This window comes from Pleurodeles waltl, chromosome 2_2 (assembly GCF_031143425.1).
Source record: "Pleurodeles waltl isolate 20211129_DDA chromosome 2_2, aPleWal1.hap1.20221129, whole genome shotgun sequence".
Classification (NCBI taxonomy): Eukaryota; Metazoa; Chordata; class Amphibia; order Caudata; family Salamandridae; genus Pleurodeles; species Pleurodeles waltl.
The window spans coordinates 80529638-80673816 of NC_090439.1; positions in this window are offsets into that span (position 1 = coordinate 80529638).

The following is a 144179-nucleotide window of genomic DNA, read 5'->3' on the forward strand; positions in this document are numbered from 1 at the left end:
GCCCAGGACTGGGCATCTTACAGGGAAAGCCAGGAGGGGTTCCACAGCGGTATGCGTTCAGCGCCTCGATACCTCCGTGTCGGAGTGCGCTTTACAAGTACACATTTACATTTACATTACATTACATTACATGTTGCATGCAACGTACCCATGGTGTACTCACCTATTGATCTGGAGGCCCATACAACTGCCCATACAGGGGTAGGACCCCATCCACAAGCCTCTCCAACTCCTCTGATGTGAAAGCTGGGGCCCTTTCCCCTGTTGCACGAGCCATGGCAGGTTCCAGACTCTGGTCACAGCAGCACACGCAGTGGAGATGTCGTCCTGTAGAAAAACAGGAATCAAGTGAAGTAGTAGGAATAAAATGGCCGTCATGTCCGTGGCGGTGAACGCCGTCACCACCGGTGTTGATCATCATTTGTTCCCATACTCCATAGAGGGCTATGTTAGCCAATGAGGAATTGCACGGCAATGCAAACCACCTGCCGCCATGATGCGAACTCCGGCAGAGTGAGGTCACTTCCACCTGTACCTGAATACAGGACAGGCGGGTGCCATTTTCTAATGCTGGTGCACATGTACAGATTAATAAGTGCATCATTGTAGTCAAATGTACTCACCTATACAATTCCAGTGTCCAACATTCAAGCATGCTCTGTGTACACTGCTGTAGTGTGTACCACTGCAGAGGAATAGGAGGAGGCAAGCACCTGTGTACATACCCCTTGTGGACTTGGCGACACTGGAGGACAGACACATCATACTCACCTATAGTCTGGACAGGGCCAGTATCCCAAAGCTGTGCGCACAATTGGGGCCTTATCTGCTACCTGCTATCTGTTGCACAACAGTAATACCCCCTCTTGTGCAGGTACTCTCAGTGCTCCATTTCCTGGCAACTGGCTCTTTCCAAATGACAGCAGGCTTGGTTGCAGGAATGTCTCTATTACGCTTGGAAAGGTTTTGGCAGCCTTGCTCAAACACATGTGCAGCTACAGCACATTCCCCCAGGGAGATGATTTACTTGCTGTGAAGGCTGGATTATATGCAATGGGACATATACCACATGTAACTGGGGCCAATGATGGGACCGATATTGCCGTAGTCCCGCCCAGAGCCAATGAACAAGTGTAGAGGAATCGGAAGAGTTTCAACTCACTCAATGTCCAGAAGGTGTGCCTTGCTGACCAGTACATCTCCCAAGTCACTGCCAAGTATCCAGGGTCGGTGCATGGTGCCTTTGTCCTAAGGAATAGCAGTGTCCCATAGCTGATGGCACAACTACAGAGGCACAGAGTGTGGCTAATAGGTGAGCCTGAGTCCCCACCCAATGTATGTCAGTGTATGCCTTCAGGAGTCTTAGCCCATGCCACTGTTCTTGGCTAATGTGTGTCCTTTACTTCTTGCAGGTGATTCTGGCAACCCAAACCTATCCTGGCTCCTAACCCCTGTTAGAAATCCGAGAACAGGGGCTGAAAATAGGTACAATGATGCTCATGAGCGTACCATGAGGATTGACGAAAGGACCTTCGGGCTCCTGAAGGCTATGTTCAGATGCCTCCATCTGAAAGGTGGATCCCTATTCTACTCCCCTGAGAAGGTCTGCAGAATTGTTGTTGTGTGCTGCATGTTGTACAATTTGGCCCTCAGACGACATGTGCCCTGTCTGCAGGAGCAAGGGGTGACAATGTAGCTGTGGCAGCAGTGGACACTGAGGATAGTGAGGAGGAGGAAGAGGAGGAAGATGTGGACAATAGGTCACATAAGATCCTGCAGTGGGTGTTGCGTGTGTGTGTCCGGGTGTGTGCATGAATGTGTGAGTGTGTGTATGAGTGCGTCTGTGTGTTCTCTTTGCATGGTAGTATGTGTGTGAGTGCATGCATGTAAGAACGGTGAAGTGAGTGTGTGTCTGCATGTCAGTGTGATCATTGTAAGAATGTCTGTGAGCATGTCTGGAAGTATGCGTGTATGAATGTGTGTATGCCTGTCTGTGTATGAATGCGTGTATGCCAGTGTGATTGATTGGGTGTATGCGTGGTGTGTGACTGTGGGTGTGTGCGTGTATGGGGAGTGCGGGGGTGTCTGTGAGGATTGGAAGAGGTGGGGGGTTTGAATGGAGGGGGTGGGGGGTGTCAGGTGAGTATTGGGGAGGTGGGGAGCCACCTACCAGTGACAGGGAAAGAATTCCCTTTTACTGGTACGGCCGACCGCCATGGTTTTCGTGGCATTGGTGGTAGGCGGGCTCATAATGCCACCGGTGGTACTACGCCAGCTGCCGGACTGGAGATAGACATCTCCGGCCTGGCAGCTCATACCACCATGGTGATATGAGTGGAGAAGTGGTGGGTTGGCTGCAGCCATCCCGCCAATCTCATAATATGGCGGTATGTGCCACCAGCCTGTTGGCGGTATTGCCGCCACATTACTACTCACCGTCGGGGTCATAATGACCCTCTATGTCACTACCTGCCTATATTTCTCACTGAATGTGGGAGTCCACAGAAAGAAGCACCATGAGATGTTTCAGTATATGTGTCAGTATGTGACTCTCTCCTTTAATACCTCTATGGGTTTCTAAATGGGTATATAAGTACCTGAATGAACTCCTCACTGCCCGTGTTAGAGACTACAGGGGTTTGAGGCTATATCTCTAAATGAATTTTATACTCCTACATAAACAAGTACTGACCAACCTAAGCGGGCACTCACAGTGCACACACAGCCTCTGCAGTAGTAGTACTCACCCATGATTAAACCAATATTTGTCTGTACGCATAACAACATTATGTCACTACTTGCCTATATTTCTCACTGAATATAAGAGTCCACCTATAGAAGCACCGTGAGATGTTCCAGTATGTGTGCCAGTACGTGACTCTCTCCTTTAATACCTCTATGGGTTATTAAAAATGGGTATGTAAGTTGCAAGTACCTAAATGAACACCTCACTGCTTTTGTTAGAGAATACAGGGCTATGTGGCTGTGCCTCTAATTGCATTTGATACTGCTACATACACAAGTACAGACCAACTTGAGTGTGCAGTGACAGTACACACACAGTCCCTGCAGTAGTAGATCTCACCCATGATTAAAACAGTATTTGTCACCACACATAACAACATTATGTCACCATTTGCCTGTATTTATCTCTGAATGTGGGAGTCCACCTATAGAACTGCTGTGAGACGCTCCAGTATATGTGTTGGTAAATGATGCTCTCTTTGGGTTTCTAAATGGGTATGTAAGTAGATGAAAGAATATCGCATTGCCTGTTTTAGAGAATACAGGCTGTGTCTCTAATTGCATTTCATACTGCTATATACACAAGTACTTTCTGAGTATGTGAATGAATGTAGAAGTGTCTGTCATTCTCTGACTGGGTGAGACAGAGAATGTCTGCTTTGGAAACTTGTATTTCAGTTCCTTTATAAGTGGTATATTCTATGTAGTGCTTAGCTTAGTCATCCAGAAGTACATTAGTAGGTTACTCAACTGGAAAGGACATCTCTCATGTTTTAAGTTGAAACCACCACACTTTATGACAAACAAACACCATATCTCAAAGATGAGCAATATCTAATAAAACATGGTTTTGACACTTGAAAAAGAGCTTGTACATGCCATGAAAAGCTAGCAGTGTGAGTGTACAGACACAGGCCCTCATTACGAGTGTGGCGGTCTCAAGCCACCACACTTACAATGGCTGTCGGACTGCCGAAGACAGGGTGGTCTGACTGCCCTATTATGACTGTGGCAGATGGGCCACAGTCCAACCGCCAGCACCGCCAAGTTTCCGCCTGTCGACAGCCTGACGGTCTTGGTGGTTGCAATCCGGCAGGGCAGCGCTGCAAGCAGCGCTGCCCTGGGGAGTATGAGTCTTCTTTCTGCCATGCAAAGGCTGTTGGAAAGGGGGTGTTAGGAGCCCCCATGGATAGCCCCGTTACTTATTTCCCTGCCTGAATTACCACAACACACCACAGCATTTCCGTCGGCTCGATTACAAGCTGACGGCAATACTGTGGTGAGTTTTCCGCTGGGCCAGTGGGCAGAAATGCTGTTTTTGTCTGCTGGACCAGCGCAAAACACCTAATAGGGCCACCATACCTCCAACACTGGAGATATGCTGGCTGTATCGGCTTCAGTGGTCTTGAAAAAAGACTGCTGAAGCCGTAATGAGGGCCACAGTCTGCACTAGCAGACCTGACCCATGTTTAAATACTGCAAAATTAACTATGCCTAGCAGTCTTTTTCCACACATCTGACTCAGTATTAGTTTACACAACATACCTTATCATCTAAGCACATAAAAACATGCTGTACAATTTACTAACACCTATCCTAAAGGGTACCTAATATACAACTGTCAACTTTCACAGGTTTGTGCTTCATACACCTCCACAGTGCATGTTTTTCTCTTTCAATACTAACTCTTGTAGTCCTATTTTAAAATATGGTAAATAGGACTACAAGTCCCAGAATTCAAAGAAAAGCCTTCTTTGTGAGCAGCACTTTATGCTTAGACATCTAAAACGTTTAGATCATTTAGTACATTGCTAAGTAATAGAGCATGCAGTAAAGCAGCAAATGTACAGTATGTGGTTCTATGGCAAAACTTTGTAAGCCAACTTTTTACACCCCTACTGTGCACCTTAGACAAATTGCACCTTAGTTACCTATTAATAAATATATACAATTACACATACTACTGCTCGTAGATCATCCCAAGTACTTTTAATACCTTTCTGTGTATTTCACACTTTTTTTTAACGTCACATAGAAATATGCATTTTCATCAATTTATTTTTCAGAAATAAATGTAATTCACATACTTGAGGATTGAGTTCATTGGTGAAATAATTTTTTGCTCTAATTAGCTAAATTAAAAACTTTAAGGAATTTTGAAAACTAAGCATAAGAATGACACATCAGTCTCATGCAAAGGAACCACGAATGCCAATCTTTCAACTTTGCACTGTCTGCTACTATGGAAGTCAGCAAATAAAAACATACCTTTCATATTTTATTTTTATAAGTCCAGTTCTAGATGGTTAGTACCGCAAATCCCTTTCATGCACTTTTCTAAAGATGCCAAATATGGTGGACTTTTCTTCATATTCGCATCCACATATTTGTGTCCTAATCGCAAATATCACAGCAAAAAAAACAGGTGCCAAAAATACATGTAGCTTTTTTGTGATTTTATTAATACAATGCACTTTATTAGCAACTCCTCACTAGGAAATTAAACAACAAATATTTTAAACATGTTAATTTTGAAAACAGAGAACTCCCTCATTAACACATTTATCCCAATGCACTCGTAGCACAGTCTCCATAGCAACCCACTACAAACAGTAGGTCAGAAGTTCACAGAACATTCTAGAAGGGGCATACTAGTTACAAAATAGTACATCCAAGATGTATTACAATATTTTATTTTTATGAGAACCAATCAAAGATCAGCATTCTAATCTTTTCAAGCCCCTACCTAATTTTATTCCCCAGCACATTCACAGTATCCAATCAAATATGTTTTTTTAAACCTGAAGCACACCTCCATTTTAACTGACTCCCATTTTAAAAACTACTTCATTCACTCCAGCCTTTTCCTGTCTGCTACTGCTGTTGCACTCCAAAATGGTTAGAGTGTGGATTGTTGGCTGCAGCTACGTTCTTTGGGCTAGAGTGGCATTGACAGAGACTTAGGTTTGCCTATTGTTGACATTATTTGGATTGGCCAGAGAGGGTTGAAGTATAATCAATTGCTACCTTTGGTTCGAAGCTTCAGGGATTGCAAACTCCCTGACCTCATGATTGTGCACTGTGGTGGTAATGACTTAGGCACAATGAATGGGGTACAACTGGAAATCCTAATGAAGGATACCTTTGCACAACTGATGACACTTTTCCCTCACACTATCTTGGTGTACTCTTAACATATGCCAAAGGCAGAAATTGAAGTGGCCAAGTCAGTTCTGTCCATGGATTGACCAAGCCAGGAAACAAGTTAATAAAACTGTTTCAGCAACAATCTGTACTATGGCCTGGATGGTATCTATAGAAGTGACAGTGTGCATTTCACAGATGAAGACAACAGGGTGTTCCATTTCAACCTGAAACTATGCATGTTCACAATGAACACAAAGGCTCTTCTCAGGGAAACCCTATTGCCCCAAATGTTTGTAAATTGTGTTCATTAAAATATATATATTTTTCAATTTTTATATTTGTGATGATGTTGTGACCTTCCCAACATAGTTGTGATGATGCAAAACAAAAGCAGGCATTCAATAAACACCAACCCATTCAAAACTCATAAATATATATATATATATATATATATATATATATATATATATATATATATATATAAATGTATCAATTTTTTTACATCACAGTATACAAAGTACTTACTAAATAACTCTATAAACACATATATGACTCTCTGAGTGTGCCAGAGTAATTCTGAAAGTGGGTGCATCGGTGTCTGACTGTGTATGCAAGTAGGTTCAATAGTATCTGAGTAGATCTGTCAGTAGATGTCTAAGGGCCGTATTTATAGGCCCCTAGCGCCAGAGGAGCATCACTTTTTGTGACGCTCCTATGGCACTAAGCACAGCGCCGTATTTACAAGGTGGTGTTAAGCCTCTTTCTGTGGCTTAACGCCACCTTGTAAATATGGCCTCTTCCCACGCAGCACTGTGCGTGGAAGGGGTGTGCAATGGATGTTGCTGTGAGTGTGCCACAGCAACACCCATTGCATTTTGATGCTGCCGCTGATTTAAATAATTTCGGAAATCTGAAGCAGCACCAAAATCTAACGCCACCCCCAGGGGTGGAGTTAGCAGGGCGTATCGAGGAGGAATACTTTTATTCCTCCTCATTTTTTGCTTTTTCTGTGCGTGCTGCATTCTGCTGCACGCTTAAAAAAAACAAAAATCCAGAATTTTTTGTTTATGTGCAGGAAGGTGTCCCTTCCTGCACATAAACAATCATTTGAAAATGACGCTTTGGCATTTCTGTGTGTGCTGCATTGTGCAGCACACACAGGAATGCAAAAGCGCCTTTATTGATTTTTATGTGCAGGAAGGGACACCTTCCTGCACATAAACAATCACACCCCTCTACACAGACATCCTTGCACAATGGTACAAATGGTAAATTTAGCGTCAGCGCAGGGGGAAATGCAGGGGTGCAGACTGCGCTGCATGACTTTTCTTTAAATCTGGCCCTTAGTGTCTCTGTGAGTATGCAAATGAATGCATCAGTACCTGAGTGGGTCTGTGAGTGGGTGCATCAGTGTCTGTGTTGGTCTTTGAGTGCGTTTGATAGTGTCTAAGTGGGCCTGTGAATGGGTGCATGAGGGTCTGAGTGGGTCTGAAAGTGGGTGCATCAGTGTGTGAGTAGATCTGTGAGTGGGTTCTGTAGTGTCTGAGTGGGTCTGTGAATGGGTGTGTGAGTGTGTCTATGGGTCTGTAAGTGAATGCATCAGTGTTTGAGTGGGTTAGTGAGTGCACAAGTTATAATTACCTGAAATAACTCTTACTATAACAGGTGAATGTCTATTGTTTTGTGCATGTAAAATCTGAACCTGACTATAATGGCCTTGTAACCTTTGTTTTTTTAGTGAATTTCAAACTTTTTTTTAACTTCTATTTCCTAACTATAACGCCCCTGTAACCTTTAGATTTTTCAGTGAATTTCTAGTTTTTTTTTAAACATCAAATAAGATGCCCATCACAATGCACGGTGATGCATGGCCTGGCCTGACATTGTGCTGCCCCCACCAAGCTTGTTGCTCCTGCCCCCTCCTCCGTGGCATCCAGTGTACAAGTCCATGCCCCTGCTCCCTCTTTACAGCCTTATAGGGCTGTTGTTCTGCCACTGCCCTTCCAACCTGCACTGAACAGTTAGCTTGCTGCCCCATTCACATTCTCCCTACCCTCTGTTGTCCGAGTCCATGCACCAGCCCCCTCCCTCCTGTCCTGTGTGGTCAGATGTGCTACCATAGCCCTCCATTTAGTTTGATGTCCCTGCCTACTCCTCCTACTCTCCGTTGCCCAACTCTATGCCCCATCATAGCCATCCTGTGCTTAGCTTATGCCTTTATAGACTCACTATTGCCCTTCATGATGTGTTGTGGTTCCACTGCCCATCCTGCCTACCCTCCATAGTCAGTTTGCTCGTCCTGCCCTGCCCCCTTGACCCCTGCTCTCTGTTTTCTGTGTGCAGGCCTCTATCCCCTCCCTCCTGCCTTGTCTGGTCAGTTGTTGTGACCCTGCCCCCTCCCTCCTGTCCTTTATGGTCTTTTATGCTGCAACTGTCACTCCTTTGTGTCTGAGAGAGAGTGAGCTTTCTGCCCTTACCTTCTTCCCAACTGCTCTCTGTTGCCTATGTGCATAGCCCGGTCCCCTCCCTAATGTTTTCCATTGTCCAAGTGAACTTCTGCTGTCACATGGTACAAGCAAGCATTCTAGAAGAAGCTCATCAAAATGACCCTCCTATTTCAGACTGTGTTGAAGTTGCAATCATGGAGGATTTGAGCCTACAAGTCAGAAAAACAGATGAAAAACAGTCAGCAGATCTCCTTCAGAACATGATAGCCCATAACAACAAACAATGATGGAGTGGAATGTGTTCCAGGTTCATCAATTTTGTCAGCAATGCTTCATTATTTGCACACAATTTTACCACCATCTAGCTCACTGAAAATAATGATCCTAGGGATTCTATTGGAGTCCAAGCCCTCATGCACAGCCAAGGTTAGTCAGTAGTCAAAGAAATGATCTGGTAAATCTCCATACTATAAAAGCATTCTAACTGCTCCAAACTGACCAAACAGTGGAGTTCACATGAAAGCTGTTTGTGGAATGTACCACCTTATGCAATCTAATCAATATAGGGATTTTAACAAACATTTTACATTCAGGTGGCAAGAATATTCCCAAATATTCATAAAGGTAATAACTTAAAACCATATACAACAAGCAAGAAAATCTCTCTGGTGGATGCAATGATTTCAAGATGTTTGTATAGTCCACAATTCATACGGGGGCAAAATTATTCCCCAATACAACATCTAGCACAATATGTATGGAAATATATTTCAGGATCCAACCTTGATCGACACAGAAGTAGAAAACCACTGGGTATTGCTCTATTACTTCCCATTCTGACATCCACTGTTCTGAATTCTAAAACTCAGAATGCTGCAATGGTTGGTGGTGTCAGTATTAAGTGAGTGCTCTATTGTCATCAATTGATGACCCTTCAAACTACTGAAAGACAGAGGCAGATCCTTGGGAGAAGAAGGCTTCAGACTGTGGAACTCTGTGAATCCAAACCTGAGAGTAGAATCAAACTCTATGAAATTCAGAGATTGCCATCAAAAATACCTGAAAAGATCCTAACCTTAAAAAATCAAATTCGAACATCCCCCACCATTGCTTGTTCATTTAAAAACCTTCGGCACTGTAAATTGAGCAATAGATGTGCAGCATTTTATATACCCACAAAAACATGTTTAAAAAGTTATTTACAAAAAATGTAAAGCAGCCCATTGCCCAATCTATTTTTGTCTTTTTTGCAGTATGCATTCTAAAAGATGTCAACAAACAACTTGAGGACCTAATCACAAAAAGTAATAACTTTGTGAGTAATGGTCTGTGGTCTATAATTTTTTTTTTTTTAAAGCTTCTTTCTTAAACTAAAATCCCAAAAGCTATGTATTGAAACCTATTAAAAGCTTCAATTTCTGTGAACACTTTAAACTTGGGCCCTCATTATGACTTTGGCAGACAGAAAAGCCCATCTGCAGAAGCGGTGCAGTCAGAAAACGGCTAGTGCAGTGATCTGATCGCAAGGACTATTACACGTTTCTCGCTAGGTAGGCCGTTTCCACCCACAGGCCCAGTAGAAAACAATCCACAACATTCATGATCCAATGTCTTACAACTACTTAATATACAAAAGGAGAAATTTTCCATCAAAGGGAAATCTAGAGGTTTGCAATTAGAGCAAGAGTCCCATTCCAGTTTAACTTTTTCATTTTTATTCACGAGGAAAATCAATTTAAACATATTTAGAATGTTTACATCCTAGATCCACTGAAACTATGGGAGTGTTAATTAGTTTTTAACATCCATTATGCCCTATTACTCTAGCCAGACACTGCAGATATGCAAATGGATTAGAACACGACTTGAGATATGAGCAAACACCCTTCAAGTTCACTGTTTATAGGGCCATTCCCCTACTCCGCAGGGAACTTTCACGTTCCCACCCTTAGCCCGTCACACACGATTGGAAAATCATTCATACCAGTTGCTTTTTAACTTTTTAACAATTATAAGTTTAAGCTTTGAGTATGATAGCTCACAGATCCTGTATCTAAGTTTCAAGAATAGAAAACTTGCACCCGCAGATGTCAATGCTTGTGCGTCTAAGTAAAAAGTAGAGGACCATATTTTCTGATTCGAGCAATCAGTGCTATAATTTTCCTATTTTGAATGGAGCAGGGCTTGAATTACTTTCCGTGCCACTCGATGGAAAGAAAAAGAGGGTAGGCATAGGCGTGTGTGAATCTAAATATAGATACGACTGAGATTGCAGCTGAGTCTCAGATATTCTGGCCCGTATTTATACTTTTTGACGCTAAACTGCGCTAACGCAGTTTAGCGTCAAAAAGTTTTGCGCCGGCTAACGCCATTCTGAAGCGCCATGCGGGCGCCGTATTTATTGAATGGCGTTAGCCGGCGCTAGCAGACCGGCGCTGCCTGGTGTGCGTGGAAAAAAACCACGTACACCAGGCAGCGCCGGCGTAGAGAAAAATGGCGTTAAGGCGTCTTAAAAATGGGGCAAGTCAGGTTGAGGCAAAAAAATCACCTCCACCCGATTTGCACCATTTTTAACGACGCCCAGACGCCATTTACATGACTCCTGTCTTAGTAAAGACAGGAGTCATGCCCCCTTGCCCAATGGCCATGCCCAGGGGACTTCTGTCCCCTGGGCATGGTCATTGGGCATTGTGGCATGTAGGGGGGCACAAATCAGGCCCCCCTATGCCAAAAAAAAATAAAATTAAAAAAAAACATTTATACTTACCTGAACTTACCTGAATGTCCCTGGGATGGGTCCCTCCATCCTTGGGTGTCCTCCTGGGGTGGGCAAGGGTGGCAGGGGGTGTCCCTGGGGGCATGGGAGGGCAGCTGTGGGCTCATTTTGAGCCCACAGGTCCCTTAACGCCTGCCCTGACCCAGGCGTTAAAAAAAGGCGCAAATGCGGGTTTTTTTGCCCCGCCCACTCCCGGGCGTGATTTTTGCCCGGGAGTATAAATACGACGCATTTGCGTCGCAGTCATTTTTTTAGACGGGAACGCCTACCTTGCATCTCATTAACGCAAGGAAGGCGTTCACGCAAAAAAATGACGCTCTTTCTTCATACTTTGGCGCTAGACGCGTCTAACACCAAAGTATAAATATGGCGTTAGTTTTGCGCCGAATTTGCGTTGAAAAAAACGACGCAAATTTGGCGCAAACGGAGTATAAATATGCCCCTCTGTGTCCACTGACTTTCCCTGCAATAATTCCTACAGAATGTGCGTTGAGAATGGAGTAAGATTAAGAGGAAAAAGAATATTTTTAAAATGAAAAAAAATTGCTTCCCCATTTTATTTCTACTTGTGTCCAAAATGTTTCAGAGTAGGGTGGTTAATTCTACCATGCTTTAATCCACAAGGTGTGGATTACCAAAGCGCTACCCCACTGAGATTGTACCACTAAGGCCCTCCTTACCAGTATGCTCATTTCGATGAGGCCAGGAACAGAACAGCAGTTACCGGCCCTGTCAGAATTGATGGACTTTATATTTTCACCTGAGTTGTCAGCTGCTGGAAATAGACAAAATCTCTGAGTGAAAAGTTGGCCCAAAACGAGGAAGTACTAGGGGCATCAAACCAGAGTTGCTGATTTCCCAGGTATTCCTGATTTCTTAGCGGTCCTTCTTGGTCCATTTTATAATGGGGCATATTTCCCCAACCTCCAAGATGCTGTTACTGCTGGCATCGGTAACTCCGGAAACAGGGAAATTCTGAACCATTTCCGAGGCCACTCATAAAGACAGCATAGGTAATACCGACGACCTTTGAATAATGTTCTAACGATGCAAACAGATGCATCTCAGTGTTAACATGTTAATGAAAAGCTACCTTTATTATCTGGATTCCGTTTTCGATTTTGTTTTTGTGATTTTACGAATGGTAGTAATGGTTAGCTGTGAGTCTTAGAAACACATTTAGTAAGGGGAGGAGAATGTTGCTAGTCAGAAATTCTATTATACCACTCCAGCTATTGCAGAGATGTGTTTCATTTGCATTCGATGGTGTTCTGCTTTATTGCATACTTCAAAGAAACAATCAACTGGGAGTTCATTTCCTAGTACATTAGGAATTGAGCCATGCATGACCTGGAATGATTGGCGCCATCTAAAATCCAAATAGAAACTGAGGGAGTGATCGAGTTACAAAAGAAAGTTGATTCGTTGCTCGTTTCAACTTTGTTTCTTCTGACATTTCAACTATCAACATTGCTATTTAAAGTGTTTTACTTTAAATAGTTAGAATAACAGGCGTCATAGATATTACATTTCTAAAATGGCAAAGAATCTACATGTTAAACGGTGTCCTATTGTTTTAGTCTGTAATAACTATTTTATGCAGTTCCTCTTATCAAGTCTTTCTTCAGCATTGACAGGTAACAACCACAACAGACAGCTAAATATGGTTACTAGCATCATTATCATCATTGTCACAACAACTAAAATAATTATCATTCAAAAAGTGTTGAGCATTCCTCTGTAAGGGGGTTTACGGAGTGTTTCTTCGTTTTAAGTTGATACATGTCAAAATCAACTGCAAAAAAATAAAAATAGCAGTATGGAAACATCCAAACCAGCATGCAAAAATGGACACTGGAAGAATAAATATCCACTGATGATTGTTAGATAATTTAAGAAACAATCGATTACCAACTGTCTCCCTGGAACTGGTGTTGAAAATAATTCCAGATCCCCAAAATGAAGGTCATTGCCCACCACTTTGAGCCATTTGCACACATATTGTCCATCAAAGAAGTATGCAAAGAAGATTGACGTGCTCCTTTTTAAAATACCATGATGCTTGGTAAAGGGTTGACGTCTCTCTTGTTTAGCTCTCAGGTCTTGGTTGCACTATATAAATGTTAACATGTCCCCTGTAAAATTGCCTGATGAAAGGCATGACTGATCAAATCCAAAATGCGTGTCTCACTCCTAAAGTATTACATATTTGATATGTCGAGAGACATACCAGGTGCCTGTGAGGATGGTACTCATTGGTATATAAGACTCAGGTTATGAGTATTGTGCAATATTCAGATCCGGTGCCTTGTCCTAAGGTTTGACGGCACATGGTAAATATTACATTCAGGATGCATTTAAGGGATTCCGATAAGATTTCTACTCAGCCCCTCCCACCCCCGACAAGAGTACAAGCTGGTTTTTGTGTGCACCTGCGTAGTCAATAATAGCTTGAATTCCATTGCCATTGTGTTAACCAGTTGACTGATTCTTTGAGGATCAATGTATTGCACGTAACATAAAACTGAGGCCGCTCTTTCAGAACCCTGAAGGCTTTTTTCTGCGACTTGATTTTATAGAAATGTCACCCCTTAATGGAGTCAATGAGTTATGGGTGACATTATCCCCCAATATTCCTTGATGAAGTGATGGTAAACGTTGGCAAAGTCCAAATATCTATGGATTCCAAAATCACAAGAGGGAGATCTTCATCTTAGTATAGGTTCTCTTTTCTCGGGATCCATGCTAACCCCAGTATGAGGAAGGACGTAGCCCAGGAGGTACACTTGCACGATGTGAAAAACACTTTTCAGTTTCACATAGAGACTATGGACGCACAATTGCAGAATGTTGGCTGTGATATGTTATGTGTGCTCTTGTTCAGATTGCGGAAAAATGAGTATATCATGGAAGTGCACAGCAGAGCAGATGTCCAAAAAGTACATTATAACTCATAAATTAAAAACTGGAAGAATGTGGGGGCATTTAAGTATCTAAAGGACATTACTTGATATTCATAGAGTCCCTACTTGGTTTAAAAAGTGGTGTTCCCTTCATTGCCATCCCACACCCTGAATAGATAGTAGGCCTTTGACGATCCTGTTAAGGTTAGATTATCTAATCGTTGTCCTGGTCTACCAGAACATGAATCAAGAATAGTGGAGACACGTTTTTCAACATTATTTTGTTGAGAGTTGGTAATCTGTACACGCACTGAGTACACGCCCTGAGTTTGTCTTCTTCTTTTAGAAAAAAATAGTGAGAAGAAAGGTGACATGCGATTCTAACTGCCAAATGAATTAGTTGCCCAAATATTCAACCAGATACTGATTAAGGTGTTCATTTTCAGCTTCCATCAGGACAACAATCCTACTGCAGAGAAATATTCTCTCTGGGAACATGGTCAATTCAGAATCATAGTGACAATGGAGTGGTACAATAGTGGCCTTCTCTTTATGGAACATAGCAGCAAGTCTGCATATAGTTCTGGTAAATCCTGAACCATTATATATTGTGTACATCAGCTTGCAAGGTTTCACAAGGTATGACCTGTTGTTCTAATTAAGGGTCTACATTTCCTGGATAGCAAAAGGACACCAAAACACAGATGATAAAAGCAGTGTCTTGGCCTTTCAATTAGCGTGTAGCTTGTTAGTAATTACTAGTTATTATAAATAGAGATTTATATTGTGGGGCATCATGAGATAAAAATTAATTAACTCTCTATGATCATTGATACATGTGATTTGCAAGGAGTAGGCTGGTCTGTAAATCAGTCTGAAAGTCAATTTCTTGTCATCAACAACTCTAATCACCTCTCGTTTATTGTTGTTCAAAGTGGACACCACTAACTAATCTGCATACCAGGGGCCTGAGGTAGAGTTAGGCGGAAGGAATACTCTGTCACAAATGTTATTGTTAGACTTGGCATCCTTGATATGGACTCCCCTAAATTTTTTCCTGTTTCCCAGGTTGTTGATGTATGCTGGGCTCTGAAATGTATGTGGAATTGACTTTCCATGACTGGCATATTTGATTTGCTAGTAAGTCCCTAGTACAGTGCACTAGAGGTGCCCAGGGTCTGTAAATCATATGCTACTAGTGGGCGTGTAGCACTGGTTGTGCCACCCACATAATTAGCCCTGTAAACATGGCTCAGACCTGCCACTTCAGTGTCTGTGTGTGTGGTTGTAAACTGCTAATTCGACTTGACAAGTGTATCCACTTGCTAGGCCTAAACCTTCCCTTTTTTTACATGTAAGCGCATCCCAAAGTTAGGACCTAGGTAGCCCCATGGGCGGGGTGCAGTGTATGTTAAAGGTATGACATGTACTTATGTGTTTAACATGTCCTGACAGTGAAATGCTGCCATTTTCAGTTGTCACTGTTGCAAGGCCTATCACTCTCATAGGTTAACATATTTTTTAAAGTGCAGATTCCCTTTGGGAGCAGATTGAAATTTGGAGTTTAGGGTCTCTGAATTCACAATTTATAAATACATCTTTTAGTAAAGTTAGATTGTGTGTTTGAAAATGCCACTTTTGGAAAGTAGGTATTTTCTTGCTTAAATCATTCTGTGACTCTGCTTGTTTGTGGATTCCCTGTCTGGGTCACTTTGACAGTTGGGCTGTTTGCACCTCTCCCCTAGACAGTGACACAAAGGGAGCTGGTGTGTAGCCTGCATATCCTAATGAGCCATCTGTGCTGGGAGGGAGGGGAGGAGTGGTCACATACACCTGAAAGGGCTGGGCCTGCCCTCACACAATACAGTATTCAACCCCCTGGTTTGTGTCTGGGGCCTGGCCTGGACAAGGCAGGATCTTGAAAACAACAGAGTCTTTTCTTTGAAGTAGGCCTACTTCAGAGTCAGAGGGTGGTATTAGAATGGCACCAAAAGCCCCTGAAAATTAGATATCTTCTGAAATCAAGAGGAACCTCTGCCAAGGAGAAGAGCTGGAGAGCTGAGGAGAAATGCTTCCCCTGCCTATGACTTTGTTTTGTTGGGCTCTATTGCAGTTGCTGTTTCTGCCTGTGAAAGGGAACAAAGACTGGAGTTGTTGTGCATTCCTGCTTGAGAAGAAGCTCCAAGGGCTTGAACTGAGCTTGCCTCCTGTTGTTGAAGTCTCAGGGCCATCAAAGACTTCCCCTTCCAGCACCTGGACTCTCTGCTGAGACTCCTGCCCTGCAAGTGTTGCTCTATCCTGTCCCTGGGCCCTTGAGAGATGAAGCTGGCAGCCAAGAACTGAAAAGCCACATAAGAACAGCGTGCAGGGAATCGCAGCTTGGAGATCGATGCTTGCGGCTTCGGAAACGCCGCGCAACACCCGCTTACAGAGGCTGTTAATGACACAAACCCCATGCAGCGCGGTTTTCTGATACAGTGCAACCAGATTTTCCATGCATTGTCCCTGAGCATCCAAGTCAACCCAAATATACGCGGATCCAAGATGCCCATCCGAAAATCGACACATCACTCTCTTGTGGGGGAGAAAAATCGATGCATCTCCTACCTGACCAGAGAAGAAAATGACACACGGCCTCACTTGAGTGTAATGAATTGAAACATCTCTGACTTTTCCGACGCACGCTCTCCCGTGCAGCTTTATTTTTATGCTAACCGGGTACTTTGTGTAACAACAGCATTCTCACTGTTTTCTCAGGATAAAGACTCTTAGGGCCTGATTACAACCTTGGCACAGGGGATTGCTCCATCCAAAATGTGAAGGATATCCCGTCCACCATATTGCAAGTTCTATTATATTCTATGGAACTTGTAACACGGCAAACAGGATATCTGTCACATTTTGGACAGAGTAATCCCCTCCACCAAGGTTGTAATCAGGCCCTATTTCTTTTGAAAATTCATATCTTGACTTATGTATGTTGGATTGTTGTTGTTTTGGCCTTGTTTTGTTTAGATAAATATTACCTATTGTTCTAAACCTGTATTGTGTCATTTTGTAGTGTTCTCACTGCATTACTGTGTGTGTTGATACAAATACTTTACACATTGCTTCAGAAGTTAAGCCTGCCTGCTTGTTCCAAGCTACCAGGGGGGTGAGCAGGGGTTACCTGAGTGTGATTCTCCTTTTCCCTGAATAGAGTGAGGGTCCTTGCTTGGACAGGGGGTAACCTGACTGCCAACCAAAGACCCCATTTCTAACAGTGATGGATATCCCCTCCACTGTATTGTGATCTCCATAGGCTGTAATAGGATTGTAATACAGCGGATGGGTTATCCACAAAGTTTGTTAAGGAGTATTCCCCTTCGTTAATATCTAAATCAGGCCCTTAATGTCCTCAAATTAAACCATGTACAGGTAGCATCAATATTGGGGTGAAAGCACACCAGGGTTGTGGGAATGCACAAGATCTAGGCAAATGACCAACCCAGTTTTCTGACTGCTCACAAAGTACTTGGGTTACTCAGATAAATGTAACCCCTGCTTTTTTAGTTTCATTGGCCACCCCTAAATTACATTTCCCACAGTACAAATACTGATTTAATTTCCATATTTCCCTTCACTTCTTTATGGATAAGGCTACAGATCTTGCATAGCCATTCTTACTCCCCGCACTCTACTCAGACTACTACAATCTTACTTTCTACATATTTGCTCTTTTCTCCCCAACTTTGTCAGAGCCTGTGGACCAGTTTTACTACTAGGCTAATTGGTTCTGAGCTGTCTTAAGGGGATGTTGCTGTTTTCAACTCTTCTCTCAGCCTTCAAACACAGAGTGGTACTATGTTCTCTTATAGTTATCTCCTACTACCAGCCAAACAGATGTTAATATGCAGTGCAACAGCCGATGTGAATCTTGTTCCAAACAAAGCAATTCATAATCAACAGAGTGCATAAAAGATGTTGAGATAAAAACTTGCACATCTCTTCGTAAATAGTTCTGAAATTTCATAACTTTGGGTAATTATTCTACGTGAGTGGTTTTGACCATGAGGCAAAATGTCCCTTAAGGTACGATAAAACAAAGCTGATCTTTGACACTTCATCTGGAAATGTGGTAAGACATATCATGAAGTGTAACTGACATTGGTTCAGGAAAATTGCAAAGTTGTGCTATCTCCAGAAAAACACTCAGGAGCTGCTGCAGCATCAGATTTGGAGTTATGGCATTTGTGGGTGCACAACAGGAATTTATTATTTGGGAACAAAACCTGTAGTTTCTGTGATTGAAGTGATGACACTGAAGAACAGGGGGTTTCAGAATAGATCTCTCTCTAGGATTTCCTAGTTTGGGCAAGGTCAAAGGATTAAGGGCCTCATTCCGACCCTGGCGGTCTAAGACCGCCAGGGCCGCGGGCAACGGAAGCACCGCCAACAGGCTGGCGGTGCTTCAGTGCCCATTCTGACCGCGGCGGTAAAGCCGCGGTCAGAAAAGGGGATCCGGCGGTTTTCCGCCGGATTTCCCCTGGCTGGGCTGAACCTCCATGGCGGCGCTGCAAGCAGCGCCGCCATGGGGATTCCGACCCCCTTCCCGCCAGCCTGTTTCTGGCGGTTTTGACCGCCAGGAACAGGATGGCGGGAACGGGTGTCGTGGGGCCCCTGGGGGCCCCTGCACTGCCCATGCCACTGGCATGGGCAGTGCAGGGGCCCCCTAACAGGGCCCCAGCATGATTTTCACTGTCTGCATAGCTGCACCCGTCGCAACCCTGCAACACCGCCGGCTCCATTCGGAGCCGGCCTCTGTGTTGCAGGGCCTTTCCCGCTGGGCCGGCGGGCGCTCCCTTGGCGGGCGCCCGCCCGCCCAGCCGGAAAATCAGAATGGCCTCCGCGGTCTTCTGACCGCGGAGCGGCCATTTGGCGGTTCCCGCCAGACGGGCGGCGTCCGCCGCCCGCCCGGGTCAGAATGACCCCCTAAATGTGTCTACAGTCAAAGTAACACGAACAGCAGAGAGATTCAGCCTTGAACCATTTTTTTCAGCCTGTAAGGTAAAAAGGATCTGGGCACGGTCCTGGGGAGTAACTCAGTTAGGATCCATGTTGCAAGAGCAAGAGGAGCTTTCTGTGCCTTACCTTCTGTCAGAGTACAGAATAGTGCTCTGCAAACCTGAGTGAGACTCTAAATGGTTCATGCAAGGCCAACATTGGTCTCCAGTCTGTCATCTCAACCTGATCCTCCCAGAACACTATTATCACCAGGGCAAGTGAAATTGAGAATAGAGAAGGAACAAGACGTCTGTACTTACACATGAATCAAAACCACCTGGAAAACAGCACAATATGATAGGCTTTGAGCAAATATTTAATGAGCCATCTTTAATATATTTTGCCACAGTTAATTGTGTGAATTAGAATATCTTTAACAAAGAGTCTGTTTGTGAGTACCCCTAGCATTGTGGAAGAGCAAAGTAGAATATGGGGATACCTTTCCTTATTGAACTGCAAAGTGACAGTTGTCCCGCCCCCGGAAACGATGTCACATCTGTTACCTGGTCTTCGGGTTCTTGCTAAGAGCCTGCCCTGGAACTCACGTAGAAGGGCCACGTGGGTTGTGACATCATGTGACCACGTGTTAGTCACATGCCAGGGTCCTACCATCTGGTTGTGGTAATGCGTCAACCCTCAGCAAAACAGAGCCACCAAGGAGAGTAGGTTTCTGTGATGTGTTTTAGAGGGGTTTGCCCTAATGAACTGTAGAATGCATGCAGCCTCTGCCAAACCCCGAGCTCCAACTGAAACAGATTTCCAGGTCAGTATGAAGTATTTCAACCCCTTCACCAAAAAGGCGACCTCCTCGAGGTCCTGAACACAATCAATAGATATTATCGTACAATAACACAGGATGTAATGGATGAGAAAGCACAGCATGATGCCCCTAAAAATGGGGGTTCCGTTGTTATAGGATTTCAAGAGGACCTCTGCCAACAGCTTGAAAAGCTCAGCCTCAATGATTTACCTCCCACTGATATCCCCGATTAAGGCTAACAGCAGCGGTGCCTCAATGGGTGAATTAAATGTTGGAATCAACTTCATCGACACGGAAGTCAATAAAGAATCTATAGCACCTTCGAACTCGATGGTTGATGAGGATATTGGGGTTTTAGGAGAAGCCTGCTCCGAAGGCTATCGTCGTACAGCTCCCAAGTGTAAACTCCAATGCTGCTTAGGCATCAAGGGACCTATGGAGGTCTCAAGGTTTCAGAGTAGCCACCGAGTGCAGCGAAAATGATGAGGTTAGTAAAGAAAAACTCTATAGACACTTAACATATATGCAATGATATTTTACTTTTAATTAATAGTCTGTCTTCCTTTTGGTGTGAACCATAGAAAGCATCAATAAAAAGAGCTGTGGTAGAGGGACCGTTGTCAAAGGCCAACAACGTAAATTTTTACTGCTTATTCTTTTCAAAACGGTCTGAAAGTTTTGTAACCCAGAACAAACAGCCAGAAAACAAATGTGTTTTCACCTATAATAGCACAGACTTTGAAAAGGAACTCCGGGTGTCCCCTACGGTGCCATATGGCCTGGTAGAGATTTTGCTGCAAATGTTGTGAACACTTGTGTTAAACGTGAATATTATAACCTTTGTTATGGGCATTAAATTAATGATCCACAACAGAAGGCTCACGAGTGTCTTTACAAGACGTACACATCAAAAACAATTAATAATATATATGTAGCAGGCTACATCCAGATGAGGTATATAAGTTGTTACGGGTGGTGTACGGGTTGTCCAAGGAAAATAAATATGTCCACATTGTTATGATTAAGGTCTTGCCAACAGCACTCAATGAGATCCGATACTCAAACGAGCAATGCTCAGAACTCAAGCGTATGGAAGGGCTGTGTACCTAGTTTGATATGTCGTGTATATGATGTGCTAATTTTCTTTATTTTTCATAAAATCTCCTTAGAAAAATCCGGCGTCTTTCAATTGATGCTTTGTAACAGATTATAACATGTCAGTAGATGGATAAAGGAAGTTGTATTACAATACAAGAGGGGTCGGTAGCTTCGGGAGTGCTGAAGAGCTGTTTAGAAGGGCTCTAGTTGAAAATAAAACTGATGAACAGCATGCTGGTGAAGACTTGGTTATCTATGAAAGAGGCGTATTCACTCCACAAGCCCACTAGGAAGCATATTCAGAGGAGACCTACTGCAAGTAGATTATCAATGGCAGGGGGACATAATCAGTCTTCTAGATTTAGCAAAGCATAATAACTGTGCTTGATACATATAAGGGATAAGCGATAAAAGTGGGACCAGTGGGACTGAAGCCTTTAAAGCCATCTTCAGGAAAGGTTGAACCCCTCCAAATCTACAAACAGACGCAGGAAAATATTTTTTAAAGAAAGTGTTTCAGAAATTATCATAACAGCACAATGTTGAACATTTTGCAATGTACATGGAGGGTGTTTCAACAGAACCTTAAAGTCTAAGATGTGGAGATATTTCACGGCCCTTAACGCCTAATGATACGTGGATGTTCTGCAAGCTTTTACAGACATTTACAATGCATTTTACCACAGAACCTTCAAAACATCTCTCATGATAGTGGAAAGTGTGGAACTTAAAGAGGATGAATATATTTACAGGCTAAAGGACTATGACAGATAAACCATGTTGGGCGTCTTTTACAAGAGGAGCTAAAGAAGGTACCTGATGATCTTTACAGAGTGTACAGAGTTAAAAACAATTCTGGAAAGGTAGTAGAGCTAGCCAACAGGATTTTGTAAAATGGCAGGGTTGGCCTGAAAAATGTAAAAGTTGGGTGTTGGCCAGTTCCATGCAGGTTGTGTGAGCACGGATAGATCTTGCTGTAGCTGGCAAGATGGAGACCACGCTGTTTGATATCACTCTGCCATTCAATGCCTCAAGGGGCATGTTCCCTGACAATCAAATTTCTAATTATACAGTGAAATGGGCTAAACCTATAGATTTGAAAGGGGAATGGGAGGTAGCCCTAACAGAAATTCAATACCCCAGAACATGGACTACATTTTCAAACTCGATGCCAAACTTACTATAAAGCGTGATCAGGACCCTTTGAGCATCCACACCGGATTTGCTCATGGCTATTACTCATCCATCGTCATGGTGGTGGAACCCATCAACAAATCCATAGCTAGCATTGAAACTTATATGAATAATCAGCTAGTGTTAGATAACATTAGAATGAACATGTTTCTTTAAGCTCTGAATTGTGATACTGTGTTTAGCTGTACGGGTAAATTAAGAAGGGTTTTAGGAATAGTACAACATATAAAAAGTCTAGGAAAACCATACCCGGGTACCCCAATATTAACGGAGGCTTCTTTACACTCTACATGTATAGCGACATTGTAGAGTCGCAGAGGATAGGGGATAGTTATTCATCGCTGCTAAGATGGGTCCAGGTGAACGATTTTGATGATATTGCGATCATGATCAGTGACAACCGGGCTGAGCTGGTGTCCTTTAAATATGGGAAAGTTACTGTTAAGTTTCATTTAAGATCACAACGCAACAGAAACTACTAACAAGTCATCATGTTGATTATGAAAACACACGGTGACCCCTCTATGTATGGGGATCATTACAGAAACCAGGTAGGATATGGATCCCCACCACCGTACTTTTAAGGGGCCCTGGTTATGTAGGGGTCACGTTTGAGTGTTTTTTTTCTGTAGTTTGTTTAGAAGAGCCATGTCATTTTTTAGAAGAGGCTATGAAATCGCAAAACTACAGGTCAAAGTGGCTGCTAAGGACATTGCAAAAGATGTGGTGGATTCCGTAACGTTTGCAGTTGTCAAACGCATGAAAAAGCAATCTCAAGAAGGAGCGGGGCTGGTGTACAAGTCTTGCACACATGTTAAAAGGAAGCACAGGGGTTTTAAGGTGCAGGGGCCCGCTGGCTCCCTATAAAAAAAACACTGATTGTCAAAAAGTTCTCACAAAATGAAGATCTGTAAGTCAGAAGAGAGCTTCAAAGAAAAAGAGGAGAACAGGCACTAACGTAAATGTTTTTAAAGCGGGACAACCTGCAAACATGGTCTTTGTACGTTGCACATCGGGTGAATGTGCTAAATCAGAGTTAGACCTGTTTTCTCTAAAACCGATGCAGACTAGCATTGAAAACTGTTTTTTTCATGGAGTTGTCACTGCTACCAACTTTGATGCCTTTTGGCGCAAATAGAGTTTTTCTGTATCTGTATCTCAACAATACGTTGGTACACCTTATGTGTAAAATGGTAAAAGCGGACAGTTCCAACATAGTGAACAGCTCTAAAGTGGTGACGATTGCCCACCCAGTCCCAACCATGTATAACCAGGTGGACATAACCCTTGGTGACCAGCTTATCACACAAAGTAATAAATGTACACGTATAGGGCATACATTGAGAGTATTCTAAATTACAGCCGTCACGTCCTGGGCACACAGCTTTCAGCGAGTCTCTTCTACAAAGATAATCAAAACCATTTTGAAGACAAGGTGCTTGATGGACACAACCAGGGTTTTGTGAAAAGAGCAAACTTTGCAGCAGGCGGTAGACAGCCTGATCTCCTAGGATGTGTACATTCGGACCTTTTCTACCACGATAAACTGCTCTTCAATGGTGTAAATCTTAAGATCAAATTACCCCCACAACAAGGACTCATTCTGTCTCATCAGTGGAGTTGCAGAACAGTGTAAACTTGTCATACTGTCCGCCAGCTTGTTTGTAAAAAGAGTGAAAGTGTCACCAAGCATCAGATTAGCTCAGGCAGAGGCCTTACAACTATTGAACGCCAAGTATGCTGGTGAAAGAGGCGCTCTGAAGATATTTAGCATTCCAGCGGGTACACAATTAATCCAACAGCAAAATGTATTTCAGGGACATGTACCGAAATGCATTATCATAGGTATTGTGGACAAAAAAGGTTCTAGCTGCCAGTATACCTCAAACCCTTGTAATTTCTATGACATCAACTACTAATGCATGCATTGCGCCACTTTGTAAACTCTTGCGGCACATTATGCCTGCGCCAGGCGTATTGTATGCAAGGGGGAGTTCCCCTGTTAGGGGGGGACAAACAAATGGTGCAAGGAAATCTAAGACATTTTCTTGCACCATTTTTCCGACACTTTTTTATGCCTGCCCAAAGCAGGAGTTAAAAGGGTGCATGCCATTGAACACAATGAGCCCCAATGTACTCTACAGGGGTAGTGCCAACATTTTGACACTACTCCTGCAGAGTACCTCATTGGCATCAGGAATTCTAATGATATTGCCCCCTACTCTGCACCATAGTGCACAGTATTTAAAATATGGTGCACACATAGTTGCTGTAGGGAGCGTTAAAGGGCTTAGAACAACTCTTAGGTGTTTCTGGGGTACATCTGCTTAGCGATGATAAATATTTGCTGCGTGTCAAGAGGGTTTTTAAATAAAACAAGATATAAGGCATTGAGAGTTTTAGAACGGTTGCTCTTACCCTTGTAAAACAAGTTCTGCATGATGTAGAATATGCTTAGATTACGATGGTGGGAATATTGGGTAAAAGATTCCCCGCCCTCGCACTTAAGATCTAATACAATCTCCATGTTTGCAAAGTGTGTTGGTAACAATGCATCGTTGTTGAGATTACTGTGTATGCCTTCAATAAATTGGATGTGGGGGAAGCTTAGGAATAGTTCTGCATAAAGATCTTGCTAGGTTGTATGGTCTGGCCACAGGAGAAATGCTGCCTGAAGAAAGAGCTCCACGCACCGGTGCGAGCCTCTGGGTGGCAGCGGAGCCGGCAAATTTCTGGGGGCACACATCCTACCCCCTCACCTCCCCTGGATGACAGGGACAAGACCCCACAGCACAGCAAGGGATATCAGAGGTGTTGAAGTGCTCTGATGGACCCCATAGTTAATGAGTTGAAGTTTGGGCCTGCGGCATTGTGAGGAGCCACGAAATACAATTTCCCGCACTCTGCCGGGGACAGCCAACGAAGAACCACTAGTGAGGACTGACGGCCGGCGATGGTGCCGAATTACTGGAGTACACCTTCTTCCTCACCACCTCTCCACCTGAATGATTGAGAGAAGCCCCTGTGAGGCTCATAGGCAGTCAACCTGGCCCGCGTCACAGTGAACAGCTGCGGGCTCAATTTTTGGTGGTCCGCCGGTCACGACTGCAGATAGGCTGCTGGAAAAGACTAGCGGTTTGACCACCTGCTCGGCTGAATTAGCCCTGCCGTCCTTGGCCCCAGACACACAGCCAGGGGGAGGGGCTCCATGATCCTGCACACTGGAAGTGGGGCAACAGAGCAAAAAAGGGGGCACCACCCTTCAGATGGCCGGTTGACTTGGTGCTAAGCCACCCCTGATACTGCCAGTGACCTGGAGCATTCTGGTCCCCGCCCAAGTGCCCCCCTCCTGAAGTGTTGAAAACTATGGTCACATCCCAGCTATTGGGCCCCCTATAAAATCCCACCGGGTCTGAGGACTCCTGCTGGAACAAAACAATACTCATCCCCTCATCAGGAAGAGAGTGTATCCCTCGCACTTGGGACCTGCTCTTGCCATCGTCACTATGCTAGCTCAAGTGACCTAGTAGCTCTGGACAGAATCTCGACGTTCATCCTCCCCTTCCTTCACCTGCACAGTGTCAGGGACACAACTGTAAAACTACAGTGTCATCCCGGCGCATGGAGGGGGGACGCGACACCAGTAATGCTGGTACTACTGTGAAGTCTTCCAGAACTAGGCCATCTAACGTCTTCATCATCACTGGTTCCACCAACAGTGTCATCCTTCTCTGCATGGTGATGTCCACTGGTAAAGCATCAGGCAAATCCACCTGTCAGCTGCTGTTTTTGAAAGCTATCTTGCAGCCACAATCCATGGCCTCCTCTCAAACAGTTACTGGCACAGGTGACGCCAACACCTCCCAAGGAACATGTTCGGACATGGCTATGAAGCTAAATCTGAAGGAAATTGCCTCATTTGGCTATCGTCTGGAAGCCATGGACACTAAGATCGTGGATTTTTCCATGGACTCCAAATCAATCCAAAGGGACATAGCCGGTTTCCAAGATAGGGTCACGGACCTTGACCACCGCCTCACAGATGTTGATGGCAGACTCAGCGACATGCCAGACAAAGACCACGAATTGCAGTTCCTCTGAAACAAGCTCACGGATCTAGAAGATAGAAGCTGGAGGTGTAATGTCTGCTTTTTTGGGATAAGGAGAGCACAGATGTTAGAGCTTTCCTCCCTGAACTCACAGGCCTTGTCTTCCCCCCTACGTTAGAGTTCCAATGAGGCCATTCGAACAGCCCCCTTCAAAGAGACATATCAGGGAAACCGCTCCCCATCATAGGGTCCTTCCTTAGGCACAAACAAGTGCGCCAACTAATAATGGCTGCAAGAGCTCACGGCCCGTACATCTAAGAGGGACATGAAATCTGCATAGCAGCAGATTTTATGCGAGAAACCAGTGAAAAGCAGAAAACATTATTGGCCATTCGCACTCATTTGAGAAGCTTGGTTGTCAAAATTTGGCCTGCTCGAGTCGGGCCGAATGTGGATAACAAAGAATGTCAAGTCTAGGGATTTCTTCTACCTGAACGAGCTGAATTTATATCTGGACAGCCTCAATGTCCTGCCCCTAGAGCACACACCCACAGAACTGATGGTGAGCTCTTTCACTGCAGACACCTCTCCCTTACTAACTGACCTCAGCAACTGTCACATCATACCTGCGTCACTGAAAAGGGGCAGGGCCTTTGCACGTCCACCAAGGTCTCAGGATGCAGGAGCCACTGCCTTTCAGGCTGTGGCAGCCCTTACTCAGGACCAGTACAGGGACAAATCGAGGTCCCCTCTAAAGCCACCACCCCCGGTTGACTGAACCATATGTGTATACGTGATCCAATACAGACTTGCTTGAGAACCCTTGGGGTGCTCATGTGACGGATGGCTAAGTATCCCACCTGTATCTTACCACTAATGTTACAAATGTTGTTTTGTTCTGCATAGTCTCTTCTGTTTCTGGTTTAGTTTAGGGCCTGTTTATGGTTGCCTTGCTGATGATTACTGCAGAAGATATAATGGTTACGCACAGAGATGTCTCATGTGCAATATGTTTATGTTTCTGTCATTTTGTACTACCGCATGTTCCCTGCCTCAAGCTGAACCTTTTGTGTTCCTGTCTGGCCTGACTGGGGGTTCTAACAAACCCACTTACAGCACCGCTCCTCGGACTGTCATAAGTCCTCTACCACTAAGACATAATGGCTGCCTTTGTGGCCATAACACACTCCACCTTCCTCCCTTCCCCTTTTACCATTTTCACCTATAATTGCCCATTCTCCTTCTCTACATGCCACCACCCATTCTCATCTTAACCCCTTCACTTCTCCATATACTGTGATCCAAGCTTGGCACCCTGGTCAGAGCTCATCTAAACTCCCATGTACATTAGTGTATGAATACCTTTCATGGCCATCTGGGTACGCCTGAAAGAAAATGATGATAGATGCTCTCTTAGGCTCATCCAATAGAGAAGGGCTCCCCCTGTCCGTAATTGCAGATAGAGCCACATACCCCTCCCTTGGGCCCAGATGAGCGATCAAGGGGTGAGTGATCCCTGGCTTTATCTTTTATCCTACTCTGTGACCCCCCTTTTCCAACCTCTTCTTATTACTGATTTTGAACCCTCCCAGTTGCTTTTTTAGTTGGCTCCTGCCCCCCCTACCCCACAGGGACACACCCAGCTCGTGAGATGAGCAGGATTAGACCTATGGATCAACAGTCTCTGGTTCTCACAAGGTATATATTCCCTCGGATTTGAGCCAGTTTCAGAACAACTCCTCTTCATTGTTCTTCTCTCTCTCTCTGTTTGTCTTTTTACTTCCCCGCTTTCTTCTACTTCTATTTCTGTTTCTACTTTTCTATTTCTTCTTCCCTCTCCCTTAGTGGTCTAACTTTTCCTCTACGCGACTGAGGGAATACCATCCCCTTCCTTCCCGCCACCCTCCTCCACAGAAGGAATTCTGGTAACACTACTTCCACTCCATGCCCCATAGTACCTCTAGTGGCTATTCCACTCCCTAAGGTACGAAGTCTCACTACAAGATTGGGGACCCCTCTCCCATTGAAAATCATATCATGGAATGTTAATGGCTTCATGCACCACATCCAAAGAAAGAAGGTCCTGTCCTATTTACAATCCAAAAGAGCAAACATGGTCCTCCTATAGAAAACACATACTTCCCCTCTGGAATCGGTGAAGCTGCACCACAACTGCGTGGGTTGGGTGCTCTATAGCAGCAGCCGACCAACACTAGTAGGGGGTTCTGGCTCGGTCTGGAAATGTGGGGTTGCAATTCTGCTCCATAGATCCTTACCACTCAAAGCTTTTAAGACGTGGTCCAATCCGGAAGGCCACTATGTCCTTACCAAACTCAGACTCGGGGATCGCACAATATGCGTTGGTTCCACCTATGCCCAAATAGGCTCCAAACGCCTCTTCTTTCTCCTTTTCAACCATCTCTTGACAGAGATTGGAGCTTCCCAATACCTACTGGGTGGGGACTGGAATTTGGCCTGTGATGCTGTTCTTGATCGTACAGGAAAGTTAGACATTGGCAACAATGTGGACGGAGCGCTGTTGGGGACATATTATTGGATCATGGTCTGGTGGACCATTGGCGCCTCTCACACCCAAGTGACAGGGAATACACATTTCTCCAGTCCACAGGAAACAATCTAGGTTGGTGGCCCTGGTCAGGGAGTCTGAGGCCACTTTATCAGCCCATTCCCCACTCCTACTCACTTTGGACCTGGGACTTGCCTCCCCAGGGCGCAAACTATGGCGCTTGAACCCTTTGCGGTAAAGTTAAAGAGAGGGTAAGGACCAGCTACATCTCCACATATCTCCGCAATTTGCCCAATAACGAAGGATCGGTGACGTCCCCCCAGGTTCTGTGGGTGGCTGTGAAGGTGACCATAAGAGGTCAACTGATTAGAGGCGTTGCTATTGCCAGTGCCCGAAGACGTTCTCACCAATGGGCCCGGGAGGCATCAATAGCAACATGCACCTGTGAATATACTGTGACCCCCCCTCCTCTCAGACACTGCCGACTTGAACAGGCCGAAGTGGAACTCAATACCCTATACACTTCCCAGGCGGAGCATGCACTGCAACGTATGAAAGGGAAACACTAGGAGCAAGGGAAAAAGGCATGTTGCCTCTCGGCTGGCCAATTACGCCAGCAGGAAGCAGCGCTGGCTATCCCAGCCATACAGATCCCGGATGACACGGTACTCATTAATCCGCAAGCCATAGCCTGTGAATTTGGGCATTTCTACATGACCCTAAACTCCCCTGAGACAGTGGAGGACCAAACTCGTCTTGACGTGTTCTTTGAGAATGCTCACATACCTAGTCTTACTGAAGAAGGCAGAGGCTTGTTAGAGGGGAAATAAGTGAGGAGGAGATACAGCAGGTGATTTCCAAACTCCCTTACCACAAGGGTGTGGGCAAAGACAGATTCCTAATGGAATTCTACAAATGGTCGGGAGCAGAAACGGTGGACTTATTGTACGAAGACTTTTGAGGAGCGGAAAACACAGGTTCTCTGAGCCTCATCTCTAATAGGGCATCAATAGCGGTCCTACTGAAACTGGGAAAGGCCCCCTTATTATGCACTAGCTAGCACCCTATCTCCCTCCTTAATAGAGATACTATGATTCTGGCAGAGATCTTGGCAGCTCGTCTGAAGAAGGTTATTCCATCCCTTATTCATCATACCCAGATGGAATTTGTGCCCGGACGGTCCTCTAGAAAACATCTCCATACCTTGTCACACACCTTCTGGACAGCCAAGGACCTACGGGACGAGGGCCTGGCCCTCTCCCTGGATGCAGAAAAAGCATTCAACCGGATAGAGTGGTGGTACCTCTCATTACCGGAATCACCATCCTGGGCAGACACTCTACAATTCACCTCTATGCTGACAATATATTGCTCCCACTTACAGACCCTGCCCAATTCCTCCCAGCATTGCGAACCATCTTAACCGAATTCGAGGCACTGTTGGGCCACAAAATTAACTGTGATAAAAGTGAAGTACTCTCTCTGTTCCCAGTGACCACAAGTACTGTAATAGCAGATCTGCCAATTCACTGGAAACAGTCAGCACTTAAGTATATGGGGCTCTATATTAATAGAGGCCTGGACCACATGTTGGCAGACAAACTGGAACTGTTCTCACATGTACGAAGTGGAATTTTGAAAAGAGGTCCTTCCTGGGTCTGTCCCTGTGGGGGAGAGTACAGGTGGTCCGTATGGTGCCTTGCCACAGTATACCTATGTCCTTGGACTGTTGCTGCTTCAGGTCCCCCTCCCTATGCTCCAAACAATGGACAGATGCATACGCACCTTCTTCTGGGGGTCAATGAGGCCACAGTGATCCATAGCTAAATTCATAGATCGTCGTGGGTGTGGCGGACTAGGATTACCCTCCGTAGAGCAGTATGCATTGGCACTGCACCTTTCCCAACTTGGCTATATGATTCTTGGTACTCCAGACCCACTGATGTGGGTAGTGACCGAACCCACACTGTTAAAAAGTCCCCAGGGACTCGGCTTGCATTACGACACTGGGATTACCTTGCTCTGTCCTCCTAACCCAATGATGCAAACCATGTTGACTTCCTGGCGTCGGGCTCACTGTTTGTTAGGAGTTGATCCTCAGATTCACCAACATGCACCCATCTGGGGTAATGCCGTTTTGGTATTTGTTGGGGACAGCATACTGGAAGGGTTGGTGATCGAAGGGCATTTTGCACATCAATCAGCTCTTGGTTAATGAGGGCGTTAAGTCATGTACGGTCCTACAGATGAATTTGGCCTCTCAGGACATCAGTCGTGGTGCTACCTGCAGAAACTCCAACACTGCCTAAATCGCCACATGGGGTCCTGTCTGTCGGCAATCCAACACTCTCCTGGGTTTTCCTATCTCGAGTCCTGGGGCACCTCCCGGGGAGTAATGTCAGGCATACATAACCTGTTGAACAGACATTTATTCTCCCTACACCTCTCAACCAATCTTTGAACTAAATGGCAAGCGAGACTACAGGTGGAATATGAGATGGAAGACTGGGCTGATCTATTGGAAGCGTGAGACCGGGGTGCTCGAGACACTAGGATGAAATTCTGCCTTTTTAAGACCCTTCATGATTGGTATTGGACACCCCAGAAACCTAGAGCTGCAGGACTTCTACATCATGCGAACTGCTGGTTTTGCCCCCACCCACATAGTGATCTGCGGCACATACTGTGCAAATGTCCAACCCTATTGGGACGCAGTGTGAATACGATGCAATAGGTCATATCGCTTCCACCCTCTGTCCTATAACACCTGATCATTCTACACGATACCAGTGAGGTTCGGGGCCTCACTTGGCCACAAACCAGCCTATTGTACACAGCGCTATCTACAGCTAATTTGTGAATCCTCAGAAACTGGCGTTCAAAAACACCCTCCTTCCATGACAAATGGCTCATGGCAATGTACCAAACAGCCTCCCATGAACGAGTAATATATGGCCTGCAGGACAGGACAGAGGTCTTTCTCCAAATCTGGACCCCTTTTCTTCATGACAATAACCACTGCTCAAACTCCCCCCAGCCCCACCTGCACCTCCCTCACGATTAGCCTGCCCTCATGGCCCAAGCCACTCCACACCACTGCCACCTCCATTGACACTGAAGTTTTTGCCTGTTCATACCATTGCAGCCCCAAATCTTCTCCCTTCTCCCATCCTTTCCTTTTCTTCTTCTCTTCCCCTTATTCCCACAGCTCCTCTCCCCCTCCAGTCATCTTCTTTTCTCTTCTTTTCTTTCCTTCCTTCCTTTCTTCTTTCCTTCCTCTCGCTATCCTTCTCTTCATCCCACCTTTTTAGTCCCTTTTCTCTATTTGCCTCCATAACCTATTTCTCCACTCTTCCTAGCATCGGAAGTGAACACCTCATGTCTGTCCTGACATGCCAAACACATCTCCTCAGCATCACTCTTGCCTCATCCCTGCCTTCTCCCCTCACTGACCTGGGCTACATAGAGGTTTACCAGCAGGCATGCAAACTAGAGGGGTTTCTATCTTATACGGTACAGACCCCACTTCAGTCATTTAGCACTATGCCCACTTGTGGCCAAAATCAGCACTGTAATGGACTCTGGCCCTTCCCAGCTGATACTTGCTTAGGGCCCCGAACCCTGCTATTATAGTTAATGGCGATGTATGTATACATGAATATTATTTTTGATGTAGGCATTAGGGTGGTTGTGCTCTCTTCATTACTTATTAGTTATGTATTTAGATGCTTCTGTTATTCAATAAAGAATAAAGAAAAAAATCTTGCCAGCATGAATAAAGCCATACAATATTGTTAGGGGTTTGGGATAAAACAGAGGGAGAATTTTCTAACAACTTCTTTATAAAATAACTTTTACCGCAGTTTGAATGAGCTGCTAAAATGCAGGAGATGGATGTTGCAAGCGGGTGTCCATAGTTGTGGGAATTCGAGAGTCTAATGCACCTTTAATAACCATATGATAGTGTTTTATAGCCATTGACCAGAACCCTTTTATCAAACTCTATACGTAAGGTTTTCTACAATTGCTGGGTTGTGATTTTCCACCTCTTTTTGCACCGTACTATGCTAGGCTATTGTAAAACAGTTGTTTTATTATTTTCATGGTCGTTCAATATAGCATATTCATTCACTAGATCCTTTAGACTGTCAAAATTGATTTTGACTGTATTGCTAACATTTGAGGTAATGCCTTTGACTTTCATACACACTGCATTGTTTGATGTTTAATAAGAATAGGTTTTGGGTCTGGATGAAGTAAACTCAACTAAGTACTTGTTTTTTTCCAGCTCACTGGTCAAATCTTTTAGATAATCACCTAATGGTGGGTCTTCGTCCCTTACTTCACTCACAAAAATAAGACAGTCAATATCATGATACAAGCACCTTTCCTGCAATTTATCCAGCAATCTATAAAGCTATAAAACAGCATGAGCGGTTGTAAAACAGGCTAACAAGATGTTTATGTTGTTACACGTTGTGGGGTACTTTTTTTGTACTTTCAACTCAGAGCTACAGTCTCATCATCAATAAAGTCACAACCAGAGTTCATAACGCATAACACTTCGCAAAAAGGTACTTAAACAATCCATCAGGATCTGTTATCTTGGTTGCAGGTTTACCCCATAAGACGTTTAGGCAGAGTTTGGCTAACCGTCAACAAGCAGGGTTGACCTCGATGAACTCGGGTCTCAATCTTATACCCACGTCAGCGTAGAAATCATTGATGTACTTAGGGGTGTCATTCTGGTAACCCTGAAGCCTCCTGTTTGTCTCTTAGAAATAGGTTGATATAGTCAGAAAAGATTTGTGTTGTCGTCCTTTCGGAGTGCCATATTTCCACTCTTTTATCAAGTCTGTATCCTTTCTCTAGGACCTTTTGTGCCTCAGTGTTACACCAGGTACTGGTCAGCATCCTTTGCTCTTCACTGTGTCTGTACCCGCTAGTCTCTTTAATTTCAGCGCATGTACGACATAGTGGGAACATAAGCTTACCATTGACTCTGTATGGTAGCACAGGGAAGTAAAGCCATCAGGATGGGTAGATTTGGCATTTAAAGAGCCCAAAGTATTCACCAATGGGTTTAAAGTTTCCATATATGATGGGGTGGCCTACAGGGTATAACTTCTGTTTGTTCATAAATGGATACAGACTTGTGATGTGTATTTTCTCACCCACAGACCTGTACAACTGGATAATGTCTGTACAGCCCCTGAAAAATGCATCGCGAGGCTCTGTAGGCTCGGGTAACTGGTGACTCTTGATGAAAGACACGAGTTCTACATCCAGTGTTAGCATATCTAACCATTCATGCTCCCAAAGGGTTCTCATGACAAAACTGCTGTTTTCAACATATTGCTCCTTCATCAGAGTACTTTGGTGTAAGTGCTCAAACTTGGTGGCCAGTAGTCTGTTAAACTTGTGGGGTATGTAACAATGAGGACAACTGTGCTTAAAGCACTTGTTGTACTCAAAAGCCGTTGGCGCACCTTTAATTACGGCATAACCATCAAGATAATAAGGCTCCAATCGGTATTCACCATCCTGTAAGGCATGTTGAATAAAGATGTTTTCCTTGTTAGAGATGTACATGAGCCATTGGATAGAAGGCGTTGAATAACACTTCTAGTTGTCGTTAGAGAAGTCGGGCGGTACTAGAGTTATGCTGCTGGGTTTCAAAAACATCTGTTTGGAGATAGAAATACACTTGGAAGCCAGATAATAGTTTGGAAAAGGTATATGTATTCTATGGTCTTTGTCATCTGGGGCGTGTTGGCTTCAAAACCCTCACCTGTTTAGTTATCACCACCACTACATCTCTGAAAAGGTTGCAGGCTTTTCTTATGATCATTAAATCAGCCTGACAGTGCACTCTCAACTCAGTATGAAAGTGAGAGTGAAAGTTATTTTCGCAGATTTCACCGTACCACTGTAAAAAGTTCTCTTGCCCACTAGCATCATATACTCAACTCTGTAGCTGTCGAGCGGAGGCATGGGTACCTCATAATTCTGATTAGCTCAGGTATTGAAAAAGTAGGGGAAATAACCTTTACACCCCGGAAAACCAAAGGCTTTTGGTAATTTGCTCAATTTCATGGGAGAAAAAATCAGGGAGCGATGAACCTTATTTGTAAAGATGCAGCCGTTAATAGCATCAGTTTGGAGCCCCAGGTGACAAGTTCTTCAGTCATCTTTTCACAAATCATGTTCTGCAGCATAAAGAAGGAGTCGTACACATTTGAGTTATGAGCCATCATAGTATACCGTTTGAATTTTGGCTGCATGAAAGTGGTGAGGAAATCATTACACACATCCATCCTTCAAACTCCCAGTTGTCATCAGAAGGTAGATGATGGGCAAAAGTATAGTTAGGATGGTGTACACCTGTCTCCTGTGTACACTCCATATCAAATACTATGGGGGTCATTCTGACCCCGGCAGTCATGGACCGCCAGGGCCAACGACCGCGGGAGCACCGCCAACAGGCTGGCGGTGCTCCCATGGGCATTCTGACCACGGCGGTACAGCCGCGGTCAGAAACGGGAAACCGGCGGTGTCCCGCCGGTTTCTCGCTGCCCTGGGGAATCCTCCATGGCGGCGCTGCAGGCAGCGCCGCCATGGGGATTCCGACCCCCTTACCGCCAGCCTGGCTCTGGCGGTTTTGATCGCCAGACCTGGCTGGCGGTAACGGGTGTCGTGGGGCCCCTGGGGGCCCCTGCACTGCCCATGCCAATGGCATGGGCACTGCAGGGGCCCCCTAACAGGGCCCCACCAAGATTTTCAGTGTCTGCCAAGCAGACACTGAAAATCGCGACGGGTGCAACTGCACCCGTCGCACCCCTTCCACTCCGCCGGCTCCATTCGGAGCCGGTATCCTCATGGAAAGGGGTTTCTCGCTGGGCTGGCGGGCGGCCTTCTGGCGGTCACCCGCCAGCCCAGCTAGAAACTCAGAATGACCGCCGCGGTCTTTCGACCGCGGTACGGTCTTCTGGCGGTTCCCGCCAGGCAGGCGGCTTCCGCCGCCCGCGGAGGTCAGAATGACCCCCTATGTGTTCTTCTGTTTTGGTTTGGGGCCATCCTTTAACCATGTAAGACTTGTGTCCTGTCCCCGCCTGAAAAGACACTTTACACCACGGGCATTTCATACCTTTGTATATATGCTCATCCGATATGTAACACCCACATTCCTTGCAGTCTGTTTTAAAGCGGCAACAAACAATCCTATTGTGTGTGCTCAAGCAGTTTGGAAGTGACAAAAGAGATTACATATCTGACACCGGACCCTCTGCTCTATGACTAAAATGCAACTGTCCCTCTGACACATTTTACAGTGCATTTACAATGGGAAGTTGCTTGTGTGTTGTAGATATGGTCACAGTGTGGGCACATGTAATTAGCTCATAGAACACCCTTTAGGTTCAAGATACATTAAAAGTTGTTTTTTGGATGCTAACTGGTTGTAAAGTACTTCCAGAAACACTTGTAGTAAATAACTTTTACCATAACTGCAAAATAGTTCTCAGAAAGACCTGGGTCACCAAACCGACCATTTTGTTGTGTGACATTTCAAGCTTTGAATGGAATTCAACCACTCTGGACATAATATGAACATTGAGGGTGGCGCAATCCATCAGTAACCCAGCTATGCTAGCCGCCAGACACATGTTGGATGCCAAGTTGTTAAAGTTGAGCAATCAGCGTTGCTTTTTACCAGCGATTTTACTATACAAGACACTCTTTAAGGGTGTGGAAACACCCCCCTCACGGCCCTGAACAACATTGGCGATGACTCTGAAGGTCCCGTATTCTACTGTTTCTGTCTTACTCTGTAATAGGTTAGAGAGGTTTTCAAGAAATTCCATTGTGTCAAACACATTGCGGGGTGTTTGCCGCATAAACAAGGGACTGTCAATGCCCTCATCCTGGAAGCTCCGTTGGAAGAAATCATTAGGACCTACATCATGTAGCAACCTTTCTATGAGCTTGGTGGATAGCTGAAGGCTAGTGATCAAAGAAGTTTATAAGCTCTAGGTTAACAAACCTGAATTCCTCGTAGTTCTCTGTAATGCTAAAACGGTTTTACAGTCTGACTGTACCTTCTCACACTCTCTAAAAATACCCATTCTGAATCCTCAGCTTGAGGATCGATGTCGGATGGTGCACTCTCTGGGGTAAAATTTTGGGTCAACTGACTAAGGGTCTGCTCAGGTATATTTTTAAGCCTCCTTGTAGTGCATAGTCTGGTTTTCTTTAATTTCCTTATTAAATGTCTACACTGCCTAGCGCTACTAGCCCACTTCTGTTTCTTACAGAGCCAGCTGTTTTTAGGCAATCTCCCACAGCCTATTTGAACAGTTGCAGTTGTATTTGCGAGCTGTCTCCTTTCAACTTTGAGGGCAGAGGGCCCTTCAGCGTGTTTGTGGTATTCCAGTCTCTGAGCTTTACCCCGTGAGGGCCTAAAACACCCAATACATTTGATGTTCTTTCCTAAATTTATGTTTCGAGGCCTAGCAGCTGTTGTTTTATATGTCACTTTCGCTATATTTGAGAGTTTTAAACTGCTGTTGAGGGGTTCTAGCGGCTTTTTGTTTTTGAGCACACCTAAGAACCATAGGGCTTAGTGGGTATATCATGGATTTTCTTTTTATATTTAGACCTTTGGACACTCTATGGGCGCTCCTGGGGGACACAGTTCCGCTCCCCACCTTTCCCAGTTTGAAGGTTTTGGAGTTCAGTTTGGATTTTAGCTTTCTAACAGCCTGCTGTATTTCTTTCATATATTTCTCTAGTACTGGGTTGTGATCCAAAACATCATATTTTGGTGCATTACTTGCAGCATTAGGGGAGGGGTGAATATTACCATGAGAGGACCCTATTACAGTTCTCAGTTAACATCAATAACACCTTTCTGAAGGGTTGGGCCAGGATGGGTAAAAAAAATGAGGGTCCCAATGGGAAAACTCAGGTGCTTTGTCGGACTGCTCCCTACTGTGGTGTTCCAAAACTCTCTATCTCCTGTACTGCCGCCAGCGCATGTGTAGGCTGGGGATGGCATGCACACACTTGATGGTGGACTGGTTGCATGCTCCTGGTGGTGTAATTGAGGACATTGGATATGGCAAAGTTAAATGGTGGTCATAATAGTTCATGGCCACAGAGGTGTAGGAAGTGCTGGGGCTTGGAACAGATGATTGCTGCACAGGTGATTCCAACTCTTCGAGATCTACACTAGAAGTCTATGCAAAGTAGTCATAACCTGTCCTCTGGGAAGCACATCTACATTGGGCTCCTCAATGGTAAACATTTAGACCTGCGGCGTTACTGTGTTTTAAAAAGATAGGTCTAGAGGAACTGTTTGTAGCTCAGGCGTCATCTGCTTCTTCTTCCGGTTACTTAAGGAAAGACAAATATTTTATGTTTGTTGCACTGCTTGGGATCCCCTTTTATGGTTTTACATGGTACCTGCTGATGTGTGTCTGCAGTTGTAAGTGTACCACTGCATGTGTGTCCAAGCCCTTGAACAAATAGAGTTCCTGTAGAAGTGTTCAGTGTGCTGGGTGTAGCCTTAATTTGTAAAGGGGTGAAGGTGTTAAGGTCTCACTGTTGTTTGCAGAGCCAGCATGTGGTTTGTCCTGATCCATGGCGTTTATCTCAGTGGATGCTGACGTCTTTGTGTTTTGAAGGGTCCCATGGTTGTTCTTTAAAGGAGTCAATGACTGCTTAGCCTTACAGCTGACTCCTCCAGAGATCTTTTGTGACAGCTCTACTATTTAAAGATAGAAAAATACATCTTAAGTATTGCTATAACTGCTGTATCTTAGAGGGAAAAGCTGCTTGAGAGACAAGGAGGTTAGGATTCATTTAGCTCTACAATTCATGAAACACACCTGATGTGTTCCTTCAGGCTTTGTAGACTTCCTTTTTGTACCGTCTTTTTAGCACACCCTACCACCTTTTGCAGTGCCAGCATGCAGTTTGTGTGCCACCAGAGGTCTGGAAAAAAACAAATGTTACATTTACAATATATATATATATATATAAATATATGTATATATATATATATATATGTAGAGAAGAGAGAGAGAGAGAGAGGCTTTCTGAGGGTCCCATCTACAGGGTCTTTATGGTGCTTTTTGGACCATCAAGGTTCATGTTTACACAGCCTTTACACAAGGGCTCATTTTCTTTTCCTGCAAAAGCTGTATCCTGCTGCACTATGCATGCTGTGTCTTGAGCCTCTAGGATTTTCTGTAGAGCATTGACTGCCAGCTATAGTTCGGCATTGTAGCCCATGAAAAAGCACACAAGCGCAAGAAAACATTATTAGAAAAATAAAAAACAAAATGACAAATATGACAATGTTGTTCAGGATGGAGGTTGACATGGTTCTCTGAACTATAAAGCTCTAGATAGCTGTACCTTGTTGAAAGGCAGCTATTTTCGCTGGGGATAGCATTAGCTCTTGGGGATCCTGTGTACAGAAGAGACATAGATTAACTTTTAGACCATAACGCCTTCTACGCCACATTTTATATTCACCTGCTAAACAGTAATGTAATTTTAAATTATGTACTAGTGCTGCTTAATGTACAGCTAAAACCATAACACTACAAACTAGAAAAAACAACCGTTCCATGAGACACTGTTGCAAAGTACAGCAAATAACAACATACATGTAAAGGGCTCTAATTACCGGTGCGTATTAACACTACTTGTTCAGAACTATAATCACGTTTACATAAACATTCCACATATAAAGTTCCTCATAAAGTCAATCCTAAAAACAGTTTTTAATTAAGACCATGTCTAGGCCCATGCGGCGAACTTACTTTTTCTGCTTGCCAGCTTTTCTGTACACATTACAGACATATTAAAAAATACTGTAAAAATATGCAAAAGGCTGTATAAGCACTTACCCAAATAATTAAATGCTGAATCGTCACCCCTCATAATTAATGTAATATTTATTAAATAGAAGGGTACTCATACTTTTAGAGGTCTATGCTGAGATGTTTGTCAAATTTCACCAGGAAGGTTTACATACACAATTAAGAAATACAATTAATTTTAAGCACTCTTTCTCAAGATGCTATCTGTTAAGTACTCTGTCAAACCATACGCATCTACGCCACTACAATGTTCTAAAAGTGCAATAAAGAAAACCTCTTGTTCTCCTTTCTCAAACACCAAACACTGTTTATCAAAAAGTCCACATGGGGGTGCTGCTGCACAACATAGGATCTAGGATTAGCTCAATATTGTAATATTTATATGGTCCCATCGTCTTCACAACATTGTTTTACTTACAATACAGTGACATTTACAGTCCATGTAATGTCACACATATTTATACTAATTAAAAGCATTACAGCATATTAATCTTAAAACCTTGCAATATCTTTCTCTCTCTCTCTCTCTCTATATATATATATATATATATATATATATATATATATATATATATATATATGTGTGTGTGTGTGAGTGAGTGTGTGTGTGTGTTTGTGATGTACACATCCAGATCATCCGATCCAGGCTTGTTTTTTCCCTATCCCCACAAGCTCTCAATCCCTGTGTTGGGGTGGGGCTATAGGCCTGCCTTGCCTGAAAGGCGGGGAGTGAACTGGGGCCGAGGCTCACGTTCCTCCCTCTGGACTGTAAACCTGGTGGATTCTTTGAAAGCCAGTTGAGGTAAGGAGCAGGCTGTGAGGGAGCACGGGCAACATGTGATTCTGGTTCCCCAGCCAATGCAGTTGATAATGTGTTGCTGGGTATAGGACTAAAGGCTGCTGATGGTTCAGGTCCGCAGCACAGTCAACCTGGAGATGTTATGAGGTAGGAGGGGCTGGGGACCCAGAGACACAGTTTGCTAGGGTTTCCAGCCCCACATCATAAGTGCTGTTGAGTGGGTGAGACAGGGTACCGAGCTGTGCGCAATTCAATACCCTGTCCCCACCCGATCCTAACAGCATGTGTGTAATGGAGGATGGGGTCGAACCCAGTCTGCCGTTGCAGACATGCAGATAGAATCAGGCAGGGACCAGAGCCATCCCCACCCCTGCTGCTGCGGTGATGCCTGTGGTTGTGGGTGGGGTCCTGATCCACACTAGGCTCGGGCCCCCTGCTGATCAGGTGCTGTCTAAGGTTGTGGCAGGGCATGGACCTGAGCCATGCACGGCTTGGGTCCCCACATTAAAGTTCTGCCTGGTTTGGACTGGCCGGGGCAGGGACCTGAGCCATACACGGCTCGGGCCCGGCCTCTATCAGCGAAGCCCTGCTGGGGATGAGGACATAGACAGGGATCTGAGCAATACACGGATCAAATCCTTACACTCACTTAAAGACATGGGGCTGATGATAGGGGAAGTGGTCTGAGCCACACGCGGCTTGGGCCACTACCCCAACCATTTAAAACATATGGGGGTGAAGATCGGGGCATGGACACTAGCTGCGCGTGGCTCTGATCCCTGCCCCTCATTAAAGAGCTACGGGCGAGAATCGGGGAAGGAGCCATGAGCCGCATTTGGCTCACGCCCCAACCCTAGCCGTTGAAGACCTGCAGGGGTACAGACAGGGGGCAGGGACCTGAGCCTCACATTGTTGGGGTCCCTGCCCATCATTAAAGAGCTATGGGGTGCGGACAGAGGCAGGGACCTGAGCCTCGCATTCCTCAGGTCCCTTCTTATCATTAAAGAGCTATGAGTTGTGGACATGGGTATTGACCTGCACCTTGCGTTCCTGAAGACCCTCTCCATCATTAAAGAGCTATGGGGTGAGGCTCGACCATGGGGTTAAATTCGCCCCGTGTGCCCATTAACACTTGTACGCCCTGGGGATGGGGCATGAGACATCTGTTAAAAGACTGTTATATTATGAACCAGTTTTACAGGCCCTACCTATTGTACATTTGAAGTGACCATTAGTGTGGCTCATGCTGTGACAGACGCTTATGTTCCAAGAGTCTACGTACCCCTGGTGTGGGCATTTCCTACAGCTAGCATACATTACAATGCTCTCTCCATTTTATTTTAAACAGATCATGGTGCTAGCTGTCTCCAGAGCCTTTCACTCACTGTCCCCCACCCCTCTGGAACACCCATCTCACCATCTGGACTCCCCACAAGGTACACATAGCCAACCCACAACCCTGCGTCACCTGAGCTGTACTATAATATGGTAAGTAAAAGGGTGATGGGCTTGGATGAGTTGTTGGGTTGAACCCTTTAACAGTAAGATATTACTGTTTTTACAAATCCCCTAGAATAAGGAAATTGTGATTATCTAAATTATATTGTTATTCCGTCATTCTGTGTACTAGTCTGTGCTGTACTTTTAGTCCTTCTATTTTTACCACACAACTATGTTTTTACCTTTAAAAAATGATTGCCTCTAAAAATTAAACATAGGCTTCAACAAAACATAAACGCTTGTCTGAGATAACCCTGTGCAAAACATAGGCATTAAGCTCTAATGGGGCGTAGGTGAAAAGGCTTGGGATCACGGAAGGGTGAAACTACAGTAGAACATACACCAATATCACATAGTTACTTACCTTAAGTACAAGCTGATTTGCATCACCAGTGTGCAATCTGCCCTTCACAGTTTCCTCGTAAATAGTCTGGGTTGCCATGCTTTCTGTAAACTTCAAATATGTAGTTCAAAAAGAATGGTGTGAATGCAGGGGCTTTTATACTTGGTACAACATGCTAATTATATATAGGCTTTGTGGGGAGGTTGGGCACAGAAATAGACATCTGTGTTTTTACATTTTCATTTCACAGCCTCTGTTTGATCATTGATTGTGTGGTCACTTTATACTTTGACATCTGCTCATCACCTTTGAACACTCTTGAGGGAAGTTTGGAGCAAACATTTGTGTTTAAGGCATTCATTTCACTGCCTCTGACTGTTTATCCACTGATTGTGTGGTCACTTTATACTTTGACATGTGCTCATCCACTTTGAACGCTCTTGTGGGAAGTTTAGAGCAAATATCTTTGTTTAAAGTTTTCATTTCACAGTCTCTGTCTGTTTGACCACTGATTGTGGGGCACTTTATACTTTGACATCTGCTCATCACCTTTGAACACTCTTGTGGAACGTTTGGAGCAAACATCTGCATTTAAGGTTCTCATTTCATAGCCTCTGTCTTTTTGACCATTGACTGTGTGGTCACTTTATACTGCGATATCTGTTCATCACCTTTGAATCGTCTTGTGGGAAGCTTGGGACATGCATGTGTGTTTTAGGTTTTCACATCTGAATTGATAAGCTGGCTCTAACAAAAGACACTTATTATTATTATAAAAAAAAGCCACATTTGACCAGCCCACTTTTTGGATTAGACAACAGTGTTGAGGTTTGGCCATGTATTTCCACTGCTCCTCCATGTGAGGAGGCACCCATCAGCCACAGCGTCCTGATGGTCTGAACATGTCCAGACTTGTCCTCTTAGGCGCTGAAACATGGCGCACACCTATAGGGGCCACCATTTTACAGAGCCCAAAGACCTATACTATGGCAAGGACCCTGGCACTTGACTAACATGTGATCACATGATGTCACAACCCATGTGACCAACCTACACCTCCATCAGTTCCGGGGTGGGCTCTTAGGAGGACCAGAAGTCCTGGTAATGGATGTGATGTAATTTCTGGGGGGTGGGACAACTGTCACTTATGCAGTTTGGTGAGGAAAGTTATCCCCATATTCTAGTGAACAACAATTGTAAGATACAGGGTGATATAGAAACAAAGCACATCAAATGAAAGAAATCAAGACCACTTCATACATTCTACAAACATACACAGTGTTTGAAAATAGCTGCCTCTAGTAATGCAGTATTGATACTGCCAACTTGGTTGTCTTTTTCAGTACTAGTATTGGATAGAAATGGTGTAGTTCATCTAGTTCATCTGAAAGCATAGCCCATTAATGTAGTATTCATAAAGAATTAAAATGTTGCAAAGCAAAGAGTTGAGTTGTCCCATGATTAGATTTGACTGAAACATCATGGCTCTCATTATGACATTGGTGGTAAATTCTGAATACCGCCGCAGTGACTGCGGCCAACATACCATCTCAGAGGCAAACATCCATCCACCAGATTATTACACATACACATGAAACTGACAGAAAACAGCCACAACCACAAATCCGCTAGACCCACTGTACGTGATAAACTGTCAGAACTACCACCCATACCGTTACGCCACCAATACTACGCCCTCTAAATAAAGATCCACAAATCACCACAGTGGACAGTCAATGGTGGTAAACCATTGGTGGTGAACACTGTTGCAGCGGATATGGCCACCCAAATACAAAACAAGACAACATTGTCCAGAACAAAAAAAAACACACATGACACAAATACACACACCCCCACCAACAGCACTATAAAACACACACCCACATCACCCACACTCCTTTGCTAACACGACAAGACAGCTACACTTTGCGACACTAATTGAAAAGAGAACTGCATCCACATATCACAACTACCAATTCATCTGACACGCACCGCACACTATGCACCACACCACATCACACATCACCCTCTGCACAACCTACACACAATACACAGTAACGAGGTCCCTACAAAGGCACCCCCGTTTCACTGATGTGGAGTTGTGGGTCATGGTTGAGAAAATAGTCAGTGTAGAACCACAGCTCCACCCCCACAGCTGACAACATGGAAGGTACAAGTCTTGGCAATTCTGCATCCTAAGGGACTCACTGGAGTACCCGGATGACTGGACACTGAGTCAACATTTAGTATCTATCACCCCCCATGACTGCATGCCACCTCGGCCCCTCACCCTGACTCCCATCACCCCACTCCATCACACAGAGTGCACCACCCCAATTAACAAGCCCAAATGCCAACCCCTGCTTGCCATACCCACTGCATGCACATCCCTTACAGCCTTGCATGTACACCCACCACCAATGCATGCTCAGCATGGAGAACTAACAATCCCACAATCCATCACCATACACAAACAAAGCTGGCAGGGCAATAGCAATAATATAGGTGAACCTAGTGATGTAGATTATGTCACAGACATGTAGCATAATACACAACTTACATCCCCACAGGTGCCCCAGCCAATCTCAGCTGCAAGGAGGTACCATGGCTATGCAATCCCACACCTGAAGATGCCCCCAGTGATGACAGCAACTCTGGAGCTCTGGATCTGGATGAGCTCCCTGGCCCATCAGGGACAACTGTCCAGTCAGCTACCCCAGCCCACACCCAGTCCACTACAGAGCCTCCCCCCCAGAATCCAACACCACAGCAGCCACACCAAATCCCCAGACCCCTGTCCCCACCTGTACAGGCACCCCAGTCTACACCTCACAGGCAAGACAATGAGGACCCTGGTGTCAGTGGGAGTAGACACACCGTTCAGGGGACATAGGCACAGGGGGCTAGGGACGGTAGGAGGACAGCTGTGCACCAGGAAAGGACAGGCCCAGGGAACCGACTGCCCAAGAGGCACTCACTAATGTCCTGAGGGCTTACCAACAATCTCAGGACAAGATTGGTCAGGTGATAAACATCATGCAGGAGAACCAGCAGCTGCAGGGGGAACACTACCAGGAGATCAAGCAAGAATTGCAGGCCCTGAACACCACCATGATCTCCATTCCAGGGATGCTGGGTAATATGGCCAAATTATGAGGGACTACACAGCACACCAGGAGGCCCCTTTCATTAGCCCTTGTACTGACCAGGCCTCCACATCTGTGGCAGCTAGTGGACAGGAGGCCCTGCCACAGCACCCACGGGCCACCAGCACCCATCTCCCTGCAGAAGGTGAACCACCCCGCAAACGATCCTTGTGACCCAGACAGACACCAGAGACAGTTGCCAAGACCAAGACCATCGCCGGGAAATGAGCCCCTCCTGAATGTCCCCCTTCTATTCCACTATGTCACCTTGTCCACTTTGAACTGCCATTGCTCCCCTTCCTATGGCCCCATGGACACTGGACCTGTGCTACAAGCAGACAAGCCCACTACACTGGAGTATTCCCAACCATCATCCCACTCTATTGCACTTTGCATTGTATATACATTTTTAATAAACACCCTTGGACACAACTTCAGTAATAGTGCCTTATCTGAAGGTAATGTACAATGGATTGAACTGTAATGAACTGCATGATCATGTGTACACCTCCAGTAATATGTTGATCCATCCTACAAATGTGTTTCAGCAGTCTGTACACATCACAACAATACACTGTTGTAACCACAGTAAAATCTGCAATAAGGCAAGGCATAGGTGACAGTCAGGTGGGATGTAAAGGTAATAACTGGCATTGTGCTACAGCCACACAGCACAACACTGACATGGAGAAATGTTTAGTTCAACAGTCTTACCTGAGTGTCATTGGAAGTACTGCTGGATTGTATGTGCCCTGTTGTCCACATCCTCTTCCTTCTCCTCACTGTCCTCAGTGTCCACTGCTGCTACAGCTGCATTGTCACCCCCCCTCCTCCTGCAGATAGGGCACATGCCATCTGAGGGCCAAATTGTGCAACATGTAGCACACAACAACAATCTTGCAGACCTTCTCTGGGGAGTAGCAGAGGGATCCACCTGTAAGATGGAGGCACCTGAACCTAGCCTTCAGGAGCCTGGAGGTCCTTTCAACATCCCTTCTGGTATGCTCATGAGCATCATTGCACCCATTCTCAGCCTCTGTTCTCGGATTCCTAACAGGGGTCAGGAGCCAGGACAGGTTTGGGTAGCCGGTATCACCTGTAAAAAGTGAGGGACACACATTAGCCCTGCACAATGGCATGCAGTACGACTCCTGAAGGCATACATTGACATACATTGGGTGGGAATTCAGGCTCACCTATAAACCACACTCTGTGCATCTGTAGTTGTGCCATTAGCTGTGGGACACTACTATTTCTCAGGACAAAGGCAGCATGCACCGACCCAGGATACTTGGCAGTGACGTGGGAGATGTACTGTTCAGCAAGGCACACCATCTGGACATTGAGTGAGTCGAAACTCTTCCTATTCGTGTACACTTGTTCATTGGCCCTGGGGGGACTAAGGCAATATCGGTCCCATCAGTGGTCCCATTAACATGTGGTAAATGTCCCATTGCCTAGAATCCAACCTTCACAGTGGGTAAATCATCTGCCTGGGGGAATGCGATGTAGCTGCACGTGTGCTTTAGCAAGGCTGCCAAAACCCTTGCAAGCACAATAGAGAACATTGGTTGTGACATTCCTGCAGCCATGCCCACTGTCACCTGAAAAGAATCTGTTGCCAGAAAATGGATCACTGAGAGTACCTGCATAAAAGGGGGTATTACTGTGGTGTAACGGATAGCAGGTAGCAGATCAGTATCCAATTGTGATAACCGCCCTGTCCAGACAATAGTGGAGTATGATGTGCCTGTCCTTCAGTGTAGCCAAGTCCACAAGGGGTCTGTACATAGGTGCTTGCCTCCTCCTCCTATTCTTCTGCAGTGGTTGGTACCTAAGGGACACAAAAGTAAGAAGTAAGTGACAACAGGAACCATGAACACACTACAGCAGGCTACACAGAGCATGCCTGTATGTTGGACACTGGAATTGTCTAGGTATTTACATTTGACTACAATGACACAGTTATTAATCTGTACATGTGTACTAGCATCAGAAAATGGCAACCGCCTGTCCTGTATGCGGAAACAAGTGGAAGTGACCTCACTCCGCCAGCGTTCGCATCATGGTGGGAGGCGGTCTGCACCACTGTGCAATTCCTCATTGGCTAACATGGCCCTCTATGGAGTTTGGGAACCAATGATGATCAACGCAGACGGTGATGGTGTTCACTGTCGTGGACATGACTGGCACTTTATTTCTACCACTTCACTTGATTACTGACTTTCCACAGGACGACATCTCCATTACGTGTGCTGCTGTGACCTGTGTCTGGAACCTGCAATGGCACGTGCAACAGGGGAAAGGGCCCCAGCCTTCACATTGGTGGAGTTGGAGAGGATCATGAATGGGGTCCTACCTCTGTATAGGCAGTTATATGGGCCTCTAGACCAACAGGTGAGTACACCATGGGTACGTAGCATGCAACATGGCTGCATGGAGATGTTCGTGTGTGCTGACAGTGTGTCTTTTGGGGGGGTATAACTGGTGGCAGTGTTTATGGAGGGGTACGGGTCATGTGTGTGCCTAATGAGGGGCAAATGCAGTTTGTAGGCATATGTATGACAGGCTGTATTGTCTGGTTCATGGTATTCCACTGTTTGTGTTTTCTCTGCAGGTCAGTGGCCATCAGAAGAAGGGGTTTGTATGCCAGTGTGGTCCATACTGCCCTTTCTCAGGCTCAGTGTGTGACAGTGATGTGTATGCCATGTGTGCTGCTGATGCTGTGATTGACCCTGTGCTCCCTTTCTTTCTCCCCCTCTCTCTCCTTTTGTCATCCTTTCCATGTGTGCATTAGCATCATCAGGCAAAGGAGGAGGCAATTGAGGGAGCTGCAGTCCACTGACGCTGAGGGGACAAGTGGGACAGATGGCAAGGGGAGCAATACGGCGGGGACAGGAGGTGATACCACTGACTCTGATTCCTCCTCCGATGGGAGCTCTCTGGTGGTGGCAGACGCCTCTGGGACCACCCCAGCTACAGGTTCTACTGTCACCCTGTACCAGCTCCACCCTCCCAGTAACCCCCAACCAAGTTGCCCATGCCTGCTCACTCAAGAGGCTGGGCATCTCTTTCACTCCAGGCACCTCAGGCCCTGCCCAGTCAGCCCTGCTGCCCTCAGTGAGGAGGCTATTGACATCCTGAGATCCATCTCTGTAGGACAGTCAACCATTGTGAATTTCATCCAGGGGCTGGCATCCCAGATGTAGCAATGCAATGCCTTCCTGTAAGGCATTCAAGGTGGCTTGGCGGCCCTACAGAGATCATTTCAGGCTCTGGCCTCTTCACTGATTGCAGCAAGTGCCCCTGTTCTGTGCCCCTCCAACTGCCACTTCCCAGTCTCAGTCTCCTTACCCCCAACCCATCCCATCCACATTCAGACAGAACATCACACAAGACTCGCACAGACAAACACAAGCAGCACACTTCAGTCCACAAGCACTCACACAGCCAACACTCACTGCCTCCACTGTCTCCCCCTCATCCCTCACAGTCACATCCTCACTTACACCTGCATGCGCTGCATCAACATTCGCTGACCCTGCCACCTGACCAGCCTTGTCCCAGTCACCACAACAGCAGACCTGCAGACATGCACCCCGAACACCACATGTGCAGTCACCACCACCACCATTACCACATCATGCAACACATCCACCTCACTTGCAGACACCACAGCAGCATCCATCCGCACATCCTGTTTGACCACCCCACCCTGTCTGCCCCCTCCAAAGACACAAATGCGCTCGCACTCAAACCCCCAACAGCCATCCACCTCACACATGCACACTGTCCATGCACCTGCATCCAAGTCCAGCATACCTCCTCCTCTTACAACCACTCCCTCTGCCTCCACTCCCATCCCTCCTCCCACATCCCACCCCATTGGCCCTAAGAAGCTTTTCTGTGTCTGTCTTGACCTCTTCCCTCGTCCCGTCCTGCCCATAAGAGGAAGGTGCCACCCCTCCTGCCAAGAACCTCAAGCACCCAGTCTGACATTCTTCCACCCCAAAGTCTCCAGCTGCTACTAAAGGGCACATGAGTGCAATGCCGGCCCCCTCCCCAAGGACACTCCTCCACCCCCAAAACGGAAGGCTAAAGTGCCACCCCCTCCAAAACAGACAACCAAGGCCATGGAACCACCTCCAAAACCTAGGGCCAAGGAAACTTCTACCAAGACAAAGGCAAAGGAGACCCCTCCCAAGACAAAGGCCAAGGAGAACCCTTCCAAGACAAAGGCCAAAGAGGCCCCTCCCATAAATAAGGCCAAGGAGGCCACTCACAAAACTGAGGCCAAGGAGCCCCATCCCAAACCAGAGGCCAAGGATCACCCTCCATCACAAGTGGGCAGGGAGCCACCTCCAGAACCAGTGGGCAAGGAGCCCCATCCATCACTAGAGGGCATAGATCCACCTCCATCACCAGAGGGAAAGGAGCCCAACCAGAACCAGTGGGCAAAGAGACCCCACTATCACCAGAGGGCAAGGAGCCTCCTCCATCACCAGAGGGCAAGGAGCCCTCTCCAGAACCAATGAGCAAGGAGCCCCCTCAATAACCAGTGGGCTAGGAGCCCCCTCCAGAACCAGTGGGCAAGATGTACCCTCCAAAAACAGGGGGCAAGGTGCCCCCTTCCGAACCAGTGGGCAAGGATCCCCCTCCAGAACCAGTGGGCAAGGTGCCCCCTCCAGAACCAATGGGCAAGGAACCCTCTCCAGAACCAGTGGGCAAGGAGCACCCTCAATAACCAGTGGGCAAGGAGCCCCCTACAGAACCAGTGGGCAAGATGTCCCGTCCAGAACCAGGGGGCAAGGTGCCCCCTCCAAAACCAGTAGACAAGGAGCCCCCTCCAGAACCAATGGGCAAGGAGCCTCCTCCAGAAGCTGTGGACAAGGAGCCCCCTCCAATAAGAAGCAACCCCCCACCCCCTGATGTGCCTGCCCATTTCCAACATGATGCCCGTGAACAGTGGAGTCCCACTGTTGTCAGGAATCAAGTTTGGGCTTGGACTTTGACGTGTGGGCATTAGAGACTTTGAACTGGCCTTTGGCCCTCATGTAAATATTTGGGATTTTCATCCAACATGATTACGGTGGTTGGAACAGAGGTATGTGTCCTGGCTTTCTTTGCTCCTGGGTACTGTTACCATCAATTTACTCTGCAGCTGGTACGGGGTATGTGGTGTGCTTGTATGGTGCATGTTGTGCGTGTGTGTGTGTCACTCTCCCCTCCCTCACTGGTGTGCTAGGCAGCTGTACTCACCACCATCGTCTTCGTTGGCGTTGGTGCTCCAGGACAGCCATGGCATGGCACAGCATCAGGAAGACTTGCAGTTCAGGTTCCATGGCGACCGCAGACTCCTCTGTGTCCCTAGAGGTGAGTTTCTCCTTTTTATATGCTGTATTTCCGCCAGCCTTTTGGTGTCGTTGCTACCATCCCGGAATTCCTCTCGGTCTGCTATGTCATAATATGGTGGGCAGTTCCTTGTTTTCTGCCTGCCTGTAGGTGGCTACCGCCATGTTCAGTGGTCGTACTGCACTGGCGGTTGGTGTGGTACATTGGCTGTCTATGGGAGGGATCACCACTATGGTCATTATTTGGTGGTTATTACCGCCTGCCTGGCAAGGGTACTACTGCCATCGTCATTGTGCGGTCACCTGACCGCCATGGTCATAATGACCACCTTTGTTCCTTAATCCAAAAAGTATGTCACATTGCTGAAGTTTAATTTGCTTGATGTTTTTCCATTAATACTCTATTGCCCCCCTTCCAAAGTCAATACTAATCTTCCTTGCCTTTTACAGGTTGCTCTTGTAAAAAGCAGAACAACACTACTGGAAAATGTAGACACTTGTCACAGAACAGAAGAAATGGTTATGACCTCTCTGAAGGTTTCCTGAGGTGAAGCAATGTGGTGATGCTTGGCCAAATTTTATGTAGCAAGCTGAGTGGGAGATGGCCATCAAGGTTTGAGTTCTCATGAATTCCTGTCTTTCCCATGATCTTGTGAGAAGTCAAAGGAACAGAGAATCCTTCATCCTAGGAGCACCTGGGAGCAACCAATGAAAGTAATGATTGGGTCTAAGAGCCAGGTCATTGATGATGTGCCATAAGCACATTGGGTGCTGTGTTTAATGGGGATTAATGCCACAGAGGAACATCGCAGGGTAGCAGTGACATGGTCCTCACATGTCTGCAACAGAAAATAGTTTCATAGGGATCTTGTGGGCTGATGTTACATTTTGGACAACATGGAAGAGCCTGATGGTAATATTCTGGCTCAGCTGAGCTCAGGATTCTATTATTTGACATATACCTTTGATGCCACCATGACAGGGGTTAACATACAGACCAAGAAGAATTCTAGAAAGTGAAACATGCACATCCATGGAGCTAGGTATAAGCACTGCATCCCCATGCCTTATATCAGTAATCTCACAACTGTCAATTGGGCTAAGACTTTGTTTGACTATCAGGGGGTATGTTAATTTACTCACTGCTCTCCCATGCTTTGTATCAGCAAACTATGCACCAGGCCTCGGGTGGTAAGTGTGAGAACGACAATTCAACTACACATCTCTCTGTACCAGCTTTTTGATCATGAATCTAAGGATCACTGCTAGGATTGGGTCCAGTCACAAAACTCAAAATGTCAGGATCTTGTCTGTACAGCTATAAAGAGTGGCTCCTTGTAACCATGAAACAACTTGCTGTATTTGCTATGGGTTTTTATATTTTCCTGCTGTTTTGGTTCTGTTTGTTTCCTATATATTAATTTTACTCTACATATGTTGGACTGGGCCAGTGTACTTAAGTAGAATTATGGTTTATGTAACTTTTCAACTCAGTCCTTCCTCCAATGGCACATGTGTTGTTTGCCATAATGTTTCAGTGTTTGGAAAATTGTCTACATATTTTTCCTTTCATTTTGGTAGAAATTTGTCCTTTTTAATCATATGTCTTGTACATGTGACCTCTTTGATCATTCCAGTGTTTTCAATTCCTTCTCATATTTTGTGGATTTGGGCACCAGAAACCATTCAAAATGCTTACTACTGAGACACTGCATTTCTTAAAACTGAAACTTGATATTTCAACATAACAGCATTGCACACATTTTTATTTCATGGTGGTCTTGTTTGGGTTTCCAATAATTTTGACAATTTCATTTGTATATTTTATTTACTAAGAAATAATACCCAGAAGCACATAGTATTTTGTGGGCTACAGCTCTAAGGGCCAGATGTATGAAACATTTTTTGCACTCGCAAACGGTGCGAATTGCAAATATCGGCCGTTTGCGAGTGCAAAAACATGGTCTGAGATGCATGAAAGGCATTCGCAGGCCAAAAATAAGAAATCGCAAAAATTGCAATTTTTTGCATTGCAACCTGGTTTTGCGAGTCACATTTTGCGATTCAGTATTTTCAGTAGGAAATTGCGAGGCGCAAAATGCAATTCACAAAATCCAAGACGCAATTCGATGCTGCAAAAAATCGCAAATTGCGATTTTTCGCAGAATGGCATTTTGCACATGCAAAATACCACTAAGTGAAACCAGGTGGTAACCAGGTGCAACCTATATAAGGAGGCCCAGAATGCCTCAGCCTCTTTTCCACAATGGCTGCACTCTACGTCATGGCGAGGAGAATGAGGATCTTGGCAGGTTTGAGGAGAGGGAGGAGGAGACAGGAGCGCATTTTCAGAGTGTGCATTACACTTTTTAACCTGACAGAGGAGGTAATATATGAGAGGTATAGGTTGAACTCAGCCATGATACTTGATCTGATAGCTGAGCTACAACCCATATTGCAGCGCAGAACACTAAGGACTCACAGCATACCCACCCATGTGCAAGTATTATGCTCCCTCCACCTACTTGCCTCAGGGAGCTATCAAGGGGTCATAGCAGCAGCTGGAGGGGTCTCACAGAGTACCCTCTCCTTTTATCAATGCCATGCTGAGCAAACTACACCAGTACATCAGATTCCCCCACACCCCACAGGAGATACAGCAGACAAAATGTGTTTTTTACCAGATAGCACAGTTCCTCCACGTCCTAGGTGCCATAGATGGGATACATGTTGCAATCTGTCCACCATCAGCCACAGAGTATGTGTACCGCAACTGGAAATACCAACATTCAATGAATATACAGGTGATTTGCAATGCTTCCTACATCATAACTGATCTTGTGGCCAGGTACCCAGGGAGCACACATGATTCGTACATCTTTCGCCATAGCGGCATACACACAAGACTGGTAGCTGGGGAGTTTGGAGAAGGATATCTACTAGGTATTGTCCCTCTATAAAATGGCGCATTGATGGCGTGCTGATGTCAGATGGCTCAGTTACTCATCATACCCTCTGTCACTTCCAGGAGACAGTGCCTAAGTAGTGCGCACCTACATGATGACACCCTACCTCAATCCTGCAACACCTGCTGAACGGAGATACAATGCAGCACACAGGGCGACCCGCAACGTGGTGCAGTGCACATTTGGACTACTGAAGAGTCGCTTCCGGTGCCTCCACAAAAGTGGAGGGGCACTACAGTACAGTCCAGAGACCACATGTAGAATAGTGGCTACTTGTGCAATCTTGCACAATATAGCTACCACCAGGGGCATACCTGTAGAACTATGTGAATCAGAATCTGATGAGGATGATGATCCCATACCACCCCTACAGCCAGCAGACAGGAGCAGTGCAGCAGAGGGAAGGCAAAGGCATGCTGACATCACACACAACCATTTCAGATGTAAGTATGAATGACACAAATGCACTGACAACTGTACCTGTAGTGAATTAAATGTATTACCTTAATGTCAGGTAATGTTCATTCTACGAATAGCAAAAAAAATGAAGTGAAAAACTAGAGACAATAGAAGTCCAGAGTAATGCACTATTACATCATAGTGAACACATTACCCCTCTGGCCGCTTCAGTTATTGTTTGCGGCCACGCACACCACTCGGGTGCCCAGTTACCTCAAGGCACCTCTATTGTCCGCCTCAGTGGCAGTGCTGTGCCTGGCACTGCGCCATCTGGTGTCCAATGCTGGTACAGCTACACTGCTGGGGCTGGAACTGTCCTCTGTGTCCCCCAGTGCAAGCTCACTAGGTGTGACTGACCTCTGTCCCAGGATGTTATCGATCACATTAGTGATTTGTACGAGTCCGTTAGCCACATCCCTGCTGCTGTGTGTCGCCTCCACTTGTGCAGCTACTGCACAACGTGCAATCAGTGACGTTGCAGTAGCCACCCTGTTCACAGAGCGACAGAAGCCCCCGAACATGTTAAGGAATCTGCGCTCCTGTCTGCGGTGGCTCACCCTCTTATGGCGCAGCTCCTGGCATAGTTCACGCACAGCACAAGTGAGCTCTCTGGTGTCCTGTGATGCCTGCACCTGTCCCTCATGCAGCAGTTCTATGTTAGAATTGAGGGACTCAAGCTGGCGATGCAGGCCCCCCATGTTGGTGTTAAGTTGCTGCATATGGTTTTGTAATCCAAGGATCCTTTTGTTTTGTTGGCGCTGCTGCTGCAACATAGTAGCTTCCAGCCCACCAAAGAAGGAGGGACCCTCACCTGTCTCAGTCTGCTGTGCACCGGCATTTGTCACCATCCTTCGGGGTGCTGTGGTCTGCTGACAACTGGCCTCCTGCATCTGGCTGCGCCTGCCTGTTGGGGATGGTGGAATTGGCCCTTCCTGCTTCTCATCTGAGTCTTGGCTGAGCTCTGGCAGTGGCAGTGTCCTGGGCCTGAGTCGGACAGGAGCAATGGTGAGAGACCCACTTGTGTTGGAATCAGAGGCTGGATGGGTGTCAGTCTCGCCTACCCTGGCTGATGCTGTGGCTGCTGGGCCTGGCCCACCTGCAACGACAATATGCAGCATGTCAGTTATGTTTGTTGCAAGTAAGGTCACACAATGGTAATAAAGGTACAGGTACTTCTCTTCAATGCATTGTTGTGCTGCTTCTAAGATGTGGCACGGACTACTTCTCACAATTGTTTACATTACTTGCTAATTCCTAAGGGGCTTTTGTGCATACACATATGGGGTTACAATTCAATATTGCACTTACCTTGGCTGGTACTTTGTGTGCCGGAGGTGTCTATCTCTGTGACCCCAGTCACAGATTCAGGGAGGAGTGTCGACTACACTAGGTCCTCTAATGGGGTGGATGGTGCCTCTGTGGGTGGACCGCCTCTTGGGCCCCTGGCCTCCTGCAGTCTTCTTGCCATCTCCTTCGCACAGGACCGCAGGTCATACCACCTCTTCTTTATCTTGTCGACCGAGCGCTGTGTCACTCCAATTGCGCTGATTTTGGATTGAATATCTGCCCAGAGTCTCATTTTCTCACTCTCCGGCACCTGGAGTGAGCTTGTCCCAAAAAGGCGGTCATGGCTCCTGACCACCTCCTCTGTCAGCACCTCAAGCGCTTGCTTGCTGAATTTGAGCTTCCTCTTTCTCTCTCCCTTCTCCTTTCCTTGGGCTGAGGTGTCCATCCTTGTTAAGGTGTGCTGCCTCCTTCAGAGTGTTGCTCAGTGTGGCTGGGCTGCTCTCTCTCTGGATGCTGGTTTGGATGTGGCACCTGAAACTGCCTGGGATGACTCACTTCCTGCTTGTGATGTCATTGGATTCCTCCAGGTGTGCTTTCTCGAAATTTCTTGCAATTTGCGATTTTTTACAGATTCGATAAAAAATTGCATTTTGTGAAAATGGAAATTGCGATTCGGTAAATGGGCCTTCCAAACCACAAATACCGAATTTTAAGAAATCGCTAATTCCGATTCGCAATTTTGTTACATGGCCTATTGCGATTTGCAAGGCCATTTATTCATACATATGGCCCCAAGTGTGCAAAAATTATCTTGACAATTCCAGGCATGAACAAAAATAAGCAATGACAATATCTGATTTGAAATAACATTATCAATGGTGGCTTTAATTTTTCTCCTCAGGGCCCGTGAACACTGTGGGCATGACTCACAAAGGGCCTCCACACTTGTGATGGAGGCCCTGCAATTGTAGTGGGGGGGTCTGTTCTCGTTACAGGGGGCACAAATTCATTGTGGGAACTCCACAATGGCTAAATGCAGTATGGAGGTACTGCCAAAAGTGCTGGACCCCGTCATGACTACAGGGCCTCTGACACAAGTGCAGTGACCCTGTTTGAATCAGGCCCACAATCACTGGAACCAAGCTATACCTGGCTTAAGACCCCTAACTCAGGTGAAACTGGCCCTAGTGTTGGACATGGCCATTTTTGCAAGCTTGTTTCCAGATTTTGGGGGTCATTACAACCCTGGCGGTCGGTGTTAAACCGACGGTAAGACTGCCAACAGTCTGGCGGTCTTACTTTGTGGAATCATGACCATGGCAGTCATCCGCCGGTTCTCCGTTCCGCCCGCCAGGGCGGAGACGACCGCTGGGCTGGAGACTTGGGTCTCCAGCCCGGCAACCGTTACAATACCGCTGCCGGTATTTTGACCCAGCTTACCGCTGTGGTTTTCCAGCGGTAGGAACCGCCATGAAATCCATGGCGGTAAGCACTATCAGTGCCAGGGAATTCCTTCCCTGGCACTGATAGGGGTCACCCCCACACCCCACCCGACTCCCTCCCCTACAACCGCTGCCACCCCCCAAAGGTGGCAGGGCCCCCCTCCCCACCCCGACCTCCGACATTACCTTACACATACACACCCGACACGCATGCAGGCACCACCAACACACATACACGCGCACACACCGACATACATGCCAACATCCACACACACAGTCAGACACGGACACCCACATTCAAACATACACGCACACATCCATACTGACATACCCACAGACATACACGCACTCATTCCCAAAACACACAACACCCCCACAAGCATACACACACTCACACACCCCCCTACATACACAGACGCACACCCCCTTGCACCCACACAACACACAACACCCCCAACCCCCTCCCCTAACAGACGATCAACTTACCTGTTCCGTCGATCTGCCGGGAGGGGACGGGAGCCATGGGGGCAGCTCCGCCGACACCAAACCGCCAACAGAACACCGACGCGCAGAATCACAGGACGTGATTAGCTGGGCGGCGTTCTGTTGGCGTGGCGGTGGAGGTGGAGCAACCTCCACTTCCCCGCCGCACTCAAGTATGGCTGTTGGCAGCTCTCCGTCGGAAAAGCGACGAAGGGCAGCCAACGGTCATAATACGCCGAGCGGCAAACCGCCACTACTGGCGGTCTTCAGCACGGCGGTCCCTCGGCGGTCGTGTTAAAAGAACGCCGAGGTTGTAATGACCCCCTTTATGTTTTTTTCTCTCTACTTTTTGCTGAATTCATTTTTGTTGACTTTAGGACTCTGAGCAGTTTACCCCTGCTACTGAGTCCTAACGTGCATGTTCACCAACATGGTAACATTGGCTTATCCACAGTTGGCATATTTCGTTCATAGTAAAGTGCAGTATATGTATCCAGGGCCTGTAGTAGTACCACCCACTTTTAGTAGCTGTTTAAACATGTCTCAGGCCTGCCATTGCAGAACCTAAGTGTGCAGTTTCAAACTGCTATGTCAACCTGGCAAGTTAATCCTCTTGCCAGGCCCAAACCTTCCTTTTTAATATATCTAAGTAACTCCTGGGGTAGCCACTGGGGCAGTTTGCAGTGTATTTAAAATGTTGGGAATATACTTTGGAGTTTTACATGCCCAGGTATTGAAAAACTCTTAAATTCGACCTATCCTATCAGTCAACATTGGGATTGCCTTAGTACATTTTATGTGTCATTTCCAATTGGGAAAGATGAGACCCCCAAGTTTGGTGTCTCTAGAATCACAACTGTCGGATTTAAAATTAAAAATTTAAATTTTGAAAATGCCACTTTTAGAATGACGGTATTTTTTTTACCATAAGTCATGTTGCGCCTTCTGCTGGTCTCTGAATACAAGTCTGCCCGGATCAAACCACTGCATCTCTACATCCAAAGGGATCAATGCCCAATGCATTGCCTTCTCTGCTCCTCGCATTGGGACTTCGATGTCGATGCAACCTCCATCCAAGGCACTTTTCCAGCAAGACAAAGTAGGTCCCTGTATCAGACCCGCATTCCATCATTGTCAGCCTGAATTTTCAGATTTCACCCGGTGTAGTATGACCAGATAGCCTCAGTTGGCGCTTTATGCTTTTAGACACTATGGGCCTCATTTTGACCCTGGCAGTCTTTTGACCGTCAGGGTAAATGTGGCGGTCCCACCACCAACAGGCTGGCGGTGCAGACCGCCACATTATGAGTGTAGCGGGTTGGCCTCTGCCAACCTGTCACATCTCCACTCATAGTGCCATGGTGGTCTAAACTGCTGGGCCAGAGATGATCATCTCAGACCTAGAGATCCACAGAAGACCGCTGGCGGCATTAGTAGCCAGCTTTCCACTATGGTTTCCGTGGCTGTAGCACTGCCACGAAAACCATGGTGGAAAGACTACCGGTGACAGGGAATTTCTTCTGTGTCAGACAGCTCCTTCACCCACCCCAGCAAGCACTAGACCCCCGCCCCCCACTCTGCCTTCAGCCACAGTGTCCGCTCTCCACCCCTCACCCCCTTCAGCCGCAGCACGCCCTCCCCTTGACCCCCTTCAGCCAAAGTACCCCACTCCCAAACCCCTTCAACCACAGAGCCCCCGCATACATGCACTCAGACACCCACAGGCACCACACATACAGACATTCACCTACACTTACATACACGCATTCACAACATTCACACATGCATTCAAGCACGTATCCACACACGCGTTCACAACTTTCACACATGCATTCAAGCACGCATACCCACACCAATCAAAACATGCGCATCAAACGCATACACACTTACATGCAGACACACACTCACTTCCACATTCAGACACACAAACAACCCCCCCACCCTCCCATCCCCCTTCCCTGTTGGACGATCACCTTACCTATCCCGGGCTGAAGGTCATCCAGCAGGGAACAGAAGGGGTGCTTCCACCGCTGGCAGCCCCCCACCCTCAGGACACCACCAGACCATATTATAGCACATAATATGGCAGGGATTGTCCTACTGGCGGGGAAGGGCCGGTGGTCGAAACACCAGACCGCCGAAGTGGTAGTGAGGGCCTATATCTGCAAATATTGTGTAGAAAATTGTATCTTGACTTCTACTGATTTGACTTTTGTTGTTTTGGTTCTAACTTGTTCATTAAGCTCTATTTTTCTAAGTTGGTGATGTTATTTTCTTGTGGTGTTTTCACTGTTTTACTGTTTTAAGTGTTGCCAAATACTTTACACATTGCCTCCTAATTTAAGCCTGCCTGCTGTGTGCCAAGCTGCCAGGGGGGGAACACAGGTTAATTTATGGTGTGTGAAAGACTTATCGTGAGTAGGATAGTGGCCCCTACCAGGACAGGGTGAATACCTTTTTAACTAGAGACCCTACTCCTGAAATCTAGGTTGCTTGTATTCCGGTTCAGGGAAGACCTGGCCTGGCAGTTTGGGCTGGACTGTTCTCATGAGGAAAAAGTTCAAGACTGATTTGCATATGGCTAGTTTCAAACTGAGGTGGCTTGGTGGGCAAAAAATGATGGTTTGGGATGTGGCCCAAACGATTTCCAGTGGCTGAGATTAATTGAAGCATTCCACCTGTTACTTTGTTGTTTTTGTATTTAGCACCCTAAATGCATTGAGTACGCCCAAGAGTGGGTCCCAGGTTCACTGTGCCACTGGAACCAAGCTATACCTGGCTGAAAAGCCCTAAATTGGGCAGACTGGTCCTAGGTTGCTTGCTTTTCAGTTCAGAGAGGACCTAATCTTGCAGTTCAGGATGGACTTTTCCCATGAGGAAAAGGTTCAAGGCTGATTTGCATATAGCTGGGTTCAAACTGAAGTGGCATAATGGGCAAAAAATAATTATTGGAATGTGACTCCCGTAATGGCCAGTGACTGAAATTAATTCAAGAGCTCCACCATCACCTTTTTGTTTTTAGCACATTACATCCAGCACAAAACAGAGGGAGAAGGTGCATTGACGTACACTAGACCCACCTCAATGAGCATGATAAATGTTGGATTGGCCTTTCGAGCAGTCTGGCCATTGTAAGGGATTTTGTGTGAGCTATCTTTTTTTCCAGTTATGGCACAAAGGACCACGAAATGGCCCAAAGCTTGGCACTTTCAACCTTAACCGTAAATGATAGATTTGCATTTCATGCATTACGCATAATTTTGCACAATTTTTATTCAATTTTGCAAAAATAAACAAAAGCAAATTACACACATTACAGTTACAGTTATGTACATGAACTTTAGACACCTCACATACCAGAGAAAACAGGCTCTGGCTAAATTTGCGAGCTTCAACAAAGTTACTGATCAAAAGAATATGGAGTTTTCACACTGAGTTATGAACTTACTGTTACTTCTCGCCCTGTGCTTCCACACGTGTTACTGCTTGACTTCAATGTAAAAGTGAGAACGCGATCAGCACAGACAGCAGGCGCTGCAACGTGCCCCGACATCATAGTGACAGCTTCGTATTTTTCCAGCAGCTGTGCAACACCCAGTCAATAAGTTGTAAGTTCAAGAGATCTTTTCAACACCCCTTTTTTCTCTTTAATTTAAAGTGCTATAGTGTTTCATCATTTTATTTAAGCTGCGTGTTTGTTTTTCTTTTTCTCTTTGATCTGTGACTTGAAATTTCCCACAGAGGAACATTGGTTAAACTTGTTTAATGACACCACTGTGTTCCCTCAGCCAACACTTTAAAAAGGTGTTTTAAATATTGACTATTCTACGATTATGAAGAGAACATACTACAAGTAGCATTATAAGCTGTCGGAGCAATCTATCTGTCTCCACATTGGTGCTGTAAAAGCGTTGGCTAAATAAAGCGTGTACACTGTACGGAACACTTTGTAAAGGTGCAGGTGTAGTGAGACTAGAGTGGTTAATTAACTATTAGAGCAAAAGGCAATTTTTGTGAAACAAAACTGGAAATGGTAAAGTAGTCTCAGAATTATGCTCTTGGGTCACACGGGCGCTTGCATTTACGGTAAAAGATGAACAGTACAAAACGGGACTGGTGTCAAAAAGAAACTCCCCATTCTGTAAACCACCTAAGACAAATTGCAGAAGATTTTCAACCCTTCAAACGTAAATTGCAAATGACCATTTGATTATTTCCTGTTCAGCCTCATTCCATTTAGGAGGGGAGGAGGGAGGATTGAGTACCAACACTTTGGGGACATTCCACAAATACATTTACCCCTGTAGAACTACTTAACATACTTATAATTGTATTTCTCAAAGGTACGGGCATCGATCTAGATGCATTGTGATTTATATTCTTATGTGCTGAGTTCTTTGCAAAGAGAGCATGTAATTAGGATTGGTGACAGAATATCGTTATCATAATTTTTGAGTGATACAAATATCGTGTCAAAACCGTAGTCCAATACTTATAATGAAACTACAAAAATATTGTCACAACCAGCGTTTATACGAAAATCAAGTAAAATATTGGGTATTTAGCAAATAAGGACTTTAAATTAGTATATTCAAAACAGGTTGTTATTTAAAAGAAACATAATATGTATTTAATAATTTTAGACATAGGGCCTCATTACAACATTGGCGGGCGGCAAGTTGTAACCACCTTGGAGCCGCCAATGCGGCCGCACTCCAGCGGTGTCCATTATGACATCCCCGCTGGGCCGGCGGGCGGAAACAGAGTTTACGCCTGCCGTCCCAGGGTGGATGTAGGCCGCAACATGGGAGCCGGCTCCTAATGGAGCCAAAGGCATCGGCAGTGCAGGGTCCCCCAGGGGCCTGCGACTCCCCTTTCCGCCAGCCTTTCTGGCGGGAAGGGATCTCGTAATCCCCTGGGCAGAGCTGCAACCGCCGGGACCAACGTGGCGGAAAACCGTCAGTCCCGGTTTTAATCCGCAAGTTTGCACTGCCAGCCTCTTGGCGGTGCAACCTCCAAAACAGCCCTGGCGTCTTTGACCACCAGGGTTGTAATGAGGGCCATAGTCTTAAAAATTATATATATATATATATATATATATATATATATAAAAAATCCACCGTGAACAAGACTCTTTTGGAGTTAAAACGCGTTGGTTGTTTGTTGCGGGCTTGGAATAAAATATTGTAATATTGGCTATTCGGTGAAACGGAGTGCAATGGTTTCCCTGTTTTGGGATTTACATAACGAGGAGTAATGGTCTACCTCCTACCACTGGCACCGGCAGTCTGAGTGCACCGTGTCAGAATTGTGACCTTTTGTTTGTACATATATATATATATATATATATATATATATATATATATATAATTTGAAAACATGTAAACAATAAACAAAGAATGTTTAAAATATTACAGTTCTAAATATTATTAGTAAAATAAATGACAAATTAATAAACATATGGACAACCAACAAAAATATTTTACCTAACTAAAATAATAAAATACATTTTACATATATATATATATATATAGATTTTACACTACATTTAGAAACAAAAACATTTTATGTGGCATATGTTAAGAACATTTTAATATAAACAAAACAGTTAAAATGTAATATATATAACATCTACTGATTAACCCCTTCGCTGCCAGGCCTTTTCCCCCTCCTGTGCCGGGCCTTTTTTTGCCTATTTGGGGCAGTTCGCGCTTAGGCCCTCATAACTTTTTGTCCACATAAGCTAACCAAGCCAAATTTGCGTCCTTTTTTTCCAACATCCTAGGGATTCTAGAGGTACCCAGACTTTGTGGGTTCCCTTGAAGGAGGCCAAGAAATTGGCCAAAATACAGTGAAAATTTCGTTTTTTTCAAAAAAATTGGAAAAAGTGGCTGCAGAAGAAGGCTTGTGGTTTTTCCCCTGAAAATGGCATCAACAAAGGGTTTGCGGTGCTAAACTCAGCAGCTTCCCAGCTTTCAGGAACAGGCAGACTTGAATCAGAAAACCCAATTTTTCAACACAATTTTGGCATTTTACTGGGGCATACCCCATTTGTGCAATTTTTTGTGCTTTCAGCCTCCTTCCAGTCAGTGACAGGAATGGTCATGAAACCAATGCTGGATCCCAGAAACCTAAACATTTCTGAAAAGTAGACAAAATTCTGAATTCAGCAAGGGGTCATTTGTGTAGATCCTACAAGGGTTTCCTACAGAAAATAACAGCTGAAAAAGAAAAATATTGAAATTGAGGTGAAAAAACCATCAATTTTTCTCTACGTTTTACTCTTTTAACTTTTCCCTGCAATGTCAGATTATCGAAAGCAATATACCGTTACGTCTGCTGGACTCCTCTGGTTGCGGGGATATATAGGGCTTGTAGGTTCATCAAGAACCCGAGGAACCCAGAGCCAATAAATGAGCTGCACCCTGCAGTGCGTTTTCATTCTATACCGGGTATACAGCAATTCATTTGCTGAAATATAAGGAGTAAAAAATTGCTATCAAGAAAACCTTTGCATTTCCAAAAAGGGCACAAGATAAGGTGTTGAGGAGCAGTGGTTATTTGCACATCTCTGAATTCCGGGGTGACCATAGTAGCACGTGAATTACAGGGAATTTCTCAAATAGATGTCTTTTTTACACACACTCCTATATTTGGAAGGAAAAAATGTAGAGAAAGACAAGGGGCAATAGTACTTGTTTTGCTAATCTATGTTCCCCCAAGTCTCCCGATAAAAATGGTACCTCACTTGTGTGGGTAGGCCTAGCACCCGCGACAGGATATGCCCCAAAACACAACATGGACACATCACAGAAAACAGAGCTGTTTTTAGCAAAGTGACTACCTGTAGATTTTGGCCTCTAGCTCAGCCGCCACCTAGGGAAACCTACCAAACCTGTGCATTTCTGAAAACTAGAGACCTAGGGGAATCCAAGGAGGGGTGATTTGTGTGGCTCGGACCAGGTTCTGTTACCCAGAATCCTTTGCAAACCTCAAAATTTGGCTAAAAAAACACATGTTCCTCACATTTCTGTGGCAGAAAGTTATGGAATCTGAGAGGAGCCACAAATTTCCTTCCACCCAGCGTTCCCCCACGTCTCCCGATAAAAATGATACCTCACTTGTGTGGGTAGGCCTAGCACCCGCGACAGGATATGCCCCAAAACACAACGTGGACACATCACAGAAAACAGAGCTGTTTTTAGCAAAGTGACTACCTGTAGATTTTGGCCTCTAGCTCAGCCGCCACCTAGGGAAACCTACCAAACCTGTGCATTTCTGAAAACTAGAGACCTAGGGGAATCCAAGGAGGGGTGACTTGTGTGGCTCGGACCAGGTTCTGTTACCCAGAATCCTTTGCAAACCTCAAAATTTGGCTAAAAAAACACATGTTCCTCACATTTCTGTGGCAGAAAGTTCTGGAATCTGAGAGGAGCCACAAATTTCCTTCCACCCAGCGTTCCCCCACGTCTCCCGATAAAAATGATACCTCACTTGTGTGGGTAGGCCTAGCGCCCGCGACAGGATATACCCCAAAACACAACGTGGACATATCACAGAAAACAGAGCTGTTTTTAGCAAAGTGACTACCTGTAGATTTTGGCCTCTAGCTCAGCCGCCACCTAGGGAAACCTACCAAACCTGTGCATTTCTGAAAACTAGAGACCTAGGGGAATCCAAGGAGGGGTGACTTGCGGGGCTCGGACCAGGTTCTGTTACCCAGAATCCTTTGCAAACCTCAAAATTTCGCTAAAAAAACACATGTTCCTCACATTTCTGTGGCAGAAAGTTCTGGAATCTGAGAGGAGCCACAAATTTCCTTCCACCCAGCGTTCCCCCACGTCTCCCGATAAAAATGATACCTCACTTGTGTGGGTAGGCCTAGCGCCCGAGACAGGATATGCCCCAAAACACAACGTGGACATATCACAGAAAACAGAGCTGTTTTTAGCAAAGTGACTACCTGTAGATTTTGGCCTCTAGCTCAGCCGCCACCTAGGGAAACCTACCAAACCTGTGCATTTCTGAAAACTAGAGACCTAGGGGAATCCAAGGAGGGGTGACTTGCGTGGCTCGGACCAGGTTCTGTTACCCAGAATCCTTTGCAAACCTCAAAATTTGGCTAAAAAAACACATGTTCCTCACATTTCTGTGGCAGAAAGTTCTGGAATCTGAGAGGAGCCACAACTTTCCTTCCACCCAGCGTTCCCCCACGTCTCCCGATAAAAATGATACCTCACTTGTGTGGCTAGGCCTAGCGCCCGCGACAGGATATGCCCCAAAACACAACGTGGACACATCACAGAAAACAGAGCTGTTTTTAGCAAAGTGACTACCTGGAGATTTTGGCCTCTAGCTCAGCCGCCACCTAGGGAAACCTACCAAACCTGTACATTTCTGAAAACTAGAGACCTAGGGGAATCCAAGGAGGGGTGACTTGTGTGGCTCGGACCAGGTTCTGTTACCCAGAATCCTTTGCAAACCTCAAAATTTGGCTAAAAAAACACATGTCCCTCACATTTCTGTGGCAGAAAGTTCTGGAATCTGAGAGGAGCTACAAATTTCCTTCCACCCAGCGTTCCCCCAAGTCTCCCGATAAAAATGATACCTCACTTGCGTGGGTAGGCCTAGCGCCGGCGACAGGAAACACCCCAAAGCGCAACGTGGACACATCCTAAATTTTGGAAAAAAACAGAGGTGTTTTTTGCAAAGTGCCTACCTGTAGATTTTGGCCTCTAGCTCAGCCGGCACCTAGGGAAACCTACCAAACCTGTGCAATTCTGAAAACTAGAGACCTAGGGGAATCCAAGGAGGGGTGACTTGCGGGGCTCGGACCAGGTTCTGTTACCCAGAATCCTTTGCAAACCTCAAAATTTGGCTAAAAATACACATGTTACTCACATTTCTGTGGCAGAAAGTTCTGGAATCTGAGAGGAGCCACAAATTTCCTTCTACCCAGCGTTCCCCCAAGTCTCCCGATAAAAATGATACCTCACTTGTGTGGGTAGGCCTAGCGCCGGCGACAGGAAACACCCCAAAGCGCAACGTGGACACATCCTAAATTTTGGAAAAAAACAGAGGTGTTTTTTGCGAAGTGCCTACCTGTAGATTTTGGCCTCTAGCTCAGCCGGCACCTAGGGAAACCTACCAAACCTGTGCATTTCTGAAAACTAGAGACCTAGGGGAATCCAAGGAGGGGTGACTTGCGGGGCTCGGACCAGGTTCTGTTACCCAGAATCCTTTGCAAACCTAAAAATTTGGCTAAAAAAACACATGTCCCTCACATTTCTGTGGCAGAATGTTCTGGAATCTGAGAGGAGCCACAAATTTCCTTCTACCCAGCGTTCCCCCAAGTCTCCCGATAAAAATGATACCTCACTTGTGTGGGTAGGACTAGCGCCCACGAAAGGAAAGGGCCCAAAACACAACGTGGACACATCACATTTTTTTATAAAAAGCAGTGCCTACCTGTGGATTTTGGCCTGTAGCTCAGCCGACACCTGAGGAAACCTAGCAAACCAGTGCATTTTTGAAAACTAGAAACCCAGGGGAATCCAAGATGGGGTGACTTGCGGGGCTCTGACCAGGTTATGTTACCCAGAATCCTTTGCAAACATCAAAATTTGGCCCAAAAAACACTTTTTCCTCTCATTTCGGTGACAGAAAGTTCTGGAATCTGAGAGGAGCCACAAATTTCCTTCCACCCAGCGTTCCCCTAAGTCTCTCGATAAAAATGGTACATCACTTCTGTGGGTAGGCCTAGCGCCCACAAAAGGAAATGGCCCAAAACACAACGTGGACACAACATATTTTTTCACAGAAAACAGAGGTGTTTTTTGCAAGGTGCCTACCTGTGGTGTTTGGCCTGTAGCTCAGCCGGCCCCAGGGGGGGGTGGGGCAGAAATGCCCTAAAATAAATTTGCCACCCCAACCCCCACCCTCCCCCGCCGGGAGCGACCCTTGCCTACGGGGTCGCTCCCCCTGCGTGACATTGGCACCAAAAAACAAATCCCCGGTGCCTAGTGGTTTCTGCCCCCTTGGGGGCAGGTTGACCTAAACTCAGCCAATCTGCCCCCAAGGGGGGCAGAAATGGCCTAAATACAATTTGTCCCCCAGGGGAGCGACTTTTGCCTGATGGGTCGCTCCCCATCTCTAAAAAAAAAAAACAAAGAAAAAAAAAAAGAAAAAAAAGAAAAATTCCCCTGGCGCCTAGAGGTTTCTGCCCCCCCCCCCCGGGGGCAGTTCGGCCTAATAATAGGCCGATCTGTCCCCCGGGGGGGCAGAAATGGCCTAAAATAAATTTGCCCCCCCAACCCCCACCACCCCCCCGGGAGCGACCCTTGCCTACGGGGTAGCTCCCCCTGCGTGACATTGGCGCCAAAAAACAAATCCCCGGTGCCTAGTGGTTTCTGCCCCCTTGGGGGCAGATTGACCTAAAATTGGCCAATCTGCCCCCAGGGAGGCAGAAATGGTCTAAATACAATTTTCCCCCCCAGGGGAGCGACCCTTGCCTGATGGGTCGCTCCCCATCTCTAAAAAAAGAAACAACAAAAAAAAAAAACACAACAAAAAAATTGCCCTGGCGCCTAGAGTGTTCTGCCACCCCCCCGGGGGCAGTTCGGCCTAATAATAGGCCGATCTGTCCCCCGGGGGGGCAGAAATGGCCTAAAATAAATTTGCCCCCCAACCCCCACCCCCTCCCCGGGAGCGACCCTTGCCTACGGGGTCGCTCCCCCTGCGTGACATTGGCGCCAAAAAACAAATCCCCGGTGCCTAGTGGTTTCTGCCCCCTTGGGGGCAGATTGACTTAAAATTGGCCAATCTGCCCCCAGGGGGGCAGAAATGGTCTAAAATAAATTTGCCCCCCCAACCCCCACCCCCTCCCCGGGAGCGACCCTTGCCTACGGGGTCGCTCCCCCTGCGTGACATTGGCGCCAAAAAACAAATCCCCGGTGCCTAGTGGTTTCTGCCCCCTTGGGGGCAGATTGACTTAAAATTGGCCAATCTGCCCCCAGGGGGGCAGAAATGGTCTAAATACAATTTGCCCCCCCAGGGGAGCGACCCTTGCCTGATGGGTCGCTCCCCATCTCTAAAAAAAGAAACAACAAAAAAAAAAAACACAAAAAAAAAATTGCCCTGGCGCCTAGAGTGTTCTGCCCCCCCCCCCCGGGGGCAGTTCGGCCTAATAATAGGCCGATCTGTCCCCCGGGGGGGCAGAAATGGCCTAAAATAAATTTGCCCCCCCAACCTCCACCACCCCCCGGGAGCGACCCTTGCCTACGGGGTCGCTCCCGCTGCGTGACATTGGCGCCAAAAAACAAATCCCCGGTGCCTAGTGGTTTCTGCCCCCTAGGGGGAAGATTGACCTAAAATTGGCCAATCTGCCCCCAGGGGGGCAGAAATGGTCTAAATACAATTTGCCCCCCCCCAGGGGAGCGACCCTTGCCTAATGGGTCGCTCCCCATCTCTAAAAAAAGAAACAACAAAAAAAGAACACAAAAAAAAAATTGCCCTGGCGCCTAGAGTGTTCTGCCCCCCCCCCGGGGGCAGTTCGGCTTAATAATAGGCCGATCTGTCCCCCGGGGGGGCAGAAATGGCCTAAAATAAATTTGCCCCCCCAACCCCCACCCCCCCCCCCGGGAGCGACCCTTGCCTACGGGGTCGCTCCCCCTGCGTGACATTGGCGCCAAAAAACAAATCCCCGGTGCCTTGTGGTTTCTGCCCCCTTGGGGGCAGATTGACCTAAAATTGGCCAATCTGCCCCCAGGGGGGCAGAAATGGTCTAAATACAATTTGCCCCCCCAGGGGAGCGACCCTTGCCTGATGGGTCGCTCCCCATCTCTAAAAAAAGAAACAACAAAAAAAAAAAACACAAAAAAAAAATTGCCCTGGCGCCTAGAGTGTTCTGCCCCCCCCCCGGGGGCAGTTCGGCCTAAAAATAGGCCGATCTGTCCCCCGGGGGGGCAGAAATGGCCTAAAATAAATTTGCCCCCCCAACCCCCACACCCCCCCCCCGGGAGCGACCCTTGCCTACGGGGTCGCTCCCCCTGCGTGACATTGGCGCCAAAAAACAAATCCCCGGTGCCTTGTGGTTTCTGCCCCCTTGGGGGCAGATTGACCCAAAATTGGCCAATCTGCCCCCAGGGGGGCAGAAATGGTCTAAATACAATTTGCCCCCCCAGGGGAGCGACCCTTGCCTGATGGGTCGCTCCCCATCTCTAAAAAAAGAAACAACAAAAAAAAAAACCACAAAAAAAAAAATTGCCCTGGCGCCTAGAGTGTTCTGCCCCCCCCCGGGGGCAGTTCGGCCTAATAATAGGCCGATCTGTCCCCCGGGGGGGCAGAAATGGCCTAAAATAAATTTGCCCCCCCAACCCCCACACCCCCCCCCCGGGAGCGACCCTTGCCTACGGGGTCGCTCCCCCTGCGTTACATTGGCGCCAAAAAACAAATCCCCGGTGCCTAGTGGTTTCTGCCCCCTAGGGGGCAGATTGACCTAAAATTGGCCAATCTGCCCCCAGGGGGGCAGAAATGGTCTAAATACAATTTGCCCCCCCAGGGGAGCGACCCTTGCCTGATGGGTCGCTCCCCATCTCTAAAAAAAGAAACAACCAAAAAAAAAAACACAAAAAAAAAATTGCCCTGGCGCCTAGAGTGTTCTGCCCCCCCCCGGGGGCAGTTCGGCCTAAAAATAGGCCGATCTGTCCCCCGGGGGGGCAGAAATGGCCTAAAATAAATTTGCCCCCCCAACCGGCACACCCCCCCCCGGGAGCAACCCTTGCCTACGGGGTCGCTCCCCCTGCGTGACATTGGCGCCAAAAAACAAATCCCCGGTGCCTTGTGGTTTCTGCCCCCTTGGGGGCAGATTGACCTAAAATTGGCCAATCTGCCCCCAGGGGGGCAGAAATGGTCTAAATACAATTTGCCCCCCCAGGGGAGCGACCCTTGCCTGATGGGTCGCTCCCCATCTCTAAAAAAAGAAACATCAAAAAAAAAAAACACAAAAAAAAAATTGCCCTGGCGCCTAGAGTGTTCTGCCCCCCCCGGGGGCAGTTCGGCCTAATAATAGGCCGATCTGTCCCCCGGGGGGGCAGAAATGGCCTAAAATAAATTTGCCCCCCCACACCCCCCCCGGGAGCGACCCTTGCCTACGGGGTCGCTCCCCCTGCGTGACATTGGCGCCAAAAAACAAATCCCCGGTGCCTAGTGGTTTCTGCCCCCTTGGGGGCAGATTGACCTAAAATCGGCCAATCTGCCCCCAGGGGGCAGAAATGGTCTAAATACAATTTGCCCCCCAGGGGAGCGACCCTTGCCTGATGGGTCGCTCCCCATCTCTAAAAAAAAAAAAAGAACAAAAAAAAAAAACACAAAAAAAAAATTTGCCCTGGCGCCTAGAAGTTTCTTCCCCCCCTGGGGGCAGATCGGCCTAATAATAGGCCGATCTGCCCCCAGGGGGGGCAGAAAAGGCCTTCCCAAAAAATTGCCCCCCCTGGGAGCGACCCTTGCCAAATGACCCTTGACATTCGCGCGCAAAAACAAACTCCCTGGTGTCTAATGGTTTCTGCCCCCCTTGGGGGCAGATTGGCCTTATCAAAATAGGCCAATCTGCCCCCAAGGGGGGCAGAAATGGCCTAAATATATATTGCCCCGTAGGGGAGCGACCCTTGCCTAAGGGATCGCTCCCCACCTAAAAAAAAAGAATTCATCACAAAAAAAAAAAAAAAAAAAATGGTCCCTGGTGCCTAGAGGTTTCTGCCCCCCCTGGGGGCAGATCGGCCTAATAATAGGCCAATCTGCCCCCAGGGGGGGCAGAAAAGGCCTTCCTAAAAAAAATGCCCCCCTGGGAGCGACCCTTGCCCAAGGGGTCGCTCCCTTTTGCCAATTTCAAGAAAAAAAAAAAATCCCTGGTGTCTAGTGGGGTTTCAAAAGCCGGATTGCAAGCAATCCAGCTTTTGAAACCTGTGAGAGACTTCAAAGGGAAGGAAATACATTTCCTTCCCTTTGAAGCCTCTCGGGGCCTCCCCCATGGGATTGAAAAAGAAATGCAAAAGCATTTCTTTTTCAATCGCGCTGGAAGCTCTGCTTCCAGCGCGATGGGGGAGACCCTGTGACTAATCAGCGCGCGCTCGCGCGCTGACGTCACAAGGGGGGTTGGGGGAGGTCGGGGGTGGGAGGGGAAGGGCTTCCCCTTCCATCCCTGACTTGGGGGGTGGGGGGGAACCCCACAGAGGGAGCGAGAGCGCTCCCTCTGGGCTGTGTGCCGAGGACGTAGTGGTTACGTCCTCGGCACAGCAGCACTGTGCCGCAGGACGTAACCACTACGTCCGCGGCACAGAAGGGGTTAAAGGCATATAGTAGAAAATAGTATGAACATTTTTAAACACAACATGATAAAATAAATAATAACAACAAATAGCAATGTAACAAATATTAAAAATCCAGTATGGCCTCCCTCCCTCCAAGTCTGATGAGTCCTTTTGCCACTCCATTGACCTCATAGCCTGCCATGGCCTACCTTCTTCTCCCTGTTTGGGTCACTGACCTCTTCTCCTGGGCCTCGGCCTGTCTTTCAGATGGCCGCCTTCTCCCCAGTGTTGTGCAGGCCTGTTTCCCCCCCCCGACTCATCCTGGCAGCCTTGGACACACTCCTCAAACTATGACCAGGCACCTTGTGGGGTCTGAAAGAAGAATGCCTTCCCATGGATTGGAGCCTTTAATGTAGCTGGAAAAAGGAACATATACTGTATTTGGACACTCTGCAGTTTAGCTTTCACAGAATCAAAGGTGTGTCGTTGTTTCTGGATCTCACTTGTTTAGTCAGCAAAAATGAGAGTAATGGAGTTCTGATGCTGGACTTCTTCTAGTTTGTGCACCTCTGCAAGGATCATGTCCTGGTCCTGAAAATGTAAGAAGTGAGCAAAAACTGGCCTTGGGGGGGACCCAGTGCCTTCTACTCCCCAGTGCTTGGTGGGAATGTCCAATCACAAAGTCGGGGCATGATACAACATAATCAAGATTCTAGGGATTGGAGAATGTTTGTACCCTCAACGTCCTCTGGAAACCCCACAAACCTCAGGTTGTGCCGCATGGCCCGGTTCTTTGCATCCTCAAGTCTCTACATCACACCCTTAGTGGTCATCTGGGTCTCTGTCATTTCATGATGGATGTCACGAAACAGATCCTCCAGTTCCAAAATTCGAGTTTCAGCTGAATATGGCAGCAGGCCACCCGCAGCATCCTTTGGGGGAGCGAGCAGAAGACAAGAGTCAGTCCAGCATGTTTCTAATAGATATTGCCCATTCAGCTGGGCAGTGAGGTCACCACAAAGAGGTCAACACAGACTGAGCAGGAGCCAATAGTAGTCTCTCCCATAGAACTTGAGGACCAGTGTGTGCAACTGCCAAACTGTAAGGTCCCTGTCAGGGTCAGGAATGTGTAGAGGCTTGTTGGCGGAACCCAGAGACGCAAACAGCCTGCATCCAACAACTCGACGTGGGACATCTCCTGCACCATGCAGGAACCTGCAACCATCTTTTCTGGTGCACTTCTGTACTTTTCTTCTGACCGGAGAATCCACTTTTGCACCTTCTTCTAGGTTGGCAGGGGCTCCTGTCCTTCCTGGACTCTTCTGTGACTTCTGGACTTGGTCTCCTCTCTCCATAGGTATTCTGGTCCTGGAATCCAGCATTTATTGCTTGCAGTCTTGATTGGTTCTTGCAAAATCCTTTATCACGACTAGTAGTGTGTCCTGAGGAAACTTGCTGTACTTTACGCCTGCTTTCCTGGGCTCTGGGGTGGGGTAATTTACTTACCTTTGGTGTTTTCCTACACTACCACTGCCCCTCTACACACTACACTTTCCTAGAGGGAATTCAACATTTGCATTACACTATTTTAGTATATGGTTTGTGTTGCCCCTAGGCCCATTGCAATCTATTGTATCTTCTACTGTTTGCACTATTCTATGACTGTTTACTTAACTGATTGTGGTTACTAGTGTATACATTGTGTATAATACCTACCTCCAGAAGGAGTATTGCCTCTAATATATTTTTGGCCTTGTGCAATAAAATAAAGTACCTTTATTTTTGGTAACACTGAGTATTTTATTTTATTTTGTATAAGTACTGTGTAACTATAGTGGCATTACAGGAGCTTTACATGTCTGCTTAGTTCAGCCTAAGGTGCTCTGCTACAGCTACCTCTAGACAGCTAGAACACTAACTACATTTCACTAATAAGGGATAACTGGACATGGTATAAGGTGTAAGTACCTTAGGTACCCACTATATAGCAGACCAGCCTCCTACACCCAGTCTCACGTGATGAGATGCTCACGATTCGTGCTTTGATCTTTAAAGTGCTTGTTTAAAAAATCAGAACTCAATTTCTACAGACTGAGTTTTTCTCAATTTGGTGGTAAATAATTTATGACAATGCACTCTACTTTTCAGAATTGGTGTGTGATTTTTCTTGTGTTGTGTTTTCACCTTATTATTGTGTGCTAAATAAATACTTTACACATTGCATCTGTTTGAGCCTGCGTTAAGCATGGGTTGATTTTGTGACTTTTTATGGCTCACCCTGCCAGGGATTGTGGCTGTTGCTTGACAAGGGCTCATACCACAGTCAACCAGCAACCAAATTTCTCACAAGAAGCAATACATATATAAACAAAAACAAATCTTTGTTGATAAACTTCGGATAAATTTGACTTTTAGTATTCTTTCTGCACTTGCTCTCTCATCGTCCATCTAATGATTTATAACTGAGAGACCTCCTCATCTTCATAGGTTGTAGATACACTTTGGGCCGTATTTATACTCTGGTTGCGCCGAATTTGCGTCTTTTTTTTCGACGCAAATTCGACGCTAAACTAACGCCAACTAACGCCATATTTATACTATGGCGTTAGACGCTTCGGGCGCCAAAGTGCCCGGAGTGTGCGTCATTTTTTAGCGTGAACCCCTTCCTTGCGTTAATGATATGCAAGGGAGGCGTTCCCGTCTTAAAAAATGACTCCCAGGCCTTTACGTGGTATTTATACTCCCGGGCAAAAATGACGCCCGGGAGTGGGCGTGGCCAAAAACGGCGCATTTGTGCCGCTTTTTAACGCCTGGGTCAGGCATGGCGTTAAGGGACAAGTGGGCTCAAAATGAGCCCAGAGTGCCCTCCCCTGCCCCCAGGGACCCCCCCTGCCACCCTTGGCCACCCCAGGAGGACACCCAAGGACGGAGGGACCCATCCCATGGACATTAAGGTAAGTTCAGGTAAGTATTTTTTTTTATATTTTTTGTGGCATAGGGGGGCCTGATTTGTGCCCCCCTACATGCCACTATGCCCAATGACCATGCCCAGGGGACAGAAGTCCCCTGGGCATGGCCATTGGGCAAGGGGGCATGACTCATATCTTTACAATGATAGGAGTCATGTTGATGGGGGATGGGCGTCGAAAAAAAATGGCGCAAGTCGGGTTACGACGATTTTTTCGACGTAACCTGACTTGCCCCATTTTAAGACGCCCATGCGCCATTTTCCCCCTACGCCGGCGCTGCCTGGTGTACGTGGTTTTTCTCGCGCACACCAGGCAGCGCCGGTCTGCTTGCGCCGGCTAACGCCATTCAATAAATACGGCGCCCGCATGGCGCTTCAGAATGGCGTTAGCCGGCGCAAAACATTTTGACGCTAAACTGCGTTAGCGCAGTTTAGCGTCAAAAAGTATAAATATGGGCCTTTGTCTTCTGGAACATTCTACATAAGACTATTTCACTAACTAATCACATTCTAAAATCCACCTCTTTACTATATTCGAAAGCCCCCTTTTATGTCTTCTTGTAGCATGCCTCCACAATCTAACATATAAGTAAGTGACTTTGTTTACTTTTTTGACTTCTATGGTTCCGTGAGCTAAAATGTCCCTGTTGATATCTGTAGTGATATTCAAATCATGTGCTCAAATCCAGGCTAGGTCAACTCAACCTTTCAACCATCTTAGATCTAAAGTTTCAGTAACATGTATGCTAAAATCTCCTAACTACAGGTCGTCCAAAGAAAAAAATGCTGGGAACAAGTAGAAGTATGCTACTATGAAAATGACTGCTTTTACTACTACTACTATGACCTATACTACTACTGCTGCTAATACTAATGATTATAAGTACATCAAATAATAACAGTATCATCTATTATTATTGTTGTTGTTGTTATTATTGTTATTATTATTATTATTAACCCCTTCACTGCCAGGCCTTTTCCCCCTCAGGTGCCAGGCCTTTTTTGGGCTATTTGGGGCAGGGCACGCTTAGACCCTCATAACTTTTTGTCCACATAAGCTACCCAAGCCAAATTTGTGTCCTATTGTCCCAACATCCTAGGGATTGTAGAGGTACCCAGACTTTGTGGGTCCCCTTGAAGAAGACCAAGAAATTAGCCAAAATACAGTGAACATTTTATTTATTTATTTTTTAAATGGGAAAAAGGGCTGCTGAAGAAGGCTTGTGGTTTTTTCCCTTACATCAACAAAGGGTTTGCAGTGATAAAATCACCAGCTTCCCAGCTTTCAGGAACAGGCAGACTTGAATCAGAAAACCCAATTTTTCAACACAATTTTGGCATTTTACTGGGACATACCCAATTTTTTCATTTTTTTTGTGCTTTCATCCTCCTTCCAGTCAGTGACAGAAATGGGTGTGAGACCAATGCTGGATCCCAGAAACCAAAACATTACAGTAGACAAAATTCTGAATTCAGCAATGTGTAATTTGCATAGATCCTACAAGGGTTTCCTACAGAAAACAAAAGTTGAAATAAAAAAATATTGAAATTGAGGTGAAAAAATCTGCCATTTTTCTCTACGTTTTACTCTGCAACTTTTTCCTGCAATGTCAGTTTTTTTAAAGCAATGTACCATTATATCAGCTGGACTCTTCTGGTTTGGGGATATATAGGGCTTGTAGGTTCATCAACAACCCTAGGTACCCGGAGCCAATAAATGAGCTGCACCTTGCAGTGGGTTTTCATTCTATGCTGGGTATACAGCAATTCATTTGCTGAAATATAAAGAGTGAAACATAGGTATCAAGAAAACCTTTTTATTTCCAAAATGGGCACAAGATAAGGTGTTGAGGAGCAGTGGTTATTTGAACATCTCTGAATTGTGGGGTGCCCATACTAGCATGTGAAGACAGGGCATTTCTCAAATAGACGTCTTTTTTACACACTGTCTTATATTTGGAAGGACAAAATGTAGAAAAAGACAAGGGGCAATAACACTTGTTTTACTATTCTATGTTTCCCCAAGTCACCCAATAAAAATGGTACCTCACTTGTGTGGGTAGGCCTAGCGCCTGCCACAGGAAATGCCCAAAAACACAACGTGGACACATCACATTTTCCCAAAGAAAATTGCCCCCGGGGGGCAGAAATGACCTAATAATAATTTGCCCCCCAAACATAAAAAAAGAAAAAAAACAATGAATAAAATTAGCCCTGGTGTCTAGTGGATTTCTGCCCCCGCCACAGACGCCACAGGGGGTTGGGGGAACGGAGGTAGAAGGGGAAGGGATTCCCCTTCCATTTCTGCCCAGGGCAGAGGGGTGCTCGGCCATCTGGGGGCGCGCTAGAGCTCCCCTTGGGGGCCCATAGCAGGACGAGCTGGTCTTGTCCTCAGCACCGGGCAACCGGTGTTAAGGGCGAGACCAGCTCATCCGGGGCACCCTAGGGGTTAAAAATAATTGCAGTAATCATCATAAAGGTAACACATTATTAATAGTAGAAATAGCAGTTTTATTTGTGTTACCATTTCCTTATCATGCCTGCCCCTCCATTCTTCTTCTATTCAACTCTCCTGACACAGTATGCCTGCTTCCTCCACCATAGCATCCAAGCTTATGTAAACATCTTCAGAGTCAACCCTCATTATTCCTCATCAAATCCTTTGTCCCTCAGATCATTACACCTTGAGCATGCTCTTTTTATTTATTTATTTTATTTTAGAAAATACAAATCCATGTTATGTTTTTATATTTGAAATCAACTCAGTTTAATTGTACCAATTAAAAAACAGGCTGTTTACTAACAGCAATATTCATAATGAATTACCATTAATTTATACAAGTCAACAAAGCTGTTTTCCTACAGTTGTTTGGACACTACATTCAATATTAGAATAACAAAGCATCACATAAATTGACTCGACTTCCTATCATTCATTCATTTGCACAAGTTATCAATTCAGCTTGAAAAGTTTCAAATAGTCTTACAAATACAAGTAATCTTCTTGTGCAGAAGTGACTGTTTTCTTTTAAACAATTATTTCACACATTTTTTTTCAAAAATATTAGCACCGTCAAATTTCATCACTAACATGATAAGGACCATACAGACCAACACTCCTGAGCAGGATGCCTTTTGTTTCTGCAGACAGTGGGGAGACAGGGACAAGGAGGGTAAACTCACCCCCAAACAGGATTTACCATTTACCTCTAGGGTGGGCTACCTTGCTCCTCAGTACTGAGGAAAGATCGTGCCATCATGAAGGGGGAAAGAATGTGGCATTCTGGGATAACCATGTGCCACACATCACAGGAACTTTGTCAGTAGATAGAAATGGACCCAGTAGCTCCTTGATGAGTGACAATGTGGTCCCTCCAGGTCCCTTTCCTGGGATAAATATGGCACCCCTGTTACATTGACCCTCAGTAGACCACTCTGCACCCATTCGAAGTGCTCAAAGAGGGGATGTGATGTTGGAGCAACAACACCCCTTGCACTTTGGTCTAGTGGAGTTTGGACCCTGTTCTGTGCACCAGGCTTGGGAAAGAGCTGATTCCCAGCCCTAGTCAGAAACAGAGATTGCAAGAATCAGTTGTCTTACCTCCTAGCATGGGTCTAAGGACACTTAAACTGAAAGAGCTCAAGTTGCATCTCTGGTAGCTACTGCAGATGTTAGTCATCTGTGGACACCAAACTTTACCCTCATCAAGCACACAGCGTCAGCAGCATCCTTAAGCATCTTTGAGCCTGCATTCCTCAGAATCAGGACCACTCCATTATCCTCTCTTTTGATCATCAGTTGAAAGTTTGGCTCTTGCTGTATAAATGCTTGGGTGGCCAAGTAACTGTTCAAAGCATGCTTTCTGGCCCATTATACCTATGTCCTGCCAGACTTGGTCACCCAAATTGGGCCAAAATTGTTGACCTTAGGCCCAGATTTACAAGAATCTGGCACATCAGTAATGATGCACCAGATTTCTTGCGCCCCCCCCCGCCTCCGTCATCTAACAACAACATGGATGTGCTGTATTTACAGTACAGCGCACTATGGAGCATGTTAGGTCAACAGCGTCAAAATCTATGATGCTAATGTGGCGCTTTGCTGCACTAGCATCAAAAATGTTGACGCTAGTGCAGCAAAGTGCAAGGAGGCCCATTGACTTTAATGGTTGTATCTTTTTAATGCCTGCTTTCAGCAGGCATTAAAAATGATGCCAAAAATAGACCAATGAAATCTTGTAGATTCCATTGCGCCATTTTTGTGGGCCTCCTAATGCCGCAAACGCCCCCTTGCATACATTATGCCTGGCACAGGCAAAATGTTGCACAAGGGGTTCGCAAAGTGGCGTAATGCAGGCATTGTGAACTTTGTAAATATGGCGTGACGATTTCTGCCTCATTGAGCCACATTAGCGTAAAAAAAATGATGCTAATGTGGCACAAAGAGATGCTAGGGCCTTGTAAATTTGCCCCTAACTTTTACAAACTTTTCAAAGGTTTCCAAACATTTTGCTGGCCAATGCTTTTTTGTGGTTTATACAAAAGTTATATATTAGTTCTGAAATCTGCACCTCCAGAACAATCCAGAGGTTTCAATGTTTTAAGTCTCTAAAAATGTATGAAGGTCTGCTCTTTTTTTTATACATTTGTGTCTTGTTTCTTCTGTGGCATGTGATTTTCTTATTCTGTTGTTTGGTGCTGTTAAATGCTTTACACATTGCACCTTTGTTAAGCCCTACTGCTTGAAGCTGCAGCTTTAGAGGCATGTGACTTTAAATGATATGGTAAGTTTAGTTAGAATTGGGATTATCTCACAATTATAAGAAGAAACACATTGCCATAGAAATGAAAAATGATTGCACACATCCATAAAGTCAATAACACTGGCAACCTTTTTTCTTGAATTAATTGTAAGTTCTTATACATTATGAGTGAAGTTGTTAATATACAAAATCCTTACTCCATACCATAATAACTATGGTTGGTTGGCTGAAATCATACCACACAGCAGCCAATAAATGATCTACAAAGTCACAAAAATAAAATAAGAAAATAATGCAATCTCCATTTAAGCCTCTTTCAATTACAACATTCCCTCCACTTAAAAATGGGACCATGCTTCCTAAGCCCAAGGAAGTAAACCACAACTTTATTGTTTTCAGTGATTATCAAATAACATTGAAACTGGCAAGTATGTCTATGATCTATTATTTAAAATGAACACAGTTTCTACTTTAGGCATTGTGCATTTCACTTTGGACACTATTCAACAATCAAGTTTTTTTTTTGTCATTTAAACATTTTGGCCCTCACTATGACATTGGAGGTAAATCCCGCTAATCGCCATGCTGACGGACGCCAACTTACCACCGCGGCGGCAGATATCCGTTCACCATATTATGACACATACACATCAATCTGACAGAATTCAGCCACAGACACAAATCCGCCAGACCAAAGGTCAGTGATAAACTGGCAGTATCAAAGCCCACACCGTTACGCCAACACAACAACGCCCACCACATTATGACACACGAATCACCACGGCAGACATTCAACGACGGTAAACATTTGGCGGTACATACCGCCACGCTTACAATGGACACCCACAGACAAAACAACACCACATTGGACAATTCAAACAACACACACCTGACACCCATACACACATCACAACCACACCACTATAAAACACACACACATTACCCACAACAATTTACAAATACAAATCATTGGCACAAGACTGACACCAAGACCACTTGGCCAACTGGATCCACACACCACTCACACCCATACACCACTCTTGCACTACACTCCACACACCCCAAAATATTACCCAACACACCCTAACCAACACACCTCACATACCACCCATGGCACCACAAAGACACCCCTGTTTCACAGAGGAGGAGTTAAGGGTCATGGTGGAGGAAATTGTCAGGGTAGAGCCACAGTTATTTGGAGCACAGGTGCAGCAGATATCCATTGCAAGGAAGATGGAGCTATGGTGGAGAATCGTGGACAGGGTCAACGCCGTGGGGCAGCACCCTAGAATAAGGGACGACATAAGGAAGCGGTGGAGCTACAGGGGTAGGTACGTTCCATAGCAGCAAGACACCAGCTCGCTATCCAGAGGACTGGAGGTTGAGCCCCACCTCCTTCCCTACAACTCACAGCATGGGATGAGCAAGTCTTGGCAATACTGCATCCTGAAGGCCGGGCTGGAGTCGGAAGAGGACTGGACTCTGGTAAGTCAACTTTCAATGATTATCACCTGCATACCTGCATGCCATCACATACCCTCACCCTCACTCCCATCACTCTACTCCATTGCACACAATCCTCCATCAAATCTCACTAATCACAATGCCATGCTGTACCAATGCATGGACACCCCTCAGAGCCCTGCATGGACACTCTTCACTAAAACATGTATAGCAGAGAGAACTAACAATCCCACCATACACCAACATACACAAGTAAAAGCTGGCAGGGCAACACCTGCCATAGAGGGGAAGCCAGGGATGTACAATATATCATACACATTAACCATATCACATTATTTACATCCCCACAGGTACCCCAGCCTATGTCAGCGGAGAGGAGGTGCCAGCACTATCCAGTCCCCCAACTGAAGAGGCCCACAGTGATGACAGTAACTCTGGTCTTCAGGATCTGGACGATCTACCTGGCCCATCAGGGACCACTGGCCAGCTAGTTACCCAAGCCCAATCACAGAGCCTCCCCCATCAGGAAATAACACCACAGCACTGACCCAGCGTACTCACACCCCTGTCCCCAGGACACGTCAATCAGCAGTGTGCCCACCTCTACAGGGACCGCAGGCTGCACCTCTCACCCAAGACAATCAGGGACCTGGGGTCAGTGGCAGTGGCAGTGGGCACACGGTTCAGGGGATAGAGGCACAGGTCACTAGGGACACTGGGAGGTGTGCTGTGCACCAGGGGGAGGACAGGCCCAGGGAACTGACTCTCCAGGAGGCGCCCTGTGAGATCCTGGGAGCCTACCAACATTCCCAGGACACGATGGGCCAGATCCTGGACAACCTGCAGGAGAACTGGCGGCTGCAGGAGGAACAGTACCAGGGGATCAGGGAGGACTTGCAGGCCATCAACAACCCTGATCTCCATAGCAGAGTTGCTGGCAAACATGTCTAACATTATGAGGGAGGCAGTCTCACACCAGCGGGCCCCTGCCACTAGCCAGTCATCTGAACAGCCTTCCACTTCCACTGCTGCTAGTGGCCAGGAGGCCCCGCCGCAGGACTCATAGGCCACCAGTACCCCTCCCCTTGCAGAAGGTGAACCACCCCTCAAACGTTCCTTGTAATCCAGGAGGAAGCCAGAGACACTTGTCAAGACCCCCGCCAGGAAATGAGACACTTCTGCTTGTCACCCTTGTGTCCCACACAGTCACCCTGTCCATCTTGAACTTCCATTGCTCCCCTCCCTATGTCCCCCTGGACATTGTACATGTGCTACAAACAAACTGAAACAATACCCTGGACTTTCCTCCATCATCAGCCCATCCTATTGCACTTTCCCCCTATATATTGCCACTTCAATAAACACCCTTTGATAGAAATTAATTTTAAGTATATCATGTATTTCAAATATGTATTGATTGAAACAGGTACAACTAGTGCAAATGAACTGTACATAGAATGAGCATAGAATTAATGACCGGTAGCCGGCTCTTGTGATCAAACCAGGAGTATTTGTCATATCACCAACATCTGCAAAATGAATAGCCAGTGGGCATAGAGTGGGAAATACCAGCATGTCAATGCCACACAGAATAGAACCAGTCATTGAAATTTAAAGTTACACTGTCTCACCTCTGTGTCATTGGAAGTACTGACGGATTACAATTGTTCTGTTGTCCTCATCCTCACTGTCCACAGGCTCAACTGCTGCCACAGGGGTATCTCCAGTCTCCTCCTCCTGCAGAAAAGGGGCATTGCATCTGAGGGCCAGGTTGTGCAACATGCAGCATGCCACTACTATCTGCAGACCTTCTTGGATAAGTAGCACAGAGATCCACCTGTTAGGTGGAGGCACCAGAACCTGGCCTTCAGGAGGCCAAAGGTTCTCTCAATAATCCATCTCGTTCGCCCATGTGCCTCATTGTAACATTCTTCTGCCCTTGTCCTGGCATTCCTCACAGGGGTCAGCAGCCATGAAAAGTGTGGGTAACCAGAATCAGCTTCAAACATTGAGGGACAACATTTAGCCACACACTATCCTATATGTCCCACACCATACCCATACACTAACATAGACTGGGTGGGAACTAGGGCTCACCTATTAGCCACACCCTGCACCTCTGTAGTTGTTCCATCACATTGGGATGCTGCTATTCCTCAGGACAAAGGCATCATGCACCGACCCAGGATATTTAGCATTGACGTGCGAGATGTACTGGTCTGCCAGGCACACCATCTGCACATTCATGGAGTGGAAACTCTTAAGATTCCTGAACACCTGTTCATTCTGGTGGCGGGGACGACAAATGCAATATGTGTTCCATCAATCGCCCCAATTATTTTGGGGATATGTCCCATTGCATAAAACTCCTCCTTCCTGGGGGAATGTAATAGAGCTGCACATGTGTTTTATCAGGGCAGACAATACTCTTGTCAGCACCATTGAGAACATTGGCTGTTACATTCCTGCTGCCAAGCCCACTGTCACTTGGAAAGAACCAGTAGCCAGCAAATGGAGCATTCATAGAACTTGCACAAAAGGGGGGATCCCAGTAGGGTGACGAATAGCAGATATCAGGTCAGGCTCCAGCTGGGCACACAGCTCTGTGATGCTGGCCCCGTTCAATCTATAGGTGAGGATAATGTGCCTGTCCTTCAGTGTAGCCAAGTCCACCAGGATTCTGTACACGGGGGTATGTCTCCATCTCCTATTCATCTGCAGCAGTAGGAATCTAATGGACAAAGGAGCGAGGAGCCTGTCACAAACTGAACAATGGAGCCACAACAGTAGTTTGCAATCTGTATACATGAAATTGAACAGTGTGATCCGTACAGTATGTGCCTAATTCTCCTGTGGTGCAGCATTATTCCATAGGCCTGCTCCCCCCTGAAATGGCATCCGCCTGTTCTGTGTGGAGGGACAGGTGGAAGTGAGCTAATGCTCCTGACGTTGTGTGCTGTGGCGGAAGGCAGTCGGGAACTGACATGCAATTCCTCATTGGTGAATTTTGGGCCCAATGGGGTACAGTGGCCAATGATGATCCATGCCAGAAATGACGGTATTCACCACCACAGACTTGACCGTCATTTTCTATTATATTCCTCACTTGTTTCCTGACCTTCCATAGGAGAGGACCTACACTGCATGTGCTGCTGTGACCTGTGTCTGGAATCTACCATGGCCCGTGTGACCGGGGAAAGGGTCCCAGTCTTCACTTCAGAGGAGTTGTAGAGACTGGTGGATGGGGTCCTACGCCAGTATGGACCGCTGTATGGGCCTCCAGACCAACAGCTGAGTACACTCTGGGCATGATGCATGTGGCATGCCTGTATGGAGGTGTGTGTGAAGGCATTGTGTAAGGGGGAGGGATGTCCTCCTGGCTAGGTACACATTGAGTGCTGGGCTATGTGTGTGCCACTTCTGCTGTAAATGGGTATGGTGGGCCATTTGCGTAACTGGATGTCAGTATTGCCTCTGCAGGTGAGCGCCCATCAAAAGAAGGGTATATGGCATGCCATCACCAAGGAGGTGCGGACCCTGGGGGTCTATGGCAGATGGAGCACCCACTGTCACAAATGGTGAGAGGACCTGAGACGCTGGGCACGGAAGACTGTGGAGGACCAGGTGGGGATGGCCTCCCAATGAGGAAGGGGTGCCTGTCGAACCCTAACCCCCCTGATGGCCAGCATACTGGTGGTGGCGTACCCAGAGCTGGATGGGCGCTTGAGGGCAAGACAGCAGCCACAAGGGGGTGAGCACAGTGTCTATCATTACAACTTATGCCTGGTGGGGTGGTATCCGGGTGGTGTTTGTGTGTCAGTGGGTGCCCCAAGGCCAGGCCAGACATATCAGCATAGGTCCTCTGCTGGGTAAGGGTCTGAAGGGAAAATACTGCCTACCTAGCTTGTTAGCATCCACTACTGGCCAGGGCTGCGTGTGTCCCAGGTGTGCTGCAGTTGGCGGTGTGTGCTCATCCTCATGCCTTGGTGGCTAGCAATATCACTGGTAGTGCAATGCATAGTGTGTAGGCCTGTACATTGTTTTGGCATCCTCTCCTTATGTGCAATAGCATCACCTGGTGGAGGAGAATAGGCACTGGCGATGGAGGAAACTGCATCCCACAGGACCCTGGAGGCAGAGTCCACCAACGCAGAGGGCACCAGTGGGACGGAGGGTGAGGGGAGCACCATGGCTGAGACAGGAGGGGATAACACAGACTCTAACACCTCCTCCGATGGGAGCTCCCTTGTGGTGGCGGACACCTCATTAACACTACAGGTACAGCCGCCACCCCCATACCAGCACCGCCATCCCACCAGCCCCTCAAGCGACTTTTCTGTGCCCGCTCACCCAGGAGGGAGGGCATCTCCTTTGCCCCAGGCACCTCAGGCCCTGCCCCAGTCAGCCCTGCTGCCCTAAGTGAGGAGACAATTGACCTCCTGAGATCCATCTCTGTAGGGCAATCAACGGTTGTGAATGTCATCCAGGGGCTGGCAGCCCAGATGCAACAATCTAATGCATTCCTGGAGGACATTCACAATGGATTGGCTACCCAACAGACATTGATTAAGGCTCTGGCCTCCTCTCTGATGGCAGCCATTGTCCTTGTTTCTACCGTCCCCCCTCCAACTTCCACTTCCCAGTCCTATCCTCCTCAACCCCAACCCATCCCACGCACACAGGCAGACAAGCATGCACACAGTACAACACACAAGAGTGGCACAGGCAAACACTACACTTCATCCCACAAGCACTCATACAAACACCATCCAGTTGCAGACACAACAACATCCACTATTTCCACTGTCTGCCCCTCCTCCTTCCTTCTCCACCTCCCACTCAGTTATGTCCACACTAACACCTGAATGTACTACATCATCATAAATTACCTGCATCATCACCACACCAAGCAGAACACCCACCTCACTGGCGGACATCTCCACAACATCCATGCACACGTCCCCTGTGTCCTCTCCCACCATGGCTGTCCCCCCCAAGGTACACAAACACAAGCACTCAGACATCCAACAGCCATTCACCTCACAACAGCATACAACCCATGCACCTGCACCCAAATCCAGCAGACAAACATATCCAACAACCTCTCCCTCATCCTCCACTCCCATTACTTCTCCCTCCTCCCGCCCCAATGTCCCTAATAAGCTTTTCCTTTCCACCGCTGACCTCTTCCCCCCGTCCTGCACGTATGGCCAGGGTATCTGTAGGAAAGTACCATCTTCCTTGGCATGTTACCCCCATTTTTACCTGTATGTCAGTATGTTTTTGCCTGTCTCACTGGGATCCTGCTGATCAGAACACCAGTGCTCATAGTTTATGGCCTAATGTGTGTGTCTGTATAGTGCTTAACTGTGTCACTGAGGGTCTGCTAACCAGAACCTCAGTGCTTATGCTCTCTCTGCTTTTAAATTTGTCACTTTAGGCTAGTGACTTCATTTACCTATCTCAATTGGCACATTGGACCCCCCCTTTTAAGTCCCTAGTATGTGGTACCTAGGCACCCAGGGCATTGGGGTTCCAGGAGATCCATATGGGCTGCAGCATTTATTTTGCCACCGATAGGGAGCTCAGACAAACTCTTGCACAGGCCTGCCATTGCAGCCTGCGTAAAATAACGCACACATTATTTCACAGCCATTTTCACTGCACTTAAGTAACTTATAATTCACCTATATGTCTAATCTTCACTTGCTGAAGGTTAGGTGCAAAGTTACTAAGTGTGAATGCACCTTTGCACTAGTGAAGGTGCCCCCACATAGTTCAGGGCAATTTCCCCGGACTTTGTAGGTGCGGGGACTCCATTGCACATGTACACTACATATAGGTCAATACCTATATGTAGCTTCACAATGGTAACTCTGAATATGGCCATATAGCATGTCTAAGATCATGGAATTGTCCCCCATTTCAAATCTGGTATTAGAGAGCCAATTCCATGCATCCTGGGGGCTCCACTAAGGACCCCCAGTAATGCCAAACCACCTCTCTGAGGCTTGCACTGCAGCTATAGCAGCTGCCACCTCAAATACAGGGTTCTCCCCTCCTGGGGTCTGGGCAGCCCAGTCCCAGGAAGGCAGAACAAAGCATTTCCTTGGAGAGCAGGGTGTTACACCCTCTCCTTTTGGAAATAGGTGTTACAGGCTGGGGAGGGGTAGCCTTCCCCAGCCTCTGGGAATGCTTTGAAGAGCACAGATGATGCACTCCTTGCATAAGCCAGTCTACACCAGTTAAGGGATCCCTTGTCCCCTGATCTGGTGCAAAACTGGACAAAGGAGAGGGGAGTGACCACTCCCCTGTCCATCACCACCCTAGGGGTGGTGCCCAGAGCTCCTCCAATGTGTCCCAGACTTCAGCCATCTTGATTTGCAAGGTGTGGGGGCACTCTAAAGGCCACTGAGTGGCCAGTGCCAGCAGGTGACGTCAAAGACCCCTCCTGATCAGTCCATGCCTGATAAGGTAGCCAATCACCCTCTCAGGGCTATTTAGTATCTCTCCTGTGGGGTCTCTTCAGATTCTGCTTGCAAGTTTCCTTCAGGAATCCTCTGCAACTACTTGATCATCTTCTGACCTCGGATCAACCACAGCCTGCTCCAGGAACCGCTAGAACAGCAACAAAGTATCCACAAGGCATACTTTTCTTCTGCAACCTCAGCTCCAAGTGAGCAACTGCAACAGTTTCCATGGTGTGCATGCTCTGGGGACTCCCTGTCTTCATCCTGCACCAGAAGGACTGAAGAAATCTCCTGTGGAGTGACGAAGTTACTCCCCTGCTCCAGCAGGCACCTTCCAAGATGACGACCAGTACCCTTGGATTCCTCTTACAGCAAAGAGCGTGCTCTTAAGGACACAGAGGGTAGACATCATTGACATAGACTGTCCTGAGGTCCTGCTGACGCAAGTTGGAAGAGGTAAGACCTTGCCTTCCGAGAGAGTGATGGTACCCCTGTGAACTGTGTCTTCTTCACCTCCTGAGGCCTCTGTGCACTATTTGCAAAATTCCTTCATGCACACCCTGGCCCAGGTCCCCAGCACTCCATCCTGTGAAGGCTCATCCCAGTGAGCTGTTCTCCGGCAGCGTGGGACCTTCCTTTCTTGTGCTGCATCAACTGCATTTTGCAACTCCTTTGTCCCAACGTTCTGGGACTTCTGTGGGTGCTGGCTGGCATCCTGAGGGCTCTCTGAAGTGCTGAGAGCCCCCTCTTCCTCCTCACACGGAGTTGAGGCCCCCAGGTCCCTACTGGGTCCACCCAGTGCCATTTTGATGTAAAACATACTTTTGTCGTAGCCAAGGCTTGTTGGTGACTTCCAACATGAAATCACATCTGCAACAATCTTCACGTCGTGGGACATCCTCTTCATCATGCTGGAACCCGCTGGCATCTTCCTAGGATACATTCCTGCAGTCTTTGACTATTAGAGACTGTTCTTTTGCACCCTCTTCTGGGTTGACAGGGACGCCTGTTCTTCCTGGAACTTCTTTTGACTTCTGGACTTGGTCCTCTTCCTTTGCAGATCTTCAGGTCCAGGAATCCAGCACTTGTTCTTTGCAGACTTGGTTGGTTGCTGCACAATCCCAATCACGAGGTGTAGTGTGTCCTAAGGAAACTTGCAGTACATTACTCCTGCTTTTCTGGGCTCTGGGATGGGATAATTTACTTAACCTTACTGTATTCTTACTCTCCCAACGATTCTGCACACACTACACTTGTCTAGGGGGGAATTTGTGATTCGCATTCCACTTTCTTAGTATATGGTTTGTGTTGCCCCTGAACCTATTTACTCCCATTGCATTCTATAGCATTTCCTATTGTTTGCATTGTTCTATGACTATGTACTTGTATAATTTTGTTGTCTAGTGTATATATTGTGTATAATACGTACCTCCAGAAGGAGTATTGTCTCTAAGATATTTTTGGTACTGTGTCACCCAAATAAATATCTTTATTTTTGGTAACACTAAGTATTGTCTTTACTTGTGTATAAGTGCTGTGTAACTATGAGTGGTATTGCATGAGCTTTGCATGTCTTCTAGTTCAGCCTAAGGTGCTCTGCTATAGCTACCTCTATCAGCCTAAGCTGCTAGAACACTACTACTTCATTAATAAGGGATAACTGGACCTGGTATAAGGTGAAGGTACCCAAGCTACCCACTACAAACCAGGCCATCCTCCTACAGTATCAAGAACCCAGCCAAGCACCTCAGCCAAACAGTCCACAGGCCCATTTTCATCAGCACCTAGCCATGGTGGAAAGGATTCAAGGCCACAAATACTGAAGGGGAAGGAGCCTGCACCAACCAGCAGAAAGGGGAAGGAGCCTGCACCAGCCAGAAGAAAGGGGAAGGAGCCTGCACCAGCAAGTAAGAAGGGGAAGGAGTCTGCTCCTGCCACCAGAAAGGGGAAGGAGCCTGCACCATCAAGCAAAAAGGTGAAAGAGCCTGCATCAGCAGCTGTCACAGAGCCCCCACCAACAGCCGTGGTTGTGTAGCCATCAGTGAGTATAGATATTGAACAGGAGCCTCTCACTACTACCACTACCACCACAGTGCAGCCATCGCAGGGTGCAGGGGCTGAGCAGGAGCCTCCCACTACTACCACCACCGTTCAGCAATCACAGGTTGCAGGGGCTAAGCAGGAGCCTCCACTACTACCACCACCACCACCACAGTGCAGTCATCACAGAGTGCAGGGCCTGAGCAGGAGCCTCCTACTACCACTACTACCACAGAGCAGCCGTCACATCTGGTAGACTCCATGTGATCCAGCCTCCATGGGCTGCTGTGCGGCAGGTCCAGTCCAGAACCAGTGAGGTATTCACCCACTCTAGAGACTGTGGCTTACACTCCCCAGGACCAAGCACAGGGCTTGTTGCCCTTTCTTGTTGCCCTTTCCAGAGCCAGTGGGGTATTGACCCACTCGAGAGACTGTGGCCTTGCACTTCCCAGGACCAAGCACAGGGCTTGTTGCCCCCTCCAGAACCAGTGGGTAAGTCACCCACTCGAGAGACTGTGGCCTTGCACTCCCGAGGACCAAGCACAGGCCTTGTTGCCCTCTCCAGAACCAGTGGTCTTGTTTCCGCATCTGGCTGAGATGCTACCACCCTCCCCCTGAGGTGCCTGCCTATTTGCCAACTGATGCCCCGGCAGTGTTCTCTCCGTATTGGGGCAGGTAACGAGTGGGGCCTTGGACTTTGCCCTGTGGCCAATGGGCCCCTTTAAACTGAAGATTGGGCAGTGTCCCTTTTTTGTGCATTTGTACGTATCTGTTGCATTAGCAAATCGTATTCTTAATTTTGTGTTAATCGTATTACAATCACTTTAGTCAAATCCTGTTGTCCTTGCATTATTCTGCAGAATTTACGGGGATAAGTTGTTTTCTTGTGCAGCTGGTTGTGTGCATGGTGTGTGTGTATGGGGTGTGTGTGGTGCATATGTGTGTCACTCTCGCTTTCCTCCCCCCCTTGAGTGCTAGGCGGCTGTACTCATCGTCATTGTCTAGGCCGGTGTTCGTGTTCGTGGAAGATCATTGGGAATACTTGCAGTTCTGGTTCTACGGTAGTGTGGTTCTTCCCTGTGTCTCTGATGGTGAGTCCTTTCATTTCTGTAATGTGTTTCCACCAGTGTTGGAAAATGGGTTATTGGTAAGGGCAGGTAAGTACCTACACTTAGCAATAGGCCACTAACCTCCACTTAGGTCCAGTTAGGTCTCAGTAAATTAAACCCAGCTCAACCCTTGGTAGCTTGGCAACGAGTGACAAGGCTTAACTTAGGAGACAGAGTGTAAAACATTCAAATATCACAGAACAGTAATTAAATAAAACACAGTAAAGAGTTTAAAAATCCAAAACCAATTTATAAAAATAGATTATAATGATATCTTTAAAATGACACAAAATCAAATAAAATCGGATAAGGGGAACTGGAGATATGAATTTATAAAGATTTTTTTTTTTTTAGCGTCTAGAAACAAAAAGTGCCAATCGGGTCATCTGGTTGCACCTCGACCGGGGCAAAGTCAAAGTTTAAGGCCGACCGCGATGGAGCCCAGCTCGGCTACAGGCCGCGGGAGGCCTCGGTCAAAAGTTTACCTTCGCACTTAGTCATTTTTCTGAAGATTTTCTTCAGCGGGACAAACCTGCCAGTCCAATCCGACCTCCTGGAATTCTTCTCCAGATACGCGTTGCGGGAATCCTTCGGACTTAGTCGATTTTTCGAGGTGAAAATCCTTCGACCGGGGTACACCTGGATCATGATCTGACGTGCTTGGAGCCCTCCTCGGATACGCTGGCTGGGAGGTCCCGGTCAACTTTGTACGTGCGGACTTAATCTCTTTTTTGGAGATTTTCTTCACCGGGATGAACTTGCAAATGAGGCCGGGTCGCGGTTGAGGCAAGCCGGCTAGAGTTGCCGCGGCGGGTCGGTCCCTCTATGTAGCTTTTTTTCAAAAGTTCTCCAAACTTCTGGGTCTTCTCCCAGAGTATTCTTTTAAGGTTCTTTTGGGGTCCACAGCTCACCCCAAGGGTCCAGAAGTTCTGAGATGATCCTTGGGGGTGTGGACTACAACTCCCAGAATGCACCTGGAGCAAACTCCTTTTTGGCCACTGGGCAGTGGTCAGCTGGTTGATTTTTTCAGGTGTTGGTGCAGGGGGACTCTGGTTAGCAATTTTTCACCTGTAGCAAACAGGGAGTCCCTCCTTGAACCAGTTGAAGCCAGGCAAAGTCCTTCTTGTGGTGAAGCCCAAGTGTGCAGCTGGTGCAGTCCTTCTGAGTAGAAGTTCCAGGTGCAGGCCAGGGGTCCAGCAGGACAGTCCTTCTTCTCCTTTGGTTCTTCCTTGTTGCAATCTGATGGGGGTCTGAGGTGTGGGTGCATGTCTGCCAGTTGTATCCCTGCTCCTGGGTGAAAAACAGGGGGGCCCTGATTCTCCAATCAGGCGCAGGGTCATTTCCCCTCTGATGACCACTTCCTGGGAAGTGTGGCAAAAATCAATCCCAGGAGGCAAAATTCTTCAAAAATCCATCATGGCTGAAAATGATTTTTGGAGATTACATCTGGCTGAGCCCACTGTTAGGGTTTGTGCACAGCAAAGAGCATGTCCCCTCTCACTGCACTAGTGGGTTCTGTAATAGCTCCCTTTTAAACTTACTATTGAAAGCCTTTCTTGTTATCTCACCTTTCCCCCCCCTAGGCTTCTGTGTATGTTGTTTAATGTGCTGTTTTGTTTACACATTGGGCCTTGCTTTTACCAAGGCTTCTTTAAAACACTCCTCCCTAGGCCATGTGTTAATTCAACTCATTTGCATAATAACTGAAACTCTGCACACCTTTCAAGAACATGTGCAGCATGTGAGGACCACACCCAGCTCTTCAAACCACACCCAGCTCTGCACACCTTTCAAGAACATGTGCAGCATGTGAGGACCACACCCAGCCCTTCAAACCACACCCAGCTCTTCAAACCACACCCAGCTCTTCGAACCACACCCAGCCCTGTCTATGAAAGGCAGCCCCCGAGCCTCACCCAGTGCTTGTGCTCGTCTACCTCCCGCTTACTTGAGAACAGATCCCTCGGCGCTGACACTCCTGACTTTCATTGGCTTCAATGGGCGCAGCTGCTGGCTCTTCCTTCTTCTGGTTTCCGGTTCCTCCTTGCCTCAGCCTCTCTCCTACGAGCAACCTGCAAAAGAGAAAGAAGACAAGGTTAGACTGATCAGTATCTCTTGCCAGCAACAAGTAAGTGCAAAACTTTTTATTACCTGAAAGAACTTTGACAACAATTTCTGCATTCGTGTATAGAAAATTGCAAACAAGATACCTTCCACGAACATTGTGATTCAAACCCCTTGTTACAATACTTTGCGGAACTTTGTAAGCAAACATTTTTTTTTTTTTTATGGAACTTTTAAGAATCGAACAGTGGAAACCATTAACAACAAGGCAAACAGTAAATCAAGGACTTGCACAAATTACATGCTGTATTTTGATGTAAAAGTACAGTATTTGTTTTATAAAAGATTCTGGAAATATGGGAAAAGTGAGTCTCCTATTGGGAATTTAGGCTTTAGTTATATTATGATGAATGTTTGATATTGGTAATTCTGATAACGGTATTTGTTTAATGTTTTAGAAGCTTTACAGTAATAGAAAACACATCCCAGAGCAGTGACACATTCCAAACCTGGAAACTAGAGACCAGGATCCAAGAGGTACTTTTAGAAGAGAATTTCTAATAAATAAAGGGATAGTCAGGAACCCATTTAGGAATAGGTTGCACTTATCTGTTCTTTGTTTATGTTTCATTAGGCACCAGTTTCTACAGAAGTCAGAAAGGGCTGCAGATTTGTGCAGCACTTCAACAGTGGAAACGCAAGAACGGTGTTGTCTCTTTTTTTTATTTTATCCACTTCCCCCCTTCCCTTGAGCTTCTGTTCTTAGTGCACTGTTTTAAAAACTAGTGTGCTGGAACAAGCAGTTTCAGGGTGGGGTCGGATTGTCTTCAACCTCCATCAGAACTGAACAAGAACTCAGGTGAGCTGGGCTTTGACAGAAGCACAAGCCTTAAAAAATTTCAGTTCTGGTGGACGATGAATACCGGGGAAGAAATAGAGGGCATTGACGTCACGGATATGGCGCAGGCCCTAAATGAGGACTTGGCTCATAATGAATCAGTGTCTGGCATCTTGCAACATATGCAAGAGGAAATAGAGAGATTAAAGATGGAGAATACCTCTTTAAAACAGGATTTAAGGAGGTATACATTTAGGGGATCTCAGTGGAACACAGCTTTTACGCCTTTGTTTAAAACCTCCTCAGAGACAGGGGCGCCATCAAAACATACAACTTTGCCTCCCCCAGTTGAGGTTACTGTTAATGTTCCTAATGCTGTGCCCTTAGCAGCACCTGAACGTTTTCATGGAGATAGTAACAAATTCCATGTTTTTATCCATCAATGTCAATTACACTTCGTTTGTAAGACACAACAGTTCCCTACTGATGATACGAAAGTGGCATTCGTCTTGTCTTATTTGGGTGGCACAGCAGCTAATTGGTCAATTCCTTTCGTGGATAGAGATGATCCCATCCTCCATAATTGGAATCAATTTAAACGTACCATGACCAGCCTTTTTGCAAAACACACTTTCATGCAGGCAAGTGATAATGAGCTTTTAAATCTTAAACAAGGTAACAAGGATTTATTGACCTATCTCACTAGTTTTAATCGTTTACTCACCGAGACACAGTGGCCAGAAGAAAAGCGTGTCTCCCTTTTTTATAAAGGTTTGAGAGACGAGTTAAAAGATGCGCTGGCTCATATCGTTGATTTGCCAGAAGACTATTCGGACTTTGTAGATTTAGTTGTGAAATTAGAACATAGATTAGGAGAAAGAAAGGGAGATAAATACAAACTGGAATCACGGTTAACTTTTATTAGACACGAGAAGAAAGACACAGATAATAAACTCCCTGAACCAGAGCCTATGCAAATAGGGACACTCAGAGGTCCACTCACATCAGAGGAAAAAGAAAGAAGGAGAAAACTTCAATTATGTTTATATTGTGGCAGGGCAGGTCACTTTGCCAGAGAATGTCCAGTAAAGCCTAAAACTCCACGAAAGGGTGCTGTTTCCTCCACCTCCTCAACTGAATCGGGAAACGATTAAGCTCGACAAGGGGAGAGGTTACTTGTTCGAGAAAACATCTTAATCAAACCTCTAATGCTGCAGCCTTCAGGGTACCGCACATACCTAGACATTTCATAATTCAGGTCGTTTTAATTGTTACTACCCAAGTGAGGCATTCTCTCCCTGTCCTACTGGACTCAGGCGCGACAGGAAATTTTGTGGATAATAAGTTAGCTGAAAACTTAGGACTTCCTATGTGCCTAAAGCCTTGTCCAGAAGCAGTATGTGCAGTGGATGGGTCAGAATTGACCTCTGGATTAATCACAAAACAAACAAGTCCACTTGTTATGGTCTGTCAGAACGGGCACACAGAGGTGATTAGCTTTGATCTGATAGATACTCCTAATTTTGGTTTGATTCTCGGGGTACCCTGGTTAACAACTCATAACCCAAAAATTGATTGGGTGAATAGAACTGTTACTTTGGATTCCTCTTTCTGTAGAACTAATTGCTATCAAGAAGCAGGTACAGAACAGAGCACAGTATTACACTGTGCTAGTCTTACACAAGATGAACCAAGTCTCCCTCCTGAATATTCTGACTTTAAAGACGTCTTTGATCCAGTAAAGGCTAGTGTGTTGCCCCCACATCGGTCTTATGACTGTCGTATAGATCTTATCCCAGGGGCCCCTTTACCTAATAACAGAGTATATGCTTTGACTGACGAAGAAACCAAATACTTAAGAACCTACCTAGATGACCTACTACAGTCTGGGTTCATCCGTCATTCCACATCTCCGGTGTCATCTCCACTCTTTTTTATCCCGAAGCCGGATAAATCCCTGCGCGCATGTATCGATTATAGAGGACTAAATAAGGCTACAATAAAGAATAAATATCCTCTTCCTCTAATACCTGTGTTGTTGGATCAATTAAGACATTCTACTGTATACACTAAACTAGATCTGCGGGGAGCTTACCACCTGGTCCGAGTAAAAGAGGGGGATGAGTGGAAGACAGCTTTCAAGACAAAGTTTGGCTTATTTGAGTACACAGTAATGCCCTTTGGGTTATGTAATGCCCCTGCGGCCTTTCAGTTCTTTATAAATGAGGTCCTACACGAATTCCTGGACGTTTGTGTCAAAGTATACATAGACGACATCCTCATTTACTCTAAGAACTCAGAAGAACATACCCAACATGTTCGTGCAGTATTATCAAAGTTAAAAGAAAATCATCTTTTTGCTAAGTTAGAAAAGTGTACTTTTAATGTCAGCAAGGTGGACTTTTTAGGATACTGCCTGTCACCTCAAGGAATAACTATGGATGTAAAGAAAATCAGTGCTATTGCTGATTGGCCAGAACCATCCTCTGTAAAAGATATTCAGAAATTTCTGGGTTTCGCCAATTTTTATAGGAGGTTTATTGCACATTTTGCAGACATTGCGGCCCCAATAACTACCTTGTTGCGGAAAGGGCAAAGATTTATTTGGACTGATGAGGCGGCACACGCCTTTCAACTCCTAAAACAAAAATTCACTTCAGCCCCAATTCTGAAACATCCTGATCCTGACTTGCCCTTTTTTGTTGAAGCGGATGCTTCACAAGTAGCTTTAGGAGGAGTTATCTCTCAACGAGATGCAGTAGATGGCCAGTTACATCCTATAGCCTTCTATTTCCAAAAGTTATTGCCAGCTGAACAAAATTACACTGTGGCTGAAAGGGAACTACTAGCTATCAAAGTAGCCTTTTCAGAATGGAGGCACCATTTAATGGGAGCCAAGTACCCAGTTACAATCTTTTCTGACCATAGGAACCTACAGTTTTTTGGATCACTTAAAGCATTAACACCACGTCAGATGCGCTGGTTAAATTGTTTTAGCACATTTGACTTTGTAATAACCTATAGACCAGGTGCACAACAAATTCAATCTGATGTGTTATCTAGATACGGACATATCTCAGACATGAAACAAGATAAAATAGGAGAACCCATTATTCCTCCCCAAAAGTTTTTGGCACCAGTACAACAGAAGGATTTCATCACAGATCTATATAATGCACACATGCAAATAACACCTCAGGATTGGTTAAAGGATTCCCATAACACAATACAACGAGGTTTATTGTATCACGACAACATGCTGTTAGTGCCCACCTCTGAATTACAAACACAGGTGATAATTTGGCATCACGCCTCACCGTTGGCAGGTCATCCTGGTTGGGTAAAAACCCTGGAAAATGTGCAAAAACACTTTTGGTGGGACACTATAAGAAAGGACATTAAGCAATTTGTCACTACCTGTCCAATTTGTGCAAGACATAAATCTTCTCATAAGGCCCCTGACGGCTTGTTAATACCAATGCCAACACCCAAACAACCTTGGCATACTGTGAGCGTAGACTTTATTGTAGGATTACCACCTGTAAAATCTTTCACAACAGTGTTGGTTATAGTGGATTTTTTATCTAAAATGGCACATTTTGTACCATTATGGAAATTACCCACGGCGGCAGAATTTGCCGATATTTTTATAAGGGAAATTGTGCGTTTACATGGTTTGCCAAGCAAAGTGGTGTCAGACCGAGGGAGCCAGTTCAACTCTAGATTTTGGAAAAAATTATGTGAAAAACTGAAAATAGATGTGGCATTATCCACTGCTTTCCACCCAGAGACAGATGGACAGACTGAACGACTGAACCAAACCTTACTTCAAACGCTACGTTGTTTATTGGCTGATTATTCTAGTGAATGGTTGGAAGCTCTCCCTGTAGCGGAGTTTGTTTATAATAATACTGAGCATTCAGCTCTACTTTGCTCACCATTCTATTTCTTGCAGGGGTATCATCCAAGAGCTATACCCATTTTGTTAGAAGATTCCCTGTTACCTACAGTAACGGATAGACTAACGAGGTTAGGTGACATACAAGACAAAGCCAGGAAACATTTATTAAAGTACAAGGAAAGCATGAAAAGACAAGCAGACAAACACAGATCTGAGGCCCCAATGTATAAAATTGGTGACAAGGTATGGCTCTCCACAAGGAACCTAAACATAGAGGGATCCCGAAAGCTGCAACCACGTTTCATTGGACCCTTTAGTATAACTGCCATAGTAAACCCGGTAACAGTAAAATTAGATTTACCAAAAGAATATCCAGTACATACTACATTCCATGTGTCCTTGCTTAAGCCGTACAACCCAAAAACCCGACCTGAACCACCACCTCCACCCATACCAATTAAGGGAAATCTAGAATATGAAGTGAAAAGCATAAAAGACTCAAAAAGAATTAGTGGACATCTGTTTTATTTAGTAGAATGGAAAGGATATGATGAATCTGAGAATTCATGGGAACCAGCATCATATGTACATGCCCCACAGCTGATTAGACGGTTTTATTTAAAAAATCCAGGAAAACCCCGTCCTGTAGGAGGGCCTTTGAGGAGGGCAACTGTTAGGGTTTGTGCACAGCAACGAGCATGTCCCCGCTCACTGCACTAGTGGGTTCTGTAATCGCTCCCTTTTAAACTTACTATTGAAAGCCTTTCTTGTTATCTCACCTTTCCCCCCCCTAGGCTTCTGTGTATGTTGTTTAATGTGCTGTTTTGTTTACACATTGGGCCTTGCTTTTACCAAGGCTTCTTTAAAACACTCCTCCCTAGGCCATGTGTTAATTCAACTCATTTGCATAATAACTGAAACTCTGCACACCTTTCAAGAACATGTGCAGCATGTGAGGACCACACCCAGCTCTTCAAACCACACCCAGCTCTGCACACCTTTCAAGAACATGTGCAGCATGTGAGGACCACACCCAGCCCTTCAAACCACACCCAGCTCTTCAAACCACACCCAGCTCTTCGAACCACACCCAGCCCTGTCTATGAAAGGCAGCCCCCGAGCCTCACCCAGTGCTTGTGCTCGTCTACCTCCCGCTTACCTGAGAACAGATCCCTCGGCGCTGACACTCCTGACTTTCATTGGCTTCAATGGGCGCAGCTGCTGGCTCTTCCTTCTTCTGGTTTCCGGTTCCTCCTTGCCTCAGCCTCTCTCCTACGAGCAACCTGCAAAAGAGAAAGAAGACAAGGTTAGACTGATCAGTATCTCTTGCCAGCAACAAGTAAGTGCAAAACTTTTTATTACCTGAAAGAACTTTGACAACAATTTCTGCATTCATGTATAGACAATTGGAAACAAGATACCTTCCACGAACATTGTGATTCAAACCCCTTGTTACAATACTTTGCGGAACTTTGTAAGCAAACATTTTTTTTTTTTTTATGGAACTTTTAAGAATCGAACAGTGGAAACCATTAACAACAAGGCAAACAGTAAATCTGTTACACCGCAGCGCTCGCTGCGGCCGCGGGCTCAGGTTGCCGCGGCGCGGCACGTTAATTTTGCTGCGGCCGACGCCCGGGCCGCGGTAGACGCTGAGGCAGACACCCAGGTCGCGGGGGTCGCCGCGGCTCCGGCGAGGGCCATAAAGGCTCCAGGGAGCCGGTCTGGGGGTCACGGCGCTCGCCGCTCCCCCTTTTTTAAGTTCTGCCTTAAAGGCAGACGCGGCAGAGCCTGAAACCCCGAGGGGGTTTCAGGCATGGCCGCACACAGCGCATTATGCGCTTAACATTTATTTCTCTTGCATGTATTCACCTGCCCACCACCACTTACCGATGTTCCTAGGACAAACCGAACCCTTACACTGGGGGTTCTTTATACTTGCCTTTTTTCTCTTCCCAGCATGCTTACCACTTCCTCTCTACCCAGCATGCATTGTCTAACACACATACCTAATTCATTACTGTTTTCTTTTCCCCAATCCAAGATGGCGGTGTTCTACTTCCTGTTTCCTGTTTCCTGTCCAGGGGTATTTAAGGGGATTCCAACTGCCTGTTCATTGCGTTGCAACACTCCTTGGTGATAGTCACGCTCCTATTTGATATCCTTCTGCGAATCCTGTCTGTTCCTGATTTGCTTTGTTTTCCTGCCTTCCTGAACTGCGGTCCTAATACCCTGGTGTCCTCCTTTCGTTTCAGGGAGTTCCTGTGGAGGTTTTTTACCCTACTGGGGTTTTTCCTCTGGGACTCCTTCTGGAGGGCACGGACTGTAGTGGTTCGCTCATACCAAACAGCACCGTGGCTACCGGAAGGGGTCGCCCCTACCTCGGCCAGAGCAGAACCCGTTGGAACAAGGACCGTTCCCCTACGCCTCTCCGCTGCGAGGGTAAGACCGTTGAGAACCGCGACAGATTGCAACGCCCACAATTCCTGTTGCAGTCCGGAACTATGGATAACCCAGTGGTAAACACGGAACCCACTAACCAGGACCTGCTGGCGACGATACAACAACAGGCTCGAGAACTCCAGCAATTACGTACTGAGAATACTGTTTATCGACAAACCTTTGCCTCCAGGACCACAGATGTCCCTGCAGTAGCTGCCTCTACACCTCGATTTTCCGGGGATCCCACCACATTAAAAGAATTCCTGGATGCCTTAACGGTGTACTTTGCCTTTCGCCCCTCGCAATTTGTACAAGATAAGACCAAGGTGGGGTATTTGATTAGTGCCTTATCAGGACCAGCCTTGGCCTGGGCCACACCTCTAGTAACCAGAAACGATCCCTGTCTATCTAATTATTCCACCTTTATCACTACTTTTAAACAGATGTTTGAACGCCCTGGACTCGAGGCGTCAGCAGAAGAGGCTCTTTGCGAAGTCCAACAAGGGAGTCAGGATGTATTACAATACATCACCCGTTTCAGACAATTAGCTGCAGAAACAACCTGGGTAGAACGTACCTTGGTGACACTCTTCCGTAGAGGTCTAAGAGAGGACATCAAAGATGAACTAGTACATTCTGCCAGGATAGAAAACCTCAAAGGGTTGATGGACCAAGCACTAACTATAGAGTATCGGTTAAATGAACGACGAATGGAGAAAAAGAAGAGTCGTTTGCCTTTTCACTCAGTACCATCTCGTCCCTTCGCCCATCGTTCCGAGGAAGCCCGCCCTGAATCCAAAGGGAATACCGAGGAAGAGCCCATGCAGATTGACACAGCTCGCGGACCTCTATCCGCCAGCGAAAGGGAACATAGACGAAGGAAGGGGCTTTGCCTATATTGTGGTGCAGCTGGTCACCTAATTCGCGCCTGCCCCATTCGTCCAACCAAGCCCTTGGGAAACGCCAACTCCCGTCCCCAGTAAGAAGGGTGAGGACGGGATATCGTGATATACCTTCTATTTGCTCTTCCAGGGAGGAAGGAACTGCTCTTTTTCTCTTACCAGTTATCCTCCATTTAACTGATGGCCGCGAAGCAAGAACTTTGGCTTTATTGGATTGCGGAGCCAGTGGCCTATATTTAGATGAAACCTGGGCCAAAGAACAACAAATAACACAAATACCCAAAGAAATACCAGAACAGGTACATACTGTTGATGGGTCACTCTTGGCCTCTGGACCGGTACAATACACCACCCCTACTTTCTGTTTACAGTTCGGTAAACATCAGGAAATTCTCTCGTTTGACTTAATCTCATCACCACACCATGTCATGATCCTGGGAATTCCATGGCTTACACGGCACAATCCTTACATCAACTGGGAAACAAAAACCATTTCGTTATCCTCCCATTTTTGTCAACACCATTGCTATCCGGCCGGGGATTATTGGTCCCCAAAAAGTCTCTCAACAGCACCTGCCCAGGTGGGAGGATCCATTAATGTTCTACAGGGAGTTCCCAGACAGTATCAGGACTATATCGATGTATTCCAGAAGCCAGAAAGACCTGAATTGCCACCCCACAGAGAATACGACTGTGCCATTTCTTTAGAGCCAGACACTGTAGTTCCTTTTGGGCGGATGTACTCCCTCACCGAACCAGAGAAACAAATTCTGAAGGAGTACCTAGATGAGAATCTACAAAGTGGGTTAATAACTCCCTCCTCTTCACCCGCCGGGGCTCCTCTTTTCTTTGTACCAAAGAAAACCAAAGACCTGCGTCCCTGTATCGACTTCAGAGGGTTAAACAGGATCACTATCAAAGACCGGTATCCGCTACCCCTCATCAAAGACATCTTAGAAGCAGTCAGAGGAGCCAAGAGGTTCACTAAGCTGGATCTCCGAGGAGCCTATCATCTGCTAAGAGTCAGAGAAGGTGATGAGTGGAAGACCGCCTTTAGAACACCTTTTGGTCACTACGAATATAGAGTAATGCCCTTCGGACTCACTAATGCCCCGTCCATCTTTCAAAGATTCATGGATTCTATCTTTTCTGATCTTTTGCAACAAACAGTGGTAGTGTATCTTGACGATATCCTAATTTATTCGGTTCATCCAGAGGAACATTCCAAACACGTCCGCCAAGTCTTAGAAAGACTCCGACAACATCATTTGTTCTGTAAGCCTGAAAAATGCGAGTTTGATCAGATAGAAGTGAAATATTTGGGATACTGTATAGACCAAACCGGAATTGCCATGGACTCAGACAAAGTACAGGCTATATTGAACTGGCCATCTCCTTCTTCCATCAAGGAGACTCAATGTTTTCTGGGACTAGCCAACTTCTACCGGCAGTTCATAGCAGACTTTGCCCAGAGAACCAGCTTCATTACTCAAACCCTCAAAAAGGAACACCTAAAGAAAGGTTTTTGTTGGACACCAGGCGCTGAGTCTGCTTTTCAGGACTTAAAGAAAGCCTTTAGTCAAGCCCCTATTCTTCGACACCCAGACACTAGCAAACAATTCATTGTTGTCACAGACGCCTCAGAAAGAGCCATTGGGGCTGCCTTGTTACAAAGACAAGACGATGATGACCTAGAACACCCTGTATTCTATCTATCCCACATTCTATCTGATTCTGAGCGAAACTATTCCGTGCTAGAACGCGAATTACTCGCCTTAAAGGTCGCGTGCACTGAATGGAGACACTTTTTGATGGGATCAAAGGAGCCCTTCGAAGCCCGGACCGATCATAGAAATCTACAGTGTTTAAGAAATTTCCAGTGCCAAAATAGCCGGCAAGCTCGATGGGCCTTCTTCTTCAGCCAGTATGATTTCTATATCACCTACATCCCTGGTTCTCAGAACATCCTGGCGGATGCCCTGTCCCGACGTTATCCTGGGTGCGGTGATTCCGCGGTTCAAAACTTATTCGACAACAATAAAATCATAGGGGTAGCACAGACCTTTTTAGATCAAGTTAAGTCTGAATATGCCCGTCTACACGAAACAGAACTAAAGAGGTTACGTCCACAGCTGCACATAGATCATGACTACTATTATCATGATAAGGCCCTGTTTTTACCCACTAAAACAGTGCAAATCGAAGCCTTACACATGTGCCATGATTCTCCTATTGCGGGTCATCGAGGAGTGAAAGCGACTCAAGATCTTTTGCTTCGCTCTTTCTGGTGGCCAACTCTCAAGGCTGACACTGAGGCATATGTGTTATCCTGTCCTACATGTGCTCAAGCCAAGACACCCCGAACCAGACCTGTGGGCTTACTCCGCCCATTACCTGTTCCCCCAGGCCCATGGCTTACCATATCCACCGATTTTATGTGCGCCTTACCTTCCTCAATGGGAAACCACGTCATAATGGTAACTGTGGACTCCTTCACCAAGATGGCCCACTTCACGGCCTTGAGAAAGTTACCCACGGCAAAGGAGTTAAGTCAGGTCTTTACTCAAGAAATTTTCAGGCTACATGGGCTACCCCAAGTTATTATATCAGACAGAGGTCCCCAATATATATCCCGTTTCTGGAACCAATTCTGCAAGATCTTGGGGATCCAGGTGGCCTTGTCATCCGGGTTCCACCCTCAAACCAATGGACAAACAGAACGACTCAATCAGGGTCTCGAGCAGTACTTACGTAGCTTCTGTAACGCTACACAAAGTAATTGGACTCCCTACTTACCGCTTGCCGAATTCTCCTATAATAACTCTCTACACAGTGCCTCTAAAGTCTCTCCTTTCTATGGCTCCTATGGTTTCCATCCCAGGGCCTTCCCAACTCCCCTGAGAGACAACTCCAACCTTCCCGCCATCTCCTCTTTCGTTCGACAGCTACGGGGTATACAGCGAATTATCCATTCTAACCTTGTGTCCACCAAGTCCCGCATGAAGACAATAGCAGATAGGAGACGCTGTGCGGCTCCTCTATATCAAGTCCATGATAAGGTCTGGCTCTCCTCTAGATTCCTACCTCTCCGACTCACCCAAAACAAATTCAAGCCCCGCTTTTATGGTCCCTTTCTCATTCTCAAGAAGATCAACCCAGTGTCCATGCGTCTTCGCCTACCTCGGACATGGAAGATCCACCCAGTATTCCATGTCTCGCAACTGAAACCTTACCGTCCTGATCTCTTTCATAGGCAGTTGCCCTGTCCCCCTCCTTTGTTGGTTGACAATGTGCCTGAATACGAAGTGCAGGAGGTCTGTGACTCTCGATTTTTCCATGGGCGCCTCCAATACCTTATTCATTGGAAGGGGTACCCTTTGAGTGAGTGTTCCTGGGAGGATGCCTCTTCAGTCCATGCTCCTCTTTTAATCCGCCGCTTTTTTCGGCTCTTCCCTCACAAACCCGGGGCCTCGGGGAGGGGGCATACTGTTACACCGCAGCGCTCGCTGCGGCCGCGGGCTCAGGTTGCCGCGGCGCGGCACGTTAATTTTGCCGCGGCCGACGCCCGGGCCGCGGTAGACGCCGAGGCAGACACCCAGGTCGCGGGGGTCGCCGCGGCTCCGGCGAGGGCCATAAAGGCTCCAGGGAGCCGGTCTGGGGGTCACGGCGCTCGCCGCTCCCCCTTTTTTAAGTTCTGCCTTAAAGGCAGACGCGGCAGAGCCTGAAACCCCGAGGGGGTTTCAGGCATGGCCGCACACAGCGCATTATGCGCTTAACATTTATTTCTCTTGCATGTATTCACCTGCCCACCACCACTTACCGATGTTCCTAGGACAAACCGAGCCCTTACACTGGGGGTTCTTTATACTTGCCTTTTTTCTCTTCCCAGCATGCTTACCACTTCCTCTCTACCCAGCATGCATTGTCTAACACACATACCTAATTCATTACTGTTTTCTTTTCCCCAATCCAAGATGGCGGTGTTCTACTTCCTGTTTCCTGTTTCCTGTCCAGGGGTATTTAAGGGGATTCCAACTGCCTGTTCATTGCGTTGCAACACTCCTTGGTGATAGTCACGCTCCTATTTGATATCCTTCTGCGAATCCTGTCTGTTCCTGATTTGCTTTGTTTTCCTGCCTTCCTGAACTGCGGTCCTAATACCCTGGTGTCCTCCTTTCGTTTCAGGGAGTTCCTGTGGAGGTTTTTTACCCTACTGGGGTTTTTCCTCTGGGACTCCTTCTGGAGGGCACGGACTGTAGTGGTTCGCTCATACCAAACAGCACCGTGGCTACCGGAAGGGGTCGCCCCTACCTCGGCCAGAGCAGAACCCGTTGGAACAAGGACCGTTCCCCTACGCCTCTCCGCTGCGAGGGTAAGACCGTTGAGAACCGCGACAAAATCAAGGACTTGCACAAATTACATGCTGTATTTTGATGTAAAAGTACAGTATTTGTTTTATAAAAGATTCTGGAAATATGGGAAAAGTGAGTCTCCTATTGGGAATTTAGGCTTTAGTTATATTATGATGAATGTTTGATATTGGTAATTCTGATAACGGTATTTGTTTAATGTTTTAGAAGCTTTACAGTAATAGAAAACACATCCCAGAGCAGTGACACATTCCAAACCTGGAAACTAGAGACCAGGATCCAAGAGGTACTTTTAGAAGAGAATTTCTAATAAATAAAGGGATAGTCAGGAACCCATTTAGGAATAGGTTGCACTTATCTGTTCTTTGTTTATGTTTCATTAGGCACCAGTTTCTACAGAAGTCAGAAAGGGCTGCAGATTTGTGCAGCACTTCAACAGTGGAAACGCAAGAACGGTGTTGTCTCTTTTTTTTATTTTATCCACTTCCCCCCTTCCCTTGAGCTTCTGTTCTTAGTGCACTGTTTTAAAAACTAGTGTGCTGGAACAAGCAGTTTCAGGGTGGGGTCGGATTGTCTTCAACCTCCATCAGAACTGAACAAGAACTCAGGTGAGCTGGGCTTTGACACCCACCCACTAGTGTGGCTAAAAATCATAAACACACCCCTCTCCTGCCCTCTTCTAATCTAATCAAGGGGGCACCTAATTGTCTGGGGTTGCAGGATGTGGGGGTGTTGCTGGGTTGCTCCAAATGTCCTTCTCTGCATTTGAAGACCAGTTTGGCAGCCCTCCCCCTTCCTGCCTCACCATCTGCTGAAGGGAAATTCCCTCCCACAGGCACATCTCTTTGTGTGAAGCCAGGCCATTTCACACCTCATCAAGGCAGCCTGGTCAGGCTGCCAGAGGCTGGCCAATCAGGGCACAGCAGCAAAAACACTGCAGGGCTGAAATTGGCAACTTTTCAGATAAAGTTTTAAACTCTTTACCTGAACAAGTTATATTAAATCCAACAACTGGAAGTTGTGGGATTTATTATAACAATTAATTTGATACCAAAACTATTGTTATCCGTCATTTAAGGGGACTTTAAAAATTAAAATAAAGTCTCCCCATTCTAGCCTATGAAGGCCATTCACTACAATGGGTGGAAAACAAATTTGGCAGTTTTTACCTCACCAGGGCTTATAAAACTACTTTTATAAGGTCAGTGCTTATAGTTACATGGCACCCAGCCCCAGGGGCACATAAGGCACACCTTCGGGGTGACTTATATGTAAAAATAAGGTGGTTTAAGACTTTGGAACTACTTTTAATTCCAAAGTCGAATTTGCATATAACTTTAATTTAAAAACAGCCAGCAAGGCAGGCCTGCCCTTAAAACGACACTGGGCACCTCAGCAGTGCATCATGGGTGCACTACCAATGCTGTGGTTTCTAAACCTACATGCCCTACCATATACTAGGGACTTATAGGTGGGTTAACCTAGCCAATTATAATTAGCCTCATTTGCATATCACCTATGGTGTGGTCCCTAAACCTACATGCCCTACCATATACTAGGGACTTATAGGTAGGTTAACTTAGCCAATTATAATTAGCCTAATTTGCATATCCACTTTACACAGAGCACTGGCCCTGGGACTGGTAAGCAGTACCCAGGGCACAGCCAAGAGTCAGTAACCACCAGTACCTGTCCAAAAAGTGTGGGGGTGACCAGGGCAAAAAGGAGGACTTTCCTACAACCAGGCTTTTGAAGGCATTGGTCCGCCCCGGAAAAGTTGGCTGATTAAAGGGTCATAATATGGTGGGTGGAACTTTGTCTTCCGCCCGGCTGTAGGTGGCTGTTGTTTCCGTCCTGGTGGTCGGTGTGATACATTGGCTGTCTTTCAGAGATCTAACAGCAAGGGTATTACCGCCACTTTATCACCGACCGCCAAGGTTGTAATGAGGGCCTTAATGTGTTTCATTTATTCAATAAATAAATAACTATACTTTCAATAAAATGATAATATAGTTCTAAGAAAATAGAATGCCCCATTATTTTATACTGCCTACTAATAAAGTATCATTTTGCACATGAAAAATGTGTTCAAAACTTTTGAAGATGATTAATTCTGTTTCTCAGCAACAAGGTGACTCTTTAGTGGCCTGTGGTATGGTGAGCTCATTAACTTCATCATTGAGTTTAAAAAAACATTGCCATTTTGGCAAAATTGTTTTTATTACTGCAATATAGTATTAAAAATCAATGTTTTATTATTAGATATTCTGTTAAAGATTTTTGCAGTCAATTAACGCGTGGAAAGATCAAACCTTTGCTTCGGCTCCACGTTGCCCACCTCCCACATTTAAAGGTGAGGGGCCCACCAGATTTCTTGCAGCAGAACCTCAGGTGATTCTGCCTTTAGAAATCTTTATCCAACAGTCCTTCTGCTGAAATATCAGCTAATGAGTGCCAGAAGGCAATACTTAAAAAGAAGTCACACTCTGACACAAAAACAGAAATATTTCTGATGTGCACAACAACACTCACTCTCTTTGCAAGACCTCCATAGTAAGTTTTATGGTGATTGATCCTGTGGGGCCAACACTGTCAGAAAACTGCTTGTCTGATGGAATCATAACAGAATAGGGGACCAATGGTTTGGTGGGTAATATACTCTGTCACATTGTGACAGTGTAGCCTGTCCACCAAACTATGAATAAGGTTGTGAGATTCAATGCTAAACTACACAAACTGAAGCAGTTATCATCCAACCTATTACTGACAACAGTCATATTCAAGACCTAGCAATAACATCAATGTGAATTGTTAGCTACCCCACTTAACTGAGGCGAACTGGTCTGATTATACATTCATACTCATGCATCTCAACACCAAGACACCGCTGCTTCAAATATGAACTCAGAATCATAATATGAATGTGCCCACTGAAGAACATAAACAAATTCCTATTTATGACCCAACTCTCTCCAAAATTAAATGTTCTTAGCTTGCAAAACATCAAGATATTTGTAGGGAACATCCAAAATGAATTTGAATAATTCCTCAACAGAGTCCCTCAAAGGCAATGCACAACTTCAAGTCTAAACTCAGCCAACCCTAGTCCAAAGAAAATCTCCCAGAACTATAGCAAAGCCTCATGAGCGACCATTGAATGAAGTTGATAAAAAGCAGAGAAGAACATAAATGGGCAATCAGACCTGTCAATGAAGGCTTCCTACATTAACAATACATGCACACCTTCAGGAAAGAACTCAGATCCACAGAAGCTCACTCAGTAATGAATAGCAAAGAAACCTTCCCACCAGCAACTAAAAAAAATACAAGTTACTATTGTTATTCATCTGCAAGGTTTCCAGTACCCATCATACGCAATCAATATGCCTTATACTCAGGGCATACAGAACATATGGGAATCTTTCTAAAAATATCTATTGAAGACCTTTGAAAAGCATAAAACAATTGTGTCCAACAAACTATCAAAATAATCAAAGGCCTGATGCATGCAAGTTTAGCAAAGCACAAACCATTTACATAATAGTTTGCAACCATTAAAAATACCTTTTGGATGCATCGTGATGTCAATAACCAGGTTCTTTACAATAGCTTAGCGAACCAAGGCCCATATTTATACTGTTTTAGAGCTACATTTACGCAATTTTTTGACGTGAAATCGGTGTAAACTTCCAAAATACAATTGTATTTTGGAAGTTTGCGCAGCTTTTGCGTTAAAAAATGACACAAATGCAGTGCTAAAAAAGTATAAACATGGGCCTAAATATTCAGTGATTTTTTTATTCAGCATATATTTTCTTAAATTCTTCATTATACACAAGTACATAATGGACTATTGGATGTAGAAAAACATTAATAAATTGTGAATAGTGGCAAAAAGGGAAAATAGCTATTTTTTAAACTAATATCAACATGAAGCAATTAGTGATCAGATGAAGGTAAAAGATACTCCAAAAGCCATTGAGCTCTTTCACAATAGCATACATGTATGCTGTGGTGAGGCAGACGTGCATTTTAGGGAGTCAGCAAAGGAGGAAGAGGAAAAGAGAGAGGATTTGTAGGCAGAAGGTGACTTAACATATGGGAAGGTTTTTATGAGTTGCATATTTAGTAAGGAGGTGATACTAAATGTAATTTCTGAGTTGGGATCTGTTTTAGACAGGTCTGCCTAGCACAGGGTGGCTACGTGTGCACATATACATGTTTTATGTAGCTTTCAGCTCATTGCATCTGGGCATTATCAGAACACAGGAGCAGTTGCTGAAAGAATGTCACGGAGTGCTTGTTCTAGAATATTGTGGGAACTTCTACACACTGTGCTAGAAAAATTGCATGTCAATCTTTCCTTCTTCATACGTCCAGTGATTTACAAGCCACGACAGTAGGATTTTATCCTATTGACATATTTCCAAATGCCATTGTATGTGGGGATGGAACACATAAACATATTTGTACACCTTGTGAAAAAAGTGTACAATTCTCTGAACTGCAAAATACTCTTAATGTGTAGAATGTTTGTAATGTCTCGTGCCTCATTACAGATAATGTAGCATGGTTTCTGCTAAGCACCCATGATTCCTACACTTTTAGACATTATGCTTTATAGAACTGGCAAGCTACAGGATAGTTTGAAGATGGATGGATGGTAGCTTAGTAACATTGCATTTTAAGGTAAATTAACAGTTCAACAACTGCAGTATTGTAATTATGTGTTACTAAATAGTTTTGTATTTCTTCAGGTGACTGTTCATATTCCTTACCATCTTGGATTCTCACACAACACTTTCAGCCAAGAATGATTAGCGAGAGGAAGTACAATCATGCTCACAAGCAAACCACATTCCTTAATGGAAGGACATTTACTCAAAGGAAGATTTTGAAGTCTTCACAAGTATGTTGTTGCATTGGAATATGAGCCTACATCTTACTAAATGATTGTTCTATGTTCACTATTACACAATATTGCAAACAGGTAAGGCATGAAATAGTATCAATGACAATGAGGTTGAAAATCTAGCAAGACGTCCACCGCACAGACTGCATGTTTACAGAGCGGTAGAAGGACACAAATGTAGAATTCAATTGACAAACATTTAATTGTAAAGAGAATACATTATTTTTTGTAAAGTTTATATATTCAACATATATTAGATGGTATGTCCAAATTGTTACTTATGTTTTTTTATCTCAATAGGAGAGAATATGTCATTTTCTGTTGCTATATACTCAGATTAGGCTCTTTTTAGGAATTGATGAAATTAATGGACTCTGCGTCACTCTTGTAATGCAGAGTTTCTGGGCAAATTTTACGAATTGTTGCATGGTGGATTTTTTCTCTCATGAGGCTCCAGAAATGTGATCTGGTGAGAACTAGTGAGATTTGTCACCCCCTAGCCTGATTTCTGGTTGCTAGTTGGACTTCTGGCAAGATTGTCTAACGCGGATGGACGCAAATGATCATGTCAGAAGGATGCTTCTTGAGTAGATTCTCTACTCCAGCTGCAATAAAATCAGCTTGAATAGCTGCATGCTCTTGCACACCAGGTGGTACCATTGTTATGATCTTTCTGGAGAATTGCACTACTGGCACTGGCTCACATCATAAGCAGCACAAGCAGCACAACCCACCTATTTCTGCCCATAGGCAGAACTCTGGGGAAAGTTGCTGAGTTTTTATGTAATTCCCAGAATTCCAAATAATGAAATTAGGCGACTTTCGCCCACCCCAAATTCAGATGTTGAAAACATTTTACTTTTTCTATAAGAAATTATTCTAGAAAATACAATGAGCTTATTTATGTCCTGAAGCACTAGAAGTGTTTTTTCCACTTCATGTGATGCCAAACTTCATTTTCCCTGTGCACATTGACTTCTAGTTGTTCAATTAAGGCATAATTTGGGTGTAACAACTAATATTATTAGATCCTTCTTAATTTTCTTAATGTGCAGTATTGGATTGATGACATACAAATATAAATCATCACAATGAAATTGTTGATAAACATGTTTTTTACAACGAACACCTTTACAATAAATTGTAATGTATCAGAAGGTTAATGGCCTTTGAAATGCTAACCATTAGAACACTCTTTTCTTTAGACTGCATTTTGTTTAGCATCATTAACAATACATATAAAGTAAGCATCTAATGTGTTTTTTAATATGTTAAACTATTTATTTACACTAATGTTGTCTATACTTTTCTTGTTAATGGTAACATCTTCAACCAAAATTTCAGCCCTGGGGTCCCTTCTACGAAAGTCACAAATATCAGGTTTGCTGCTAAGTTATGCAGCACTTAAAGAAAAATTATGCAGCGTCTTGTGACACATTTTGTGATAGTATTACTTATTATTGTGTCATTTTTACTCATATTAATCCTGCTTGCCGGCAAAGATTTCACCTTAATGGTACCAGTTTAACAAACAAATGCAGCAATAAGCAACTGAAAGGTGATCAGGTGACTTTTGTGAAGGGCCCAGCACTGCAGAGGAACATGTGTTGCCATGTTTTAGTAACATGTAATCTGTTTGAGCTAGAAACAATTTATTTGTTAAAATCTGCAGATTATGCCGCATATGATGGAAATGTTGAAAATGTATACTTATACTGAAAATGACGCAGCCCCAAAATTGCATAATTCAACTGGCCCTGAATATAAAACTGTATTAAGGTAACAAAAACCTTTTAGTTTTAATTAGCTAATTAACTAATACTTTAATGCTAATTCTATCATTCTGACTATGTTATGTTTATTAACCTTTTCATAACTTATCATTAAAAAATGACTGATCTTTATTATTATTTATTATATGTAGATGCATATTTTCAATGTTAAATTAAGATTACCAAATGAGGAGAAAATAAGTGAAGAAAAAAGTAGTGATATTTACTTTTTTCTTTTTAATTAGAAATTCCAATAAAGTGATTGAAAATATATGATCGACTCAACAAAAAATCTCCTTTAATTCCACAAGGTAAATCATTTGTTTTTGAACTGGTGAACGCTAATTATATTTTTATAGCAAATAATTTTTCTATTGAGCTGGTAATTGTTTTTCATAGTTTTTAGACAATCTTCATTAATATTTTTCAATAAATAACACACTTTTATGGTTCATTTAATGTATAACATAGTAAGATAAAAAAGCTTCAGTTGAATCAATGTACAGTATCAAAATATTTAGATGTGCAAATAAAGCAATCTAAGTAACCCAAATGTTTGACTAATGTGATATGGGAAATGACGTTACTGGATGAGGGCCATGAAACCCTACTTAAGCAGCAACACTATTTTTGTTAGGGGTAAAATCATAAGCAGCCCCCAAATTAACCTGTGCTTACCCGTCTGGTAGCTTAGGACAAACTCAGTCAGGCTTAATGTAAAGGCAATATGTGAAGTATATTTATGGAGCAGTTCAAACAGTAATAAAGTGAAAACACCACACCAGAAAAATCCACTACCAAATTTGAAAAATAGAGTAAAATATGATACATTATGTATGACCTAAATGTTAAATATCTAATAGGTAAAACCAGAGATATGTAACTTTAAAGATTTAAGTGAAAATAGTGACTACAATCACAAAGGGCCAACTATGGTTATCTTGTTGTTCTGGAACAGGACAAAGTCATAAGATCAGGCTGACCATGATGAAGGCAGCCCATATACAGGGACCACGTTAGGCCCTCTGATCAAACTCCCTCAGACTCTGTTTTTTGGTTCTTAGCTCAATCCTGTGTTGAGGGTGTGTTGTGCAGCTGCCATTCCCACAAATCTGTGGCAATGCAATGTGAAGTCTTGCATCATTGTCGAAGATGTCAGTGACAAGGGGCTTGTGATGAAAACTCCTGCATTGAGGTTGCGTCTTTCAGCTACAGTCCAAACAAGCTGTGGGGTTGCAATGTGAAGTTCTGCATTGCTGTTGAGGCTGCCATTGACAAGGGACTTGCGATGCAAAGTTCTGGATTGTGGTTGCATTGCACAGCAGCAGTTCAAAGGAAGCTGTGGGGCTGTAGTGCAAAGCTGCGGGCAGATGCCTTGTGCTGTCGTGGTTTTTCCAACAGTACCACAGCAAGGCTGTCAAAGCCACATCAAACCCACTGCCAGTGATCTGTGACTGGGGTGACTCCACTTGGGGGGCAAGACTCACAGCAGACAGAGTCCAGGTGCTAGGTTCATGGTGATTGGAGTATTTTCTATCCCTGAGATTATGATCAGGAGGGCATCCAATTAGCCCTTGGAGTCACTCTGGTGGACTCTGATGGATCTGGATTCAAAATGTTCAAAATGCAGGTCTGGTCCTTTTCACTGGGGCAGTAGTGCAGCAGGGCAGCTGTTTAGTAGTCCATGCTGCAGCACAGCAGTCCATCTTTGTGTTCCACAGGTCCAGAGCTGGGTCTAAGGGTATATTATTTACATCTGGTGCCCACTTTGAAGTAGGATAAGGTTCTGGAGGTCTCTCCCCCAAAGGTAATTGGAATTTTCTTTCACAATGTCTTGCCCCAGCTTGTCTGTGATCACAAATGACTAGTGTCAAAACCCTTTGTGAGTGTGCTGGGGAGAGCCTTTGTGATGTGCCAGTGTGGTAGATGACAGCTCCTCTCCCTCATCAGGTCAGAGATGGCCACCCTCCCAACACCTATTGCCTGTTTTTCTCACTGTATGGGAGCAATACACAAAGACCAACAGCTAGCTGCACCTACTCATGTGACCCAGGATACAGGGTGCAGGCACCAAATGACTAGGCAAGAAGATGCAAACTTTCTAAAAGTGGCCTATTAAGAATTATGACTTAAAATCCTTCTTTACCAATAAAGAGGGTTTTAAATTACACATCTTTCAACTCAAAACTTGATATTCCCATTTACTCCCAAATGAAAGTTAGAACTTATTAAATATGATAAGTTAACCCAATGTTACCCTATGGGAGAGGTGGGCTTGAAAAACAATTTTAAACGTTTTCATTACAGGACATGTAAAAAGATAAAGTCCAAATTCAAAATTTTAAATGCAGTGCACCCTGCAACTGGAATATTTAGGGCCTACCCTGGGGTGACTTATATGTATTAAAAAGTAAGGTTTAGGACTGACAAAAGGTTTATTTTGCCAAGTCAATGTGACAGTTTAAAACTGCCCACACAGGCTGCAGTGGCAGATCTGAGTCATGTTTAAAATGCTACTTAAGTGAGTGGCACAATCAGTACACCAGGCCCACTAGCAGCATTAATTTAAAGTAGTACCACTATACAATGGACTTGCAAGTGCATTAAATGTGACAATTGAGTGTAACCCATGTTTAATGTAGAGACCACAAGCTCTTTAGCACTGGTAAGCCATTGCAAAGTGTGCAGAGTCCTAAAAAACAACACAAATGGGTTCTGAGAGACAGGAAGATAAAGGCAAAAATGTTGGGGATAACACTGCAATAAGGGCCAAGTCCAACATGTGTGCAGTAAGTAAATTTAAAAAACAAAAATCTGTTTCCCTGACTTAATCAAAACATTTTTTCCACCGGACAATCATTTTCAGGAAGTGAATTGAATATCCCAAAACTTTTTTTTCTTTTGTGGATGGCTTTCAAATCCTTTAAACAATAAACATTATATCTATCTTGTCTATTATTTGCTATAGATAAGGATTACCTTGAACATTGGAGTCAAAAAGAACTGTTTAGAAAAATGAAAAGTACACAATCTGCCCAATTCACAAAGGTAAACTTAGACGAGCAGTCTAAGGGCCTGATTTAGATATTGGCGGATGGGTTACTTCATCACAACGATGCTGAATATCCCGTCTGCTGGAATCTAAATTGTTTTATTTCCTATGGGATTTAGATTTTGGTGGATGGGATGTCAGTCAACAGTATGACAGATAAACCTGTCCGCCTAAATCTAAATCAGAGTGAAAGTTTGGATCAGAAGTCTAATGCCTTATTCACAAAGGTAAACTTGTACTTTTGTGTTAGTTTATGATTGCTAATAACAAAGGGTCTTTATGAGTGCAGAGTCTCTGCACATAAAAAGGTAGTACCATCCTATCCTAGACTTCAGGTTTAAACTTAGACTTTCACACCAAATGTTTACCTTTGTGAATTGGGCTGAAAAGTGTTAAACTTAAAAATGAAATTCTAATATTTATTTCTATTTCTGATTTTTTTTGTAGTATTCCATTATTCAGAATATACAAAATAGAAAGCATAGGTAAAATCCATATATTTTTGTCCAAAAGAGAAAATTGAGTTTTAAAACATATTGGTTACTTTTATTGTAGGGAATGTATAACTAAAATACTGGAGATGCGTATGTTGCTATTTTGTACATTACAAAGGCAGAGCAGAGTAAGAAACATCATATTCATGCTGTCAGTACAATGGAATTGGAAGAAAACATAGAACACAGTAAAATTCTAGATTCTAGCTTTAATGAGTCCTCAGTTTTAATACTCAGGGAGGTATCTACAAAGATCCCTGAACATTTCACTGTACAGATGCCAGCAATTCATAACTTGAAATGTTGACTCTAAGACAGGTGAGTGGTGTACACCATGCACAATCCAAAACCTTTTCAGACATTACCATTCCTCTAGAATGAGCATATACATTTAAACATGAAAACTTTTTTCCTATATGACAGTTAAAATCCTCTAAAAAGATGCGTCTTTCGCAGAGTGCAGACCGATTTGGACTATGAGGCCCAGAGTGCCTGGACAGGAGATGGAGGCTGGAGAGCAACGCAGCGTCAGGTAGGTGATAAAGAGTCTGCATCCCTCCCACAGTGTAGGACATGCCTTTAGCAGAGAGAAGACCGGGGTGGACTACAAGCCCCAGAGTGCCTAGATGAGAGGAGGAGGAAGGAGAGTGACAAAGCCTAGGGCTGGTGCGTGAAGAGTACTCTGGGATGGAATATAAGCCCCAGAGTGCCTGGACAGGAGGTGGAGATAGGAGAGCAATACAGCACCAGGCAGGTGCTTGAAGAGGCCCCTTCCCTCCCTCAGCGCAGGATGCACCTTTAGCAGAGAGGAGACCAGGGTGAAATACAGGCCCCAAAGTGGCTTGATGATAGGTGGAGATGGGAGAGTGACACAGCGCCAGGTGAGCACTTGAAGAGGCCTCTTCACTCCCTCATTTCAGGAAGTGTCTTTAGCAGTCGGGAGACCGGAGTAGACTAAAAGTCCCAGTCTGCTTGCATGAGAGGAGGAGGTGGGAAAGCAATGCAGTGCCAGGCAGGAGCTTGAAGAAGCCACTTCCCTCCTGCAGCATGAAATGCACACCACACTTGGGCCTGTGTGAAGACTGGGCCAAGAACAGGCCCGTCTATGGCTGTCATTGGCCAGAAGAGGGTGGGCTGGCCCACCCCTCTTGGTCCCTACACCTGCAAAATTTAACCTGTACTCTATCTCTGAATTTTAAGGTAGGCTTGTCACCATATTGATATAATGGGGAAAAGAAAGGTTGCCCCCAAAAATAGCAATGTAAGTGGCCACCTACCCCCAAAGTCGATTATTACTAACTTCTTGACCACCGTCATGGGGGTCATGACATCAGAGCTTGAATAATTGAAGGAGAGAATTGGTGTAGCACAGAAGCAGGCCCCAAAACATCCCCTAGATCCCCAGGTGATTGTCATCAACAATAGGGGATAGATTATTTAGCTTCCATACTGATTAGACACTGTGTTATACAAGGAGTGGATAATGGGGCCCAATCATTTAGAGAAGCGCCTCCTTCCTTTTCACACACTAGAAGTGATACGAATCATTCTATGGGGCAGAGGCCTCTTTGTTAAAAAGTCCCCCCCAAAACAGAGGCAGGAGGCAAAGATCAGACCCTCAGTTGATATAAACCAAAAAGGGATCAAAGTGACAAAGTGAGGGGCCCAAACGAAACCCCTGGTGATGCAGCCATAACACAACTTCAAGATAATTTTATCAAAGAGTCACTGAAACAATGTATAGTTAAAATGGAGAACATATTAAATGGCATCTGTAAAAAGCCAGGGGCATAGCTATGTGGGGCTCTCACCACAATTACGCCAAAATTCTTGATGCATCAGTGGTGCAAGCACTACTCCAAATTTATGAGATGACACATTTGCACAAAGCCTCATTTTTATAGATTTACATTACTGAAAAGCTGTGCCCAAACCACCTGCATCACACATTAAGTGATATATGGAAGGTAGACATTCCTCCTCAAAATATCACGCAAAACTAATGCAGTGATATCTATGGTTTTGGCAATGTGTGTTGCATTGCATGGATGAAGCCTGCAAAGCCACCAATGTACCAAAATCTCTGTGCATCGGAAACCCAAGCATAGGAAAATAACCATTGGCTGTGCTATATAAACCTGAACACATAAAAACAATTTGACAAGCTCAACTGCCCCATGGAGGTGGTTATTGTGCAACTAGAAGTAGTGAGGAGAACACAATCACCACATAGGCAGCAAAGGAGGAGGGAGCATGTATTCTGCCATTGCATCTCCCTCATCAACGTCAGGAAGGATGATGTGATAGAATTCCATAAGCTATACATGGCACACATACCTAGGTGACTATGCCTCCAACAGTTACTTATGTGCATGAATGTGTCCCTTTCAGCACAAATATAAATCTGCATGCAACACAGGCACCCTTGCACCATGGTGATAAGGTGCCTATGTTTGTGCTAGGCAGGCCATTGTGTGCCAGTGCAGGGTAAATGAAAAGGAATGTGCTCTGTGGCTTAAATACTGTGCAACACTGACCTTTCTAACTATGTGCACATGACAATGAGGACTACAAGTGTAGGAATGTGGCAGAGGGCAGAAGGTAGGTGACTTGATGCACTCTGCCACATTCCTACATTTCTAGTCCCCATTGTCATGTGCACATAGTGGGGACAATGTACAGCAACATGTATATAAGTAATTCTCACACTGATATCCCTTAACTAATCTTCAATGTTAGTCGCTACAGAACACCTGTGAGCAGTAATGTCATAGCCCACTCTGTATGAATGAACTGAACCACATCCTCTGCACAGGTCAAATAATCATGTCAAAACCATGTATATGTCAGAAAAGTCCATATGAGCACAAAAGCCACACAATTGATAAGTGTGGGGAGTGTCCACTCAATGGTGTACCTACTTTTGCTATCAGTCAAAGGTGAACAATCCCAATGGTCTGCAAATAAATACTGTTCAAATTAACAAGTTTGTCACACATGGAAGCATACTTGTATGTTCTCCAAAGACACAGGTGCAACACTGGAAGAAGGAATTGCAAAAACCATAAGTGGCATGTCTGTGTATGCCCCTAAAAGTTTCAAATTTCAATATTGTGCAATATTGTGACACTGACAGTACAAAACACACATGTCTCACACATACTGACAGTCTAGTTATACATGTATACACAGGGATAAAGCCACATTTACACATGTAAGCAACATGATAACTCAGCATGAGTTGCCCAAATGCAAATGATGTCAATCTACCAAAGTGAAAAACACAAGGTCTAGCACAATGCTGTCAAATTACATCAGTCAAGAACATAGATGAAAATTCATTTTGTAAAATGCATCACCGTGTACTCATTATACCAATGTCAACAGTGGTCATAGCAATGAAGACAGAGTTAAGTCATAGAGGCACAGAATCGCCTATACGTTAGGGTTATACACATACATGTTGAAAACCTATATATTGTCTATACTGCTGTAGTAGACAGCTATTGGTAATAATATCAGTGTTTCCCCCAAAATGATGGCACACATTGCAAGATATATGTATCAATCAAAGTGTAACATGTCAACTTCTCTGTCAAATAAAATAGCTGAAAGTAGACAGTAAATAGTATAACAATCCATGTGAAAGTTTAAATCCTACCACATGTGTGCACCAAAAATCATATGCAAACTAAGTGAGCTAGTAAATGGCTGTGTCAATGTCATGAAAGCCACAAACAACATCAGTGGAATCACATGGACATATGTATGTGTGAGTGTAAACATGTCACTACCTACCCAGGGAGGACCAACTGGCCTAAATTCTCATAAATTATCTGTCGTCTTACATACATAGTGAGTGCACATGACATAGAGAGAACGAGAACATCTCTAAATACCCATCGTAGTAAGATGCTGGATAAATATGAAAGTCAGGATGTAGAAGGGTGCAAAGTATCAGGCCATGCTCATCATTTGCAACTAAATATTGAACAGGAAGAGACAATTGTAAACCTATGCCTAACTGCATATGTAACACATATTGTGAAATAGTGTAAGAAATGTGTATGAATCAGCCAGTACACATACACATATAACACACATGGACAGAAATATTGCTGTAACAAAGAGCAAAATCATTGACGGTTGTTTTTTATTTTAACTTTCAGCTTACCAAGGATATGCTCTCCAGCCATGGGTCAGGACACCAATTGTACATCCTCAGACGGAGGTGGAACACCAGTACAACCTGGCACTGGTCAAGACCTGGAACATCATGAAGCAAAACTTTGGTATGCTGAAATCCTGGTTCAGATGTCTGAACATATAGAGTGGAGATTGCTATACTTGTTACCTGTGATCTGAAAGATCATCCTAGTGTATGCGATCCTCCATAACGTCTGTCTACGGACAAATATCTAAAGTGACGTAGACACGGATGAACAGAACCCAATGGAGGAGGAGGAGGATGAGGATGGAGGAGAGATCCCACATACATTGACTGGTAGTTGGCAATGGAAACACATTGTTGGAGATGTTTTTTCATAATATACTTTAACCTTGATGTCAAAAATAGCTCAAAATAATAGGAATGTTCAACATGAAAAAAGTAGAAGCCGGCCTCAACATGTCACAATCACACCTTCAGACCGTTTGAGCAACATGGGGCTCTGCCTCTCATTATCTATTCCATCCAAACAGAAATGCAATGTGATATAGGGGGTGATTCTAATCCTGGCGGGCGGCGGAGGCCGCCCGCCAGAATTCCGCCCCCATAATACCGCTCCGCGGTCAGAAGACCGCGGAGGGTATTATGAGTTTTTCCCTGGGCTGGCGGGCGGTCTCCAAAAGACCGCCCGCCAGCCCAGGGAAAAACTCCCTTCCCACGAGGATGCCGGCTCGTAATCGAGCCGGCGGAGTGGGAAGGTGCGACGGGTGCAGTAGCACCCGTCGCGTATTTCAGTGTCTGCAAGGCAGACACTGAAATACCTTGCGGGGCCCTCTTACGGGGGCCCCTGCCGTGCCCATGCCATTGGCATGGGCACGGCAGGGGCCCCCAGGGGCCCCGCGACCCCCCCCCTACCGCCATCCTGTTCATGGCGGCTTTCCCGCCATGAACAGGATGGCGGTAGGGGGGTCAGAATCCCCCATGGCGGCGCAGCAAGCTGCGCCGCCATTGGGGATTCTGAGGGCAGCGGTAAACCGGCGGGAGACCGCCGGTTTACCCTTTCTGACCGCGGCCAAAGCGCCGCGGTCAGAATGCCCTGCGGGGCACCGCCGGCCGGGGTTAGAATCAGGGCCATAGTGTACTGCATTAGAGGGATGTGCCATATATGTCACAATTCAATTTCCACACTGATCATTCATTCCTTTCCTCATGCACTTCAGCAGCGCAGAGCTGCAAAGCTAGCAGTCTTCCTGTGTTCTGCAGCAGTAAAGTGCTTGAGAGATGGCTCTCAGTGTAGTTTTGAACACAAACGAACAAGTACATGAAACAAACCTCACATTGTAGTGTGCCCAACCAATGCTGTAGCATGAAGAATGGCCTAATTTTTCAAAACGTTGTTGTAGATACCAACAGAAATAATGAGTGACAGTTGTCATAAACAAAGGCTTAGTGTCATGTGAACATATAAAAACTGTCATTTGTAAAGCACATATACATGCATGTGTGGCTTTAAACTAAGCACAGCACATGTGATTCAATTCCTAGCTATATTGTCACATATACCACTTAATACTACTGTATATAAATGTCACATTTGCCATGAATTCCACAGCAATGCAGTGAGGAACAGAGGCTTGTCCTAAAATCATATGAGCAGATGTCATTGTACATTGAGTAAACAGCCAGCGAAAGTTGACAGTGAAGATGTATTATGCTAACATCTAAACACCTGTGAAATACTGAGATGTCAGGAGTAGGAGTTCACTATGTGAAAAGTCTATTAAAATCCTGTGTGTGCACAATAACTAATTGCACATGGCCAGATTGAGTAATTTGGATGTGAATGTATCCTTACTTGGCAAGAGTTGTTTAACCCTGAGCTGAGTGTACTAGTGCATAGTTGGGAGGATCACAAATCTTTTCATATCAAAAAGAGGGAACAGCATTTGAGAGTGTGGACCAAGAGCATCCTACCAACACCTGCCCTAAGAGTAGATGTGCTGTTATTGCTTTTGACAGGAGTAAAACAGATCATGTGTGCTTTGCAGCATCATATTGATTGAACAGTAGCAGTCAACATTAACATGTGACCCAAATTCACTGCAGTGAGTCCTACTGGCTCACTCAAATATACCAAAGGTCTGTAGCTGGGTATTACACTCACCCCAGAACAACATCATGCTGAAAAAAATGTATGTGCATAAAAACAGCATGTGACAAATGCATGTGCTTGTGCAAGACATACACAACACAAAGGTTGCAATGCAAAACAGTGCACACATGTTTAGAGTGTCTTCACTGTCAGACATCCTACCACTGTCCAAAGAGAGTGTAGATCCAAACAGTGTGCATTGACTGAGTGTGTGTGCTGTACATCATGACTTTTGTGTCTGGCCAACACATGTGGATCACAGATTAGTCACCTTAATGTCCTGTGACTGTGAACAGAGTGACATATAATGAGCATGGACACACAGTGCAGCACAGATAGTGTCACTTCTGTACGGCTATTTGTGAAAAGAGAAGGCAAGTAATGTGCTGTACATAATATCATACAGCCCATAAATGCCTTTACTCCTTCCCCGGAGCTGTCTTGGCTATCAATATACAATGCTGGCTGTCTACATCCAGTGCTGGTCTAGATGCTACTATTGCATGCGGGAATGGATTTCTGCATGAAGGTGCGTCTGCCTGCAAATTACATTATTCTGTGAGGCATAGTCCACCAAAGATCTGACAATTAAGTAACAAGGAATTTTAAAGATCTACCTAATTGTAATGGCCCTCCTGTGAATGTTGTACCTCATGGTGCATCTCTATGTTTACCTGGTTGTGTAAGTCTGGGAATGTATCTACAACCATGGGATGTTACTGGATACACACTTGCAATGGTGAAGGAGCATCCCCCTGTTGCAGAATAAGGCAATGCGGTGATCTGCAATGTGTGGTGCCATATGCCATTAAAGACACTATTCAGGGCTACACACGCTGGCCTTGTGTGGCACAAAACATGTACATGCAAACACCACACATATTTTCTCATACATACAGCCCTGAGTGCAAGATTGTCTTTGCCACCACATTACATGGCAGACCCTGCGTAAAGTCATGGTTGCCTGATAATCACTTGTCCAATATTGGAATCACACTATGGCCCTCATTATGACATTGGCGGTAAATTCCACTTACCGCCATACTGACTGCCGCCAACATACGACCACCGCGGCGGATATCCATTCAAAATATTATGACACACACACACCAATCCATCACTATTTAGCCACAGACACAATTCCGCCACACCAAAGGTCAGTGATAAATTGGCGGTATCAAAATCCACACTGTTACGCCAACAGAACAACGCCCATCACAATATGACTCACGAATCACCACGGTGGACATTCAATGGTGGTAAACCATTGGCGGTATATACCGCCACACTCAAAATAGACACACATAAACAAAACAACACCACATTGGACGATTCAAACAAACACACCTGACACCCATACACACACCATACCCACACACCTGCACCACTATAAACACACCCCCACATTACCTACAACGCTTTACGACTACAAACCATTGGCACGAGCCAGACGCCACAACCAAAGACAAAACCAGAGCCACACACTACTCACACCTATAAACCACTCACGTACCCCACTTCACACCTCCCAACACATTACCCAACACACCCTCACCTACACACCCCACATAACACCCGAAGCACCACAAAGACAACACGATTCTCAGAGGAGGAGCTAAGGGTCATGGTGGAGGAAATCATCAGGGTAGAGCCTCAGCTATTTGGAGCACAGGTGCAGCAGATAGCGATAGCTAGGAAGATGGAGCTATGGCGGATGATCGTGGACAGGGTCAATGCCATGGGACAGCACCTAAGAACTAGGGACGACATCAGGAAGAGGTGGAACGACCTACGGGGAAAGGTACGTTCCATTGCAGCAAGACACCAGCTCGCTGTTCAGAGGACTGGCGGTGGACCCCCACCTCCTCCCCCACAACTAACAACATGGGAGGAGCAAGTCTTGCCAATCATGCATCCTGATGGCCTGGCCGGAGTAGGAGGAGGACTGGACTCTGGTAAGTCAACTCATTACTGCTTTTACCCCCCTACCTGCATGCCATCACATACTCCCACCCTCACTCCCATCACTCCACCACCTCCTACACACCCCACCATCACATCTCACTCATCACAATGCCAACCGCTGCATGCTCTACCAAAACATGGGCATCACTCACAGCCCTGCATGGACACCTATCACCAAAGCATGCACACTAGAGAGAATCAGCTAGCCCACCACATACCAACTTACACAAGTTAAAGCTGCCAGGGCAAATACAACCAAAGAGGGCAACCCACTGATGCACAATATGTCACACACAGAAACAATAACACATCATTTACATCCCCACGGGTATCCCAGCCAAGGTCACCGGAGAGGAGGTGCCAGCAATATCCAGTCCCCCAACTGAAGAAGCCTACAGTGATGACAGCAACTCTGGTCGCTTGGATCTGGATGACCAACCTGGCCCATCAGGGACCTCTGAAAGTCGGTTACCCAAGCCCAGTCACACACCACCACAGAGCCTCCCCCATCTGGAAACACCATAACAGCTCCCACCCAGCATACCCATACCTCTGTCCCAAGGACACATCAATCAGAAGTGTGTACACCTCTACAGGGTCCCCAGGCCAGACCTCACCCCCAAGACAATCAGGGACCTGGGTTCACTGGCAGTGGGCACACGGTTCAGGGGACAGAGGCACAGGACAACAGGGAAACTGGGAGGAGTGTTGTACGCCAGGGGGAGGACAGGCCCAGGGAACGGACTCTCCAGGAGGCACTCACCGAGATTCTGGAAGCATATCAACATTCCCAGGACACGATGGGCCAGATCCTGGACAATGTGCAGGAGAACAGGCGGCTGCAAGAGGGACAGTACCAGGGGATCTGGGAGGACCTGCAGGCCATCAACACCACCCTGGTCTCTATAGCAGGGGTGCTGGCAGACATGGCCAACATTATTAGGGAGGTAGTGTCACACTAGCGAGCCCCTACCACTAGCCAGTCATCTTAACTACCTTGGACCTCTCTTGCCGCCAGTGGCCAGGATGCCCGCCACAGGACTCACAGGCCACAAGCACTGCTCCCCCTGCAGAAGGAGAACCACCCCACAAATGTTCCCTGTGATTCAGGCAGAAACCAGAGACTATTGCCAAGACCCCGCCAGGAAATGAGACTCTCCTGATTGTCACCCTTGTGTCGAACTCTGTCACCCTGCCCACCTTGAACTGCCATTGCTCCCGTTCCTATGTCCCCATGGACAATGCACCTGTGCTACAGACTGGAACTATACCCCGGAATTCCCTCCATCATCACCCCATCCCAGTGCACGTCCCTCGCTTTTTCTTAGCACTTCAATAAACACTCTTGGAAAAAAATACAAGTATGGAGTATGTCACATTTTTCAAGTATGTATTCAATTAAACAAGTACAAACATTGCAATTCAACTGTACAGTAAATGAGCACATAAGAAAGACCTGTAGTTGGATAACACCAGGAGCTATAGTGAGGCACCTACATCTGTAAAATGAATTGCCAAAGGGTACAGTAAGTAGGCATAGAAGTGGGAAATAACATCATGCCAGTGTCAAAGAATTTAAAAATAATGACAATGAAATGTGAAATAGCACTGTCTTACCTGTGTGTCATTGGAAATATTGTCGCATCACTGCTGTTCTGTTGTCCTCATCCTCATCCACCTCAACCTCACTGTCCACAGGGTCCATTGCTGCGACCCGGGCATCTCCAGCCTCCTCCTCCTGCAGAAAAGGCACATGGCATCTCAGGGCAAGGTTGTGCAACATTCAGCATGCCACTATTATCTGGCAGACCTTCTTGGGTGAGTAGCACAGTGATCCACCTGTTAGATGGAGGCACCGAAACCTGGCCTTCAGGAGGCCAAAGGTTCTTTCTCTGATCCTTCTGGTTCGCCGATGTGCCTCATTGTAACGTTCTTCTGCTCTTGTCCTGGCATTCCTCACAGGGGTCCGATGTCATGATAGGTTGGGGTAACGAGAGTCACCTGCAAATATTGAGGGAAGACATTTAGCAACACACTATTCCACATGGCCTACACCATAACCATACACCAACATATATTGTGTGGGGACCAGGGCTCACCTATTAGCCACACCCTGTGCCTCTGTAGTTGGGCCATAACAATCGGGATGCTGCTATTCCTCAGGATAAAGGCATCATGCACTGACCCAGGATACTTAGCATTTACATGGGAGAATGACTGGTCCGCCAAGCACACCATCAGTACATTCATGGAGTTGAAACTCTTACGATTTCTGAACATCTGTTCAATTTGAAGGGGGGACAAATGCAATATGTGTTCCATCAATCGCCCCAATTATTTTGGGGCTAGGTCCCATTGCATAGAAGTCAGCCTTCACTTTGGCCAAATCCTCCCCCTGGGAAAATACAATGTAGCTGCACATGTGTTTAATCAGGGCAGACAAAACTCTGGTCAGCACTATTGAGAACATTGGCTGTGACATTCGTGCTGCCAAGCCCACTGTCACTTGGAAAGAACCAGTTGCCAGGAAATGGAGCACTGATGGAACTTGCACAAGAGGGGGGATCCCAGTGCGGTGACATATAGCAGAAATCAGGTAATGCTCCAATTGGTGACAAAGCTCTGTGATTGTGACCCTGTCCAGTCTATGGGTGAGGATAATGTGTTTGTCCTCCATTGTTGCCAAGTCCACCGGGGGTCTGTACACGAGGATATGTCTCCATCTCCTATTCATGTCAGTGGTAGCAATCTATGGAACAAAAGAGTGAGGAGCCGGTCACAAACTGAACAATGGGGCTACAACAGTACAATGCATGCTGTAAAATTGTAATGGGTAAGTGAGAATTGTCCTGTCTGTCTAAATTTAGACAGTGACACCGTAATTATCCTGGGCTACCCCGCCACCCCTGATATGGCATCCACCTGTCCTGCGTGGAGGGACAGGTAGAAGTATGGTGATTCGCTGACGTTGTGCACTGTAGCGGGAAGCGGTTGAGAACCACCGTACAACTCCTCATTAGTTAATATTGGGCCCTATGGGGTACAGTAGCCAATAATGATGTACGCCGGCAGTGATGGTATGCACCGCCGGGAACGGGACCGCCATTTTCTATCTGATTCCTCACTTGCTACCTGACCTTTCACAGGTGAGGACCTACACTGCATGTGCTGCAGTGACCTCTGTCTGGAACCTACCATGGCCCGTGTGACTGGAAAAAGGGCCCCTGCCTTCACCTCAGCGGAGTTGGAGAGACTGGTAATGGGGAACTGCCCCAGTACGGACAGCTGTATGGGCCTCCAGACCAACAAGTGAGTACACTGTGGGCACGATGCATGTGGTATGAATGCATGGAGTGGCGTGTGACAGCCTTGTGTAAGGGGGGTGGGTGGATGTCCCCTGGGCGACATACAAGATGTGTGCTGGGCCATGTGTGTGAAAATGGTGATGTGAAGGGGTTGGTGGGCCATAAGTGTAACAAGGAGGACTGTCTGGCTGATACTATTTTCCTGTGTGTATTCCCTCTGCAGGTCAGTGCACATTAAAAGAAGGGTATATGGCGTGCCATTGCAAGGAGGTGCAGACTCTGGGGGTCTACGGCAGGTGGAGCACTACTGTCGGAAACGGTGGGAAGACCTGAGACGCTGGGCATGGAAGACAGAGGAGGCCCAGCTGTGGATGGCCTCCCAACGAGGAAGGTGTGCCCGTTGAACCCTGACCCCCCTGGTGGCCCGCAAATTGGCGGTGGCCTATCCTGAGCTGGATGGGCACTTGAGGGCATCACAGCAGCCACAAGGGGGTGAGTACAGTTCCCATCATCACAACTTACGCATTGTAGGGTGGTGTCTGGGTGGGGGATGTGTGTCCGTGGGTGCCCCTAGGCCAGGCCTGACATTGCAGAGTAGGTCCCCTGGTGGAAAGGGTCCTGAAGGGATAATCCTGCTACCTAGCTTGTAGGGATCCACTACTGGTCAAGGCTGCGTGGTTCCCAGGTGTGCTGCATTTGGCAGTGTGTGCTGCTCCCCATGCCTTGGTGGCTAGCAATATCACTGGTAGTGTAATGTGTATTGCATAGGCCTGTTCCCTGTGTGTGTGGGTGCTGTGTCCACCAACGGTGGTGTTGGTGCAACCACTGACCAAGTGTATCCTTTGTCTGTTCCCCCCTCTTTGTTTTGTCACCCTGTCCTTATGTGCATTAGTATCATCTGGTGGAGGAGCAAAGGCTCTGACGATGGAGGGAGCTGCATCCCACAGGACCCAGGAGGTGGAGTCCACCAACGGTGATGTCACCAGTGGGATGGAGGGCGAGGGGAGCACCACGGCAGAGACTGGAGGGGACAGTTCTGACACAGATACCTTCTCAGGTGTAAGTTCCCTGGTGGTGGCGGGCGGACACCTCTGTGATCAGCCCAACTAAAGGTACAGCCGCTACCCCCGTACCAGAACCACCCTCCAGCAGCCCCTAATTGACTTTCCCATACCCACTCAACCAGGAGGGTGGGCATCTCATTCCCCCCAGGCACCTCAAGCCCTGCTCCAGTGAGCCCTGCTGCCCTGAGTGAGGAGGCTATTGACCTCGTGAGATCCATCTCTGTGGGGCAGTCAACCATTGTGAATGACATCCAGGGGCTGGCAGCCCAGATGCAACAGACTAATGCATTCCTGGAGGGCATTCACACTGGCTTGGTGGCTTAACAGAGATCTATCCAGGCTCTGGCCTCCTCTCTGATGGCAGCCTTTGTCCCAGTTTCCACCCTTACCCCTCTAACTTCCTCTGCCCCATCCCATTCCCCTCAACCCCAACCTATCCCAAGCACACAGGCAGACGAGCATGCACACAAGACAACACTCAAGAGTGGCACAGGCAAACACAAGCACCACACATCATCCCACAGGCACTCACACAAACACCATCCAGATTCAGACACACCAACAGCCACAATTTCCACTGTGTCCCCCTCTTCCTCCTCCTACACGCCCCCTCCCAGTTTTGTCTACATTCACACCTGCATGCTCTACATCCTCATCTACTACCAGCATCACTACCACACCTAGGAGAACACACACCTCACTGGCATACACCTCCACAACAGCCATGCACACGTCTCCTGCGTCCTATCCCACTGTGTATGTCCCCCCTCCTAAAGTACACAAACGCAAGCACTCAGACACCCAACAGCCATCCACCTCACAACAGCATCCAGCCCATGCATCTGCACCCAAAATCTGCAGACACCTCCTACAACCACTCAATCTTCCTCTACTCCCAAACCTTCTCCCTCTTCCCACCCCAATGTCCCTAAAAAGCTTTCCCTATCTACCATTGACCTCTTCCCTACCCCCCCATCCTGCACATTTGGCAAGGGTGGCAGAAACCCAGGTAAGCACCTCAGCCACACTGTCCATGGGCCCAGTAGTCACCACACCCACTAGTGGTGGGAAAGGATTCAGGGCACATATCCTGAGGGTGAAGGAGCCTGCACCAGGCAGCCTCCAGGGTAAGGAGCCTGCCACAGTTGCTGCCAGGAAGAGCAAGGAGCCTGCCTCAGCTTCTGTCAGGAAGAGCAAGGAGCCTGCCCCAGCTGCTGCCAGGAAGACCAGGAGCCTGCCCCAGCTGCTGCCAGGAAGACCAAGGAGCCTGCCCCAACTGCTGCCAGGAAGACCAAGGAGTCAGCATCAGCAGGCAGTAAGGGCAAGGGGCCTGGGGCAGGGACTATGACTGAGCCCCCACCACCAATGATGGTTGTGCAGACATCTGAGGCTGCAGGGGATGGGCTGGAGCCTCCCCACACCAGTATCAGCAGCACCACCACCACCAGTGGGCAGCCATCTGAGGCTGCAGGGGATGGGCCGGAGCCTCCCCCTCCCAGCATCAGCAGCAGCACCACCACCACCAGTGGGCAACAATCCAAGGCTGCAGGGGATGGGCTGGAGGCTCCCCCCACCAGCATCAGCAGCAGCACCACCACACCAGTGGGCAGCCATCCAAGGCTGCAGGGGATGGGCTGGAGCCTCCCCCCACCAGCAGCAGCACCACCACCACCAGTGGGCAGCCGTCACCGCCAGTGGATGGTATGTAGTCCTGCCTCCATGGGCTGCTGTGCGGCCTGCCTCCTGCAAATCCAGTGGGTACGACACCCTCTGAGAGACTTTGACCTTGCACTCCCCAGGATCAAGAGCACAGGGCACGATGCCTCCTACAGATCCAGTGGGTAAGTGTGAGAAAACAGGGCTGATTGCAGAGGCCCCATAACTTTTTGCCCCCATTTTCCTCTTTTTGCTGGTGTTTTCCTGACTTTGATGGTGCCCTGGGTACTGCTAACCAGTCCCAGGGCCTGTGCTCTGTGTAAAATGGATATGCAAATTAGGCTAATTATAAATGGCTAAGTTAACCTACCTATAAGTCCCTAGTATATGGTAGGGCATGTAGGTTTAGGGACCACAGCATAGGTGGTGCACACCTAGGTACACTGCTGAGGTGCCCAGTGTCATTTTAAAAGCAAGCCTGCCTTGCTGGCTGCTTTTAAATTAAAGTTATATTCAAATTCGACTTTGGAATTAAAGGTACTTCGAAAGTCTTAAACTACCTTATTTTTACATATAAGTCACCCCTAAGGTGTGCCCTATGTGCCCCTAGGGCTGGGTGCCATGTAACTATAAGCAGGGACTTTATAAAAATAGATTTATAAGCCCTGGTGAGGTAAAAACAGCCAAATTTGTTTTTCCCTCATTGAAGTAAATGGCCTTCATAGGCTAGAATGGGCAGACTTTATTTTAAATTTTAAAGTCTCCTTAAATGTTACATACCAAGAATTTGGTATCAAATTAATTGTTGTAATAAATCCCACAACTTCCAGTTGTTGGATTTAATATAACTTGTTCAGGTAAAAAGTTTAGACTTTACCTAAAAAGTTGCCAATTTCAGCTCTGCATTGTTTTTGCTGCTGTGCTCTGATTGGCCAGCCTGCAGCAGCTTCTGCCAGGCTACTTTGATGAGGTGTGAAGTGGCCTGGCTTCACACAAAGGAATGTGCTTGGGGGAGAGAATCTCCCCTCAGCAGATGGTGAGGCAGGAAGGGGGAGGGCTGCCAAACTGGTCTTCAAAGGCAGAGAAGGACATTTGCAGCACCCAGCAACACCCCCACATCCTGCAACCCCAGACAGCTAGGTGCCCCCTTGATTGGATTAGGAGAGGGCAGGAGAGGGGTGTGTTTATGATTTTTAGCCACACCAGTGGGTGGGCTCAGCCAGATGTAACCTCCAAAAATCAGATTCATCCATGTTGGATTTTTAGAGACTGTTGCCTTCTGGGATGGATTTTTGCCACACTTCCCAAGAAGTGGTCATCACAGGGGGACGACCCTGTCCCTGATTGGAGAACCAGGGCCCCCCTGCTTTTCACCCAGGAGAAAGGATAAAACTGGCAGACCTGCACCCACACCTCAGATCCCTACCAGATTTCAACAAGAAAGGAACTAAAGGAGAAGAAGGACTGCCCTGCTGGACCCCTGGCCTGCACCTGGAACCTGCACTCAGAAGGACTGCACCAGCTGCACACTTGGGCTTCACCACAAGAAGGACTTTGCGTGGCTTCAACTGGTTCAAGGAGGGACTCCCTGTTTGCTACAGGTGAAAAATTGCTAACCAGAGTCCCCTGCACCAACTCCTGAAGAAAGCGACCAGCTGACCACTGTCCAGTGGCCAAAAAGGAGTTTGCGCCAGGTGCATTCTGGGAGTTGAAGTCCGCACCCCCCAAGGACCATCACAGAACTTCTGGACCCTTGGGGTGAGCTGTGGACCCCAAAAGAACCTTAAAAGAACATCTGGGTGAAGCCCCAGAAGTTTGGAAAAGATTTGAGAATTTTTGGAAAAAAGCTCCAGAGAGGGACCGACCCGCCGCGGAAATTCTAGCCGGCTTGCCTCAACCGCGACCCGGCCTGACTTCGTGGTTCGTCTCGGTAAAGAAAAACATCCAAAAAAGAGACTAAGTCCGAACGTAAAAAGTTGACTGGGATCTCCCAGCCATCGTATCCGAGAAGGGCTCCATGGACGTCGGATCAAGATCCAGGTTTACCCCGGTCGAAGGATTTTCATCTCGAAAAAACGACTAAGTCCGAAGGTAAAAGTCTCCACCGAGGAAATCCACATCGCGTATCCGGACAAGGGCTCCAGGAGGTCGGATTCAACTGGCAGGTTCGTCCCGGTGAAGAAAAACTTCAAAATAAAGACTAAGTCAGAAGGTAACTTTTTAACCGAGGCCTCCCGCGACCTGTAGCCGAGCAGGGCTCCATTGCGGTCGGCCTGAAAGTTTGACTTTGCCCCGGTCGAGGTGCAACCAGATGACCCGATTGGCGCTTTTTGTTTCTAAGCGCTAGAAAAGTAATAATTCTTTAAAAAATCATATCTCCGGTTCCCCTGAACCAATTTTAATCGTTTTTGTGTCATTTTAAAGATAAAAATAGAAACTATTTTTATAAACTGGTTTTGGATTTTTAAACTGTTTCCTGTGTTTTATTTAATTACTGTTTTGTGATATTTGAATGCTTTACACTTTGTCTCCTAAGTTAAGCCTTGGCGCTCGTTGCCAAGCTACCAAGGGTTGAGCTGGGATTAATTTACTGAGACCTAACTGTACCTATGTGGAGGTTAGTGGCTTGTTGCTAGGTGTAGGTACCTACCTGCCCTACCAATAACCCATTTTCCAACATAATTGGAAGCAGCGACGGGATCCTGTACTTGTGTTCAATATCACGTTACAGTTTTGGGTAAAACAAATTAAAAATCCTTTAAATTGTCCTAGTGCAAAAATTGTTTTTAATTTTTAATTTGGATTAATTTCAATTATTGAATTTTTGTAATTTTTCTAAATTCTTGTTTCCAATTTTTGCAAAACGTTTTTGTTGACACAAAACTAGAGAACCATGGAGCTTGATCTGGCTAGCCTACCCACACTGACAGTAGTCCAGCTTAGGGGGTTGTGTATTGAAAGAGGGTTGCCTGCAACCACTGATCTCAGGAAGCAAATCCTGATCACATCCCTGACAGCATGGGCTGAGGCCCAACAGGTAGAGTCACAAGAAGCTCCAGAGGAGGGAGAAAGAAGGGAGGATGCAAGCTCTAACCACTCAGGGGAGGGAAGGCATCTGAGCCCAAGTGAGGATGAGGAAGAACGGTCCTCAGTAAATACAGTCACTAGGGGCAGATCCAAAGCTAGTGGTGGGAAGGGGTTCCTTTCAGGAGGAGAGAACCCATCCATCAGAGAAAGAGAGCTGGAGGCCCAGCTAGCATACATAGCTTTGGAAGCAGAGAAGCTGGCCCTAGAAAAGAAAAAGTGGGCATACAAAGAGAAAGGAGATGGAAGCAGCGATAAAGAAGCTGAGGTGTCCATGGGTGGGGGAGTTTGCCCCAGATTACCCAAGGGGGTAGTTCCTGCTTATGTAGAGGGGGATGACATAGATAAGTGGCTGGGGGCCTTTGAGAGGGCACTCCAAATGAGAAGGGTTAGGCCTCAATACTGGGGTTCCCTTTTGTGGGAGTTGGTCCCCAACTCAGGGAGGGATAGGCTTCTGACCTTAAGGGGGGAGGAGGCAGATTCATACCCTAGTATGAAGAGGTGCTTAGCCAAGAAGTTTGGTCTGACCCCAGAGCAATATAGAATGAAGTTCAGGGACACCAAGAAGGTCAGTACCCAGTCTTGGGTTGACTTTGTAGACACCTCACTAAAGGCACTGGAGGGCTGGATTATTGGCAACAAAGTAAATACTTATGAGGGGTTATACAATCTGATCATGAGAGAGCACATCTTGACCAATTGTATCCAAGAAAGGTTACACCAGCATCTAGTGGACTCTAAGCAGACCAACCCTAGAGAGCTAGGGGAGGCAGCTGATGAGTGGTTGAGAACCAGGGTGGTTGTCAAGTCCCAGGGGGGAGACTCCAAGAAGGGGGGGACAGGTCCCCAAAAACCTAAGGAGGGAGGTGGTAAGCCCACCACAGAGACTCCCTCTGTACCCCAGAACCCTAAGAAGGAGGAGAGTAAATCCCACTCTGACCAGCAGAGACAGTTAGACCCAGGGTTAAAAAAGCTCTTGGACAGTAAGGCTTGCTTTGACTGTCAGCAGACAGGTCACTTCAGAGGAGATGCAGCCTGTCCAAAGAAGGTGGTTAGCACTGGGCTGTCCAGTGTAGCCATAGAGGAGGATTCCTCAGATGATGAAGTCCTCCTAGCATTGTGCTGGGAGACAGGACTAGATGGTAAGCTGGTGATCCCTGAGGGTGGGAGTAGGCACTTCCACCACATTCAAGTGAATGGGATCCCTACCACTGGCCTGAGAGACACCTGTGCCAGTCACACTATAGTGAGTGACCGGTTAGTGACCCCAGACATGTATGTCCCAGGAAAGACAAAGAAAGTCAGGATAGCCACAGGGGAGGTCACCACCAAACCTGTAGCCATAGTGCCCCTAGAGAGGGAGGGTATCCTTGACTGGATTAGGGTGGTGGTCAGTGCTGACCTTCCCCTAGATTGTATCCTGGGCAATGACCTCCCAGAGGTGAGTCTGGTCACAGATGGGGTGGTCGCCCAGGGCGCCCCCCCAACCCAAAGTCCTGGGGAGTCAGTCCCTACAGTTAGGAGACAGGGGTCCCCAAGAAAAGGAAAGAAGAAAAGGAAGGGTAGGCCACTCTTAAAGAGAGTTCCAGGGAGCCAAGGGCCTTCTGCCCCAGTAAGGGGGGAGCCCAGAGTTGGCACTGGTGAGGCCTCACCTGACCCCAAGGAAGTCCTGAGTAGTCAGGCAGCTGTCCAGATGCAAGGTGTTGCCCCTGCACTGACAGAAGGGAGAGTGGAAGGAGGGTTTCTGCCACAGGAGGTGGTAGCCCCCCACTCTAGACAGCAAGAGGGGTGCCAGGACCCCAAAGATGCCCCTAAAGCAGCTCAGCCACCTGTCAGTGGAGAGCTTAGGGTGTGGTTCTGGATACTGACAGCTGTCAGTAGCCTCTGCTGGGTGCTAGCCTTCCTGGCAGCAATGTACTTGGCCTGGGAGGCAGACCCCAGGGCCAATGGCAAAGTAGGCCCCCTGACCCTATTGGTCATGCTGGGGTTGCTCAAGTGTTGGGTGACCTCTTTGGGTAAGCTAGGTGTTGCCCTAGCAAAGTTTGGAGTAGGGGAGGTGGGCACCTCACTACCCAAGTTGGCAGAGAGAAAGGAGGAAGACCCCCCTAGAGGAAAGTTTCAGTTTGAGTTGGGTCCTTTTACTGTTGGGATGGCTTCATTACCCATAGGGAGTGACCCTGACAGGAGGATATAAGGCAGAGTAGGCCCTGCAAAGGGACAGCCAGTTTTCTTCACTGTCTTCCTCGCCTAACAAGCCAGGAAGACTCTCCCAGGGTTGGGCTGAGTCTCCTGGGCATGTGGGCTGGGGGGGGTTGTGTGAGAAAACAGGGCTGATTGCAGAGGCCCCATAACTTTTTGCCCCCATTTTCCTCTTTTTGCTGGTGTTTTCCTGACTTTGATGGTGCCCTGGGTACTGCTAACCAGTCCCAGGGCCTGTGCTCTGTGTAAAATGGATATGTAAATTAGGCTAATTATAAATGGCTAAGTTAACCTACCTATAAGTCCCTAGTATATGGTAGGGCATGTAGGTTTAGGGACCACAGCATAGGTGGTGCACACCTAGGTGCACTGCTGAGGTGCCCAGTGTCATTTTAAAAGCAAGCCTGCCTTGCTGGCTGCTTTTAAATTAAAGTTATATTCAAATTCGACTTTGGAATTAAAGGTACTTCCAAAGTCTTAAACTACCTTATTTTTACATATAAGTCACCCCTAAGGTGTGCCCTATGTGCCCCTAGGGCTGGGTGCCATGTAACTATAAGCAGGGACTTTATAAAAATAGATTTATAAGCCCTGGTGAGGTAAAAACAGCCAAATTCGTTTTTCCCTCATTGAAGTAAATGGCCTTCATAGGCTAGAATGGGCAGACTTTATTTTAAATTTTAAAGTCTCCTTAAATGTTACATACCAAGAATTTGGTATCAAATTAATTGTTGTAATAAATCCCACAACTTCCAGTTGTTGGATTTAATATAACTTGTTCAGGTAAAAAGTTTAGACTTTACCTAAAAAGTTGCCAATTTCAGCTCTGCATTGTTTTTGCTGCTGTGCTCTGATTGGCCAGCCTGCAGCAGCTTCTGCCAGGCTACTTTGATGAGGTGTGAAGTGGCCTGGCTTCACACAAAGGAATGTGCTTGGGGGAGAGAATCTCCCCTCAGCAGATGGTGAGGCAGGAAGGGGGAGGGCTGCCAAACTGGTCTTCAAAGGCAGAGAAGGACATTTGCAGCACCCAGCAACACCCCCACATCCTGCAACCCCAGACAGCTAGGTGCCCCCTTGATTAGATTAGGAGAGGGCAGGAGAGGGGTGTGTTTATGATTTTTAGCCACACCAGTGGGTGGGCTCAGCCAGATGTAACCTCCAAAAATCAGATTCATCCATGTTGGATTTTTAGAGACTGTTGCCTTCTGGGATGGATTTTTGCCACACTTACCAGGAAGTGGTCATCACAGGGGGACGACCCTGTCCCTGTTTGGAGAACCAGGGCCCCCCTGCTTTTCACCCAGGAGAAAGGATAAAACTGGCAGACCTGCACCCACACCTCAGATCCCTACCAGATTTCAACAAGAAAGGAACTAAAGGAGAAGAAGGACTGCCCTGCTGGACCCCTGGCCTGCACCTGGAACCTGCACTCAGAAGGACTCCACCAGCTGCACACTTGGGCTTCACCACAAGAAGGACTTTGCCTGGCTTCAACTGGTTCAAGGAGGGACTCCCTGTTTGCTACAGGTGAAAAATTGCTAACCAGAGTCCCCTGCACCAACTCCTGAAGAAAGCGACCAGCTGACCACTGTCCAGTGGCCAAAAAGGAGTTTGCGCCAGGTGCATTCTGGGAGTTGAAGTCCGCACCCCCCAAGGACCATCACAGAACTTCTGGACCCTTGGGGTGAGCTGTGGACCCCAAAAGAACCTTAAAAGAACATCTGGGTGAAGCCCCAGAAGTTTGGAAAAGATTTGAGAATATTTGGAAAAAAGCTCCAGAGAGGGACCGACCCGCCGCGGAAATTCTAGCCGGCTTGCCTCAACCGCGACCCGGCCTGACTTCGTGGTTCGTCCCGGTAAAGAAAAACATCCAAAAAAGAGACTAAGTCCGAACGTAAAAAGTTGACCGGGACCTCCCAGCCATCGTATCCGAGAAGGGCTCCATGGACGTCGGATCAAGATCCAGGTTTACCCGGGTCGAACTATTTTCATCTCGAAAAAACGACTAAGACCGAAGGTAAAAGTCTCCACCGAGGAAACCCACATCGCGTATCCGGACAAGGGCTCCAGGAGGTCGGATTCAACTGGCAGGTTCGTCCCGGTGAAGAAAAACTTCAAAATAAAGACTAAGTCAGAAGGTAACTTTTTAACCGAGGCCTCCAGCGACCTGTAGCCGAGCAGGGCTCCATCGTGGTCGGCCTGAAAGTTTGACTTTGCCCCGGTCGAGGTGCAACCAGATGACCCGATTAGCGCTTTTTGTTTCTAAGCGCTAGAAAAGTAATAATTCTTAAAAAATTCATATCTCCGGTTCCCCTGAACCGATTTTAATCGTTTTTGTGTCATTTTAAAGATAAAAATCTAAACTATTGTTATAAATTGGTTTTGGATTTTTAAACTGTTTCCTGTGTTTTATTTAATTACTGTTTTGTGATATTTGAATGCTTTACACTTTGTCTCCTAAGTTAAGCCTTGACGCTCGTTGCCAAGCTACCAAGGGTTGAGCTGGGATTAATTTACTGAGACCTAACTGTACCTATGTGGAGGTTAGTGGCTTGTTGCTAGGTGTAGGTACCTACCTGCCCTACCAATAACCCATTTTCCAACAGTAAGACACCACCCAACCCCAGGCCTGCCCAGGATGAAGAGCACAGGGCACGATGCCCCCTCCAGAACCAGTGGGTAAGACACCCACCAACCCTAGCCTCCCCAGGATCAAGAGCACAGGGCACAATGCCCTGCCCAGAACCAGTGGGTAAGACACCCACCAACCCCAGCCTCCCCAGGTTCAAGAGCACAGGGCACAATGCCCCCTCCAGAACCAGTGTGGGAGACACCCACTCCAGAGACTGTGGCCTTGCCCTCCCCAGGACCAAGCACAGGGCTTGTTGCCCCCTCCAGAACCAGTGGGGAAGTCACCCACTTGAGAGACTGTGGCCTTGCACTCCCCAGGACCAAGCACAGGGCATGTTGCCCACTCCAGAGCAAGTGGGCAAGTCACCCACTTGAGAGACGGTGGTCGTGCACTCCCCAGGACCACGCACAGGGTATGTTGCCCCCTCCAGAACCAGTGGTCTTGTTTAATCTCCCAGCTGAGGTGCCCCGCCTCCGTCCCCCTGAGGTGCCTGCCTATTTACCAACTGATGCCTCTGCAGTGTTCTCTCTGTGTTGATGCAGGTGACAAGTGGGACCTTGGAGTTTGGCCTGTGGCCTGTGGCCTACGCACACCGAGGACTGGGCAGTGTCCCTTGAACTGTACAATTGCATACATCTGTTGCATTGCATATTTCTTATTTATACTGTGTTGATCTTATTATACTCACTTTAGCAAATTCCTGTTGTCCTTGCATTATTTATCCGAGGTACGGGGAAAATAGGTTTTAGTACTGCAGCTGTATGTGTGTATGGTGTTGGGGGTGGGGGGTGTCTCTTTTTCCTCCCCCCTTCCTTGTGTACTAGGCGGCTGTACTCACCGTCGTCAGCTTCGCTGTTGTTGGTGTTCATGGTGGAGCAGCACATAGAAGTGCATGGGAAAGACATGCAGTTTTGGCTCCATGGCGGCATGGTTGTTTCCTGTGTCTCCAATTGTGAGTTCTTTCCATTGTGTGCAGTGTTTCCGTCTGGCTTTTGATGTTGTTGGTACCTCCCCGGGAAAGGTGGCGGTTTCCAGGGTCATAATATGGTGGGCAGAACATTGACTTCCGCCTGCCTGTAGGCAGCTGCTGCCATGGTGCCTGTTGTTTCCGCCCTGGCGGTCGCAGTGGTAAAATGGCTGTCTATCTGAGTTATCACCACCATGTCATAATTTTGCGGTAATTACCACCAGCTTGTTGGTGGTATTACCGCCCCTTTAACACCAACTGCCAGGGTTGTAATGAGGGCCAATATGTTTTCAACAAAATGCACAAAACCTGCAAGCTGGGTGGTACATAGATTGTATTTTTGGGGATTCATCCTGTCACTATGCACCACATCATATGGATGTATACATGACACATAGAATGAATACAGATATTGCACATAATAAGAAACTCTATTTGGTGAACCACATTCCCCAGGAGCAATCTTTACATGCCCAAATGTCTGTGGGGAACATTCATGTGTGTATCCTGATAACAGCTGTCACAACTGATGTGTGATCAGAAAGTCATGATTCCTGCATTGCTGTATTGCCATGTTACCTGATTTCCCCTGGCCGGGTGAGGAGGAATGCAAATGCACACATTGAACCCAGACTGACTCCATTTTCCATGTTCCTGCCCGCTTGTCATAAAGTGTCTGGACAGGAAAGGATGTCAAACATGCAGATTCACTACCAGAAACCTGCCTTCTTTGCAACTGGTGGTACCCTATTCCACAGATCTGAAGAGTGCCATGCAACTCTGGGTATACTAGCCCATACATGTATTGGACCTGCATCATCTCAGCTACCTAAGTTCACTTAGGACTACAAGAAAACACAAAAGTATGTAATTTTTTTAATCAGTCTCATAGCTTGACAATATTTACTTTGTCCCTCTCACAATACGATGGCACTCAAACAGTCACACCAAAGACTTTTGCAATGTCATACATTAGCACACTATGATGTCTGAAATGCCACTTATGAGCCAACTCAATATTTGGCAGCCATAACTCCAGGAAAAATGGAAGTGTGTGGAAGGTGTGAATTCATGCATTGCACAGTCCTCTACAGTAGGTCCCACACATTAGGACAATTGCATGTATCTGAACCCATGCATTGCCCCTGTTCCACAATGCATTGCACCAGTGGCACTGGTTGGAAGCCGCACATCGTGGCCAATGCAAGGTTGCAGTAGTGCAAATATGCTGTGCAGACACTACACACTGGCCATTTCAGTGACGACCCAATTGGCAGAAAGATGCAGCGTCCACCCATGAAATTATGCAATGGGTGAGTAAGTCTTCAAACGGGGAAGTGTTCATACTACTTTAACTTTCTTTTACAGCCTGTTGGTTTGTGCTGGGTGTTCAAGGTGTTTTGGAGAGTGGTTGGTGTTTGATGGTGAAATATGGTATTGTCTATGTCTGCTCCATCACCGTCTTGTGCTAATATTGTTCATTGTTTATACTTGTTGTAAATTATCCTGTTGGTGTCATTATATTGTTGGGTGTTTGACCATTTAGCGATTTTAGATTGTAGAATAAGGGGTTAGGTTAAGGAGTGTTTACTCTGGGTTTAGTGTGTTGAATGTAGGCATGTCAGTATAGGGAAGGGAACAGCATGTCTGAAGGAGGGTTTGAGGCCTGCTTTGGCTGTTGGTCCATTATATTCCACAGATGATGGCATCAGGGGGTAGAGTGATCCAGAGTTACCCCCTCAGGTAAAGTAAGGAGCGCTGGGAGAGGCTACATTGGCATATGGTCAGGCTGTTTGGTTTGGAGCACACCGTCCATCAGCTGAAGCGTTGATGGGTGGATGTAATGACACAAGACGCAGATTAGGTACATCACCTAGGACTGGAGATTTGTGACCCCATAGGTATGTATTTGTGTGTCAGCTGCATGTAGTTCACAGTTTAAGTTTTGGTTAAATTGTAACTGACACATGCTTAACTATGTTTTCCCCAAATCCTGTGTACATCTGTGAAATTATTATTTTCCAGCTCAGGGGTCTTTACAATTTAATGTGGCTGAAACATGTTCAATAGACATGCTTTCTTTTGGAACATACCCTGATTTCAGATACGTGTTTGTGCGGAACATGATCTGAACCTTTTTTAACTTGACCCAGGTGAGGCTTGAGGAGGAATGTCATGTTGAAGCTCCTGTCATGTTGACATTCTCAAGTGTGTTGCTTTGTTCAGCACACATGTACAGTTTAACATGGCCTTGGCAATAAGACTTGTTCATGTAGGTGGTCCTTGCAGGACAGAGATATATACAGTGTTCTGAGGCATACACCCTTGCACCATGTTGCAGAGTTGCATTGTGGGAAAACAGGGCTGATTGCAGAGGCCCCCTGACTTTTTGCCCACATCTTTCTCTTTTTGCTTGTGTTTTCCTGACTCTGATGGTGCCCTAGGTACTGCTATCTAGTCCCAGGGCCTGTGCTCTGTATAAAATGAATACACAAATTAGGCTAGTTATAATTGGCTAAGTTAACCTACCTAGGAGTCCCTAGTATATGGTTGGGCATGAAGGTTTAGGGACCCCAGCATAGGAGGTGCACCAATAGGTGCACTGCTAAGGTGCCCAGTGCAATTTTAAAGGCAGGCCTCCCTTTCTGGCTGCTTTTAAATTAAGGTTACATGCAAATTCAACTTTGCAATTAATAGTATTTCCAAAGTCTTAAACGACCTTATTTGCACATATAAGTCACCCCTAAGGTGTGCCCTATGTGCCCCTAGGGCTGGGTGCCATGTAACTATAAGCAGGGACCTTATAAAAATAGGTTTATAAGCCCTTGTGAGGTAAAACAGACAAATCCGCTTTCCCCTCATTGTAGTGAATGGCCTCCATAGACTAGAATGGGGAAACTTTATTTTAATTTTAAAAGTACTCTTAAGTAAAAGATACCTCAAGTTTGGTATCACATTAATTGTTATAGTAAATCCCACAACTTCCAGTTGTGGGATTTAATACAGTTTGTTCAGGTAAAGAGTTTTAAACTTTACCTGAAAAGTTGCCAACTTCAGCCGTCCAGTGTTTTTGCTGCTTTGCTCTGATTGGCCAGCCTCTGGCAGCCTGGCCAGGCTGCCTTGATGAGGTGTTAAGTGGTCTGGCTCAACACAAAGGAATGTGCCTGTGGGAGGAGATCTTCCCTCAGTAGATGGAGAGGCAAGAAAGGGGGAGGGCTGCCAAACTGGTCTTCAAAGGAAGGGAAGGACATTTGGAGCAACCCAGCACCTCCCTCACATCCTGCAAACCGAGACAATTAGGTGCCCCTCTGATTAGATTAGGAGAGGGCAGGATAAGGGTGTGTTTAGGATTTTTAGCCTCACCAGTGGTGGGCTCAGCCAGATGTAACCTCCAAAAACCACTTTCAGCCATGATGGATTTTTGAGGAATGTTGATCCCTGGGATTGATTTTTGCCACACTTCCCAAGATGTGGTCATCACAGGGGGAAATTATACTGCACCTGATTGGAAAACAAGTACCCCCCCTTTTTTTTCATCCAGGAGCAAGGATAAAAATGGCAGACCTGCACCCACACCTCAGATCCCTACCAGATGCTAACAAGGAAGAACTACAGAAGAAGAAGGACTGCCTTGCTGGACACTTGACCTGCACCTGGACACTGCACTCTGGAGGACTGCACCAGCTGCACACCTGGGCTTCGCCTCAAGAGGGACTTTGCATGGCTTCAGCTGGTTCAAGAATAGACTCCCTGTTTGCTACAGGTGAGAAATTGCTAACCAGAGTCCCCTGCACCAACTCTTGAAGAAACTGACAGCTGACGATTGTCCAGTGGCCAAAAAGGAGTTTGTACCAGGTGCATTCTGAGAGTTGTAGCCGCACCCTCAAGGAGTATTTCAGATCTTCTGGAACTTTGGGGTGAGCCGTGGACCTCAAAAGAACCTTAAAGGAATTTCTGGAAGAAGATCCAGAAGTTTGGAGAAGTTTGGAGAACTTTTGGAAAAAAGCTCCATAAAGGGACCGACCTGCCACTGCAACTCTAGCTGGCTTGCCTCAACCGCGACACGGCCTGACTTGCAGGTTTGTCCTGGTAAAGAAAATCTCTGAAAAAGTGACTAAGTCAGAACGTAGGAAGTTGACTGGCACCTCCCAGGCATGTTTATCCGAAGATGGCTCCAGGAACGTCAGATCAAGGTTCATGTTTGCCCCGGTCGAAGGATTTTCATCTTGAAAAAACAACTAAGTCCAAAAGTGAAAATCTCCACGAGGGCTACCGCTACATGTATGTGAAGAGGAGTTCCAGGAGGCTATATTGGACTGGCAGCTTGGCCCCGCTGAAGAAAATCCACAAGAAAACGACTAAGTCGAAGGTAAACTTTTGACCAAGGCCTCCTGCAAGCTGTAGCCGAGCAGGGCTCCATCGTGGTCGACCTCAAACTTTGACTGGTGCGACCAGGTGACCAGATTGGCGCTCTTCGTTTCTAAGAGCTAAAAAGCATTAATTCTTTAAAAATTCATAACTCTGCTTCCCTTTATCCGATGTTATTCATTTTGGTGTCATTTTGAAGATAGAAATATAGAATATTTGTATAAATTGATGTTGGATTTTTATTGTGTTTTGTGTTTTACTTATTTACTGTTTTGTGATTTGTAAATGCTTTACACACGTCTCCTAAGTTAAACCTTGCCAAGCTACCAAGGGTTGAGCTGGGTTTAATTTATTGAGACCTCACTGGACCTACGTGGAGGTTAGTGGCCTATTGCTAAGTGTAGGTACTTACCTGCCCTTACCAATAATCAATTTTCCAACATGCATGCTTTGCAGGTAGTCAGCACTCTATGCTGCAGTGACATGAATCGTCTGATCTGGTCCTTAAGATGTTGCATATGGGTTATACCTGTCCTTTTCTATCCCAGTACTACATTGGCCTGCCTCAGGCCAATGGTTTTTCTCCCATGTGATGTGGTGCTAGTGGCCTGGAGAAGGTGGTACCCAGCAGTACACAAAACAGTCACATGCCTGAAGCATGCCACAGGCTTTTGTTGGGAGATATGTCAGAGCATCAACATACAGCCACCTCACCCATGCAAGGTGACTCGTTGTATCTCATATCCACAGACAATGTATGCATATGTATGTCCAACATCTTGAAAATTCCAATTCACTGGGATGTCATAGTACTGTTCATGATATGTGTACAGGGTTTTCAAAGCAAAATTCAAATTGTTGTCTTGTAGTAAGACTGCATCATACACCAAGGGCAAAATTGATAGTTTCCGGGAACCCAAAGCTACCAATACGTGTTATGAATACATGGTGGAAGCTCTGTAAAGTTTGTGTGTGGTCCACAATAGCTGTGTCATTGTGATGTTGATGTAGACTGTATAGCTCACATGTAACCATTTTGCCCTCAGTGCACATGCACAACAGAACTTGTACACAGAACGTAGTCAAATGAACAGGATCCTGTCAATGTGCATGTAGTGAAAAAGTATTCAAGGCCACTATATTAAGGGCCTGATTTAGATTTCAGCAGATGGGTTACTCTGTCACAACATTGATGGATATCCCTTCCGTCGAGATGTAAATCTCATAGAAAATAATGGGATTTATATTTTGTCGTGACCGAGTAACCCATCTACTGCAATCTAAATCAGGCCCTAACTCTTCTTTCCCTGGTATAATGATGCTTGTCAGCAACAGATTGGTGAGCTATGGTATATGAACCATCATCTGGCTCTAAATCTAAAAATGTGACATCCAACC